The sequence below is a fragment of the Hemibagrus wyckioides genome, linkage group LG18 (assembly GCF_019097595.1).
Source record: "Hemibagrus wyckioides isolate EC202008001 linkage group LG18, SWU_Hwy_1.0, whole genome shotgun sequence".
NCBI classification, from domain to species: domain Eukaryota; kingdom Metazoa; phylum Chordata; class Actinopteri; order Siluriformes; family Bagridae; genus Hemibagrus; species Hemibagrus wyckioides.
Genome location: NC_080727.1, coordinates 13,078,662 through 13,208,253, shown reverse-complemented (window position 1 = coordinate 13,208,253; position 129,592 = coordinate 13,078,662). Strand labels below are relative to the sequence as shown.

The 129,592-nt window shown below is 39.9% G+C and overlaps 4 protein-coding genes across 9 annotated transcripts; 2 read left to right on the top strand and 2 right to left on the bottom strand.

The window, feature by feature from the left end:
• The first annotated feature begins 11,556 nt into the window (after positions 1-11,556).
• On the top strand, positions 11,557-102,930 carry ank1b (ankyrin 1, erythrocytic b). 6 transcript variants are annotated; one of them, XM_058415360.1, is made up of 43 exons: positions 11,557-11,966; positions 48,530-48,631; positions 50,621-50,719; positions 51,788-51,886; positions 51,984-52,082; positions 54,473-54,658; positions 54,913-55,011; positions 55,596-55,694; positions 56,074-56,172; positions 57,606-57,803; positions 57,889-57,987; positions 58,214-58,312; positions 58,509-58,607; positions 58,688-58,885; positions 59,199-59,297; positions 59,418-59,516; positions 59,903-60,100; positions 60,930-61,028; positions 62,462-62,560; positions 63,967-64,065; positions 64,497-64,589; positions 64,722-64,794; positions 66,855-66,875; positions 67,569-67,692; positions 67,837-67,900; positions 70,323-70,435; positions 70,544-70,768; positions 70,895-71,049; positions 71,215-71,426; positions 72,883-73,087; positions 73,380-73,476; positions 73,975-74,203; positions 74,845-74,973; positions 75,649-75,768; positions 78,108-78,192; positions 80,472-80,546; positions 80,654-80,785; positions 81,311-81,472; positions 92,442-93,102; positions 94,071-94,173; positions 94,375-94,455; positions 96,228-96,319; positions 96,898-102,930. In XM_058415360.1, exons 1-42 carry the CDS (start codon positions 11,841-11,843, stop codon positions 96,294-96,296), a joined length of 5,622 nt encoding a protein of 1,873 aa, XP_058271343.1. In that variant the 5' UTR covers positions 11,557-11,840; the 3' UTR covers positions 96,297-96,319; positions 96,898-102,930. The 6 variants fall into 6 exon arrangements, with proteins under 6 accessions (XP_058271343.1, XP_058271341.1, XP_058271342.1 ...); XM_058415358.1 differs by having other exon boundaries at positions 11,558-11,966; positions 94,071-94,278; XM_058415359.1 differs by lacking the exon at positions 96,228-96,319 and having other exon boundaries at positions 11,559-11,966.
• A 1,868-nt stretch (positions 102,931-104,798) lies between these two features.
• LOC131369009 (polyadenylate-binding protein 1-A-like) lies at positions 104,799-105,926 on the bottom strand. The gene is made up of 4 exons (XM_058415364.1): positions 105,797-105,926; positions 105,554-105,620; positions 105,117-105,250; positions 104,799-104,935 (listed from the first exon to the last, which is right to left on the bottom strand). Exons 2-4 carry the CDS (start codon positions 105,585-105,587, stop codon positions 104,870-104,872), a joined length of 234 nt encoding a protein of 77 aa, XP_058271347.1. The 5' UTR covers positions 105,588-105,620; positions 105,797-105,926; the 3' UTR covers positions 104,799-104,869.
• A 4,862-nt stretch (positions 105,927-110,788) lies between these two features.
• On the top strand, positions 110,789-118,047 carry eif4ebp1 (eukaryotic translation initiation factor 4E binding protein 1). Its single transcript, XM_058415363.1, has 4 exons — positions 110,789-110,967; positions 111,062-111,245; positions 116,783-116,974; positions 117,842-118,047. Exons 2-4 carry the CDS (start codon positions 111,110-111,112, stop codon positions 117,871-117,873), a joined length of 360 nt encoding a protein of 119 aa, XP_058271346.1. The 5' UTR covers positions 110,789-110,967; positions 111,062-111,109; the 3' UTR covers positions 117,874-118,047.
• A 534-nt stretch (positions 118,048-118,581) lies between these two features.
• ndr1 (nodal-related 1) lies at positions 118,582-121,155 on the bottom strand. The gene is made up of 3 exons (XM_058415362.1): positions 120,738-121,155; positions 119,548-120,278; positions 118,582-119,229 (listed from the first exon to the last, which is right to left on the bottom strand). Exons 1-3 carry the CDS (start codon positions 120,979-120,981, stop codon positions 119,077-119,079), a joined length of 1,128 nt encoding a protein of 375 aa, XP_058271345.1. The 5' UTR covers positions 120,982-121,155; the 3' UTR covers positions 118,582-119,076.
• Positions 121,156-129,592: the final 8,437 nt, after the last annotated feature.

Below are 129,592 nucleotides of genomic sequence, written 5' to 3'. Positions count from 1 at the left end.
TAATTCATCCCAAAGGTGTTCTATCGGGTTGAGGTCAGGACTCTGTGCAGGCCAGTCAAGTTCATCCACACCAGACTCTGTCATCCATGTCTTTATGGACCTTGCTTTGTGCACTGGTGCACAGTCATGTTGGAAGAGGAAGGGGCCAGCTCCAAACTGTTCCCACAAAGTTGGGAGCATGGAATTGTCCAAAATGTCTTGGTATGCTGAAGCATTCAGAGTTCCTTTCACTGGAACTAAGGGGCCAAGCCCAGCTCCTGAAAAACAACCCCATACCATAATCCCCCCTCCACCAAACTTTACACTTGGCACAATGCAGTAAGACAAGTACCGTTCTCCTGGCAACCGCCAAACCCAGACTCGTCCTTCAGATTGCCAGATGGAGAAGCACGATTCGTCACTCCAGAGAACGCGTCACCACTGCTCTAGAGTCCAGTGGCGGCATGCTTTACACCACTGCATCCGACGCTTTGCATTGCACTTGGTGATGTATGGCTTGGATGCAGCTGCTCGGCCATGGAAACCCATTCCATGAAGCTCTCTGCACACTGTTCTTGAGCTAATCTGAAGGCCACATGAAGTTTGGAGGTCTGTAGTGATTGACTCTGCAGAAAGTTGGCGACCTCTTCGCACTATGCGCCTCAGCATCCGCTGACCCCGCTCCGTCAGTTTACGTGGCCTACCACTTCGTGGCTGAGTTGCTGTCGTTCCCAAACACTTCCACGTTCTTATAATACAGCTGACAGTTGACTGTGGAATATTTAGGAGCGAGGAAATTTCACGACTGGATTTGTTGCACAGGTGGCATCCTATCACAGTTCCACGCTGGAATTCATTGAGCTCCTGAGAGCGACCCATTCTTTCACAAATGTTTGTAAAAACAGTCTGCATGCCTAGGTGCTTGATTTTATACACCTGTGGCCATGGAAGTGATTGGAACACCTGATTCTGATTATTTGGATGGGTGAGCAAATACTTTTGGCAATATAGTGTAGGTCAGGCTTGGGTTATTAAAAAATAAAAAACAAAGTATCCCAGACTGTGAACATCTCACAGAGCACCATTATAACAGAATGGAAAGAATATGGAACCAAGAGAAGGCTGCCCAAATTGCAGACTGGACAAAAAGTTCATTAATCAGAGATTGAACAAAGACCACCAAAGATAACACTGAAAGAGCTGCAAAGATCTGCAGTGGAGCTGGACGTGTCTGTCCATAGGGCCACTTTAAGCCTCCACAGAGCAGGGCTTTATGAAAGAGTGGGCAAAAAAAAAAAAGCCAGCGCTTAAAGAAAATAAATAAGAAAACAAACCTGGGGTTTGCCAAACGGCATGTGGCAGACCCCACAAACATACAGAAGAAGGTCCTCTGGTCAGATGAGACTAAATTGTAGCATTTGGCACTATGTGTGGCTCAAACCCAACAATTCCCATCCCTCCATTCCCACAGTGAAGCATGGTGACGGCAGCATCATGCTGTATGGATCCTTTTCAATTCAATTTCAATTTCATGCAGATCTATCCATAGCAGCAGTGAGCACCACCATGGCAAACACTGGAAAACTGGCCCAGATTGAAGAAAAGATAGATTGCTCTAAATTTCCAAATTCTTGAGGAAAACCTGTTTCAGTCTACCAGAGATGCGAGACTGGCAGAGGTTCACCATCCAGCAGGACCATGACCATAAACATAATGATAAAGATACACTGGAGAGGTTTAAAGGAAAATATTTCCATGTCTTGGATTGGCCTGGTCAAAGTTCTTCAGTCCACTTGAGAATCTCTGGCATGGATTGAAGATCTAGCTTAAAGAAGCTGGAGCTGTTTTGCATGAAGAATGGAGATGAAATCCTAGTGCTAAATCCTAGAGACTTGCAACTGTAACTGGCTTTACAATGGGGTTGAATCTAGATGTTCAAGCTTCTTTTTTTCTCTCCTAAATTTAATTCAAGCTTTGTAATGCAACAAAACAAGAAAAAGTACTTGAACGGCACTGTCTATGTATATCTGTCTATATAGCATATATAGATAACTATAATGATACACTGTGATGCATTTCACTGTTTAAATAAAAAGATGCAGTAGAATAGACTTTGTATGCAGATTTAGACACGCATGCATGTTGAAGCTGAAGCATGTGGCCAGTTTCAGTTCAGATGAGTAAAAAAGGGCTCTACAAAGCTATAATGAGCTTGTCAAACAGGGTGCAGCTTTTTTTAGGATGCTCTTGGGAGTTTTTTTTTTTGAAAACCTAATAGTGTCTGTTTCCTTTCCTTTACTAGCTTGCTCGTTCGACCACGACTGTGACACTTCACCATATTGTTCAGTAATTACAGCTGTTGCCAAATGTAATGTGCATTTATTGAAATTGATGTGTTATAAATGATTATATGGTTAAGGTGTGATTTCGAATCCCAGGTCCACCAAGCTGTCACTGCTGGGTCCCTGAGCAAGGCTCTTAACCCTCAATTGTTCAGTTGTATAAAATGAGATAAAAATGTAAGTTGATCTGGATAACGTCTTCTAAATGCCAGAAATAAAAATATAAGAATCTCAGATTCAGATTCGGCCACGATTGTATCATCGTAAGTATCTTGTTAGCCTTAATAAATGCCAAGGTGCTTAAAAATGTATGAAAGTCTTTATTCGTTTCTTTATCTTAAGTAATGCATTATCCTGGTCAGGAATCTGGAGTCTGTGGGAATACTGAGATGGTAGTACACCCTGAATGGGACACCAGTCTCATGCACAATGTTCCAAGGATAGTATAACCCGACTTTCTTGGCTTATTTAATACTCTCCAGTCTCTTTTCGGGCTGTGGGTAATAAGCGGGCTACAATTGAGTTGCAACAACTTCTTTATTTCGGCCAAACGGCAAGGCAGTACATAAACTTTTTTCCTCTCTCTACTCTTCTCCCTCACCCAGGTGCTACTACAACCTGTCCTCCCCCGGGAAAACCCCAGTGTTACTTGTGAGTTCCCTTTTAACATAACAAATACAACAAACAAAATCAAATGTCACACATGCTGGGATACAGACAAAATAATAATGTGCTATGAATAATAATTAAATAATATTCAATTCTAAATTAAAACAAATAAATAAATAAATAAATACCTTATGGGTGTACTTCATATGATAATAAATAACATAAATCAATACACAACTAAGGTTACAGTAGATTGAGGGATCCATATGACCAGAATACTCCAAATGAATGAATGCATTAATACTGGTTGCATACACTGGTCATATATGCTTGTAGAGTATTATACAGTCTATTGATAGATTTCTGCTCTGTATCATTACTGCATGGCCATCACACCCATATACACGTGTTGAACATCCTGTTCCAAAAACCAAAGGCATTAATATGGAGTTGGTCTCCTTTTCTCTTCTTGAAAGGCTTTGCACTAGAAAGTAGAACATCTCTGCTGCGTTCCACTTAAGGGTTGAGGTCAGGGATCTGTGAAATCCAGTCAGTTTCTTCCACACCAGCCTCGGCAAACCGTGTCTTTATGAACATGTTTAGAAGAAAGAACATCTTAGTTACAGTGAAAAGCTAGAGTATACAAAGGGATTGTAAACAAGTGTGTGGGGAAAACCCTTGGTTGGGTATGATGGTCAGGAAAAAATATGTCCACCTCATCTCTGTTTGCAAGTTGTTATTTCTGTTATACAGAAACCTGCTTCTATATTTGCTTGCTGCTGTTATGATGTAAACCTCCTTCTTCACACTATACTTACCACCTGAATATACAATGCTGTTCTTCATCTTACAGAGATCTTATTGGTGATATGAACTGATTCACTAAAAAAGAGTTCTGAGTAAAATATCAATCCCAAACCTCATCCCAGGGCATTGATTCATATGTTAAACTTACACACTGCCATAGATTACCTGTTACTGCGTATTTATGTATAATTATACAATATTATTTATCAGGCCAATTTGGGACAAAGCTTTTAAATTGCCAGAGGATTGTAAAAACAAATGATATGATATGATTTATTTCACTAAACAGGTATTGTCCAAATGTTTATACAGGGCTAAATACAAGATTTCTAGGCTTCTGATAAGAAGTAGGGATTTTTTTAATAAAAATTCTCAGACTTAAGAGGGGAACGTTTGTGACACTTGTGTGATGGGGCTTGAAGCAGTGAAGAATATAACCCTTATTTCCTGTTTCACTTCTCTTGCTGGTTGGTTTACATACAAGGTGTTTGTGCTGCTCCTGGACTATCCAAAACTCTCAATCATGTACCATCTGATGTACCAGCACATTTTCTGTAAGTATGAAACACCTTCCTTATTTTTGTCTTTGGTAGTGAGAGATTCTGAATAATTTGGATTGGGAATATGTTTACAAAAGCAGGTATCGAATAAAAATCAATATTTATAGCAATATTTACAGAGCCAAATATGTGTGATGTTAAATAGTTTAGGTTCAAATATTAATACTGAAAAAAATGTTAGAAAGTTTGCTTTTACTTTTTTATATAGATGATGAATGTTGTTTATATTTCAGTGGGGATGACCGCTATGCTACTGAGTGCAGGTACAACATTTAATTATCCAGATGTTATAGTCCTTCATGATGGTTTCTTGTGTTAATCAACCCTTAATCAAGGGCAATATCATTGCATTTGTCCAGCTTTATTACCGTTAGCCCTTTTGAAGCAGCTGTTTAATGAAAACATTCGTGATTTCCACATCAAATGATGGCAATACAGACAAAAAGTCAGGGATTTTGTGTCTGAAGTTTACTGTGTAGATTTGCACTGGATCTATGAAACTGCTGAAGTCCATCTAGCTGAATAATTTCCTGCAAATATCCATGCAAACTTTCATATATTTGATGCCAAAAACTTTGATTAGAAGATTAAGATATGTAAGCGCGTTTCAATTTCTGAGACCCCTGAGAGAGAGAGAGAGAGAGAGAGAGAGATAGAATTAACACATCCTAATTATAATTCTCTCATTTCCTCTAAACGACTCTTATTATATCCATATACTTTGGGAATATATGTGAATAGAAAAAAATAAAACAACAATCAATCAATCAATCAAACAAGCAAACAAACAACAGATTTCCCGTTACATGATTACAAAACACCCCTGAAATCTATTAAAGATATATAACTATTAAGCTATTAAGAGTAGCACTTCCTGTGCATTACTATACGGTTCAGGTTGAATTAAAATAGATGCAGAGCTCACACTGCAAAAAAATTCTTACCAAATGAAATGATCTTGAATATACTTAAATCTAGTCTAGTCGTTCCTATGGAAAAGATTGTAGCTTGTTGCGTTAGATGAGAATTTTGCTATTTTTTTCTAAACAGATGTAAATTATGTGGTAATAAAAGAAAATAAAAAACAAGTTTAAAATAGAGCGCAAATAAGAAGAAATCCTTTACAAAAAATCCTCTATTTGGTTTATGGCAAGCTTGTAAGAGGACACGCTGGAGAGTATGAATATATATTTAAGATCATTTCAGTTGCTACATTGTCATTTTTTTCAGTGTAAAGATGTGAGACCCAGAAGAGACAGAGAAAATAAAAGGGTTATAGTCAGTAGCATTGCCACCTCACAGCTCCATTCTCAGGGCCTGAGTTACTATCTGTATGTAGTTTTACATCTTCTCTCTGTGTGAGCTGCTCCTCCAAGTTCTCCAGCTATCTAAAAACATGAAATTAGGTGAATTGGCTACGCTTGATTCACTCGAGGAATCTTGCGCCCATGGGATTGGCTCCGGATCCACCGCAATAAAGAGGTCACTGAATTTGAAGCTGGATTTCCTTGTAGCTCCAGTGCAAAACTAAACAAAGCAAATGTTGTCAATCATCTCTGCTTATCTGACACTGTGGTTTTATTTCATTTATTTGGAGGTGGCAGTGATGGAAGCCTTTCTGTTCCTGAGTGCTGCTGCCTCAACATTTTCACCTCTGTCACAGGAAATCAAACAGTGACACCAAATACCCTGAGTAGGAATTGTATACTTTTCTGTATATTAAGCGTGTTTCATCAGAGTTATGAAAGTACAAACAGATATACATAACTGCCATTTGTCGTCTTACAGAATTTGCTCTTACAGATTGCTGCACTATCATTGGACTGTCTGTAATGGGCGTATTGTTCCTCCTCCTGGTTTGTCAGTGCACAACATGTATTGTCATTATGTCCCGAACAGGTACTGTCTTACTGATGCTATATTGTTTTTGAAGTTTAGAGAACAACAGGGAATTTACAAATCATTCTTTAGGGATTAGTACACAATATGGACAAACATTTGTGGATACCTGACTATCACACCGACCCATTAATCTGTCTTCCACCAAACACTTTGCAATAAAAGTTATACAATTGTATACATGTGTAATATGACAAGGCCCCTGTGCACAAAGCCAGCTCTATTAAGTCATGGTTTGTGAAGTTTGGTGTAGAGGAACTGGAGCATTATTAATGTAAACTAATTACATTGTGAAATCTTGCACTAATGACACTGATTAAAAGTTTGAATATAGTACACTTAGCATTTGATATATTTAGTATATTTCTAGTATATGCCTGTTGCAAAGCACCAGTGTCTTGGGTTCGATTGCATTTGGTTTTATTGAGAGCTTTTAAAACACACACTCAGATTATGTTAGGTATGAAATGTAAGTGTGTTCAAGTGGCTCCATACGTTAAGATAGAGGTACATTTTCTTATTTTCATAAAACCATGGTGAATACAAACCTTTGCCCTAAATGACTAAAATATCCATTTGTTTTTTCCTTTTTCATCATCATCATCATCATCATCATCATCATCAAAGCTAAAATCAAAGTTCTTGTTCCTCAGAAAGAGGACACCAGAGCAGAAGTATAGTCTCTTCTTTCTACTTTAAATATGACAATGACACACAAAATGCTCCTAAACAACGTAATACATTCTGTAAATTCTGTGCTTTTTTTCAGGCTGGTGAACAGGACATATGTTACTCCACAGTGAAGTTCACCAAATTGGACAAAGATTCTGATCATGTGACGAAGTTTGAACAAAAATCTGAATACGCCACGGTGGTCATCAATACAGCGGATGACGACACTCCACAACAGGACTGCTGGGATAATAGCTTTAGTCTGGAAGACTGAATCAGTAGCTTATCCGAACAGAAGTTATAGTTTTGTAGATGTTATTATCTTTTTAACGTTCTATAGACTATATGTCTGGACCTTTATATGTATAAACTTTCTATTTCTATTACAATGACAATAATCCAAATTACAGTATCTCTAAATTCTTCTATTGTGCTTCTATGTTTTGGGGAAAAAAAGTAAAAAAAAATATACAAACCAAAAATATTAATTTTCCTCTTATTCAGACTGATCCTGTGTTCACTCTAGCAAGGGACAGGATGCGTAGACCGCTGCTGGTCTCACTCGTGGGCTTTCACTGTCCAGTGGTTTTATAGCTTCAACGAGAAAATGTAGTAGTGGGATACAGTCTAGCTTTTTATTACATAATGTGGAAATTGATTCCGTCTAAACTTTATCTTTTTATTTGTTATGCCTCCTTAATGAGCGTTTTGTACATGACAGGACAACATAAAACTGTGATTAGAAGTGGCCTTCCATTTTTGCGAGACAAACAGATGTGAAGAATTTCCAGGTAGGTGACTAAAAATCTGGACACACATTCCAGAGGATTGACCATTTAAGCCTCAGTTCTTATTTCAGTGTCATTGGTGTTGAAAACAGACATAAAAAAGAGCAAAATATTGTAAAAACGACAAATAACTCTCCACTCTGAGCACTAAGATTCAAAATAGTCGAGATGCATGTTCATGTGAGACGGTCACGACCAGGACTGTCAATCATCTTAACCACGCCTGTTTAATTAGCGTCAATCAACAACTATAAAACATATGCATTGTAAAATAAAAATATTAAGGGAGATAGATCAGGGTGAAGTGAACTTGGTAAAATGACAGAACTTCACAGATCATTTGTGGGATGTAATTTAAGATGTACAACGACCAGGCATAACATTATGACCACTTGCCTAATATTGTGCTGGTCCCCCTTTTGCGGCCAAAACAGCCCTGACCCTGTCATGCACTGCGTATTCTGACACCTTTCTATCAGAACCAGCATTAACTTCTTCAGCAATTTGAGCAACAGTAGCTCGTCTGTTGGATCGGATCACATGGGCCAGCCTTTGCTCCCCACGTGCATCAATGAGCCTTGGCCGTCCATGACCCTGTCACCGGTTAACCACTGTTCCTTCCTTGGACCACTTTTGATAGATACTGACCACTGCAGACTGGGAACACCCCACAAGAGCTGTAGTTTTGGAGATGTTTACACCCCATATGAAGTCCACCCATGTGTACAATGATTGGTCTCGAACTGATCATCAGTCACTTTATGCAGAGACTAAAATCTAAGAAAGAGCCTTTGTGAAAGCACCACCAGATGGAGGTATTCTCTCATTCTAACATCTCAGCTGTGTGTATACTGTATGTGTATTTGCATAACTTTTTTTTAATCAAAATGAAAAAGAAGCTAGGACACCAAAGGTTTAAGGTTAAATATGCATCAAAGGTTAACCATCTTATGATCAGGTGACCGCCCAGTGATGATGTCTGGAATATCAGGAACAGGAAATAGGTATGTTAGAGGATATACACTCACTGTCCACTTTAATAAGAAAGCCTGTACACCTGCTCATTCATGTACTTTTATATATATAATCAGCCGTGGCAGTAGCACAATGTAAAAAATCATGCTGATGCAGGAAGAGAGTTTCAGCTTCTGATACTGGATATGAACATTAAGTATAATTATGATCGTAGCATGGTTGTCGGTGCCAGATGGTCTGAGATGGTTTGAGTATTTCAGAAACTGCTGATCTCCTGGCATTTTCACACATAACAGTCTCTAGAAATTACTCAGAGTGGTGTGAAGAACAAGAAACATTGTGTGAGTGACAGTTTGTTGATAAACGCTTTGTTGATAACAGAAATCAGAGAAGAATGGCCAGACGGGTCTGAGCTGCCCGGAAGGATAAAGTAACTAATATAATCACTCTTTACAACTGTGATTCCACTCCTTTCAGGAAAGAACAAGAACCTGAAGCTATCATGGGCGTAGACTCAACTTCCTGTCAGTGCAGACCAGTGTGATCATTCTCCTCAGATCTCTAACATCAGTTTTTATTCTGTGTAAATTCTAGAGAGTTATGTGTGAAAATCCCATGAGATCTATGGTTTCTGAAATACTCAAACCAGCCCATTTGGCATCAACAACCATGTCACGAGCACATTTATTCCCTATTCTAATGATTGATGTGAACATTAACTGAAGCTCTTGATCTGTATCTTTCTGGTTTGATGCACTGTGTCATTGCCACATGATTGGCTGATTACACAACTGCATAAATGACAAACTACAAACAATATTAGTGACCTTTCACTAGCTAGACTGTTACTAGATTAAGGCTAGTAGCTTGTAATGTGATACACCGATCAGGCATAACATTATGAGCACTGAGAGGTGAAGTGAATAAGACTGATTATCTCCTCATCATGGTACCTGTTAGTGGGTGGGATATATTAGGCAGCAAGTGAATATTTTGTCCTCAAAGTTGATGTGTTAGAAGCAGGAAAAATGGACAAGTGTAAGGATTTGAGTGAGTTTGGCAAGGGCCAAATTGTGACGGCTAGACAAATCAGAGCCTCTCCAAAACTGCAGCTCTTGTGGGGTGTTCCCGGTCTGCAGTGGTCAGAATCTATCAAAAGTATCCTTTAAGTCCTGTAAGTTGCGAGGTGGAGCCCATGGAGGCCCCACCTCGCAGCTTACAAGACTTAAAGGATCTTGGTGTCAGATAGCACAGCACACCTTCAGGGATCTAGTGGAGTACATGCCTTGAGGGGTCAGGGCTGTTTTGGCAGCGAAAGGGGGACCAACACAATATTAGGTCATAATGTTTTGGCTGATTGGTGTATATCATATTAGTAACGTTACAGATGGCACAATGACAACAAATAATGATGATGTATTGCAGGTCATGTGACCCCTCAGCTCTCCGTCATTCAGAAACACATTCACATGGCGGTGTCTCTTTTGTGTCTGACTTTAGTGTCATTAATTCCTTATCAGGTGCATTTAATGTTTCTTACGGTGCTATAATCATCAGGCCCTTATTAAGGCATTTGTTATGAGCAGTAAACATTAGAGAGTAGAGGAAATTATAAAAAACAGGGACCATTATTGCTTCTTAGCCTTTTCTTTTGAATTTGCCACATGTGGAAGTTGATGCTCTAGCCATTTCTTTATGTTGCCTGGCCTCCACCTCACTGCAGGGTGACATTTATGAATTTCAGGTGTTCAGCTGAATATCTGTGACTGAGGCTTTTTTCTTCTAAGATTGTTGTTTATCACACTAGATTTTTTTTATTTCATTTCATTGTCTGTACCGCTTATCTGATCTATTCTCAGGTCACTGTGCAATCTCAGGCATTATCAGGCATGAAGACAGGATACACCCTGGACAGAGTGCCAACCCATCAGAGGGCACATACATACACTACAGGCCATTTAGAGACTCCAATCAGCCTAGAAGCATGTCTTTGGACTGTGGGAGGAAACCCACCAAGCACAGGGAGAACATGCAAACCCCACACACACATGCGAGAATCGAACCCAGGACACTGAAGGGGCGAGGCAAACGTGCTACCCACCAAGCCACCATGCCGCCTATATCACACTAAATAATACACTAAATTCTAAAACACTGAGAAATGATTACACGCTCTCCATGTCAGATAATTTGAAGTTCACCTACGATAGACCTGTGACTAAAGAAAATTTCTACGCTTTGCTTATATCAGTAAGATTGATCCAAGCGTATGGACATTATTCAAAGTAAGCTTAAGTTAATTACGTTTTTTTCCTGCCCATTAGCATGTTTTTTTATACCACTACAGTATCTGTAGCTGTTCCACGAGCTTCACGTCATCCTGTGCCATCCTCATGTTGGTGGCTTTTAGATAACACAGCTTTTAGACATTGTAGCGCTGCTCAATCTCTGAGATTTTAATAAAAAAATGTCTACCACTGCCAGAGTTTTGTTGTGGCTGTAGTGCCACTGGGGAACACGTCTTATTATGCTTCCTAAGATTTCCTAAGATCTCAAAACATGACCAAATAATTGTTTTATAATGTGGTTGTTTTTTTTTCCGTTTGTGACAGCAATGTCAGGCCGTATGGTGTACAGATTAAAGCCAATTTAAGCCTGGAATGTAAAGGGTTACAGTATTAAAATGGAAATCCTGCTTTGATATGCATATGTGCTAACATCAAGTGCATACAGAGTGCATAACTGTATGTATTTTGGAGCTGTGCATGAACGATTGCTGACAAATGGATGGAAGGGGAGAGAGAGAGAGTGAGAGAGAGAGAGAAAGGGAGCTGCTGCAGTATCCATCCTCACAGTGTTGATCCTGAGACTGCGTGACTGACTGGTGTGTGTGATCGAGCGAGAGAGAGAGAGAGAGAGAACAAGAGAAACAGGGTGAGAGTGGGAGAGTAAGAGAGAGAGAGAGAGAGAGAGAGAAAGAGAGAGAGGAGGGGGAGGGGAATGCTCCGGTGCGGTTGAGAGGCAGGAGGCGGCGGCAACGGCAGCATCAGCAGCAGCTCCTTTTTTGCGGCGTGCTGCCTGGGACCGGCCACCTCGCAAGGCGCTCCCTCCCAGGGGCTTAGCGCCGCCATTGCACCTGCAGGAACTGGTGCAGGCACTGGCCCAAGGACTGGCACGAGGACACTGAGGCATACGGGCACAGCGGCACCATGGCGCAAGCCGCCAAGCAGATCCGCAAGAACAAGGACCTAGCCGAGGCCGCGGCCCAGGAGCAGAGGGAGAAAGAGGAGGAGAAGATCAAGAAGAGGAACCGCTCGAGGGACCGCAGGCGCAAGGTAAAGAGCCTCTGGGTTTTCTTCTGTTATCCCTGCAAAATCTGAGGATGGCACCGCACAGACGCATCACCCAGACACGCGCAGACTGGTTTGTAGATCATGCTGCAGCTGCATTAGTCCGAGATTCATTCAGCCAGGAGATGCAGGAGGAGATGCAGGAGGAGGAGGAGGGGGGTCAGTGGGGACTTGGAGATGATTGGTTAAGTAAGCGCTCGGTTCTTCTGAGACTTGAGATCATGCTTTACGCTTTTGAAGCTGATGTCATTTTCATGCGAGGCTGCAGTGTGAGCAGCGCACCCTGCGCCTCTCTCTTCTGTTTGCATGCTTTATGTATTCAGCTGCTCTGAACCTTCGACACACTCTATTGTTCAGTTGATCCTCTTTCAGTGCAGTATATCTCAGCGATTTCCACAAGCACTGCATATGTGTGTGGGTGTGCATGTGTGTGTGTGTATGTGTGTGTGTGTGTGTATATGTGATTGTTACCAAAGCATCTACCTGCAGCTCTTTGTATTCAGGTCCAGTGCTGGAGTATGTGCACAATCCTTCTGAGACTTCTTTTGCTTCCTCATCACTGCCTTTCCACTGTAACAGCAGAGCTGCTCGGTTCTTTTCAGTTCCTCACTAGGGCGATAAATCCTTGTGTTTCAGGTGCATGTGACTGGAGCAAAGAGTCCATGGTGACGGTTTTGACTAGATTGATCTGTCAGGCTAGCATTTATCACGCTAGCACTCCACTACACATGCAGACAGAGCTCTGAGGGCGGGGTGGGTGAGGAATGTGGCTCCTGTACTAATTAACAGTCTCACACACATGCAGGCACTCAACACACATGGGAAGCAAATGCAATTTAAAGTCGCACACTTCATACGCACATATCATCCGTATGACTCCAAATATCACCCTAGCCAGGCAAGTCCTTGATTAAGATTTATTGATTAGCATACATAACTGCATATGCTTATATTGTCATGGCGCAAAAACTTGCATGAATTATAATGTGTGTATTTACAGCCACTGTTCTTTTCCCACCACACACACACACACACACACTCTCTCTCTCTCTCTCTCTGACACCATCTTAGGACATGACTGGCTTGTTCTAAGCTTGTAAAAATCATATAAATGCTTAGCAGAATGTGAGGAGTGAGAAAGTAGGATCCAAGATGGCTGCTACTACAGTGTTGAGCTACGCAACAGTGTGTCATGCTGTGCTAGAAACCATATAAGCAAGTCTGTTTGAGGCACCAAACAACTGGGACACAGTCAGAGGCGAGTGCGTGATGATCAAAGATTTCACCACCAGTGCAACACTGAAGAAGCAAACTTTTTCAAATGGAAACATGTTTTAGATGTATCTCTACCTTACAATGCATGCTTTGAGGATTTCCTCCCTCAGTTCAGAGACTTGGGCTGTAGGCTGATTGACATCTCTAGTCTGTGTGTGTGATTGTGCTCTGCCATGTACTGGCACTTCATCCTTGACTGGATCCCATATTCTATAAAGATGAAGATTACGAACATTTTAGCCTGCTCATTGATCATTGAAAAAGAATACTTCAGTACAGTGGTCTGATGGTTGTTTCCATTGAACCGTTACACTCGAAAGCACTGGATTGCAGAATATATATTTTTGCATTGATTTTTATGATGCTCTGTCTGAAATACCTCATGGTGGACGATGTAAGAGTAAGTTGACGTCTCAGTGTTTACTTTAAACAACGCTGCTGGAAATTCCAGACTTCAAAACAGACATGTGCCATAGTTGGTTAGCCCTAGTTCATACCTAGATCTTTGTCAGCTGTGATGCTTAGCAAGCAAAGTTAAGAGTGGAGCCGTTGCATTTTTCTAAGTACTATTAATAATTTATTTGTTCAGAAATGTATTTATTGAACTGTTTGAACTATTTTATCATATCATTATTGTCACAGTTATAAAACCACTAAGTCAAGTTGAGGGCATGTGTTTCCAGGAAATGAACCCGGGTGATAGAGAAAAATCTGCTAGTGCAACAATAGTCATCATTTCAGCTGATTTATTTAATGATCTGCTAATAATTTAGAAGGAAAAAGGCAGCTAGATAGATTAGCTAGACGGTCATTTTTTGATTCAAAAGGTGTATTTTTGTACAGTATACCTGAAAATGCGCCCATTAGTTTCACTTCTTCCAAACAAAGGTTTGTGCTGAGATGATTTTTCAAGCACTAAACGTACACTTCCTGTAGGGCTCTGAAGCACTTTTTAATCTTGAGTGAGATGCCTGGAGTAGCAGATGTCTGGGCAGCCAGGCGTGTCCTGTGCAAGGGGAACAAAACCAGACACAAGTCAATGCTTTGATAATCTTATTTCATCCAAACCTACTGCATTCTGTCCATTTTTGTTTCGGGTTCCTAGTTGTCTTATTTCATTTTAAAACTGGAATTTTATGATGATCTCAGACGTCACATACACCAGAATACACCAGCATTAGGTTTAATGGTGTTATACCACAGCACCTCGTTTTTTGACTCTTGACACCTCTGAACCAAACTCCATCCCCATGAACTATTTTAGCAGTTCCACTGATTATGTTCCATTAGATCAGATTAGATTATATAGTTGTACAATTTTCCCAATTAGAGGACGCAAATAAAGTAGAGACCATAGGTAATTGTACTTGCCACTAGACTGAAATGGCCATGGCCTCAGATCTAAGACTCTGCTTACTGGCAATCTTTTGTACACTTTTCTTTTCTTTTTCTTTTTTAGCTACAAGCTTCAGAATCTTGGCTGCAATTTGATTTGATTGGATCCCTTCACTTTCATGTCAACACGCTTCCATCTACCGTAGACACATCTCTGTTAATGGTTTATGATGGAAAGCTGAGCTTTTAAACCCTGTTACACAACAAGATGTTAAAAGCAAGAAATATTTGATTGATTTACCTTGCCTTGTAAGCCTCTATCTCAGTGGTGAAGCCTGCACTGTGATGCTGTACTTCACCGTTCACTTGCTGGCACTGACAGTCACCTCATCAATAAAGACAAATGAGACAGTTCCACAAGCTGCCAAAGATGAGACCCAAGCTACATGTGTCATAGGTGAAGGACTCTGCTTTGAATTATGAACAAGGCCGGATCCGGATCTTTTTATTCTTCACTCTTTCCACATTCCTGCAACACAAATCTATTAGACTCCCAGAAATCTAACTTTTTTATCCTTTCATAATGTTAAATAAAGGAAGCCTCACCATATCCATCCATCGTCTATACCCGCTTTATTCCTAATTAGGGTCACAGGGATCTGCTGGAGCCTATCCCAGCACACATTGGGCCACATATAGACAGACAACCACACACACAGGCAATTTTAGAATTACCAATCAACCTAATGTACATATTTTTGGACTGTGGGAGGAAACCAGAGTAAACCCACACGGGCATGGGGAGAACATGCAAACTCCACACAGAAAGGCCCTGTCTGTTCGAACCCAGGATTCGAATCTAGGACTTTCTTGCTGCTAGGTAACAGTGCTAACCACTAAGCCACCATGCTGCCCACCTCACCATATAATTTATTATTATTTTTTTCTTTAATAAATAAATAACATACAAATCTAATTATTATTCGTGTGAGATAATGTGCAATGACCTTGTGCAAGTTATACTTAATAGACATAATAATAGTTACTCATGTATAAGCTACTATAAAAACGATAACCTATTAGAACAAGTGCATTAATCTAAAGCTGTGATTTGCAGCACCACTGCTGTTCTGGCAAAATCAGAATGCAGAATTCAACACCATACACACAATACTAATGTTTATTGCTATTTTGGTGTAGAGAGTATTACAAAATGCATACCTGTTAAGTCTCGTGATTTACCCAGTACAGTGAAATCATGATTTTTTAAAATTAATATATTGTTTATTTAATTCTGGTGTATTGCAGAATGTTATTACAGCAGTACTAGGCTCAGTAAACAACACCATATAGCCATGTGGACATCAATATCACACCCATATGTGGTTCTTCCCTAATGGTGAAAGCAAACAACTGTATAGAATGTGTTTGTATGCTTTAGTATTGAGATTTCCCTTCATTGAGACTAAACCTATTCCAGCATGACAGTGTGTGTGTGTGTGTGTGTGTGTGTCTGAAATTAGTGTGTACTGTGACATTCAGTTCAGTACATGTGTGTAGTATGAAGACAACCAGGACATATTACATCCACCGTGTTGGAATTGTCATGTGACCTACAACATCACAACGACCGCAAAAAGTGTTTGTTTCCCAAAAAATGCTTGTTTAAACATTCAAGGTTTAACCACAGAGAACGACATTTAATACCTATAGCACTTGCTATTTTTTTTATTCTGACACCTCTTCTTCACCAGTCCCATATGGCTCTGTAACACAGAATCTCTGCAGAAGCCTACTCTCCTACTTAGAACTCAGACACACTTCTGCTTTGGTGTACTGCTTTTCACCTGTCGTATAGTAGTGTAGTGTGCACAAAGAAAGGTCCATGGAGACATGGTTTACCAAGTGTGGTGTGAAAGAACTTGCATGACCTGTATAGAGCCCTAACCTAAACACCCTTGAGATAACCTGGAACACAGACTGCGTGTCATGTCTTCTCCTCTCGACATCAATACGCGACCTCACTAATGCTCTCATGGCTCGAATGAGCACAAAGTTCCAGAGTCATGCTTCAAAATCTAGTTGAAAGCCTTCCCAGAAGAGTGGAGGTTATTTTAATAGCAAGCAGGGACTAAATCTGGAGCAGGATGTTCATAAAGCATGTGTAGGTTATGACAGTCAGGTGTTGTTTGCATGGTCTGGTTGTGTGTCACCTGTTTCCTACTTCACTCAGCTGGACTGAAAACATTTCTCATTGACTGTGGTCATTACTAACCATTGTGCTGACAGCAGGCGTGCGCTTTGCTAATCAATTGCATTGTAAAAAGGACTCACTCCAATCTGACAGGTCATACAGGTCTTTTTTTTTCATTCTTATTGTGCAAAATATTTTGTTTAAATTGCAACAGTCTAAGCAAAGTGTAAAAGACACAAATGAAGAAACAGCATTTTGTATGTAGCTTGCACGACTGCTAATTTTAAGTATCTATCAAAAGTGGTCCAAGGAAGGCACAGTGGTGAACCGGCGACAGGATCACGGGCGGCCAAGGCTCATTGATGCGCGTGGGGAGCGAAGGCTGACCCGTGTGATCCGATCCAACAGACAAGCTACTGTTGCTCAAATTGCTGAAGAAGTTAGTGCTGGTTCTGATAGAAAGGTGTCAGAATACACAGTGTATGACGGGTCAGGGCTGTTTTGGCAGCAAAAGGGCAGCAAACACAAGATTAGGCAGGTGGTCATAATGTTATGCCTGATCTGTTTATGTTTAGTGTACTAATATCATCTTTAGTAAGTAAGTCCTCAATAAACTCATCATGTAAATTATGACCAGCAGTTAAAAATCTAGTGTACTATGATATGTAGGGATTAGAACACTGAGGGTGTACTGTGTAGACCCCTTAAAGATCATTGTCTTGACAGGACACAGATTTTTTTAGGTTGTCGTGAAAGGCACAGTATGTGTTTTTCTGTTTCTAATCCTGTTTGGAGGTCTGTATGGAGCACTTGCTTGAAACTCCAGACTGGCAATAGTGACGTGATGACACCTCACTGTATTTCTGTTTGATGGAAATACACAGCACAGCAATTTACATACACATTATAAATCAGTCAAATTAAATTTATCTATTTAAGACCGTTGTTTTGAATCACACTGTGCCTTAACCTTTCAGATATTCAGAAGGTGAAATACAGCATTGAGATCTGAGGATGAGGTTAACCCAAGTGCTCAGAAATGAAATGTGTGCTGTGGTAGTTTATTGGTGTGACCACGATTTATATTGCTAAGGGCAGTGTTCATGCTGCAGGAAGATAAAGAAACACACTGCTAATTGCTTTTATTTGTTTTCCACTTACATGACATGTATGATTTGCTTCCTTGCTGATGTGGTTTCTGACACTGTATGACACACTGGAGGAAACAGCCACAGTACTCTCTTGAAGGCAAACTTTTTTGCTTAGCACCTAGCTTGGTTGCAACTGCATTCGATTGACTTAAAAATGAAAGAATTTAAAGGACTGTATATTAGAAATGATTCAAATCTGTGATCTTTCTAAAATTTGTAAGCTAAGCTCATCAATTGAAACTGACTCTTTTGGCTCTTGAATGACTTCTTGTCATTTTTGAACCAGATACCTTGCAACATTTTGACATTTGCAGAAAGGGACAAATGGCTCATATATTTGATTTGGCTCTTAAAGAGCTGACTCATAACAAATGGTGCATATTCAGATGAGGATATAGTATGAAATTTGGATGTCATCATCTGAATCATTCTGAGCCAAACGATTTTTCACACTTGAAATAATTAACCCTGGGTCATATTAAACCCTGCGTGAAGAGATCTCTGGGTTATCTGTACCCCTGGGATGTGGTAGCTCAGTAGTTAAGGTATTAGACTGATGAATCCCAGTACCGAACAAGCTGCCGCTGCTGGGCCCTTGAGCAAGGCCCTTAACCCTGAGTTGTTTAAATGAGATAAATGTATTTCGCTCTGGATAAGGGTCTTTCCTTAAATCCCATAAATGTAAAATCGTTATTTCACACTGCTCATACTTCACCCAGGGTTACCAATTAATCCTGGCTATTCATAATCTGATATTTTACACTGAGCTACCATGATTGGATAAATGCAGCATCAGACCTGTTTAAATAATGGCTTGTCTAACACTTTTGCATTGGTGAGGGGGAAAATGGACTGGTCTGCCATTGTATCTGAGCAGGCATTGTTCATTGTTAAAATTTGTTCCAAAATTTCAGGCGTTTGCTGATATCCAGCTTCTGTTGGTTATTTCTGACTGTGTCATCTCATTTGTCCTGAACAGACTTTTCTGAACATAACTGTAAAAAAGAAATCTGTCTCCTCTCCACTCCAGATGGTGCCTTTTCCGTCACCAGTTGATAGTACTATTTTATTTTTTCCCTCTAATGCTACAGCTAGTGTTTACACAACACTGTGACTGTATAAAGCACGTGATATGAGGTACATGCTCTTCAGTTTCTGTTGATAAGTCATCATTTCACACTGTCCACGTTTGGCAGCGCTGCTTTTAATGTGGGGTTAAAAGCAGTGTTAGTGCTGCTTCGAGGCAGGTTTTAGAACGACGATAACCCTACTGGGTCTGAAATCACTCCCTCACTCATTGTTTTCAATATAGACTATTCTACAGAGCAGTGAGTAGGGAACAGGAGGCAGGATTCAGACAAGACTGATTAGTGACTGCTCCAGAAATACATCATTATGATTTGTCATTAGATAAACAATTAAAAATTTGGAACTAGGACAACACTAAAAAGCTGGCCGCACATCAAATAGTACACTACGCAGTGAACAGACACGGCACATGTCTTTTAAGGAGACTGTGTAATGGTTTGCAGAATGGTGAGGTGGTAGCTAGAAGCTTACACCTTCCACAAACATGAAACCCTACTAAGCTTGAGGATGAGTAATTACAGTTAGGTTAATAACTCTAGCCATACTGTATTGAAAGGACCTTAATATTCCTCCTGTCTCAGCATGTTCTCAGTGGATTCAGAGATCTAATTTCCCTGATCTTCTTGTAATCCTTCAGTTAGGACACGGACACCCTGCCTCCCATTTATACAGCATCTTCACATGTACTGCAGTTCTGCTTATCGTTGGCCTCCAGGGCTCTGCTGCTCTTTAAACTCAGGATCAAGTGCATAATAGTGGCTTAAAACCCACACCGAAGCCCATTTTTTCCTCTTTTACTGTATCATATGAAGCTATGTAAGGTTTGAGGTTAACCCTTTAACCTCGATAAAAAAGATGTCTTTGCAGTACTTATAAACTGTGAAGCATGAAGTCTGCGCTGGAAGACTTACAGCTTTATCTCTGACAAGGTGCTGCTTCTGAAATCCTCACCGAAGCAACATTTTTATTTATTTATTTTAAACTGCTACTTAAAATTCATTAATGCAACATGTATGTGAATAAGATCCTGTGAATGAGTTGTAACTGTAGAAAATGATAACATATTAGAACGAGTGCATCAATATAAACCTGTGCTTTTCCTTCCAGGCAGCACTACCCAGAGCTGCTGTTATAGGGTATTGATTAATATTGATTAGATATTGCAGTGCTGGCTCATTTTTTAAGGCATCGAGTTACTGATCTGAAGGCTTGGGGCAGGTTCAAGCCCTTACACTATCAATCTACTGCTGTTGGCACCTGATCAAGAACCTTAACCCTCTCTGCTCCAAGAGCACTGTATCACGGCAACTGTATGTTCTTACTGAAGCTTTCTAACAAGCTGATATCCATCCATCCATCCATCCATCCAACCCACCCACCCACCCATCCATCCAAACCCACCCACCCACCCATCCATCCATCCATCCATCCACCCACCCACCCATCCATTCTCTAGACTGTTTATCCTACTAGGTCACAGGGAACCTGGAGCCTAAAACCAGGAGGCTAAGGGCACAAGGCAGGGTACAACCTGCACAGAATGCCAGTCTATAACAAGGCACAAGCCAAGCTGAGAAAAGAATTTCACTATACCTCATGTATATATTTCAAAGAAAACCTTTATCTCTTGTGTCAATGCAATTAAATAATTATTCCTGATTAGGTCTCAAGAGCCATTGTTCTAACTGTGAGAGAATGAAACTTGCTTAAACAGTTAAAATGGAAATGCTACACCTGACTCCAGCGCATGCAGTGTCTCGTGTTTCCACTGAATCATTTTTTAAGGGTATTGTAGAGCATTACCGTCTGCTGAAACCTCTCGGGTTTTGCCATTCTTGACTCGACGAAGTGGATGCGAGCCAGCAGTAGGTGGAAAAGACATAACAGACATCAACACTCTGCTCTTACTTCCCAGCCAAGCCGGCTCAATATCAAACACCTGTCAGCTCTCTGAAATAAACGCCAAGTGGACTGGCAGTGGGAGGTGCCATCAATTTACAGAATACCGCAATAAACCTGTTGGGAAAAGAATAAAGTGATTGGTCAGGCTGCAAGGTCAGTGGCATTTTTTTAAAATAACGGTTAACGAACAAAACAAATGTATACAGTTATTCACGTCCCCCAAATGGAGTCAGTGAGACGATGTTATGTGGTAGCCATGTTGGATAAATTTTTTCTTAGAGATTTGGTATTAATCCGTCCCCCAGGCCCCAAGTGTGAAGTGTGATGCTTCTGGGTTTTTGCTGATTGATGGAATTTTATTTCTAGTACAGCAGTAACACTGGTCAAGCGTAAGCAGAATGCAAGTAGAGTTTAGGGGGGAAAAGAAAAATGGCTTGCTATGTTGACAAAGTAAATCTGACAGGCTTGCAATCCAACCAGCAGAATTCAACTTCACATTCGTGTGGCTCTTCTTCCTCCTCATCTCTCTGACAGCGAGTAGAGTGAGAGCAGCTCAGCCTTCATAATGCCACATCTACATCAATGTCTGCTATAAAGCATTTAATATAAAAATAGTCCAAAAACAAATGAGGTATTCCGAGCACTGCTGTGTGTCCCTATGTGCAAACTATTTAAGTTTCCAGAACATTCCAGCTCTCAGGAGGAGATGGGTATGAAACCTACATCTCTACCATTTTACTCTTTCACCTCATCCGAAGATCTGTAGCAGACGTGTCACACCAGGTTAGCTAATTAAACCCGAAACCACTAAAGAAATAAAGACATTGCTCTTTGAACAGAACGGCTAGTATCCAAACACTATTCAAATTTGAATCATTAAAATGCTGCCAGTGTGTATGCAGATGTAGATCAAGACCATCACTTTGGTTATTCTGTATGATTAGAAGCATGCAAATTTATACTGCTTGAACATGTATATCAAGCACTGCTGAGTACACCTGTATGTATAAACTGGCACTGGTTTCTAATAGGAAACAGGAATTAATTATAGGTAATTACGGGACGCTTTGTCTTGCACCTCTTGGAATTAATGGGAGTTAGTAAGGCCCAAGGTTAGGCTTGTCTTTATGTTAAATGGTGTGAGTCTTTAATTTTGATCATTTTTCATGGGCAGTAAGACAACTATAAGCCTGAGGGGGTGAGAGGATCAAAGGAAAGCATTTTGAATAAAAGAATGGAAAGAGTGTGTGTGTGTGTCTGTGTGTGTGTGTGTGTGTTTTCTACTGCCCTCGAGGTCTCTTGCCTTAACTCCTTTTGCACTGTGTTCATTTGGTTTATTGTGTTCACTTTTTGCATCTGTTATAGACAAATATCAGTTATAAAAATCGTAATGTTCAAGGAGACACTTCCCAGACCACAGAGAGGCAGGTAAACATGGCCGCTCCTGACTCTAAAGACTACAATACCCAGAACCCATTGCAGTTTTCTCATTCACATTCACCAGACTTTTAAGCATGCACACCTGGCCAAAGATACACCTGAATAAACAGACCACGTTTTGATAGCCAGTCTGCCTGTCTGTCTGTTTACGTGTCTGGTTTGCCTAGTGTTTCCTGTTTGCTCATCACATCACCCTTGTCTGAGTTTTGACTTTGTCTAACATTTTAGATACCTCTGCCTTGATTGTTATTAAACCTGTTGAACCGCATTTGCATCCTTTTCAGCTCATCTGCTGTTGTACAGAGTATGAGGTTCATGTCATTCATTAGCAGATCATGATTTAACCATCAACAATGATATAAAAATGAAGTCTTTCTTCTAGGATTTAGAATACTGGTCCAGCCAGAATACTTAAAAAATAAAACAAAACAGTAGAGCTTTTAATGAACTCCAGAGTAGCATCACATAGTACTGTGTGAACATTGCTAGAATTGTAATAGGATATGTTAAATGAAAGGTTTGGCAGCAGACAGATATACATCACTACAGAACACCAAAGTCCACGAGATAAGCACAAAAAATGTTCAAATAAGGACTTTTTTATTTTACCTGAATAAAATAGAGCACCTAAAGGTCTAAGTAGTTTACTAAAATAAGAACAGTTCACTTCAGACATTATTATCAGTACTGAAAAAAAACAAAACAAGGACTGTATACAGGAAGGACCAGCCCTGGTGAAGTGTGAGCATATTTCTACATCCTGTGATGATCCGTTAGAGGTCTATTGTATGTGTGTGTGTGAGAGATATTTCAGCATTGTGTGCCGACCTCTGAGCTGCTCTCAGTTTGACAAGGCCGTATTAGAAAGCAGAGGGGGCCAAAACTATAAATCTGTGTATAAAATACGTTCTGCCTTAAAGGTCAGCTCCAATGAATGATGTCAGCCTTGGGGGTTATGAGATGATGTGAGACAGAATAGCAAGAGCTGAGACTCCAATGAAGAAGCAGACATGACTATACACACATCAAACCTCGCTTTGGATCGTTTCTGTAGATGTTAACCTTTAAATGAATTCACTTCCAGTTATTTTTTCAAACCGGTTCCAGCTTCACAGAAATCCAAAACTAGCAGCCTAAGAAGTGAACCAAATGAGAGGGACTCTTACAGAAGAAGCTGTCCTCATATGGTTGATGTCAGATTTTGGGGGATAACAGATAGATAGGAACAGTAGAGCAAAATTGATGTCCGAAGATAATATTTATTTATGCCTAAACATGAATGCTTGGAATATTCAGAGCTAGTCTGAAAAAAAGGTGTGATATTATCGGAAAATAATCAATGATGGGGTGATGTGATGATTTACTTTTACATGGATCATCTGCCATACAAGTCCCTGTGTAATGCGTTTCTATAGAATTGATAATGACACCTTCTGACCAATCAGAATCCAGAATACAAAAGCATGGTGATAAACTCTAATAACACACAGATTCACTATCATGTTTCTCTGTGAGATTGGCCTGTTCATTGGCAGGTTACATTTCTTTGTCTTAGGCAACACGAGTTCTGTGACACTGTGACAGTTATGTAAGTGAAGGCTGCATGGTTTTTTAGTTCTTGTCCTTATTGCTGTGTCTGTTTTCCTGCTGCATTTCCATACGAAGGAGCTCAGTGATGCCCTTGATATAAAGGGTGTAAAGGAGAAATTGAGGTGTGTTCATCAGACATCGTGAGCTCATCTGTGCTTATTCAGCAGCATAGCCCTGATGCAGTGATATTGATGGATAAGGGCGACTCTCGTCTTCACTGAATTCGAATGTCTTTCAGAAGCAATAAAGTCGTCCTATGAGGACTTCTTCCTGCCTTAATCTCAGAACCTCAGGTCTGTTGAATAAATCCAGCTTTTGTATCTGTATACACAAATACTACTCATGTACTTTTGTAGTGTAGCAGACTCTATGGGTATTATTTTGTTAGATTTCTTAAGATTAACCATTTAAGGTCATTCCGATTCATTTACAAAAAGAGCACAGAGGATCCTGATGAGGGAACATGATGATTGAAAGAGTTGTCAGAAGCTTGATGGTGATGATGTCACAGTCATGTGACCCTGGTGTCATTTGTAGCCTAGCTTTTTACTTCTGCTTGATTGTATTCAAAATTTCAAAATGTTAACGTGACAATTAATGAAAAGAAAAATCACAAACTTCTTATTTTTTGCAATCAGTCTTCATATTTTCTGCAATAATCCGAAAGCCGACAAAAAATCCTACTGGCTGTTTGAGAGAACCAGAGTGATGATGACTTTCATGTTTTCCCTCTCATGTGCATGATCTCTCGAAGGCTTAGTCGCATCCTGATGCTTGGCTAGAGAGCTGAGTAGAAACAACCTTTCTTCCTGGGATGAATCTGCTTCAGGAGAATTACAGGCTCAGGATTTCCACGAGAGCAGACATAGCTGCTGCAACATATCCCGTTTCATTCATCCACTGGGGAAACCTCTTCCTGGGAAACGACAGGCTTTACAATATGGCTTTCTTCCATTATGAGCGAGAACTACAACAGGGCTGTAGGTGATGGCTAATGGAAGTAAAGTGAATCTGCCGGAGAAGGCAACTCATTTTTTCTTCCATCCTCAGTTTAAAATTGAATTAGGGGTGAAGTATTTATATGAGTGCAGTGTGGGGTTTCCAGTTCAGCTCCTCAGTGGAGCACAGCGAGACAGACTTAAAGAAAATACTCATTTGCTCTAGGTTTTGAACTGCAGTGACAGCACCTTCATGTGTGCCTGGACAGGTTTCAATAGAGAAAACTGCGATGAAGTCTACTTTTATATTTAAAGCGTAGCGTCACTAGCTCATATTCCCATAAGTTCCATTTGGATCCATCGTTAATCCTGAGATCAGGTTACTGTCTGTGGGAGGTTTCACTTGTTCTCGTGTCCACATAGGTTGCCTGTGGGTCATCTGATTTTCCCCCACCTGCTAAAAGCATGGCAGTTGGTGCACTGACTACTCTAAATTGCTCATAGGTGTTCAAATGTGTATGATTCCCTGCAATGTCCTATACTGGGTGTATTCCCACCTCACACCAGACCGAGATAAGGCTGAAGACTTTTATCACTAATGATAAAAACCCATGGGTGGAGGTTTTTCAACCTAGAACAAACTGCCTCAGAGGCAGCATAACAAGCCACTATTTAATAACTGACACACCAGTACCCTGGAATATACAGTCATGTGAAAAAATTAGGACACCCCATTGAATATTCAGTTCTTTATTAAGAAATGTCAACATGTAAATTTCTAATCTTGTTTTAATTTGTACCTGTGGATGTAAGTGATGTAATTGCATGTAAACAACAAAATATCATTTTGTTTTCACATATTAAACAAAAGAATTCAACAAAAATGAGTATTCCACCTGACACCCTATGCCCTAATAGCTAGTGTTTCCACCATTGGCTGAAATAAATTCAATGAGACGTTTCTTGTAGCTATCTACCAGTTTCTGACATCAACTGGAAGAAAGTTTCCCCCACTCCTCAATGCAGAATTCTTACAGCTGTGTGATGTTTGGGGGGTTTCTTGCATGCACAGTCCAGTTCAAATCACCCCACAGGATCTCAATAGGATTTAGATCTGGACTTGGCCAGTACAGATTCTCCATTTTTTACTTTTCAGCCAGTCCTTGGAGGTGGATTTCCTGGTATGTTTTGGATCATTGTTATGTTGCAAGGTTCAGTTCCGCTTTAGCTTAAAATTTTTTTTTGAGGGTCCTACATGTTCCTCATGCACTTCCTGATACAATGTAGAATTCATAATGGATTCTATGATGATGATGCAGCAAAGCATCCCCAAACCATAAGACTTCTACCTCCATGTTTCATAGTTGGTACAAGGTTCATTTGCTGAAATGCTGTATTTGGTTTACGCCAAACATGCTCTGTCATGGTGTCCAAATAATTCAATTCTAGACTCATCTGTCCGAAGCACATTATTCCAGAAGTCTTGGCCTTTGTCTCTGTGTTCTTTGTCTCTGTGTTCTTTGTCTCTGTTTTCTTTGGGAAACTTCAGTCTTGCCTTCATATTTTTTAGACAGCAAAGGTTTCTTCTTGCACACATCCCATAATAATTAAAATAGTGTAGTCTCTCTTTGATGCCTGCACTTTGGCATAAACTGTAGCAAAAGCTTGCTGTAGGTCCTGTGTTGATATTTTACAGTTTTTTTCAGACGTCTTTAAGCATCTTGCGGTCTGCTCTAGGGGTGAATTTGCTTGGATGGCCTGACCTGGCCATGTTTAAATGTTCTCCACTGGTTAATGATTTTCTGGACAGTGGAATGGCTGATTTACAAATTCTTTTGAGATCTTTTTATATTCCTTTCCAGACTCATAAACAATCTTCTTTCTGAATGCCTCAGAGAGCTCTTTGGAGCTCACCATGGTGATATTGCTCACTTCAACAATTAAGAGCAAACCAGGCTAAATGGTTTAAATAAGATAAGCCTCACAAGAATTTGGATTTTTTTTTTTTTTTTTTAAAGACATTTTACAGATCAGACTTTTCTTTGGTTTTATTTGTTCAGTTAAATTTTTTCAGCATAGGACAGAAACTTGCAGTGCTGCATGCATGTCATCCTAGACAGCGGAAACCCCACCCTTGGACATTTCTGGAGCCTTCTTCCGAAATGACTCCATATTTGGCATATAAACTGCATCCCAGGAGTGAGGGGAAAAGTGTGAGCTGAAAAATAGAGCAGTAAGCGTTCAAATAAGATGAACGTGGTGGGAGTCATTGTATTGTGCCACTTTTATCACAGACGGGTATCACTGCACCTTTTCTCTCGCTCTATACATGAGACAGAAAGAGAACGAAGGGGTTTTGTTCAACGATAAGGCATGTAATGGAGGCTTTTGTGATTCAATAAAGCCTTCTTAAACTTTGAAAACGATGGAGTAGATAGAGAAGGGAAAAAATGAATGATGTGTTCATTTATGAGCTGTGTGAGTTCATCTGTCAGTGAGCTGTAAACACGCTTGTCAATGTAAATCTTATTCATTATTAATCCATTATTAATCCATTAGTGTTGCACTTTCTTTTCAGGGTCAGGGATTGTGTAGGGGACGTAATCAGAAAGAAATATATTACAAATATCACACAAAGCCAGCAGCGATGCTAACTCTGTGTTGTTCTCTAGGTCAGTCGTAGCCTGATGAGGGTTAGGGGCGGTATATTATGAATGTGTTCTGCTCTGTCAGACCATAACCTTACTGTAATCATACTTCATGGCCGTTTTACTGTGTGTTTAGCTGTGTTGCTGAGCCTGAAGTATAACAGACAGATTTCTGCTGGCTAATTTGAGCTATGCAACTGCAGGAAGGGGAAAAAAGAACATACTTTGTTGTGCTCTTTATCTCACTCTTTCTGTCTGACTCAGCTGTTTTTGCCTGTGGCAGAAGGTCAGCAGGTACAAGCGGCCCTCGAGGAAAAAATGAAGGTGAAAACGACACCTAGCCAGTGCTTAACCGATACAGACTTGCATTCTCTCTCTCTCTCTCTCTCTCTCTCTGTCTTTCTCTCTCTCTTGCCCTCCCTCAATCTTTCTTCTGATGTCGCTCTCTCTCTCTCTCTCTCTCTCTCTTCTGCTGTCACTGTCTCACTCTCTTTTTCTTCTGCTGTCTCTCTCTCTCACTTCTGATCTCTCTCTCTCTCACTCTCTTTCTCTGCCCCCCCCACTCACTCTTTCTTTTCTGCTGTCACTGTCTCACTCTCTTTCTCTTCTGCTGTCTCTGTCTCTCTCTCTCTCTTGCTCACTCTTCTCTCTCTCTCTTTCTCTCTCTCTATCTCACTCTCTTTCTCTTCTGTTGTCTCTCTCATTTGTTTTTAAGATGTAGAAGACTGTAGGGCTGTCGCTTTTTAACTAATGTTCAAACATCTGTTTGGACATGACGTGAAAAATTCTCATTCCAACTGCTTTTCATTTGCCAACACGAATATTAATGTGCAGAACAAGCGCAATAGACAGCTTTAATTTTGTTATTTTGCATCTGATCCAGCAGTGGGTCCCCTAAAAGTTTTGAATGGCCTCTTGACCAATCAGTAAATTAAGCTAATGATACGAAAATGGAAGCTAACTAAGTAGCAGCGCTGATTTGAGCGGACAATTATAACGCTATAAATCACCAAAATATCAGCATGTGGAAGTATTTTGGGTTCTACACCATAGATGGCAGTTAAGGCTGTTTGCTGACTTTGTGAAAAACAGTTGTTTTACAAAATTTCAGGCTCAACTATTGACTTGCCACCGCATATGACCGCATATGATTCAGTGATGTACGGGGTGTTAATAAAATACTGAGAAGAATGTTTGTACTATGGTTAAAGTTTTTTTTGAGGGAGGGATATTCTAATATATTCAAATAAATTGAGTGACATTTGAAATTTGTTCAAACTTGATTTTTGGAAAAGTGACAGCCCAAGAAGACTGGAAGATCTTCTAAAATTTCTTAACAGCTGGTTTCGGGTTAGCGAGCTAGCAAGCTGGAAATTTTTAGCTCATGCAGTCACACTTACTTTCATATCCCTGTACATGATTTGATTATGTCTACATCAACGCTAATGCTGTTTGTATAGATTATTGGGAAAAAAGAAACTTATTATGTTGTGACTTTTTTTTTTGTCTTTAATGTTAACGGTTCTTGACTCTTTTAGGCTTGATAGTAATTAGGCTTTGATTTCTGCGAGTATTTCTCTCTGATTTATGTATAGGAAATGAAGGTTTAGATTCTCTGTCATGTTTTGAGGATTAAGCTGTGGATGTTCTGGATGCTATGAGTGCTGCTGTAGGATATGAATCTGACTCATCCTGGTCATCCTCATTTTTTTTCACTCCTCCTCTGACTCACCCCCCGTCTCCATATTCATCTTAAGTGCCAGAAGCTTTCAGCAGTGAAAAAAAGCCACTAATTGCTCTAATTCATCTAAAGCGTCGGGTCCATTACAACACCTTCTTTATTCAGCGGCCAGGGCAGATGTAGTGTAATTGACCTGCCAAGGAAATGTATATAAATAATTTAGAGGAAAAATTTAAGTGCCAATTTTTATAATATTTGAGATTATACTGAATTTTGCACTAGGTACCAAAGGAATTTAGCTTCTGCCACCACATCATGGCATGTTTGCAGTGGGGGTTATTTCATCACCATGGCAACAACTAAATGTAACATGGAGGGCTGAAAGGCAGCATGTGTCTTGGCATTTTTATTGAGGGTCATCCATACATCGTAGCTCATATTTATTGCATTGGCTGATGCATAGACAGGAGGTAAACAAAAGGTTTATATATCATAGTAAAAAAACAGGCCTGGACAAATCACTAGCCTTAGTGGACATTTTTTTTCATTCATATTTGATCAACAGAAAAAGGAAATAAAAATTCATTATTACCTTACACAAAACAGAAGATATGATTTGCTATTGATGTTTAATCATGTATACTGACCCTGTGGACCAGTTTAGGTGAGTCAAGATAAGTTGGGCAGCTGTGTTTTTTTTTTTTTTTTTTTTTTTTTTCCAATACAGTTCCAGTTAGTACCCAGACATCCCTTTCAGATAGCTATCTGTTTCGTGGGCCCTGCTGGATGTGGTTTGTCCTTTGTGGTGGTATGCAGACATTACTCTGGATATCGTGACTCTCAATACACCACAAAGTCTTGCCGTTCTGGTCACAGATGTGCCAGTGAGACACGCACCAACAATTTGTCCTCTGAATTAGAACTACACCAATCAGGCATAACTGATTATGACCAGTGAGGGGTGAAGTGAATAACACTGATTATCTCCTCATCATGGCACCTGTTAGTGGGTGGGATATATTAGGCAGCAAGTGAACATTTTGTCCTCAAAGTTGATGTGTTAGAAGCAGGAAAAATGGGCAAGCGTAAGGATTTGAGAGAGTTTGGCAAGGGTCAAATTGTGATGGCTAGACGACTGGATCAGAGCATCTCCAAAACTGCAGCTCTTGTGGGGTGTTCCCGGTCTGCAGTGGTCAGTATCTATCAAAAGTGGTCCAAGGAAGAAACAGTGGTGAACCGGCGACAGGGTCAAGTTAATGCTGGTTCTGATAGAAAGGTGTCAGAATACATAATGTATGATGGGCAGCAAAAGGGAGACCATCTATCTATCTATCTATCTATCTATCTATCTATCTATCTATCTATCTATCTATCTATCTATCGGGTGGGGCGCAGAAACTTCAGTTTTTTGAAGGCGAATGAAAGAAATATTGGCGTTTCGATCTACACGTTCCAAGATGTCCACCAAAATTCGGGCTATTTTCTGCCGAATAACATTCTTCAGCTGAAGCAGGTTTGTGGGGCGATGTTTAAAAACCTCTGCCTTGAGGTAACCCCATAAAAAAAAAAATCACAGGGCGTTAGATCAGGCGAGTGCGCCGCCCACGGGATGTCACCTCTAATCGAGATGAGCTGTCCGGGGAACATTGCCCTCAAACATGTTGGAACATCGGAACATCAGAAATCGGTTGCATCAGTGCATAGAGAATGGTGGCCACCACCTTCAAGATATTTTGTTTAAAACAGCATAATTTGAAAATTGAAATTATGTTCTTTCATTATCAAAAAATAAATTTTGTTTATCAGCAACAATTTTTCTTTCATTCGCCTTCAAAAAAGTGGAGTTTCTTCACCCCACCCTGTAGAAAAGAGTAGATTTGAACATAAATGTTCAAAAGGGGACAAGAAAATAAGGAATACTTTACAAACTGTTCTGTAAATATTGTGGGTCAAACCTGAGATAGAACGTTTAAGGAAACTGTCTGATCGGAAGTAGAAAGCAGAGACTGTTTTCTGTTTGGAGAATCGACCCAGACAGACAATGGCAGGAGGTTGTAAAAGTGCTGTTGTATACAATTTATGACCACGAGAACATATATTCCGAGAATTAGTCGATTAGATAAGATGAGGATATGTGATGGGAAGAAGATGATGGTGAGGAAGGTAGAAATTTTGCTCAAATAATGATAATCGGTGCATTTTGATATCCAGGAGGATGTTGATTTTGACTTTCATTATATGAATAATAATAATAATAATAATAATAATAATAATAATAATAATAATAATAATAGCAATACATGAATGTAGTCTTCTGCCTCAACCCCTGTAGGACTCAGTTGGTGGAGGTAAAACTGGCTTGCTTGGGTTTGTGTCTGCAACTGCTGAATGAATCTTGAGCACATTCATGAGTTTGCTGATGATTTCTCCTTTTACAGGTGAATTTCCATGACATGTTAGAGGAAATGTATGAAGTAGACACCACAATTGTGAATCAGTGACAGAAACTTTGATTTCAATAATATAAACAGAGATAATAGTAAGTTGGGTTTTTAATAATGCTAGCTAACCAGCATTGAAATGGACAGAATTGTATCTAAGCAGCAAAAGGGCTATTGAGAGTGAGAGAACAAAAACTTGTTTATAAGTTTACTGTATGTTAAATATAGTGTGTTTTTCTGTTTAGCTAGCTGACATGCTGGGTAGTTAATGTTGCTGCCAATCCGCCAAGTCTGTGTTGAAATCTAGCTAGCTACATAGAACACCACTGCATATAGTAGATATGATTAGCTTTATCTGTTCTTCACTAAGTAATAAATAAAGCTATCAACATAATTGTTCAGTTGTAGCTTTAGGATGTAAATGAAATAACTCAATATCAAATTAGTCTTGCGGTTAATTCACAGTCCAAGGGAAGGTTGTAGGGAGCAAAAAATAATTGCGCCTGTGTGTTTTTCTGCTGTTTCATCTTCCTGACCGTGTGTTGCTTGAAGACCCCTGGCTGGGGGACAGGAGTGCGTATGTGTGTGTATATCCGGGTCCTGCTGGGGCATTAGAGCTGACCTGCTGACAGAACTTCACACACACGCTGTAGGAGATCCAGCACCCCTCTAGTAATTCTCTCCTCCTACATTAGCGTTAACACAGCTCTGGGGTCGTGTGTTATTGAGCTTTTTAGTTCACTGAAGAACACACTCAGATCCAGTGATTTATAGCCTTAGGTTTGGATGAGGCTAACACTTCTGCATCTTCTGTATCTGTCAGCATGTGTGAGTCTACTGTTTTTACTGGTCTTCAAAAAGGGCTGGATTTGGATTTGTGCTTGTAATGTTTAACACTCTTTATACTGTAGTTTACATTTACTTCCCTGGTGGTCCAGCAGCAGCATCCCACGCTCTCACCTCTGTGGCCCAGGTTTGATTCCTGGCTAGGGAACCAACCCGGCCACCGAGGGGTTAACTGAAGCCCGGATAGGGTTGCTTCAGGAAGGGCATTGGGAGAAAAACCTGTGTCAAATCAAAACATCCACTGTGCCGACCCCAATCAGGATAAAACCACCATACTGTAATTAACGTTTAAGCCAGACTAGATTACTTTTATTTATGCATCCATGTCTTGAAAGATAATTCTGTCTATCAGTTATTACAAAGAAAAAGATATATCCATAAGAATATAAATCCTGCTGAAACAAATCAAATTTGGGGAATTTTCTTTGTTTTATAAAGACAGAAATCAGCACTCATGGTCTTCTATTAGCTCAACAAACTGTTCTTTTGATTTCTGGTTGTCTTTAAAAACACGGTACATAAATAGATGGATTCGAGAATGTACAGTATGTTCTAGCAAAAACACTAAATAGTGGATTGGGTCAGAATCCTAGCTGAATTTTCTGTACTTCAGACACTGTACTCCTCCAGCAGTGACTCTTTAACCTCCAGATGTGTTCACTCCTCCCTCTCCTCCCTCTCTCGATCGGTACCTCATTCCTGTTAATGCTCCATCCATCAAGTCAAGCTGCACACTTTCCTCTCTCCCTGTGGCTCATTTGAGGAGGCACTAACGAGGCTATCTTTCATCATGCAGGCCACCGGGTCATGCATCGGGGACCTCGAGCAGGGAGAGGTTGAGGGACATAGTGTGAAGGCACACGACTGCCAGCCTGAGACACACACACACACACCTCAGCATGCGTTTACTCATACTTCCGGCTAACTGTGCAGAAAGCAGTCTCTGTGTGTGTGTGTGTGTGTGTGTTAGTTATTGCTCACTTGGACACACTGTAGTAAAAAACAGCCATGCAGTGTGAGACATATGTCCGGATAGTGACGAAGATCAAGACAGCAAAATGTTGTGTGTGTGTGTGTGTGTGTGTGTGTGTGCCTGTCCAAGCAATGATTCAAATATCTGAAATTTTTTTCTGATGGTTGTTTCCCACAAGGGAATCTGCCTTTTTTTGTTTGCTTAAAGAGGCAAAAGGTTTCTTTTTAATATTGAGGTTAAGGTTAGGGTTGGCTTTAGGTGTGGCATTGAATTAATTATCATTAATTAGCATTATCATTATTACTGGAAATTATGTAAGAAAAACCTGTGTGTGTGTGTGTGTTCATGCATCTGCAATTGCATGTGTCAGCCTCACAGAGCCCTGACAGTGCTGATTCATGACAGGGCAGATTTCAGACCCAGTCAGTCAATGTCAGCACAGAGCAGGACAACGTTCACAGATTCACGTCCTCCAGCATGTCCTCTTTTACACCTCTTCTTACTCGTGTTCATTTGCTCTCTAAATGCTGTGTTGGTAAATGTTGGATCGTCTGTGCTGGGCTGAGAGTGCACACTGTAAGCACTGCTACAGGCAAATCAATGGCTCTGATGCATGGAGTCTCATTCTCATATTACTCTAATGTGCTTTGTCTCTTACACTGTCTGTTGGATACAGAGCTACAAATATTATGTGTATCTGAAATATTAGAGTTTAAGTATTACAGCCTGTAATGGAATGATTGGCAATGCTTGAATTGCTAATGGAAAAGGCAAGAATTTAACAAATGCCCTGCAACTAAGTTTGACTAGTTTATTTCATACATAAACTAGTTAATTTTTTTTTGTCCATAATATTCCAGTAAAGTGCAGCAACCTCTTTCTGCCTCTAAAGACTGATTTTTATTTATTGATTTTTATTGTATTCAGTCATTTTATGCTTCATTACCTTGGACAGATCAGAAAAAGCTCAGGTGGAGCAGGAGAAGCATTAGTGAAGTTGTCAGGAAGACCAAGCCATGGTTTGGATGGCCTCTGCTCCAGGGGTGCTGCATCATGGCCAACCCTGACACCAACCTTCTAAGGATGGGATATGCAAGAAAAGAAAAGAATTACTGTGCATATATGTGCTATATGTGACAAATAAAGGCTACTTTACTTAGTAGCAGTCTTGGTGCAGACCTCAGGTGGAGCAGTAGAAGTCTTGGTGCAGAGCTCAGGTCGAGTAGTAGAAGTCTAGGTGTAGCGTCTTGGTGCAGACCTCAGGTGGAGTAGTAGACGTCTTGGTGCAGATCTCCGGTGGAGTAGTAGAAGTCTTGGGGCAGACTTCAGAAGTAGTAGTCTTGGTGCAGACCTCAGGTGGAGTAGTGGAAGTCTTGGTGCAGACCTCAGGTGGAGCAGTAGAAGTCTAGGGGCAGACCTCAGGTGGAGCAGTAGAAGTCTAGGGGCAGACCTCAGGTGGAGCAGTAGAAGTCTAGGGGCAGACCTCAGGTGGAGCAGTAGAAGTCTAGGGGCAGACCTCAGGTGGAGCAGTAGAAGTCTAGGGGCAGACCTCAGGTGGAGCAGTAGAAGTCTAGGGGCAGACCTCAGGTGGAGCAGTAAAGTCTAGGTGCTGACCTCAGGTGGAGCAGTGGAAGTCTTGGTGCAGAGGTCAGGTGGAGTGGTAGAGGCTTCAATGTGGATCTCAAGGTCGCAGGTGGTGTTCTGGAGAACACAGGGGCTGATGCCTTCTCCTGGGTTTCTGATCCCAACCAACTGTCTGCTTGGAGACTGGATCATCTCCATCCGAAGAGCCACACATTGGCGTGTTGTTAAATGTATGACAGCATAAATAAATATCCGGACTAATCAGGGAGAAACACGGAACTGGTGGTTACGATCAGAGAACAAGCCAATGAAAAGACAGGGGTGGAAACAAGACCAAAATAGTAACGTATTTTAGGTACCTAAAATTAAACTAAAGTAACAGATAAGTAATAAATCTAAAACTAAAACATGAGCACATATCTGTCATTGTGAGAACCACAGTGTGAAAGGGGGAAACTTGACTAATGATTATGCAAACAAGAATAATATAATATAATATAATATAATATAATATAATATAATATAATATAATATAATATAATATAATATAATATAATATAATATAATATAATATAATATATTTGTCATACTAATGTCTCTTCTGTCTTTCCACTATACTCCACTATACAGAGCTATGCATCCTATAATGGCTCACTTCCCTTCTGGACATGTCTGCCTTTCTATGGTTTTTGAAATTTATTTTTCTTTTTTTAAACAGAGAATCACTCTAGTGGAAAGACTCATACAGGAAATCTCAGCACGGCTCACTGGCTATGAATGTGTCCTTTTACGAATGAAAAGGCATCTCAAAAGATTCGGGTTTAAACGCTTAATATTTTGAAACTGAGCTAAGGTCGATCATTAGGTCTTGAATTAGATTAACAGAAGAGACGTTTATGTATATGGCTTATGAATATTATGTATTTTAAGACATTGTGTTGGTCAACCAGAGAACAGATAAAATTCTGTTCTGCCTGGTTCCTCTCAAGGTTTCTTCCTTATTCCATCCCAGGGAGTTTTTCCTTGCCACCGTCGCCACAGACTTGCTCATTAGGGATAAAATTCAATTTAATGATTTACTCTTATTTCTAGTTATTTCGTTATTTTTATTTATTTATTTTATTTTATTTATTTATTTTTTCATTTTTCCCCTCCCCTTTCTCTGTTTTTCCTCTTTTGTAAAGCTGCTTTGAGACAATGTTCATTGTAAAAGGCGCTATACAAAGTAAATTGAATTGAATTGAATTGAAAATTCATTTAAGTGTTAAAGCAAAACAGATGAGCTGCTAGAAACACTTGCATTCTATTGAATAGAATACTCTTGCATTCAGAGACACATAATAGGAGCTGCCTGATACACTGAGTAGTGTTGATTCCTCACAGCTCCAGAGTCCCTGGTTCAATTCTGAACTTTAGTTAATATCTTCATGGAGCTTCTCTCAGTGTTTGTATTTCCTCCAGGCTCTATAGTTTCCTCCCACTTCCCAAACATACTAGTAGGTGAATTGGCTGCAATACATTGGTGGTACATAGTGATGGACTAGAATCCAGGGTCTATTCCCACCTCAGGCACCATGTTCACAGGATAAACTTTGGATCTGAACCCGGATAAGGAGGTTGATGAGCACAAATGAATGATTATTCCTTGATTATGATCCGGAATAGAGACCTGTAAAGTTGCCAAAAAAAAAAGATTAATAAATGTAAGCAAAAGAGTTATTAAATGCTATTAAAAGTTAAATGCAGAAATCATATTGGACAATGGTATCATCTGAGCCTCTTCTAACACACAGTTTAACTTTTAAAAAGTGCCCTCAAAATGAAGACAGGAATGTCACATAGTGTCTAAAACCACAATAGCAAGATTGTTCACTTGAGATGCTGAGCAATACCTGCTTTAAAGCGAGCATATGATTTAGGCTAAACTTCCTCTAGCTCTCTGTCCCTTGGGACGAGGAGGAAAATGGTTCATTTTATTAAACGTCTTCAGCCCACTTACTTGCCTCATTTTATCATTAATCACCACATTGCCCATTACTGCCATTTAGTTGAAGATTAAGGTGAATTACTGATGCCAGCAGCACAAGACCCCTCTGCAGGTCTTGGCATTGCACGTCTGGTGTGAGGGTCTAATGACAGCAGGACATCATTGACTGTAATTAAAAGTGCAGTCTTTTGGTAAATTGCCAAGTTTAATAACTGAAGAATAGAAAGTAAGTAGTTGAGATTAAGTTATAGACGTTGTTATATTTCTGTGGTACAAAAGGAATAAAACACTTTGGAATGTGCTGCTGTTGATGTTGATGTGTAAGAAGCAGGAAAAATGGGCAAGCGTAAGGATTTGAGTGAGTTTGAAATTATGATGGCTAGACGACTGGATCACAGCATCTCCAAAACTGCAGCTCTTGTGGGGTGTTCCCGGTCTGCAGTGGTCAGTATCTATCAAAAGTGGTCCAAGGAAGGAACAGTGGTGAACAACAACGAGTTTGAGATCTTAGTCTAATCGAGCATCTGTGGGATGTCCTGGACAAAGTATGATCCATGGAGGCCCCACCTCGCAACTTACAGGACTTAAAGGATCTGCTGCTAACATCTTGGTGCCAGATACAACAGCACACCTTCAGGGATCTAGTGGAGTCCATGCCTCAATGGGTCAGGGCTGTTTTGGCAGTAAAAGGTGGATCAACAGAATATTAGGCAAGTGGTCATAATGTTATGCCTGATTGATGTATAGTTACATTCTCTTTTACTCCATTGTCATTCTGCATTATCTCACCTGCATGTTTATTACATCACATCACAGGTAACATATTGCTTTACATATTCTATGACTTCTTGTTTCTTATTTCTAGTTCCACGTATATTCTAGTTTCACGTATAATCCTATTGTACCAGTTTCAGTGTTGAAGTTAAGAACACGCAGCATGATATGTAAAGACAAGGTTGAGGAGCGTGTACTGCATTTTAGATGCAAACTAATCTAAATGTCAAACTGCACACTGTTAATATTGTGGACTGTAATAGAGGATGACATCAGCACAGGATGACAGTGAAATGAAATCAGTCAGGAGAACTATAGCATGTTTGGCAGCCCAGTCCATATGAATTCCTCATAAATATTAAAAAAGCCAGAGAGCCGACTGCTGCGATGTGCCTGAGAGGAGCTGCTGCTCCTATAAAAGGAATGAGAGAAGAGACTGAGGTGTGGAACGAGGTGTGAGAAAGCTAGAGAAACACAGGGAGAGCCTAAATGAAGGCAGCGTGATTGTAATTGCCAGGCTTTATTGTTATTAAAACCCAGGAAAGGCATTTCAGATTCATAAGAATGAAGGCTTCTAGTTAAAATTAAATTCTAAACCCTGTAATTGCTAATTCACATGATTATGCACTGGTGATAATGTGCATTATTTCAGCTACCTTTCTTTTAGACTGAAATCTTTTTAGGGAAAAGGAAAAGTACCTTCTAGCTTAGTTGTGGTTATTAAGGCCAACATGACCTGAGTCATTTTAATTTTTTTAATTTTGGTTTAATATGACATTGATTTGATTTTTGTATTGTATTAGGTCTACACTGTTGCCCAGAGTCTTGTTCCCCCTCTTGGTTTTTATTTGTGTTATTATAGCTCTTTCTTTGTTCTCACCATGCATTAGTCTTTTTCAGCACTGGTCACCCTAGGTTTGGTCACCCCAGCATCTTTGTAAGTGTATTCTCAGTATTGCATTTTGTTTTGTTTCATTTTACCAATCATCATAGTTTTGTTTGGTCTCACCAAGCGTTAATTATTAGTGGTAATTAATTAGATTAGTGGTTAAGGTGTTGGAATACTGACTGGAAGGTTGTGAGTTCAAATCCCAGGTCCAAGCTGCCACTGTTGGGCCCCTGAGCAAGGCCCTAAACCCTCAGTTGTATGTTGCTGTGTGTGAAAGATCAACAAAATAAATGCGTGTGAGAGGGGTCACCACAGCAGACCAACTGATCTGCATAACAACTTGGCACAGGTTTTACGCCGGATGCCCTTCCTGACACAGCCCTCCCATTTTATCCAGGCTTGGGACCGGCACTGCATCCAGTGGCTGGGGTCTGGGCACTGGCTGGGAATTGAACCCAGGCCCTCCGCATGGTAGGTGAGAAACCTACCACGGAGCCACCAGTGCCCCTTGACCCTCTGTTCTATAAAATGAGATAAAATGTAAGTCACTCTGGATAAGGATGTCTGCCAAATGCCAGAAATGTAAATGTTTGTTTCTGGTCTCACCCTGAATTAAAGTTGTATTATTTGTTTCACAGCCCATTATATTTTTTGTATTGACCACAATGTTTCTATTTGGTCATAGTACTCATTTATTAGTTTTTTGTTCCTTTTTTCTTATCAGCATTTACATTTTTTGTTATAGAAAACTTAAAACCTTTTTTTTTTGGTCTCACAACCGATTTTTTGTTTGTTTTCTTGACCCATTAATATTTTATAGTTTAGTTTTATATTGACATTTAAAAGATATTATTGTAAAAACCTCTGCTTGTATGCTAGGCCACTCATTTATCAACCTGACGAAAGAAAACAAACACAAATATAACTGTAATTCAGTGTCCCACAGTCTCATGTAAAGTGGTTAGGATTTGTAATTACAGCCGTCAGAACACAGACAAAACAAGCTCAGTGAAGATGGCTCTGTGACCTCCTACTTCTTTTGGGTGCTTACCAGTCAGTCTGTTGTGTTAGTGCCCTCTTCAGGATATTTCTTTAGGCAAAGATGTTTCTGTAACGTGATTGGCTAGTAATTATTTGCGAGGTGGTGTGGTTTTCACTGGGGGTTTGTCCATTAATTATTAAACATCATATGATTAATATGCCCCAGAAGAAAATGTACCTGCCCAGAACAGAAATCTGAAAGCTCTGAGAGCTGTCTAAATCAAAGTGAGCACTTTTGCCTGCCATCAGCTCAACCAGAGACACAGCAGAGACATGTGTGATGTCAGAATCAGTACCGGCAGAATCCTACACTATATTTTATCCAAAATACCCAGAAACTGATTGCTGTTCATTCCTCTTATAGCTAACTACCATACAATTTCCACGGGTCTTAATTGTGCAATCCAGTGATTATCCAGAATTACTTTCATAATGAAGTGGTTCTTATTTATGTTGAACGAGCGATCTAATGAACATCAGTGTGTGACTGTGTGTCTTTCAGCTTGTTTCTTCTCGTATGGGGAATGTGGTGTGAAAGACTTGAGGCAGAGCACTGGATTTTAGAGGAAAATAAAGTGCCCCATATTTCTAGTGGATTGCAAAGGCAGGAGCCTGATGCACGGCATCAATATTTCAGAGCTTTTCATTTAACCGAGAGAAGGGAAACGTTCAAGAAAACAAGAGGAAGTATTATATAATTACTGTGACATAAATTAAATGTCGAGTTCATGTTGCAATTAAAGAATTTACATACTGCATTGATAAAAAAAAAAATCCCTTAAAAATTATGAAAATTCTTTACCAATATAACGTGCAGTCCTAGATCTACTGAGGTAAAATATATGCTGAAGCTGCAGCACATACAGATGCGTGACAAATGAAAAGGAAAAAATTATAGCTCTGTTATGCTGCGAGGGATTTATTTTGGCTCCGCTTGTCATCTAAAATTGAAGCATTGCTTCAAATCAATACAAGTTCTTCGGCCTGATCACATATATCCTACGATGAAACATTTGTAACCCAATGCTATGGCCTTCACACTCACCTTTGGGAATGTTTGTAGTGAAGAAATCTGGGAAAATCTTTTAGAACAATGGTGTTCATGGCGCCAGTGCTGTTTCTGGACTTGTAATCTATGGCAAGCCTCAGAACAGGTCTTCTGCTTGGTTTTTCTCTTAATTTGTCATATGGTTTGAATGTGTGTGTGTGAATGTGTGTGTGTACTCTGTCCTGCAATGGGCCGGTGTCTATTTTATGATTGTATTTCCTAATATAGAATAGGGTATGTTTTGCTGTGTGGTGTGACGGATACTCAGGAAAATTCAGTAACTTCTACATCATCATGCCTTGTATAAAATGGCATGACTTGCCTTTTCATTCTTGTTGTCTGAGAAAGCCAGTTTCCCTGAACTCCCTGAGGCAGCCTGGAGAAATTCACTTCACACAGAGAATATAAAATCAATAAGAGGTGCTCTTATGAGTGGGGGATGTTCAAATATTCATGGGCAGCTTGAATGTCTGTGCAGGAGAGTTATGTGAAACACTGCATGCATCTGAAAGTTCCTGATGAATGTTTCACATTGCACAACATATCTGCACCTTGTACTTCATTACATCACTCCATTCTGTGCTTAGTGTGCACGTGCGTGTGTGACATGCGGAGCACACCTTTATGAATATATGTATTAAATTGTTCCTTAAAAAGACATTGCCGGGCACTTATGCAATTTCTGAATTATCTAGTGAAATTTTACTTTTATTCAAGAAGAAAATAGGATATATACCCCCAGGGGAGCCAAAGAGTGGGGGGTGGGGATGGGGTTTGGATGAGCACCTCAGTTGCACAGACCAGAGGCCACCAATAAACTACTGACCAGAGTGTGGAATGTGTGTACTGGAAGGTACTCAAATAGCCTGAAGGCCAGGATGAAATATTTGCTGAAGACACAAGTGGTGCAGTGCCTGGAGTCACCGCACAATGTCCAGAACCGCCACATGCCAAGAGATCTTACCCCAAAGAGTGCAGGAGAAAATTTATCTGAATGACTGGCTCAATGATAATGGACAGTGACAATGATCTGGACAGTATACTGAAAGCAACATTGAAATTTTGAGCCTTTTTAAAAGACCCAATGGCAACAGGTCCTTGCTGCTCAGGAGGTGGACTGTTACTGGACACTTCTCCATTTCTCGTGGGGAACCGAGATTCTGTCAGTCACTGAGAAGTCCATCAAGAGTCTTTGGATGACCTTGGAAAGTGCTTTGAATGATGCTGTGTTCATTAAGGCCACCTATATGAAGTTGGATGCATGGTTGTAGAGCTTGGATTTACCAACATGGCATCCTTCCCAGGATTTTGTGGCTGCTTCCGGATGACCAATTCTCCTTATCACCTATGGAGAGCTTTGAGAGGAGGCTGAATCTTCACCTGTGCACAATAGGTGTTGCATTTTATGGAGTTTATGGAACCAGGCTCAGAATGCTTTGGACCTGAAACATCAAAAGAGGAAAGAAGCCATCTAAAGAAAGCAAGCTTCCAGACCTGGGGGAAGAGTACTTCAGATGGGGGTTGAGGGCATGGTGTGAGTTCTTAGAGGTGTGCTGTAAAGGCTTTGCAGCTCAGTCTTTGTATAAGGTCTACAGCTTCCTGGGCATCACAGGCATCCACAAAAGGAAGGCAATCAGAAGCAGAAGTGGTCTCTATATCAAAAGAAAGGCTGTGGATCAAAAGAAACTGTGGTCACGTGCTGCTTAGATGGGGTGAAATGTGTGCTGCTATTATGTGCTAATGCATGCAAGGTTCAGGGTGTGGGAGATAGACAAGGTTGTGTAGCAAATCTGTACAGAACATGTGGCACTGGCACTGAGCTTAGTCACTGACAAGCTTGTGGATTGGGGAAGTGGATTGCCTGTGGACTGGGAAGTGTAGCCATGTTTGTAGGTGCTTTTTGGGAAGTGAAGTTCAATACCAATTGGTATACTCATTCTTTTTATCCATTTGTAATTACATTTAATGTTGTGAACTATCCGAGTAACAACTTGTATCAGCTATAAACAGTCGTCCTCTCACCATCCTCTTTTTTTCCTCTCTGAAGTACATAACACAAACATAGGTGTCATCTTTTAATAAATAATAAAGCTGTCAAATTGCTGTAGTATATTAAAAATAAAACAACACATTGGGCACGATATTATAAGGAAATAATTCTTTATATATAAAGCTCACTGACCAGCATGAGGCTATACAGAATGATACAGACAAATATCACTATTAAATTTTAATTTGCATGAACATTGAACATTGCATAGTCAAGCTGGAAGTGTATTTGAAATATAAGAATATAATTGTTAACCTTTTTGTTTGTATTTTGAGAGTTACATGATAACATGAAGGTGATGTTATTCTCTGGTGTTCTTACAGACTGGGTACAGCAGGCTGCATATGTGTTTGTGTGAGTCTGTGTGTTACGGAGGTGGTAGCTGATAGTGAGGATAATCATAGATCTTGTATTTATAGATCTCATGACCTTCTCTGTGTCTCTATGCTACTGTTGCAGGCCTTCGGTTGCTCATCCTGGAAAGAAAAAAAAATCACCCACCCAGACAGGCATGTTTTAAATAAAGATACAGATGTGTGTGTGTGTGTGTGTGTTTGTGTGTGTGTATGTGAGAAAGAGAGAGAGAGAGAGAGAGAGAGAGCTTCCTTTTTCTGTAGAATTGGGTCTCATTGTTAAACCCAGGAGGGTTCATTACATTCATCACACTCACTCTGCTGGTGCTTAGCTGTGATGTCTACACACTATTTTTAGTGTTTGTGTGTTTAAGTGACTTCTTGTAGCCATTTATCTTTATTCACAGCTGGGCTGCTCGTTGGTTAGATTAACAATATCTTAATTACACTGGCAGAGTTATGACATGAGCGGTAATTCCTCTGTCATGAAAGTCAGTCTCCATACATCCATGAATACAATTTAATGAACTGCTTCTTGCTCGTGAACTTGTGTAGAAGATGCCTGTCAGCAATGATCAGTTTTCCCCAAAGCCTTCCTCATTCTAGCTGTGTGTATCTAGCACACTTATAATGTATGTGTGATTGCCCAAGATAATAAGCTTAACATGTTCCCTTGCATGGAGGAAAGAACAAAAAGCTTCCACAAACTCACTTGCAAGGAAGCCTAAAGAATTCTGCTAATATTTGTAGAAAGTTTCAATGACTTCTTAATAATTTATAATTTTAGAGACAAAATGCCTTTTTCAGAAATGAGATTTTGCATTTGTGTTACCAGCATATTGAGTAAGGGATAAAACATATGTGGTGTGGAACATATTCAGTGACCTGGTTGATAAAACCTCTCAAAATTCATGTGTCTCTTACACACTGTTAACAGCATATTTTTATTCTGTATTTTCTATTCCTATTCCTCTTCCTATTTTATATACTACAGACCACTCCATTACATACCATTCTGTCTGTCTCTTGGTACAGCTGACCTAGCTGATTCCCCATAACAGCATTAGCCAATTAGCATGTATTTATAGACATATACAGAGATCTGCCTAGTCAGAGAAGCTGGTGTCGCATCACCCCGCCCCAGAGCCTTGATAAGTTTCATTCTCACTCAAATCATCTCGAGAAATCTAAACTTGGACCAAATCAGCATATTTACAGTTTCAGGACCAGGGTGTGGATCTGTTATGCAAACCATGTGTGTTTGCTAATGCTTAGTGTTTATACTCCATATATACATCTGTGTCAGCTGGAAAAAAATCGAACCATGATTTCATTGTTTATTACCTATATTTATGTCTTATATATTTATAGCGAATACCAAAACAGTGTATAAAACGTCATTAGAGGGTTAACACTGTTCCTATGTCCCCGGTTTCTTATGTTCAAAGGCTACTAGGTTATATTCACAGAAACTTATCCTCTCAGGGTTCTATGTTCCCAAAGCTTTATTTAACAAAGGCCTTACATACCCTATTTAGCTAGGACATGCTATACTTATCCCAAAGGCACTAGGTTTCTTTAGTTTCGTGAACCTTTAGAACTTGACCCAAGGCATACAGTATACCTGGAGCCATGCACATGACCATTTTTCCTGCTTCCAACACATCAACTTTGAGAACTGAATGTTGCCTAATATAACCCACCCTTTACCAGGTGCTACTGTAATGAGATCATCAATGCTATTCAAGTCATCGGTCACTGGGTTTAATGTTATGGCTGATGGGTGTATATTTTCCATATAGTGTCTCATGACCCTATAGGCTATATATTGATAGGAAACTAGCTTTGCTAGTTATACAGATTCTCTTAGCTTTATATTTCCAGAGCTGTATATGAACATGGTGCTATAGGCCTTTTTTTTCACAGGCACATACAGCGGGTAAAATAAGTGTTGAACACGTTACCGTTTTTCTCAGTAAATATATTTCTAAAGGTAATATTGACATGAAATGTTCACCAGATGTTGGTAGCAAAGAAATCAAACCATAGATGTCCATAAATCAAGTTATGTGTAATAATGTGAAATGATGCAATGAAAAAGTTTTGAACACATGAAGAAAAGGAGGTGCAAAAAGCCACAGAAAGCCAAGACACCAGCTGAAAAGCACCTTCAGAAATATATTTACTGAAAAAAAATAGTGACATGTTCAATACAATTTTACCCGCTGTATGATGGCTCTGCTTTCTAAGGGGCTCTGTTCGATTGCCAGGGCCATGGCATTGTTTTCAGGACCCTATAGACTATATTCAAAGGGCTTTATTCGCCCAAGCTAATCATCAATGAACTGACAGATTTGGCCTGTTGCCTATATTTCTGTCCTACGCTAGCTTTGTGTGTAACTACTGTCATATGTTGTGTGTCACCCATCACCTTTCCCAGCATATGACGCTATGTGTCTTTGTATATATCATGACATTTTTAGTCCTGTCTCTACTCCATTTTTACCATGGTTGATTACCCTAATGTTTTCACCTGTTCTGTGTCTCACCTGATTGGCTGGTTATATTTGCTCTTTTGTTTGCAAGTCTAATGATAATTTTTTTATAGCCTTGTTCCTCTGGTTCTGTGTTTTCTTGTCCTGACCCAGACCTGTTTGTCTGTTTATTATTGATTAGTCTGTGTGAAGCCTGCTGCCTGTGCTTTAACCAGTGGTACAGAAAATAACTATGACATCTGGGTTGCCTAAAATAAAACACACACTGAGTTTACTCGCTTGTCCTGCCTCCCAGCATGTTACAACTCTAGCATTTTGTATACTTTTACAATAACAGTTAATGGGAAGCCCCTGCCTGTCTGTCTGTCTGTCTGTCTGTCTGTCTGTCTGAGAGGCTCTTTAGAAGTTATTAAGTCTCTAAACAAGCTTAATAAATAAATAAATAAGTCTGTATTGCCATTAAAAGCACCCTACACAATCTGTCAGTTAATGCAAATTGTACGTATCTGTCATTGTGAGATTTGAGATTTTCCTCAGGCTGGCTGATTTGACTGGACTGCACTTGGCCTTCTTTCATCTCCTTATTCTTTCAGCCCTCTGTGTGAGTCATAGTGGAAACAGAAAGGTCTGGTGGGTTTAAAATGAGTAGAAAGTGCCTTTAAGGACACATCAGCACAACAGTATTTAGTCTAATGGTGATGAGACAAATAGCATTGGGTTTATTTGGTTAACGATTGTGGTGTCTGTCTGCGTTGTCTGTGGCTCAGTGGCATTTCTGACGTCTGCACTTTGTTCTGCATGCAGTCTGCATGCATTAAACCAAAGATTCATTGACATACATTTATTTACCCCTGATTAAAAAATGTAATTTGGGGTTAATATTGGGATTAACTCCACAATGTTGCACCAAGTAAACTTTGGTAATAAAGAACATAAAAGTACAGCTCTCACACACTGAGCTTTTCTAACATCTCACCACATCAGTCATGAAAAGTGGAGGTGTTTACTAAACCTACTGGATAAATTAACCACTATGGCTTTTATTGACTTTAATCTCCCCCAGGCTTGATATGCGCTAACTCTGTCTTCCTTCTGTTCATTCATAGTCCCGCCTTGTTTTGACTCCAATGATTGATACTCTTTAGAAGTACTTTCGTAAGAGATGGACTGATATAAATGTTCATCCCTTATGGAGAAAAATACATCACTTTGAGTGTTTGGGGCTTATTTAACAGTTTGTTCATTCATTCAGAAGCAAAAGTGTTGTGTAAGAGGTAGATAAAAAAGCTCATGAGTGGCAGCCCAGCTACACATAACAATTATAAATGACTGTCTGAAGATCAGCCATGAAATAGCCTTACATCAAACAGAGAGAGAGAGAGAGAGAGAGACAGACAGAGAGAGAGAGGAAACACAAGGGAAAGAAAATCAGCATCAATGCCATGGCAAGACAGCAGAATATGGGCTAAATGATATTCTGCTGTTTCTGCTGTAGTTTTCAGGAAGGCATAAACAAAACACACACTAGCAGCTTCAAACACAGAGATGCCATGATTTCTTTGTGCTGCTGAATGATGGCTTATTATTTCAACCAGAGCAACTCAACACTCAACAGCTCAGGGCAGACAGGAAAGATATGAAAGTGCACAAGACCAAACAGAACACTCGTAGCAGGGTATAATTTAACGTGTAAGGATGAATGCAGCAAGCATTGCTGAAATGGCAATCATACAATCTCTCTGATCAAACCTCTAGACTGTAGAATGTCCGACAAAGACGGATTATATCTTAAACACAAGCTAGGAAATACCAAGGCTTACTCTATACTGGATATTGCGTAACAATTTATTAATACTTTTGAATAATAACTTAATGTTTTGACACAGAGATATGGTATGTGGCATAGTGGGATGAAATTGCTATTACTTCCTGATCTTTTCAACAATTATACAATTTTATTTCTATTGAGGCTTTACACCATTCTTTAATCTGGTCACTGAGTTTGTGGGCATCATATAAATCACCATATAACTATTGGAAGCGAGACATTTTTTAATGTTGGGAATGTTAACCTAGACATGCAATATGTCTCTGATGGTTTTATACTATGTACAATATATACACCAATCATTATGAACACTGAAAGGTGAAGTGAATAAGACTGATTATCTTCTCAACATGGCACCTGTTAGTGGGTGGGATATATTAGAAAGCAAGTGAACATTTTGTCCTCAAAGTTGATGTGTTAGAAGCAGGAAAAATGGGCAAGTGTAAGGATTTGAGCGAGTTTGACAAGGACCAAATTGTGATGGCTAGACGACTGGATCAGAGCATCTCCAAAACTGCAGCTCTTGTGGGGTGTTCCCAGTCTGCAGTGGTCAGTATCTATCAAATGTGGTCCAAGGAAGGAACAGTGGTGAATGGGGCGACAGGGACATAGGTGGCCAAGGCTCATTGACTCTCAAATCCTTACGCTTGCCCATTTTTCCTGCTTCTAACACATCAACTTTGAGGACAAAATGTTCACTTGCTGCTTGATATATCCCACCCACTAACAGATGCCATGATGAGGAGATAATCAGTGTTACTCACTTCACCTGTCACTGGTCATAATGTTAAGGCTGATCGCTGTATAAAAAATGATTCTGCTGTCTTTTGGTCAGGTGGAGTTTGTCTCAGTGCAAAGCATAGATCAGATTTGATTTTTTTTTTAAATCCTCCCCTATTTTTATTGTGAATACAAATTATTGTAATAATTTTGTATGTTAACAACAATGTGTTTTGTTCTTTATTCACTCATTCCCCCTTTGCTTCTCTCTCTCAGGCGGATGCAGCGACCAGTTTTCTGCGTGCAGCGCGCTCAGGTAATCTGGACAAGGCCCTGGATCACATCAAAAATGGGATAGACATCAATACAGCCAATCAGGTAAGAGCATGTGTCTTAGCTTCATGCCAGCCTGATTATGTGTATATCTGCAGTGCTGCCATTTTGCATCATAGGATGAAATAATCATCTGCTCATGAGAATAAGGTATAAGGGACAAATTATTATATGCAATATGAATTGTTAATTTATGAATTCCAGGATTAAAAACATCAGTTCTTGTGTGTGTGTGAATATGTGTCTCTAGTTGTGTATTGATGTTTGTTTGAGTGCAGCTGTGTTTACCATGTCATTGCTCTGCCATAATGAGGAAATGGCTGTAATTAATTGTGATGGAAGCACGTCTTCTTCCCCCGACTAATTGGCCATGCCTTGGCTCCCTCAAAGATATGGTTGACAGTCATGGCTTAAGAAACAGATGAGTGTGTGTAGCTTGATCACATACACCTACATGCACACGTATCACAGCTGTGTATGGACTGTGCCGTGAGTCACTGTGGTATGAGAAGCTTCCAGCGCAGTCAGCAGAGCAGAGTTTCCTTCCTGTTAGCCAGCACTACACATACACTATATTGCCAAAAGTATTCGCTCACCCATCCAAATAATCAGAATCAGGTGTTCCAATCACTTCCATGGCCACAGGTGTATAAAATCAAGCACCTAGGCATGCAGACTGTTTTTACAAACATTTGTGAAAGAATGGGTCGCTCTCAGGAGCTCAGTGAATTCCAGCGTGGAACTGTGATAGGATGCCACCTGTGCAACAAATCCAGTCGTGAAATTTCCTCGCTCCTAAATATTCCACAGTCAACTGTCAGCTGTATTATAAGAACGTGGAAGTGTTTGGGAACGACAGCAACTCAGCCACGAAGTGGTAGGCCACGTAAACTGACGGAGCAGGGTCAGCGGATGCTGAGGCGGATAGTGCGAAGAGGTCGCCAACTTTCTGCAGAGTCAATCGCTACAGACCTCCAAACTTCATGTGGCCTTCAGATTAGCTCAAGAACAGTGCGCAGAGAGCTTCATGGAATGGGTTTCCATGGCCGAGCAGCTACATCCAAGCCATACATCACCAAGTGCAATGCAAAGCGTCGGATGCAGTGGTGTAAAGCACGCCGCCACTGGACTCTAGAGCAGTGGACACGCGTTCTCTGGAGTGACGAATCGCGCTTCTCCATCTGGCAATCTGATGGACGAGTCTGGGTTTGGCGGTTGCCAGGAGAACGGTACTTGTCTGACTGCATTGTGCCTTGCATTGGGTTTGGTGGAGGGGGGATTATGGTGTGGGGTTGTTTTTCAGGAGCTGGGCTTGGCCCTTTAGTTCCAGTGAAAGGAACTCTGAATGCTTCAGCATACCAAGACATTTTGGACAATTCCATGCTCCCAACTTTGTGGGAACAGTTTGGAGCTGGCCCCTTCCTCTTCCAACATGACTGTGCACCAGTGCACAAAGCAAGGTCCATAAAGACATGGATGACAGAGTCTGGTGTGGAGGAACTTGACTGGCCTGCACAGAGTCCTGACCTCAACCCGATAGAACACCTTTGGGATGAATTAGAGCAGAGACTGAGAGCCAGACCTTCTCGTCCAACATCAGTGTGTGACCTCACAGATGTGCTTCTGGAAGAATGGTCAAAAATTCCCATAAACACACTCCTAAACCTTGTGGACAGCCTTCCCAGAAGAGTTGAAGCTGTTATAGCTGCAAAGGGTGGACCGATGTCATATTGAACCCTATGGATTAGGAATGGGATGTCACTTAAGTTCATATGCGAGTCAAGGCAGGTGAGCAAATACTTTTGGCAATATAGTGGACATGCAACCTTTTAGATCTAAATGCCTTCACTCACCTTCTATCCATAAAACATGCTCATCCATCTCAGAGAGAAGCACTTTTCTACTCACTGCTTAATGAGAGCTCTCATTTCCACAGCTAGATATTTTTGACTCTGATCTCAAATGCTAGTTAATGGCATACAGTACGGGTGTATCCTGCTGGTTTTAAACAGAAACGCTTTTGTTTGTTTGCAGAATGGACTTAATGGGTTACACTTGGCTTCGAAAGAAGGTCATGTTAAGATGGTGCTGGAGCTGTTGCACAATGGGATTGACCTAGAGGGCACCACAAAGGTACTAACACTGCACAGATAAGAAAAATATAGCACACATGTAAGTTAAACTAACATTTCCCTGCCAGTGGGATATTCTAAACTTAAAATAGATGAAAACACATAGATTCTTTTTTGCCTTTATATTACATTTGATTAGTAATATATCTAACATTTACACTAGTTTCAATTATATTATATATGACATGCATGTCCCATTGTTAAAGTAAGTATATCTACCAGGACATTGCTAGAGTAGTACACCAAGAATAAAAACCCTAACTGCTATATCTGTGTGATACCTGCTATAAAACTCTAACAAATGAGAAAATTCATGTAACCGGTACAGTGACATGCCTTCTGTAAAGCACTATCAAACATGCAAACTGGTAAAATGGGACACATACCATTAAAACATAACTATATGTTACTGCTAGAGTATCATGCCAACCATAAAATGCTAACAAATGGGCTAAAAACAGCTGCAAGAGTATGATTTCTACTGTAAAACCCTAACAAGCTGGCAAATTACTGTAATTGGTGGAATGGCACATCTACCCCAATGAATTGCAAACACCATGTAAAGAATGGGCAAACTACTGCATCTAGAGAAGTACTTCTACTTGTGAGTAAACTATTGTAACTGCTGATGTAGCACATCTAGCCTGAAAGCCCTGAGGGAGAAAATTCATTAATTTTTTTGTGCAAAATTAACGTTATATTAATTAGTGTAGTGCACACACCGAAGAACAGAGCAGATAGGGGCAAGTCACTGTGACTTCTAGAATAGCATACATGTCATAAATACAAAAGAAAATACTATAATATATGTAATATGCTGTAATATAATATACAGTATATATAATATGCATTTGCTGGTATTTTCCTTGTGTGGGTGTGCTACTACAGCATATATAAATATTATAACTTATTTATATAAGCTGTAGTAGCACACCTACGCAATAAAAATACCAGCAGCTGCAAAGAAAATGACAAACACATCTTACTGTATGGAGACTCTAGTAATTACGACACATATGCCTTTAGCTTGATGATATGTATGTTTGTATGACTTTTCTCTTGTTCATAGAAAGGGAATACTGCACTACATATTGCTGCACTGGCTGGCCAAGAAAAGGTTGTTGCTGAGCTAGTCCACTATGGTGCCAATGTCAATGCCCAATCTCAGGTCAGTCTCTGAAAATCCTAGACTAATATAATTGTGCCTTTGGGCTGTTCACAATATATGAGGTGCTGATGTATTCTTTTTATTGTCCATCTTTCAGAAAGGTTTCAGTCCCTTATACATGGCAGCCCAGGAAAACCACTTGGAGGTAGTAAAGTTTTTGTTAGAGAACGGAGCCAATCAGAGCCTCCCTACTGAGGTGAGAGACACTACAGTATGCTAATAAGCACTTACTAATGATTGTTTTCTTAATCTTAAGACCAATTTTGCCTTAAGTAATCTTAAGTCCAACTGATTTTGATGCTAGTTTTGACTTTTCAGACTTCTACAGCAACTTCATTTTTTAAAAAAGGACATTGTGACAAATCTAGTGATTTTTTTGAGGAGATATTAGGGGATAGATGCGGCTCACCAGCTCATATCACAGGAGCTGGTTATACAAATAGAGAGAGAGCAAAGTCACTTGGCTCACAACCAGTCTGTAAAGTCTTATTGTGTTGTGCTTTCCAATGATCATTGTACCTCTGCTATTCTTAGCAATCACTGATTACCAGTCTTCTAAATGTCTAGTTACTGATTATTATTATTTTGCAACGATCAATCACTGATCACCATTGTTCCAAATAACTAACCACCAGTTACCATTATTTTGCAATGACCAATTACCATTGATTCATCGTTGTTCATACACTTCTGCATTTATTTATTTTACTCTTGACTATGTTTACAAAGTAGTAAAATTGAGTTGTTCTATCTATAACCTTTTCCTCTTTCTCTGTTTCCTGACTTCTCACCCTTGTTGAGTTGATTTGCAGATGATTGATATGATTCAATGATAGCTGTAGTGCACAACAGAAGTGAGTAGATAACTGTACATCATTCAATGTCAAATGAAAAGTTGTATCACCTCTCAGTAATTGCATTGAAAGTAGATTATTTCCTCTAATGAACATTTTTAGAAAGATTAGATTGAAAATTCATGCCCCAGAGTAAAAACTCAACCCAACCAAATTGAATACAATGGAATAAAATTGAGTACAACTGTGATTTTCAATCAGCATTAGAACCAGAACATGGTTATAAAGAGTTCTTGTTGGCTGTTGTAGAATGGACATAATTTACTTACATTTACATTATTTATGGCCCAGTGTCACCCAAATAAGGATGGGTTCCCCTTCTGAGTCTGGTTCCTCTCAAGGTTTCTTCCTCATCATTACAGGGAGTTTTTTCCTCACTACTGTCGCCACACTCTTGCTGATTAGGGGTAAATGTTAGAGATAAATAGTAAATTAACTTTAAACAATTTATACAAATAAATGAAATTGAAATTAAATTGAGTAAAGTGACCTGTGAACAAGTGGGGCCTATGAGCTATGTCTATCTGTATATCTGCATAATGGCTCCAGATAGACAAGAGTCCCAGATGAATTGAAAAAACTAGTTGTGAGACTTCACAAAGATGGGAAAGGGCATACAATGCTGATGATCCAATGACAAATGAAAAATCAGCAGTAATCAGGAAGTACAGAAAAAGCCATATTAACATTAATTAGAGCTACAGTGGTCATCCTGCTAAAATGGCACCATACACCATACATACGTACAATACTTGCACAATCTAGCTTAAAGGGGCAAGTGCTTCAGACTTGGCATAGGGGCTATCATTGGAAATCAGATGTTTTGTGACAGCTTAGGCAGTGTGAAGAACATTACATAATGTCAACCTCTATGGACAGCATTCATGAAAAAAAAATCCCTTGCTTGCCCTTGCAAGATTAAACTTTGCTAAAGAAGCCTGATGAATATTAGGAACACATTCTTTGGCCAGATGAAACCAAGATAAATTTGTTCTGCGCAGATGGGGTTCAGCATGTGTAGCGTGAACCTGGCCAGGATGGGGGTTTAGAGTGTGATGATGTGGGGCTGCATGAGTGAAAAAGGTATGACATTTAAAGATGGCACTATGAATATGTATGAATATACTAAAACACTGACTGACAAGATGACTCCCTGTCTTCAGAATCTTGGCAGAAAAAGGACTATTCTAGCTTTGATAGTGATCCAAATCACACTGCCAAAATCATGCATGAGTTTCTAAAGGTTTGTAAAAAAAAAGTGAAAAGGTTAAAAAAATGAGAAGTATTTTGCGTTAACTTAAATCCGATAGAACACCTTTGGGCTATTTTAAAGAGAAAGCAGAACAACACAACCCCTCCAGCAAAGAGCTGCTGAAAAGAAATGCTATACTCCATATTGAGGAAGATTGAGTCTGTCATAAAAAAATTAAGGTGGACAAATGAAGCAATGAAACAATAAAGGTTTTGGTCTTGGTAATGAAAAATATACTGCCTTTTATAGCGTTGAGCATTTTACACAAGGGCTAGTATCTTGCTGTTCAGCTTAGAAGTAATGCAGTTACTGTAAGCTGATACAATTTCGAATCATTTGACTTTAAGTGATGTTACACAGGGGTCTACTCACTTCTCTTGTATAATGTACATAAGCTAAGGAGCTAAGGAGTTGGCAGCGCTGTCAGTTCTCTTCCATGTGTACCTGTTGTGATGTTTGCTCTCCTCTGTGGCCTGTCAGGATGGCTTCACTCCGCTGGCTGTGGCTTTGCAGCAAGGTCATGAGAATGTGGTGGCTCTTCTCATTAACTACGGCACTAAGGGAAAAGTGCGCCTGCCCGCTCTCCACATCGCCGCCCGCAACGACGACACACGCACTGCAGCTGTGCTGCTACAGAATGACCCCAATCCAGACGTTCTTAGCAAGGTAGAATTAGTCTGCGTGTGGATCTGTTTGCAGCTGTTTGACAGTTTGAGAGCTTGGTAATAAAACACTATGACCTTGATCAAGATCCTCTAAGCAGGTGTACTTCGATCACAGCTGCTGATGCATCAGTTTAGGAAACAGTATCATTTGATGCTCGTCCTTAGCCTGATTTCATAAAATTCTGGCTTTAAAGTATTTATGCTATGTCTTTCTATGTCTGCTTATCTCCTTCACCCTCAATCTCTTTCATTTAGACTGGCTTTACTCCACTTCACATCGCAGCACATTATGAGAATCTGAGTGTTGCACAGCTGCTGTTAAACAGGGGAGCCAATGTGAACTTCACACCAAAGGTTTGCTCTTCTCCATCTCATTCTTCTGTTCATCTATTCTGATTTAAAAAAACAAAACAAAACAGAGCCTGACCACTGCATTATCTCTCTTTATAGACAATCTTACCACCATAGCACATTTCAGCCAGCTAACATTAGCAGTGAATATAGCCATTTATAAATGATGTTAAGTTTATGGTATCTGGGTGACTAGTGGAGAGAATTTATTACTTAAAAATAATTATTATAATTATTTAAAAAACCTATTGGAATTCATGAGAAGATGTCTAACATTGCCATTGCATCTGCATTGAAGACTGTAAACGTTTATGAGTGACTAATTTAGCATTAGCATTAAACCCTGTCACCCTGGCTCATGTAAGCAGGCTGGTTAGTGTTATCAGGAAATATACCGAATATTTATATATATAATATAATATGACTGATCTTAATATAAGTCTTGTCACGCGATCTCATGATAGCCATGTAACTAGTGCCTCTTGTTTTGGATATTTTTTAAAATGAAGCTCAGAAAAAAGATAAGCTGTTCTTGTCTAGTCATGACTAAATAAATCATCTCCTGTCCTTTTTATGGCTGATCTCAGAATGGCATCACACCATTGCATATAGCTGCCCGCAGGGGAAACGTGATTATGGTTCGACTACTCTTGGACAGAGGAGCACAGATTGATGCCAGGACGAAGGTACAGTATCTATTTGCCCTTTTTGCTTATGCCTCTAACAATGGCAGGGTTCATTTATCAGATACAGTATGAAATTTCTGCAAAGTAGACTGCTGGGTTATTTATGTCTTGCTTACAGAGGATGGCCTATTTATATCCTCCTGGGAGTAAATCAGGTATTTCATATGTACGGTTTAAGCTGGGATTCATATGCCAAGTAGTGTGTTTGGATGATTAATTGAGTGCACATTTAACTTAACCATGAAATCTTTTGAGATTGTTCTGTCAAAAGATTTACACACCAACTATTTTAAGGAAACTGGTGCAGTGGAACTGTGAAGGAGAACCGCAGCATATTGCTAAATATATCTTCGTCTGTCTTTTTCTCTGCTCTTGTCAGGATGAGCTGACCCCGCTGCACTGTGCCGCCAGGAACGGCCATGTGCGGGTCATCGAGATCCTCCTGGACCAGGGAGCACCCATCCAGGCCAAAACTAAGGTGATTCAGCAGTGAAAGCATAAGGTGATTCGGTATCAGGTGCTCCGTATTGAACTCTGCACCCCATTCAGGACTAAGGACAGGCTGTTTGCTAACATTTATCAGTTTATTGCAACCATATTGTTGTGGATATGAGATTTCTGGTGAAGTAGAAGAAGTGAAAAATAAACATGTTGCACATACATGTTCTTAAATATATGCAAATCTGTTACAAACAACTTACGTCTTGTTTTGTTAGGGATATTTAATAAGCTTCATCTTAGCAAACCAATTTTAGCATTTCATTACAGGTGTTAAAGTGGCACAGCAGGTGGAACTGTTGCCTTAAAGCCCACAGTCACTGGTTCGGTCCTAAGATCTGGTTTCTCTTTGTAGTCCTGCACATTTCTCTCATGTCTTTATGGCCTTCCTCTGGGGTCTTAGAGTTTTAAACATCTTTTAATTTGTGATAATGACAATGATGTCAGCCTAGTTGTGTGACTCCGATGGTGCATGAATACCACAAACCCTTCGAAAAAGTGTAAAGTATCTGGACCTTTATATTATATTGCACCAGTGTTAGAAAGTTTGGTAAGACTGTCTCTAAAGCTCTATGATCTTAACTCTTAGTATACACTACCAGTCAAAATTTTGGACACACCTTCTAATTCCATGGTCTTTCCTGATGTTTATTTCTTTCTACATTGTAAAACAATGCTGAAGGCGGCCGAAATACACAATAATCTGGTTTGAACAGTTGATATTGAGATATGTCTGCTACTGATGCTCTGTAAAGCCTTCATAACAGCTCTAATCTGAGGTGCTGTTAATTGGTGATTTCTGAGGCTGGTCACTCTAAATGAACTTCTCCTCTGCAGCAGAGGTAAGTTTTGGTCTTTACTGGGATGGTCTTCATGTGAGCCAGTTTCATCATGGTGCTTGATGGGTTTTGCAAATGCACTTGACAATACTGTTCTTGCAAGAACTATTCCTGACCTTCGTGTCTTAAAATAACAACTGACTGTTTTTTGTTGTCATTACATATGGATTACTTAAGTCCATAAGTACATGTACTTAAGTACATGTGTGTTATTTCATAGTTTTGAAATCTCCAGTATTGTTCTACAATGTAGAAAATAAATCCCTAAACGGTGTGTCCAAACTTTTGACTGGTAGTATATAACAGCTGTAAATCTTACCTCATATATTTGTGTATTTTCAAAACAGTAATTAAATTCTTGCCTCTGTTAATTACAGATATGATATACTAGATTCTCAAATGCAGTCATTATCCTCATATATGTAAATATCCATGAATGCAGAAATCTCACTAATATGTTTAGCAGTATTTCTAATCATCCTGATGGATTAGACAGCATCTGAATTTGAGAAGCTGATGGTATGAGAGTACCTGTGCTCCGCTAATCTGTCCTGTCTGTGTTGTCATCATGCAGAACGGCTTGTCTCCCATCCACATGGCAGCACAAGGTGATCACATGGATTGCGTCCGCCAGCTTCTGCAATACAACGCTGAGATTGATGACATCACTCTGGACCATCTGACGCCGTTGCACGTAGCAGCGCACTGTGGTCACCACCGCATGGCCAAGGTGCTGCTGGACAAGGGGGCCAAGGCCAATGCTCGAGCTCTGGTAAGTTTTACTACTGTATACATATATTTCCTTTTTCTTTGGGCCAAATCATTCAGAAATCATTCAGTTTCTCTTAATATTTCAGAATGGCTTCACACCTCTGCACATTGCCTGCAAGAAGAACCACATGCGCTCCATGGACCTACTGCTGAAGCACTCAGCATCTCTGGAGGCAGTGACTGAGGTCAGATATCACCACTAAGATATTATTCCATATCATCCAGACCATTATTAAAACAGAAGAGATTAAATTGTACTGATGCACAAGAGATAATTTTACAATAGTCATGTTACATTCCAGTGTAATGCATCTGTTTCACAGAGAATTAAAAGCTTGCAGAGGACTTTTGTAGGACTTAAAGCATCAGTGTGGATTTTTTTATTTTTGTATAATTTGTGTTTTCTTGCAGTCTGGACTAACTCCACTCCACGTGGCTGCATTTATGGGGCACCTCAACATAGTAAAGTGTCTCCTGCAGAGAGGAGCCTCGCCAAATGCATCTAATGTGGTGAGCAGATTCTTCATGTCTCAGTTCATTTGTCACGTCATGTACACTGATTTTTCAAGATTATTTGAAGGTCATTTAAACTTAAAAGTAGCTTTACCAGCAAAAGTAGCTGTAGTGCAATACCAGCATAACTAGTGGGTGCAAAGTAACAGATTTATATTCTACTGATTGCACAACAATGTTCATGTCCCTGTAGAAGGTGGAGACTCCATTGCACATGGCTGCTCGGGCAGGGCACTGTGAGGTGGCTCAGTTCCTGCTGCAAAACTCAGCCCAGGTGGACGCTAAAGCTAAGGTAGACGAGCCTTAGCACATAGAAGCACACCATTAATTAATTCTTTCTTAGTCTTCATCTTCCTCCTTCTTTCTGTGCAGGATGATCAGACGCCGCTGCACTGTGCAGCTCGAATGGGACATAAAGAGCTAGTCAAGCTGCTGTTAGAACATAAGGCCAATCCTGACTCGGCTACTACAGCTGGCCACACCCCTCTGCACATTGCTGCCCGCGAGGGACACGCCCACACAGCACGCATCCTCTTAGACGGCAATGCCCAGCAAATCAAAATGACTAAGGTCTGCCTTGTTCTGTATACTCTTTTTTTTTTGTTGTTGTTGTTCAGTATTACAGAATTACAAAGTGACATTTTGTTTTGGAATTAGCGAAACAATTGTAAAAGATTCATTTCAAGCTGTTTTAAATGTGCTCCTATAATAGCCATTCCGTGTCATGCTTCATTTATTCTTTTTTTCACATGTCAGGTCAGAGAGGTGTGTGTGTGTGTGTGTGTGTGTGTGTAATTGCATATATGGTACAAATGTAGTTAATAGGGATTTTTTTGTACATTTTTAAATTATTTTTTCTTTTCTTATCCTTTTGGTCAAACAGAAAGGCTTCACTCCTCTCCATGTGGCATGTAAATATGGAAAAGTTGATGTGGCAGAACTGCTTCTGGACAGAGGAGCAAACCCAAATGCACCAGGAAAGGTAATGTAGTCAACCTATGCTCTGTGTGTGTGTGTGTGTGTGTGTGTGCGTGTGTGTATAAAATCTGTAACCAACAACAACAAATGTCTGAGAACATGCTTCTGTCTTTCTTCCTCACAGAATGGATTAACACCTCTACATGTAGCTGTCCATCACAACAACCTAGATGTGGTCAAGCTGCTGGTCAGCAAGGGCGGATCTCCACACAGCACAGCTAGAGTAATACTCACACACACAAACACACACACACAGACACACAGACACACACACACATAACGCTGACCTCACAAAGTATAAAGAGATATCTAGTATTCACGCGCAAGTCTGGCAATTGAAATAGACACAAGAGTGAACATTAGAAGTAGTGCTACACACTGTGTGTTTATATCAGAATCAACACATTTCTTGGCACTGATATCTGATATATTCTTAGGTCACCAACGAGCCACATAAATATTCACCATCCATAAAGTGTAAACTTGTGTTTGGTGGCTAAAAGCAAAACAAGTCATTAAAACATGTAAATGCATTTGAACAGGAATATTTATTTTGAAATCCAGAAATCCACAGATGTTAAATTCAGAAAACATCTCTCACGCTTTCAGAACGGTTACACGCCTCTGCACATTGCTGCTAAGCAGAATCAGCTGGAGGTGGCCAGCAGTCTGCTACAGTCCGGAGCCAATGCCAATTCAGAGTCCCTGCAAGGCATCACGCCACTCCACCTGGCCGCTCAGGAGGGACGACCCGACATGGTGGCCTTGCTCATCTCCAAACAGGCCAATGTCAACCTCGGCAACAAGGTCTCACCACATACCAGTCCAGTTTACCACCAAACCACAATGAAGAGTGCAAATGTTTGTTGTCTCACCCAGAATAGTTTAATAAAACTAATAATGTTAATAAAGCATACATTACTTAGGACAGTTGTTAGATTGATCATATATACTTACTTATTTTTTTAGTGTTATTTAAATGTTTTATTCACTAGGAGTTATTAAGTTTTTGGGTTGTTTGTACATTTGTCCTAGATTCTCGTGAGTGTAATATCTCAAGAATGAGTGTGTATGATTTCTATGTGGAATATAGTGTCATTGTAAGCAGCAGATAGACTGATTAGATTTATACAATCAGGGTCATGGTCACTGCAAGGTCAAATGTCCGAAATTGTTTTTCTGCTTTCCGGTTTTGAAGCATATTTGAAAGGTATATGAGGTATACAAATTAGCCACCAGACAGACTAGACTTACTCGTTGTGGAGTCATCCCCAGTTCTGCTACTTGAAGTACATAATTTTTTCTTTTTTGCTTAAATGCTCATCAGTATTGTTATTAGTCTATTATACGTTTATCCTGGGCCCAATAGAATTAATGGAAAAATATGTGTGATAAAAAGTGTGAACGTCTCTCTCTCTCTCTCTCTCTCTCTCTCATATATACTATATATATCATATAAGGTGTCAAAATTTATTTAGCCAATTATAAAAATGTGTGTCTTTATTTGAGAAGTTCTTGCCTAAAATTCTAAATTTCATGAATATTCTGTTTGTTTGCAGGTTAAAGTCAATGCAAGGTTTTGCTATATTGCTGTGGCAATAATGCAATGTGTGTGTGTGTGTGTGTGTGTGTATAGAGCGGTCTGACGCCACTGCACCTGGTGGCTCAGGAGGGTCATGTAGGCATTGCAGACATGCTGGTGAAGCAGGGTGCCTCAGTCTATGCAGCTTCAAGGGTAAACACGCACACACACACACACACACACACACATACAGTACATTTCAAGGTGTTGCCGTCACAGACGTGTATTCTTCAGCAATGACATTTGCAAGAAAGAGCCACTGAGTCAGTGCAGTGTTTAATAAAGCTCAGGGAAAATTGGAGTTGATGAGCAAGCAGCAGTAATTCAGCTTTGACCCCTGACCCTTTATCAGACACCTCTCCTTCCCCCTAGTGGATTCCCTCACCTTTCGATCAATGCTCTCAAAATAGATGCCCTGCCTGAGGCACTGTCATATCGGTGGACATTGACCTTCCATCCTCACTGCAGAGACTGGGATGGTGGAGGCTGATAGTCCCGCTTTTTAACTCCTTGGCTCTCTCTTAAATAATAAATCTGTATAGCTTTTTCATTTGTACAATCTCTGTCCCCTTTATTAGGAACACCTGTATAATAGTCATGCAGTTGTCTAATCAGCCAATCAGGTGGCAGAAATACAATATATAAAATCGTGCAGATGCAGGTCAAAAGCTTCAGCTAATTTTCACATCAGAAGGAAGAAAAAGTGTGATCTTTATGACTTGGATTGTGGCATGTATATTTGTACTGGTTTTGGTATTGAGAATTGTACACACAACAGACTCTAGAATTCTGTGAGTGACAGTTCTCAGTGGAAAAGCCGTGTTGCTTAGAGAGGTTAGAGGAAAACGGACAGATTGGTTTGAGCTGAACAGCAGAACAACACATCAAGCCACACTATCGTCATCCAAGAACAGGAATCTGAGGCTATCATCGACACAGACTCACTCAAACTAGACAGTGAAAGATTAGAAAAAACAAATTACCTGATAGTCTTCAGCTGTTCAGTTTGGGTGAATCTGTTCCTATGATTCTGGATGAAGATTAGCCTCAGATTCTTGTTTTTAGAGGAAAGGAGTGGAACCTGATGTGGTCTCCTTCTGTCATAGCTTGTCTACCTCAAAGTTTGATGTGTTGTGTGTACTGAGATGCTTTCCTGCTCACCTCAGATGAAAAGAGTGATTATTTGTGTTACTGTCCTCCCAAACTAGTTTGATCATTCTCCTCTGCTCTCTCTCATCAAGGTGTTTCAGCCTGGAGACCCAGTTTTTTGTTTTTTAAATCATTCTGTGTAAACTTTACAGATAGTTGTGTATGAAAATGCCAGGAAATCAGCAGTTTCGGAAATACTCAAATCTGATACCAACAACCAGGCCGTCATTGTGATCACTCTTTTCCACCATTCTGATCTTTGATATGGACATTAACTGAAGCTCTTTTCCTGTATCTGATTTCTTTCATTGTGTTGAAGCTACATGACTGGTTGATTAGATTGACTCAACATTGTTCCTAATGTTGCGGATAGTAAGTGTATATATTTCTTTCATAATTTATATTTACAAATTTTTCTCTTACTCTGTCTGTCACAGATGGGATACACACCTTTACATGTAGCATGTCACTATGGCAACATAAAGATGGTGAAGTTCCTTCTACAGCAACAAGCACACGTTAACAGCAAGACCAGAGTAAGTCTGAGTGACCAGTGGTCACTGTAACACCTAGAGATAATGTTATCATCACTGGTTTATCATAGATACACATCAGGTGTAAATGCACATTAGAAACACATTTAAATTGGATTATTGCTTAAGCCCTTTGTCATATAGAATTTGATACACACTTTGCAGTGCATAACATTTTCAGTATATTACATCACTGCTCAAACTCTTCCCCACCCTATATGTCATACTGCGAACCCCTCTCAATACATGACATTTTATTCCTCAGAATTTTTATTTCTCTGTATGTTACTGTCATCTATTTTATTTATTAATGTTACTCAGTTTTATTCACAAGGAGCAAGTCTGGCTTTTATTCCAACAAACCCTTTCCACTGCATTATAATGACAGCCCTTCCAATACATAAAGTCATAACTCAGTCCCTCTGAACACTGGGCATGAGTGTAGGAATCCATCCAGGATGAAATAACATTCTATCACATGGCACCATGCGCACACACACACACACACATTCACACACTTATTCACCTAGTGGCAATTCACTATTAAACCTATCTGCATGTTTTAAGAGGTGGAACACAGACACTTTCTTCTTCTGTAATTTATACATCACACAACTCTAAATGACTGTACATGACTGTTGAAAGGACATTATTCATAAGCACACTCTCCGGTGTTTATAATAATTTACAAACACACTGTCCAGTGTCAACCAAATGAGGATGGGTTCCCTTCTGAGTCTGGTTCCTCTCAAGGTTTCTTCCTCTTACTATCTAAGGGAGTTTTTCCTTGCTACAGTCACCTCAGGCTCGCTCACTAGGGATGATTTAGTCTAACATTAATCTTGGACTTTTGTTCTATGTTTATGTTCTGTAAAGCTGCTTTGAGACAATGTCCACTGTTAAAAGTGCTATACAAATAAAAGTGAATTGAATTGAATTGAATTTAGATAACCCTTTTGTAATAAACTCGCCAAACTGTCTGTGAACACATCAGTCTGTTTCTGCTGACGTGTTTTGTTTACCTGTAGATAACACTGGATATTACACCTTTCTTCTGTATAAATACACCCTGTTCATCTCAGTAAATTCCAAACAGTTTTGCTAGTTAATCACTGTCTCTGCATGGTTCTTTAGCAATATCTTCCCTGATATCAGCAGTGGTAGCGGCAGCAGCACGGCTCAGGCTTCTTCTCTCAGTGAATCCAAAAGTTCTAACAGTAGGACACCCAGAGGAACCACATAGTTCCTATATGGAGAAACTTGCCACAGTAACCTGAGCTCAGGGCTAAATATAGTGTAATAAATGTTCTTGTTCTTGATAGTGTACCCAACTTGTTAGAAGTTTTGATACCACATTTGGAAGATGGACTCCTTTATTTTCTTTCTCACTCTGTTTCTCTGTCTCTTAGGTGGGCTATACACCACTCCATCAGGCGGCCCAGCAAGGTCATACAGACATTGTCACTCTCCTCCTGAAACATGGAGCCCTGCCCAATGAGATCACAACTGTAGGGACTTGTTTCATTTTTTCAGCTGTTACCTTTTTGCATTTGTGCTTGATTTTTCTTTACAATTTAGCTATGAACCTATTGAAGTCATCAGGTTATATGCTGTATTTTCAACACTGTCAGATGTAGGATAATTCTTCTCGATATTTTGGACTTCAGATGATGCTTGAAAGGAAGCTGATTGAGCTGTTAGGTTTCAGCTTATAGCAATACATTACAAAGGCTGTGTTGGATGTTCTGACTATTTTTCAAATTCTAAAATGACTTTATATCAGTTCAGTAGGCTTTGATACCTGTTACCAAGTTGAGATTGTCAAAATATTTAAAATATATAGAATTCGTGTTGTGTGGTGTGTTGTGGTGCTACTGTATGGGTTGTTCTCAGAGATGACCACATGGCGTCTAACCGGTCTGTGTGTTGTCTGTGGCAGAACGGAACGTCACCCCTGGGCATCGCTAAGCGGCTGGGCTATATCTCTGTCATTGATGTACTCAAACTGGTGACTGAGGAATCTGTGTCTGTAGTGAGTGCTTACTTGAAGTTATTTATTTCATCAGTGACTTGCTGTGATGTCTAAGTGTTCCTCGTCGTCCTCTTTTATCACTTCTAATGCATTGGGGTTTTATTTTAGAACGCTGTCTCTCTCTTCTCTCAGATCACCACTGATAAGCATCGCATGAGTTTCCCAGAGACGGTGGATGAGATCTTGGATGTCTCAGAGGATGAGGGTGAGTAAGGTATCGTTGGGAAATGGGAAAGCTTACTGTGCAATTGTAACCTGTCAAGCTACTCAATTTTCAGAAAAAAATCAGTGCTTTTAAGACAGTTGTTAGCTGAGACCAAAGGTTGTTTTTCCACAGTGAAGAATATTTTCATGTTAGTTATCATAGTGTGTCTTACTCAATTGAAAAAATCCAGGCCAACTTGCTACTCAAGAATTAAAAACCTCTTAATGAAATTAAGTAATGTCAGTATTTCACGTCTAAACAAACTTTTATTACTTATATTCAGCCGTTATAAGTAACAGCAGATACAGTTCAATCTCTATATGGAATTAATGCTAGTCAACCTTGGCATTATTAAAGAAAACAGGCTAAATATAACCAGTTAATGTTAGCAAAATAGTGAGCAAGCTTTCCCAAAATGGGTGCCACATAGTGTATCCCATAGTGACACTAGCCACTTGTGACCATCCATAAGGTCATGTATTTGAAAGACAGCAGTTAGCAGCTCATACTGTGCTGTAATGCTGCTCAGCTACTCAGTTTGCAAAGATGTGGTGGCTGCACATGACCCAGTGGAAGTATGTGCTAGATTATATCCTCCTTGGTTGGTAGCTGTTTGTGATAGAGGAGATTAAGCTAGTGGTTATAAAGTTGTATTACTTGCTTATGTGAAATAACAACTTGTGGATAAAGTAGTTCCATGTTACTGGAAGTGGTTAGTGAAAATAGCATCAGCTTCTGCCACATTACTGAACAAGTAGTGTCGCTGCTGGTAGCCAGCTACTACTCAATACTGGTGAAGCAGTGCATTCTAACAGGGCCTCAGCCAAACCGATGCCTCAAAGCAGGGGTCTTCAGTCTTATCCACAAAGGCTCGGTGTGACTGAAGATTTCATTCCAGACAAATTGGATGCACACTTGATAGTTGATTGGAGACCAAGCTGAACCGATTAAACAAGTGAAATCTCCTTTTTTGGTAGGAATGAAAGCTTGCGTTCACACCAGTTCTTTCTGGATAAGACTGAAGGCACCTAGTCTAAAGCCCTTTGGGCAAAGGTCTTCAATCTTATCCAGACAGCACCAGTGTGGCTTCAGGCAAACTTGTTTAATTGCTTTTAAGTATCAAGTGTGCCTCCAATTTGACTGGAATTAAAACCTGCAGCTACACTGGCCCTTTGTGGATAATATTGACAAGATAAGACCGCTTTAGACAAACAAATGTCTGGGGAGTGTACTAGAGTATAGGCGAAAAATTACCCAACTGTAACCAGTAGCATTTAAATGAGGATTCTGAAACTGTTAGAGACCTGTGGTGCCTGCAAAATACATTTCAGTTGCTATGAAGTCACTTTCATTCCACCTGTTCTTTTGAAACTAAGCATGTCTTTGTGGGTTGCCTGACTGGGTAAAGGGTGAAGCTGAGCAGCCTTGTTCTGGCATGAGGTAGAGCTCATTTATTATGAGCCTCAAATTTTCCACTGACCCAAATTTTCCACTGACCCGTTGCCTTTATTGTGAATTAGATTTTCGAAGGTGTCTTAAATTATTAGAATATTATGAGTCTAGAAACACTTATAGCCCAGAAAAAAAAAATTCAGTTTTGGAAAACTGGTCAATTTCAAAACATTATATAGTCAGAACTGTCACTATCTGAAAAGATTTCCAAAGCCATTACACATTTATGTTTAGCTACTCCAGTGACAACCCCTTGGTGAAATGTTAGCTATTTATGCTTTTGTTAATGATAATACTCTAAAGACTTGCTGGCAGCAGTTGTATAGAATTAATGCATTTTTAAATGATTTATCAATTGACCTTTATGCGAGCAAATTAGGGTAAGTGTGAAGAGAGAGGTATTTTTTTCAACATCCAGACCATCTCGGCCGATGGGTCCTGTAGGATCACCACACAAGAACTGGACCATCTCTCATTTGCTGTCTGAGAAGACTACTAATAAAAATGCAGCCAGCAAATGCAGTGGAATTTTATATTTGCACACATTTTTCAGGATATTTTATGCTAATGATCTACTCTGAACCATGCTGTTTCCATCTCTTCTCCAGGAGCTGCACAGCTAACATTAGGTAGGATTGTATAACCGTCTCTGCCTTGATTGTCCAGTTGTCGATGGTTCGTGACGTCATGTGACTGCATCTCGAGCACTCTCATTCTGTCTGACGCTGAGTTTTAGCTGCTCTATTTTGGGATCTGTGGCTCGGTGTTACAACAGTGTGGGTTCCTCATCATCATGTGGTCATGATTTTTTTGTGTGTCCGCACTAATACTTGTTTGTGGGACCATCATTCAAAATTTGTCTCTTATCCCACCACTACAGGACTGAGAGTCTGATGAATAATGTACACCTTTCTAATTGCCTAATGGTCTTCATTTGACTCAACAGAAAGCTCCTAGGAATTGAACAGATCTCCATGATTAAACAACTCTAGCTGGACCTACTCTCCATCTCTCTCTCTCTCTCTCTCTCTCTCTCTCTCTCTCTCCCTCTCTCTCTCTCTGAATGCAGTGTCTTGATTTTCTCCATGCTTTTCATTGGTTCCTTGTGTGTATGACTCCATTGCTTGAATGTATGATTGTGTCTGAAAGATGGTGAGTGGTGAATGCTGGAATAACAAATGAGATCCTTAAACCACAGCCCTCACTTCTCTCCAACTTTTTTCACTAGTCTTCTCTCTTTTTTTTTCTTTTTTGTCTTCTTCCTGTCCTCTTTTTCTCCACGCCTCTAGAGGACTGACGTCTGCTGTTCTGCTCCTTAATAGGTGACGAGCTGTTGGGAATGGATGGCGCTCGCTACCTGAAGCTGGATGACTTGAAAGATCAAGATGACGACTTTCTTTCACCAAAGAAATCCCTACGGGAGTTTGAGAGTGGGATGGGCACAACGTAAGCTCAAAACACAGAGCAGTTAAAAGATATTAGATGTGACATCAAATCTTAGTTAATGCAATACTTACATGTTCATTATCATATAAGATGATCCATATTAATAACATAAATAACAATAGTAACATCTCCATTTCTTTTTAGACCCTACTCACCTGCTATTCCCCGAATTCCATGTGTATCTCCAGAAACTGTCATGCTTGACCAGGTAATCTTTTTGGAATTAACACTTAAAGTCAGCTCCAAAATTATGTGTACCCGAAATAAAAATACCCACAAATTTGGAGGTAACTTGATGCTATAGAAACTTAGAGTGGAGTTCTGTGGTTAGATCAGACAAAAAAAAATTTTTTGGCAACTAATATGGATGATTATTCAGAAAAGAACCTATTCCCCACTGTTAAGGTGGGATTTCTGTCTGTGTGTGAATGTATTATATGTGAAAGGTGCTGTGTAAAGTACTGAGGTGAATTTTTTTTCACTTTGTCTGAATGTTGTTAGGATCTCCAAACACTAATGTTTTGCACTAACCGTACAGGACAAACACCATGTGGTGCCTCACATCATTGATCTGTGCCATAAGGTTGTTTTTTGATTGTACTGGTGGTACATCCTTATTGAATTTTCTAGTATAAAACACACTACTAAGACTATCGCGTGCACTAGGTGAAATGGAGTCAGTGATTGATGCAAATTTGAAAATAATTCCTTATTTTCGTTCTAATTTTACATTGAGCACAATGTAGCTGATGTAGCTGCTTAGAATTATAGAATGTATCCAGTGGTGGGCAAAGTACACATCCTCCTCCTATACACTCCTGTACTTAAGAGAAAGTCCAAATAACCTAGTTAAAATGTTACTCTGGTAAAAGTAGAAGTCCTTAATTTGAATTTCTACTTGAGATAAAGCCCAAAAGTACTTGTATCCAAATGTACTTAGGTAAAAAAGTATGGAAAAATCTGAACTTTATCACAATTTGAGACACGTGTGTATTGTTCGGGTCCGACCACGTGCAGCGTAACACGTAGCACAGAGGCCAATGTTAGGAGTGTCCGGTGCTGCAGTGCAACAGGTCAACTGCAGAAAGGGCTAGCCGCTCAAAGTTTTTAGAGGAGGCACCGACAGTATCGTTTCGGTCAACTGTGTGGGATCATTTTAGATTTAGTGCTACATATGACGATGGCAGTAATAAAGTGGTGGGCAAAACCGTGACAGTTTGCAAGCACTGTGCAACACGTGTCGCTTATGCTAATGGAAACACTTCCAATATGTCAGCTCATCTGCAGACACATCACCCCAGGGTGTCAACTGACAGCGAAAGAAATAACATTCCCTCCCGCAAACACTTCAGCGTGGCGTTTACAGCAGAGGACATTGTCACTGCAAGTAGGTCTCGTCTCTCAGCAGAAAAGGTGGACATACTAATCTTCTTGCAAAAGAACATGAAAGTAGAATGAACAGAGCAATGTTGTTTTGAAACAGGGCAGTGCGTGTTAGTTTTATTTATGCATTATTTTATATTTAAGGGCAGCTAATTTGTTATTTCATTTATGTACGTTACATAACACATTGAAACAAAATCCAGCAATATTTATTTGTCTGGTTTTCTTTCAAATACTGCACTTTCATTTCAAGTGGTTGAGTTTATTTTAAAGAAAGGAAAGTATTATGCTTGTTGATCTTATGTATCTTTTTATGTTGGTGGCCTTAGCCTAAATGTCACCATCAAAATCTACAGCTTTAAGTTATTTTTTATATTTGACAGTAAGTGTTAACCATAATGTATACCCAATCTAACCGAAAACCGTGACCACAGAGCCGTGATACAAACTGAACCGAGGATTTTGTGAACCGTTCCACCCCTAGCATTTATCCCAGCTCTAATGTCATTTTTTTTGTAATGAACTTGTGAATGAATTAATGAATTAACTAATGAATTTACTTTATGTGAGAAGAATCTGTCACTCTACTCACCCATGCTTGTTAATACAAGGTCTTAGAAATGAACTTGATACAGATACAGACAGGAGATCACGCCTGTGTCCTTGGGAATCAGTTTTAAACAAATGATAAGCGAAGATTCAGAAGAAAAATACAAGTAACAAGAGATGTGCGATAACTTAGTGGAGTAAAAAGTACGATATGTTACTTCAAAATGTAGCCGAGTAAAGTAAAAAGTCTCAAAAAAGTGTTATACTTCAGTAAAGTACAGATACTGGAAAAAGACACTTAAGTACAGTAACGAAATACATTTACCTTGTTACTGACCATCACTGAATGTATCAGTCAGTGTCATTTTTCCTCTGCAAAGAGTTTCCATAAATAAAAGTTCATGCTGCATTTCATGACTTTTAAGGGGGAGTTATTCAATTTTTGGAATACACATTTGCAAGAATAAAAAACATAATAAATGGATGGTGTGGCTACTTTGGAGGAAGTCCATGTCATCATTACCAAGTGCTTCCTTGGGTCAGGAAAAAAAGAGGTAGATGTGAAAATGTTCATGCACAGACTGTAGGGTCTGACTGATCTACCTGTAAACTGGTGGTCTACCTGTACACTTGTACTTGGTTTCTTTAATGCTGTGTGTGTGTGTGTGTGTGATACATGTTTTCCTGTGTCTTTGCAGCACACTCCTATCCCTTTGCCCAAGGAGTATGATGAGGACTCTCTAATCCCTAGTAGTCCTGCAACAGAAACCTCAGACAACGTTAGCCCAGTGGCCAGCCCCATCCACACTGGGTCAGTGGATACATGCTACCTTACTGGATAATACACTTAACAATGTCAGTTGCTGTTTTCGATCAGTGTTATCAAAAGTAGATTGCTGTAACTGATTGCTGCTTGCAGGTTTCTGGTGAGTTTTATGGTAGATGCAAGAGGTGGGTCTATGCGTGGCAGCAGACACAATGGCCTTCGTGTGATCATACCCCCTCGTACCTGTGCTGCCCCAACCCGTATCACCTGCCGTCTGGTTAAACCACAAAAACTTACAACCCCTCCTCCCCTGGTGGAGGGAGAAGGTCTTGCCTCCCGCATCATCTCCTTGGGGCCCTCCAGTATGCAGTTCCTGGGGTGAGCCATTTCTATAGAGCCATTTCTATGCTACTTTTAAAGGTGGAAATAAAAATGATTTAAATTTGCCATACACTGTATCAGCACAATATGCACAGGTGCATTGCTTAGGATTCTGTATTTCAGGCCAGTGATCGTGGAGATCCCTCATTTTGCTTCACTGGGAAGGGGTGATCGAGAGCTTGTGGTGCTGCGCAGTGAGAATGGTTCGGTCTGGAAAGAGCATCGTAGCCGCTATGGTGACGACGTCCTGGAGACTATTCTGAATGGCATGGATGAAGGTAGGACTGGCTCATTATTTATGCATCCCCACTGTAGCCTTGTTCATAGAACTCCCTAAACAATGGTTTATATATATATAAAGTTTATATGCAGAACCTTAGATAACAGTTGAAGGAACACCAGAGAATCACAGATGAACTTTATCTCCATACTTTCTTGTTCAGATCTGGAAAGTCAGGAGGAGCTGGAGAAGAAGAGGATCCGCCGAATCATCTCCACCGACTTCCCCCTTTACTTTGCGGTGGTGTCACGTGTCCAGCAAGAGAGTGATTTAATCGGTCCAGAGGGGGGTCAGCTGAGCAGTAAGCTGGTGCCCCAGGTTCAGGCCATCTTTCCTGAGACGGCAGTCACCAAACGAGTACGGCTAGGCCTGCAGGTGAGATGGAAAGGTTTTTAGGATTGGTTGTGGGTTTAACAAATCTTTCCTCTGTGTGAAGCCCTTTTCATATATATATTTATACGTTCATATAATAATTTATCCTTGATGTCATTGAAAGTTTCCTCGTTTGGATCTGTATATGGTTTCTTCTTCATGCTTTATCTGAGTGTATAGGTGAACTACAGTCAGTCTAACACCCTGCAGGGTTCTTTTGGTTTGTTCCTCTTACACATTCTATGTAGAATCCAAAAATTATTTACCCTCACATCTCAATAGATAGATCAAATTGATTAAAAACAGTGAAGAATCCTTTGAGAAGCCCTCAAGACAATGGTTAGGAGCAGTAAAGACAACCTTATCCTATCCTGCCCTGCCTCCTCCCTGCCATGCCTCAGTGCATTTTACACTGACGCAGCAAAATGCAGCAAAAAGCAGTCTTATGCTCTGTAGTTAATTAAAGAGAAACTTTGAATATACTAATAATGAATATATTAACAATGAAACCTTTGTGAAGTGTTTAATGATTCTGGTGCTAATTTGTTGGTTGGTGCAGTATTATTCTTATTACTATGAGGCATTATTGTTATTGCTTGTTCAGGTACAATGGCGTTTAATAGGAAAAACATACATGAATTTACATTTTCCAGTGATATTTTCCAGTGATATTCAGTGTCATAATGAGAAATCCTGAGTAGAAGTAATGGAGACAGCAACAGCTAAACATAAACAGACAAAGACTCAATTCAGCTAATTAACAGTTTACAAGATGGCTAGCATGATTGTGTTGATGAAAGTTGAAGCTTTGGATGCTAATCTGTTTGAGCAGAGTGCACAGATGAGGAGCTGAGAGACCTGGATACACTAAAAGGGCAAATGCACTGCTGCATCACTTTGTTTAGATAGAGATGAAGCGAAGGCTAAATGACATTTGAGCAACATTGTAGGGAGTCAAACCAAAGCAGACAAACATGTAGATGAAGTTTAAAACAAACATAAATAAATCTTGGACACCACTAGAGATCACAAGTGGGTATAAAGATTACTATGCTGGTCATTCAAGGTGGATTAGTCATTCAAGTGGGTTGACCTTTTATTTTGTAGCCTTTCAGCAGGATGTAGAGAGCGTTCTGGTCTGATCAGTCACAACGTGTGTCTTTGAGTGTTTAGTCATTCGGCTCTGTTTTCACATTCTCTGTTTTACTAAGAAACTTTGTGTCTACTTATCCGACTTAATCTAATATAAAAATCCATTCCTGAATGCAAACATAGTATACAATATATACTACAGTAATGTACTGAACTTGACATTTTATCAAGATTCTTGTTTTAGAATGCAATATCACATTTTCTCTCACCAAGGTGCCTTTCATATGATCTGATCTCAGCTCTTTCCTTCTCCTCCTCTCCTGTTTTTTTTTTCCTCCACTCATCTCTTCTTTCTTCTTCTCTCCAGGCCCAGCCCATCCCAGACGAGTTGCTGACTCGGCACTTAGGTAACCAGGCCACGTTCAGCCCCGTGGTGACGGTGGAGCCACGCAGACGCAAGTTCCATCGGCCCATCGGCCTGCGCGTCCCCCTGCCCCCCTCCTGGAGGGAGAGTCCACGCGATGCTGGTGAAGGGGACACCACCAGCCTGCGCCTCCTCTGCAGCGTCATTGGTATAGTGTTGATCTTTGACATATGTTCCCATGTTATGCTCTCTGTTAAAAAGATTTGCGTATGTATGAAAAGAAGATTAGCTTGTATTCCAGAGTGTATTAGCCTGCGCCAGCTTTGATATGCTCACCCTGCCAAGGCTTTGGATGAGGCTGAAACAGACTGCCATCCAGCCTGGAAAAGGGTGCAGGGATAAAGATAGCCTGAGCACGGTGATTCCAGATGGTGCTGGTTGTGAAATGAATAACACAAAATGTGCAGACGGTCTGAAAAAGCTGTGAACCCCTCCTGCAGGTGGTACTGCCCCAGCTCAGTGGGAGGACATCACTGGCACCACCAAGCTCATGTACTCCAACAATTGTGCCAACTTTACGACCAATGTTTCAGCAAGGTGAGATTCATTTAGAAATAATAAACAATAATGAATGCATTTCACAGCAAATACATCCAGACTATAGATAAAAATAATGGAGACCTTAATAGCTGACCCAAAGCATAGAGCTTCAGTCAGACCTGCCAAGAGGAAGGTTGTTGGTTTGCTTCTCCAAATAATGGGTCTAATGTGGAAGCATTCTCCATTTAACATGTCAGAGAGCAAGGGTGCCATAACTATCAAACATGAAACTCAAGTGAAGGCTCAGAGATTACTGATGTGCAAAGGGGGAAGGAGGCAGGGCTTTCATTGGATCAGTTAAAATCAGAGCCTTCAAAACATTAGGGTTGTCAATCATAACAGATGCGTTTATTTATTTTTTTACTAAGAAAAAGAATCTTTCATTTGAAATATTCTGTGTGCTTATTGTTATATTTGTATAGAAATTAGACAAACTGGAGTGGAGCATTCTGGAAGCTCAGAGCTCCTTATCCTCTTGTCTCCGCTCTGCTTCAGGTTCTGGCTGGCCGACTGTCCTCGGACGGCAGAGGCTGTGACTTTTGCCAACCTGCTGTACCGAGAGCTGACGGCCGTGCCCTACATGGCCAAGTTTGTGGTGTTTGCCAAAATGAATGAGGCACGCGAGGGCCGCCTGCGCTGCTACTGCATGACCGACGACAAAATGGACAAAACCCTGGAGCTGCACGAGAACTTCACTGAGGTGGCACGAAGCCGGGACATAGAGGTCAGCTCAATGTGGGATTGGACATGTGCTCAGGGCTTTTTTCATATTTAGAATACACATGGCCTATTTACTAAATAATACTTACCTTCTGCCATGCTTTTTGGGTGTAGAGGAGAAAATGTGCCACATTAAAATTCTGTCGTTATATAGAACAATGTAGAATGCAGTTGTCATTAGCATGAACTACCTTACACACGATGTGGATATTGTTGATTATTTTTCTATGCTAGCACACCTCTAAATGTTTTGCTCCTTGCACACAACATAAACTATAAAGCTATAAAGAAAACTTACTCTACACTCTTTAATGCAGTGTCTGAACTAAGCATATACTGTGAAAACACAGTGAAAAGGGTCCTAGTGACATTTGCATAGACTAACATGTTCCTTTAAAGTATATTTCAAGCCAGTCTAGACGTATTATAACGTGGCACAGATATGACTTTGTATGTTGCCATATAAACAAATCTTTTTTTTTTGTATAATGGGTGTCAAATGCTAACATAATAAATGGCTATGTAATTCTAGGATGAATTATATGAATCATATCTATTTGATGGTAGTGTGTGTGTGTGTGTGGCGACTCACACATAGTGCTGACTCATGCTACATTCTCCTCTCTCCTTTTTTTTCTCTGACAGGTAATGGAGGGGATGCCGCTGCACTTGGAATGCTCCGGAAACCTCGTGCCAGTGAGGAAGGCCACACAGCAGCCTCGCACATTCAGCTTTCAGGCCTTCAGAGACAACAGACTGCCCGTCTCGGTGAAGGTCCGTTTATCTCTCTCTCTCTCTCTCTTTCTCTGCATCAGAAATTTCTTTAATACATCTCAACTACGTAACTTGTGTCTACTATGAATGAATTATCGTTTTCATTCATTTGGTGTGCACATTTTTATTTCTTCTCTCACAATCATCTATTCTCGTGACCCTCTTCGCCCACCAGCCTTGTCCTTCTTTCCAGCTTCATTCTCTGTGAAAGTCCCTGTCCATTTCTGTGTTATTGTGGCTTCCTGTGGTACTTTCAGTGACCATGCTGTAGCTGTAAACATTGTCTTGCCTTGCCTGCTTGCCTACCTTTCTGCCTGCTTGTCGGTATGTCTGTCTTACTGTCTCTCTCTTTCTCTCTCATGGTTACTCTCTTACTGTCTGATCACACAGACGACAAGGTAAATGTGAAGGTAAATCTCTCTCTCTCGCCTGCCTACGGACTGCTTCCATCCCTTCCCCGTCCCCTGTCCCCTGTCTACCTGTATGAGGCACCCCCAGGTGGCTAACCTATCTAATGACCTTTATTCTCTCTCTTTCTCTCTCCTCTCTTGCCCTCTGTCACATTCTTAAACTTTTTTTTTTTTGTCATCTCTGACATCTCTTGCCTCCCTGTTCTGGGTGTCTGGCTCTCTCTCCATCTGTTCCTCCCCCTGTCCTCTCATCTCGGCTTCTCAGGTGAGAGACAGCAACAAGGAATCTACAGGGTTCCTGTCTTTCCTCCGAAAGTCCACCAAATATGAGGATTCACAGCATGTGCTGTGTAACCTCAACATCACCATGCCTCCTTGTGTTAAGGTACAGTGTCTTCAATTATGATTCTATTTCCAAACTTGAGTCTGTCACAAGTACATTATAATGAATAGGCAGCATGACTGGGGCACCATTTGCTCCCTCGTTGCTGTCTGATTTTGATATTTTGTCCCGGTATTTTGATATTTTCTGGGCAGCATGTTGCAGATATTGTTCTATAAATAACCTGAATTAGCAATCATTACAATGCCTATAATCCTATGATCAAATGCTGCAAACATAGTAATGGTTAGTAGGTGTTATGTAATACTAGTAATACTAGGCATTACTAGGCACTATGGTTATAAGTAATTAGTTGTCTAGTAACTAATACATGGAAATTGTAAGCACTGATTTAAAATTAATGACCTGCAGTAAAAGAACTCACTTCACCCTTCCTGGCTTATAACGTGCAAGCCAGCCTTTTTGTAATTTTAGTAGTTGCATTTAGCCTCAGAATAAAAGCTGGTGCTATTTTGGGATCCAAAAACTAGAGGGAGTCTCTCACACATTTAACTTATTCATGACTGAATCACTTACCGAAATCCTCTATGGCTACTCCGGCAATCAACACTGCCAGCATTTATGATTTAGGCATTGTTTTTATGATTTTTGACCTAGTGCAAGGGTGTTCATGGAGATTTGAAAACTATTTCTTTCTGTTTTCTCAGCTAAAGCATATGTGAACATGATTGCCTGGCTGGGAAATTAAAGATGATTTGTTTTTAGCAGTATTTATATTTGCTTTATGCTGAATTCCTTGCAGTCGGGTCAGTAGAATAAAATAAGATTTTGGTTTGTTTTCTTAATGTTACTTTGGTGCATATCTTAAAAAATATTTTAGCTTCTTTATCTTCTCTCTAAAGTAAATCAACCAAGATTATTCAAATTCTAAATTACTAGCAAGTTAAATAGCAATCCTGGTATAAGTTAATAAGTTACTCTTATTAGTCTTATTAATAAGCATAGCATAAAAGGTTGAAATAGATTTGTGTAAGTTAACTGCATGCAAAAACCTAGCAATGTGCTTTATTTATAAAGATTTCATTGGTGATAAAGTATAGAGTGGATAGTGTGTGACTAACTTTCATGATCATATACTTATTAATATTCTGTCGAACATATTTTTGTTATTTAATTATTAAGTAAGTTATAATCAGTTTTTCGGTTAATGTCTGTATACTGATCCTCAATATGAAAATAAATCAGTTAATCGACAGTAAAATCTTTGAGTACAGAGCAGTATATGCTTTTGTCTTTATTTTCTTTAACACTCGTATAAAGTAAGCTCACTGGCTTATGATCTAACTGTACACTCCAGTGATCTCCATGATAGAATCTGATCTCCATTTAATTCAGCTGAGAGATTTAACACATTGACCTCCTGCTGGTATGGAATCCTTGTTGCTTTAATAAATTGCTGTGTAGTTTAATGCATTGCTGTGTGTGCAGTTCTTCAGGTGAGAAAGAGAGATACAGATTCATTGCGTTGTATATAAATCCTATTGCCTTATAGTGGGCATAAAGAATTATTACTTTGCATCTTATTTGATTTAAATCTGTTCACTTACTGGGTGCAACAAGGTGCTGCAGTGTCTCCTCTCAGCTCCAGGGACCTGTTTCTGTCTGCCTGAACTTATACATGGTTTTGTGTCCGAATAAGGACGATTTCCTCCCAGAAAATTGGCAGTAGGTGGACTGGTTAAGATAAATGGCTCCTTGATGTAAAGATGGTGTGACTGTGTATGTGTATGGTGTGAAGTAATGAACTACCATTTCATTCAGGGTGGAGATCTCTTCATCACACCCAGTTCTCTATGGACTAGCTCTAAAATTATATCCTTGACATAGCATAAAGCACCGGCTAAAACAAATTAATAAGTGGACAAAGTGATTACATTTTTTTCATTTTCCATTCCATTTTTTTCCCCATTGTGCTTTTTATTGACTCTAGTTGTGGCAACGCATTGAATTAACGTGTTCTGTGGCTGACATGTGGAACTTATCTTTTCCTGTGACTATTTTATTGATGGTCGGAACACTGCCAGTATTTGCCACTTGGTATTTTCAAATATAGTTTCTTCCACAACTGAGTAAATTATATATTTTCCCTAAAATATTACTTGTCACAAAATTGCTGAGTAACAGTATCTGCCTAACAGAGGTGGGCAGACATAACACTGAAAGACATTTTTAAAACCCCAGTTGTCTTCTTATTATTTTCCTCCATCCAGAACACATCCAGGAGCTATTCCTAGCAGCTCAAAGTGTCAAGCAAATAGGATTGATGTCTCAGCAGGACAGATAAAAACACGTAATCTGTATTTTTGCTCTGTTTAATTCAGGTGTCAGGTGGTGAAGATCGCAGACGGACTCTGACGCCACTGGCCCTGAGGGAGAGGTACAGCGCCCTGAGCGAGTCGGGCCTGGGTAAGACACAGCGCCCCCCACGCTGCGGGAGGACACAGGGGCGCTCTCTTTGAATGCCGTATCCCCTGCTTTCTCTGGCTCCTACTGAACTCGTGCATGGCTCTGACTGAGCTCTGGATGCCAAGCCCTGTCCTCGACGCCTCGCTCTGCCACGCAGGGCCAATCATAATCAATCGCAGGCAGCTCCGTGGGGTCAGGGCTTCCCTGCGTCCACCCAGAGAATGAGCAGTGATGTAGTGCATGCTGCTGAATCTGATATGGTCCGAGTGCAGAATTCCTAGGTGGCATGGCAAGAGAATGAGCGAGGGGAGAGGGCTGCTACGATGCCCGCTGTAAAGAAGCTGAAGCTGTGTAACAGTTGTATGACAGACTTGGTATAGGTGAATGGATTGGGGTGGGGGTGAGGACCCTTTACAGGACAGGCTATATAATAGCAGGTTAAAGCAGATGAAGATAATACAAGTCTTTGCAAGTTGTGTTTGGGTAAGTACAGATTATTAAGCACCACTTTGAAATATTTCCCTTTGTTTACTGATTACTTTCCAATTTTTTGAGCCAATTTTGCTGCAGCAGACAAAAATCACACATCGATTCAAGTAAAACAATTTTTTGATCATGAGATCATGAGAGGATTTGTCTTTTAGACACTTGTCTAAAAGCCACCCAGAGGATGACTGCACAGGATGACATCAAACTCAACTAGAAATATAATAGTGGTGATGAAGACTTAAAAAGTTAACAAATCATGCTAATGGACAGAAAAAATATCCTTATTACCTTAACCCTTTTTCCTAGAGGCCACAAAATGCGTCTTTTGTTGTGTCCAATTTCAGCACTGAACCTCTTTGTCATGTCACACTCCAGTGGTGGTTATTGACTCATATGAAAGTAGACACTCAGAGCATCAAGAATTTCTAGTATTTCGGTTCTTACTAGGGGCGATATATTCATAAAAATATTCTTTTCAAAGTAAATGATGCTATCAAACCCATTTCAGCTCTGTGAGATGACCGAAGTGCTTGTTTATAATGATCTAATATTTGAAAGTGTTATCTTCAACCACTAAATTTCTATTTAAGGTTATCCCAACAGAGCTAAAAATAACGGCTTCGCACTGAAAGACATCAGTTTTCTGATGAATTTCATATCAGACTTGTTGCCAGAAAATGATTCATTTGTTTACACTGATTGAAAATGTCTGAGGTCACTTTGAAGAATGTTTGTTTTTTGTGAGCCAGTTTTAGCCTGAACCCAGATCACACTGATGATGTAAACAGAACATAGTCATTTTCTTTAATAGGGCTATTATTAGATAGTCTTCGATGTACACTATATGTTCAAAATTATGTGGGCACCTGACTACATTTCTGCCATTTTGCATGGCATTCGTATTTTTATGCAACTGAGGGTTAAGGGCCTTGCTCAGGGGCCCAATAGTGGCAACCTGGGTGTGCTCTTACAAGAGTGAGGTCAGACACTGATATCGGATGAGAAGGCCTGGCACGCAGTCAGTGTTCCGGTTCATCCCAAAGGTGTTCAGTGGGGTTGAGGTCAGAGCTCTGTGCAGGACATTCAAGTTCTTCAACTCAAAACTTTGCAAACCATGTCTTCATGAACCTCACGTTGTGGCTCAGGTTTGGGCCTCTTTCCTCTTTCAAGTTCTAGCGAATGGAAATCTTAATGCTGCAGCATACAAAGACATAGACAATTGTGTGCTTCAACATTTGTGGCAATAATTTGTTGATGACCCATATATGGATGTGATGGCATAATTTAGTCCATATAATGTGACATGTTAATATACAGGTTGATACAGAATTCAGCCAAGAATTTACTGGGATCTCATATAATCTCATATCTCATATAGTATGATGAGTAAAAGACAGCTATAGTCACACCCCTGCTGAACATGTGTTCTAAATCTAACTTAATAAATGAACTTAAAGCTCTGCCCTTCTTACCCAAGAATGTGTAATTATCCAGGAAAACCAGAACTTGCTGTGTGTATGCATAGAACATGACTCAGGCTTATAGACTGTAGGCATACCTTGTAGCTGGTATATAATAATAATAACTATTATTATTATTATTATTATTATTATTATTATTATTATACCCTGATTAGAATCAAGGCAGTTCCTGAAGATGAATGAATGAGTCAATATTTAATAGGTGTTTATGTGAATAATAATTGTATTAGTTTAGTTATTGTATAGTATTGTAATTAGCATACATTTAAATAATTGTAATAAATTAACATTTTAATCTGTTTTTCTAAGCTGCTGTGAATGCCATGGAAAGAACAGAGCTGAAGATCACACTGATCTCTGAGCAGCTGGGATTAAGCTGGACTGGTACGTGTGTGTGTGCATGTGTGTGTGTGGGGGGGTGTCTGTCTGTCGATGTGTCTCTCTCCCTCTCTGTTTTGCTCATCTCCCCTCTTTGTGTAATCTTTCTGCAGAACTGGCCAGAGAGCTGCAGTTCAGTGTTGATGACATTAACAGAATACGAGTAGAGAATCCCAACTCCCTCCTGGACCAGAGTTCGGCTCTGCTCAACCTGTGGGCCATCCGAGAGGGCAAGAGAGCCCAGAGTGAGCATCATTTATTTTGTTGCTCATTATACTGTTGTATACCCTGTAACACCTGAGCCTCAAAAGTGGTCACATATAGTGGTATATTTTCATATTTCTGGGTTAGTGATGTATAAATTTTGACACACTGTCAAATACAAAATGTTTTATTATCCAAAATCTCAAAATAATGAAAATATTTTTTAAAAAAAGAACTCTTAATGGATGTTGAAAATGAAATCTTAATCTTTTGACATTAAAATAAAACATTTGACCTATCTCAAAATGATTTATCATCCCAAATTGGGATTAACAAACAGATGTAAAATATTATGAAACTTCTTTTCCAAACATAATATTTTGTATAGAAGAAAAATACATTTTTGCAAATCAGGGATCTTGTGTAAGTTCAGGAGTTCATACAGATCGTGATGTAGAGAGTCACTGTTTTATTTAGTTTTTGAAATTGTCTTTTACATCCTGTTTACTCCCTCTCTGACTGCTGCATGATTTAGTACATGTAACCTGCTCAACTTATGTTTCCAGTAGTGGAAAATCTGTATGGAGCGCTGAGGAACATCGACCGGTCGGACATTGTGAAGTCCCTGGAGGATCCGGTGCCGCAGGCAATCCCTGAGGCGGGAGAGGAGGGAGCCTGCAGGCTGGCCGAGCGTGACTCCACCCTGCTGTCTCCCAGTGTCGTTAATGGTAAGAACAGGCTGCGCCGTGAACTGATGCCTCACCTCAGTGCTTTATACTCAGTACAGTGGTCCATGGCTCTAATCCTTTAACCAAAAGTGCATGTGTTGGTTCAGAATCTGCATGGGCTCTCTAGTCCCCAAGCACTAGTGGGCACTTTCATACCTGTTAGTCTGTTTGCAGAGTCTGAAGCAGAGAAATCAATATATTTGGTTCGTCTGCTATTTGTGTTGGCTTGGTGTCACACTCCAGATAATTAAAGAAACCAGAAAATGTATATCAGAGGTGCATGTAAAACTGAAAACGTCCTTGATAAACTGCTTTATTCATTGGTCTAGCATTTGTATAGTAATGAAAAAAGTTAAGCAAAACTTTACTAAACGCCTGTAGAAAAAACAAAAAGTCACCTTAGAACCGAGGACACAGAAACGGAGCTAAATGGTTAGATAATTTTATAACAAGTTTAAAAATGTGTTTATTTTTCTTTTTTGTTTTTTTTTGGCTCTGACCTGCGCCTTGTGGCTCAGTTTAGCAGCTATAAAAAAAATACAGTATCTCAAAAAATACCGAAAGTTTGATTCACTTCCTGCAGTGAGGTCAATTCTGAATCGAATCATAGTCTCACTTTCTCTCACAAGAGTTCTCTTGTGAGTGACTGAGACACCTCGCTCAAGTGCTCTTGGTAATTATGAACGAATTAGTGATGTGAAGGAAAAGGTATCTGCCATCCACCTTTTTCTGACTTACAGAATTTAGGACAGATTCTAGAACGTCTAGCATGAGCACATGTTATAGTGGTCAGTATTTGTTCGTTTACATTTATTTATTTTATTATTATTGACATCGGAAGATGCCGTCATCCAGAGCATCTTTCATTAATCTCTTTTTATACAACTGAGCAGGTGAGGGTTAAAGGCCTTACCCTTGAAATTTGAACTGATCTGATCAGTAGCTTAGCATTTTAAGCCCTGAGCTACAACTGCTACTTGTGGTTAATCAAAAGCAGCCGTTCACTGGCTGACTGAATGTCTGTACAGCACCTCTGCCCTGACTCAGTAGCAGCCTCACAGGCCAACCAGTTGCACAGGAGAATCTCAGTCGTGCCCCGGCTTACTCAGAATGCTCATTCTATGCACATAAATGATACGATTTCAGCAAATTTGTTGTTTGGGTTCCTCCGAATGTAGTAAAAGCTCAGCTAATATAACAAGTATAGCAAAGACAGGCTACAGTCTGTAACTATACACCTACAAAGTGATCTATACGGTATCTGGACCTAAGAAGCAGGCACTTCAGTGTATATTATTCCCACACACTAACTATTTCTGCTGCACATGTGATGATGAGGCAGGCCGCTCTCTCTTTCTCTCACTCTTTCTCTTGCTCTGTTTCTACTGACATGTCATCTGCAGCCCAGCCGCCCTAATTTTCCTCCTCACAGCTCTCCTCTACGACCTCTGACCTCATAACAACCTCATGCTGACCTCCTCTGGGCCTCCTCCTTCCTCTCATCTCAGTTTTTCTTTCCTCTCTTGGTCCTGTGTTGTGGAAAAGAGGGCCTTTTTTTCCTCCTGTGTGCGCATGTGCATGCTGCTTGAACCGACTCGTGTTATGTCGCAGAGAAACACCACTTCAAATAAAAATGTTTTGTTCTTCTTTTCTGTAACCAACCTGTGTAGGCTCTGCATGGCATGCTTTCTATGTATGAGGTTCTCTTCATGTATAGTGACTTCTTTGTCAAATGTCTGATTAATAACAGTTTCAACACTCAGTGAACGTTTCCACGTGATTCATATAAGCTGTGCGCATAACGCTCTCCTAAAATGCCTCTCTGTGTGACTAGGTCATGGTGCAGAAGCGTTTTGAGAACATTATGTGCAAGATGATGTGTTTTGACATTGTGTGTGTGTGTGTGTCCATTTTCTAGAAAGCAGGGTACCAGAGCTGATACTGTTGGTTGTACTAACATGATCACTGAATAAAACCCAAAAACTTTAATAAATCTAGATTGCAAAAAGAAGCGGCTGTCATAAGGATGTTTTGTGTTTATTAGAAAATATAATAATCTGTTAATTTAATAAACATTTATTAATACTTGGATTAATAAAAACTTTCTTGTTTTAGTATACACTCAACAACTTAAAGCAAAAAGAACATAGCGTTTAAGTTTGAAGGAAAAAAACGTCCGTTTATCATTTGTAAAAGACTCAAAAGTTTATCCTCTTGCGTCTTCAGTTCCCGCAGTGCATATAAATGAAACATGAAATATTTCATATAATGATCATAATGTTCTTTTATAGTTTTTATTGAAAGCTAATCAACTTCAGGGTGTTAATAGTAACTCAACACAACACCCCACTGCTAATGATTTTCCTAAAACAGCACATAATAACCTTATATCAAGCATTTAGATTTTATACCACGGACATTATTAGTGAAACCAGATATGCTGTAATGTTTTTTTTCCATGTGTTTGGTTGTAGGAAGCTAAGCTAAGCAGACGCAATGTTAGCTAGCTACATAATTAGCAGTACAAGTAATGTCAATGTCTCAGACCAGGCAGTTTAACATTGCCAACAGCATTAGTTGTACCACTAGGGGGCAGCCTGTGACAGTCTTATTCTCAGGTTGTGCGTGTGGTATTCTTTATTGTGCAGTTTATATGAAAACCATTTCAAAATATTGGCTTTCTACTGATATCATGATTTCTTTTTATGATAGCAGCCTGATACAAGTACAGTGACATGTAAATACAGCCGTGTGTGTATGTGTGTGTGTTGTCTGTGCTCTATGTCTTTTAAGCCCATAATGTTGTGTTTGTGTGTGTGTTTCTGTATTTAAAGACCAGCAATATGACCAATCCTTTAATGAGTCTCACAACACACTAATGCTTTAAACCTCATATTGTGGTGTGTGTCAGTGTGTGGTGATGTGTGTGTTAATATGTAATGCTATATGTGTGTAGAGGTGTGTGATAGTGTGTGGTGATGTGTGTGTTAGTGTGTAGAGGTGTGTGATAGTGTGTGGTGATGTGTGTGTGTGTGTTAGTGTGTAGAGGTGTGTGTTTGTGTGTAGAGGTGTGTGTTAGTGTGTAGAGGTGTGTGTTAGTGTGTAGAGGTGTGTGTTTGTGTGTAGAGGTGTGTGTTAGTGTGTAGAGGTGTGTGTTTGTGTGTAGAGGTGTGTGTTTGTAAAGGTGTGTGTTCGTGTGTAGATGTATGTGTTTGTGTGTAGAGGTGTGTGTTTGTAAAGGTGTGTGTTCATGTGTAGACGTATGTGTTTGTGTGTAGAGGTGTGTGATGGTGTGTGTTAAAGTGGTGCTAGTTCGCAGAGTATTTGACGTAGGTTCTTGTGTAGAAGTGTGTGTTGGTGTGTAGAGGTGTGTGTTAACATGTAGTGTTGTGAGTTAGTGGAATATTTGATGTAGGATTTTGTGCCTCACCCCATGCAGTGCTTCTTGCTCACCTGTGTGTTGTCATAACAGGAGGGACATTGAAGGTCTCTGTGACGTATCTCACACTGGTCATCCTCATCCTCTTTCATCTGTTTCAGTTTCTCCTCATTTACTTTTTCAGCACTAATATTCAGAGTTTGAATATTTACCCCATTGACCATTTCCACATTTTGTAGTGTTACACTCATAACTGAAAAGGAGTCACTTGGGATTTTTACCATTTGATTTACACATCATGATTCATTCTTGATTGTTCTCTCACCTCCCCCAGGCCAATACTTCATAGAATCAACTTTAGGTGCAATTGCAGCAGCCTGTTTTTACCTACAATTCTTAACAAAATGTCTCAAGATATGTTGCGCTGGCTGGTGAACAGCAGTTTTTAAGTCTTGCTGCAGCATCTCAGTTGGACTGAGCTCTCGTTTTGGACTGAGCTGTTCTAAGCCATTCAAGTACTTAGTTTAGAACAAAATGAGTGTAGCTTTGGCAGCATGTTTAGAGCTGTTTTTCTGTTGAAAGGGAAGAGAAGCCTCTAACTCGCTCACAAGTCTTTTGCAGACTAGACCAGCTTTTCTTCTATAATTGCTCTGTATTTGGCTCAATCTGATTTGTTCTCAACCCTAAACAGTTAGCCTGCCCCTGCTGATGAAAAGCATTCCCACAGGATGATGGTGCCAGCATCACGCTTCAGTGCAGATAGAGTTCTAAAAGTGATGAGTAGTTTTGGGTTTCCACCAAATGTTGTACCAGGGCTAAAAACTTTTTCCTATTTTTGGTGGCTCTGTAAATGATTTCAAATGTTTTTTTTTAATGTGGCTTTCTTTTCTGTCTGGCATATGATTGTCCTATGAACAACTTCCATCTGAGATGTGGATCTGTCCACCTCCTTCAGAGGTCATATTTACCTCTTGGTTTAAAGCCCTTTAATTTTGATGGTCAGCCCTCTATTTATGTAGAGTCATGGATGTGCAATATTTTCTTTCCATTTTTCTAATGGATGTAGGCATGCTCTGCCCCGGATGTTTCAAATGTTAGGATCTTTTCTTTTTTTTTTTTAGAAGCAAACCCTGTTTTGTACTTTTCCAACTTTTTGGAACATGTTTTGTTAGCTCCGTGGTCTTACTTGTTTAGATCTGTTCTCTGATAAACACATATACTTTCTGAGTACAAGTCAATTTATAGAGATCATGTATCACTTTATCTGCACATACTTCATTTCATTCAAGTAATCATGTAACTTCAGATGGCACCAGAACTAATTTAGAGGTCAAGGGTGAATACCTTTTTATTTGTAATTTGTTTTTACTTATTTATTTTGTCCTCCTACTTTATTTGGTGGGCTATTTTGTGTAGATTGATGTTAAGTCCATTTCATTTTCAGGTGGGAAAGGGTAAGGGGTTGTATACTGATGCAAGCCGCTGTAAAAATGATGTACCATGACAAAATCAGGAAATGTAAGCTGTAATTCCACAATAAATGAAGCAGGCTTTAAGCAGAACTCTAATTCTAGTTAAAGACAGTCACATTAACATAGCAGTTTGTAAACTGGCCACAGGGGGATGGCAAGGAACTGCATGAGAAGCTCTATATCATCATATTTAACTTTGTCAACAAATATAATCTGCTTCATCCAAAGCTAACAAGCTGCTAAGGTGTCTTTATTTGTCACACATTTGTACATTATTGCACAGTGAAACTCTTTCTTTGCATATCTCATCCTTAGAGGGTTGGGGTCAGTGAGCAGGGTCAGGCATGATACAGCACCCCTGGAGCAGGGTGGGTTGGGGACCTTGCTCGAAGGCCCAACGGTGGCACCCCAGAGCCTTATCCACTTGAGCTACCACCGTCCATATTTTGCATGTTTAAAAATTGTAGATGTAAACAAATATTATTTGAATTATTGATAATGTATAGCAAGCAATCCAAATTCACAGCTATCCTGCACCTACTTAGCAAATAAGCTTAAATGCTCATGAGCACACACAATAAGTCCCTCATCAACTGGACTGTGGCTTAGGGATGTAACCAGATATGAACAGATAATGTGGTTTAAACAAATCCAAATACACATAAGAACAGGAGGCTCACTATTAGTGTTAGCACAGTAAAAGGTTATTACTAACTTGGTCCCGGCTGTGTAATTTAGCTACTAATTTTGATTTCTGTGTTTATTTGAAGTGTTTGCTTATAGGGATATGAAACCATTCATTTGAAGATATCCCAGACAGGTATGAACAAAAATAATCACTGTGTAAATGGGATTAAAAAGCCATGCGCATGTTTATAGTTGAACTGGAGTGATGCAGATTTCTGCCTAGGGATGAAACTAAATTCGAATACATTTGGATTGAACAGATAGCATGCTAGAAATACAGATATGAATAGGAATAGGTACACTTGTTCACACTTATAAAGAAGGCATGCAAGCAGAAAGTTTTTAACTTTTACACTAAGACCAAGTTCATTATCATGATACAATTAGGCTGTTGAGGCTATTATTACTATTATTATAAAAAAAATATATATACTTTTTTTTCCAGCAGCAAAACGTAAACACTGACTTAGCTCCAAAACAAAAACGTATTTTTTTCATGTTTCTGTACAAACTTTAGTTTTTTTTAATGCAAAGAAAAGTAAGATACTTGTTTGGAGCATAATATTTATGGTACACACCCAGTTAAATCTGAATTCTCATAGAGATCTGAATGTTTGCTCTGAACAGATGCAGATACATAGATAGTGTTGCTGTGTCACACCTATACCACAGGACCCAGTGTAGCCTGACTGTGCTGTAGTGATCGCAGTAACTCTTACAGTTTGTTCTTTAAGGTGCATTAGGCAAGATCTGTCAGCCATGGGCAAGAATTTATTCAGAATTTATCTATGATTTTTGTCATATGTTTTTGAAGCGCAGTTATTTCTTGCTCACAGGAGAAGCACCTGGCTGTGCTGTGATCAGATCACAAGTGGACAGTGTGAGTACAGGTGTGAACCTTGGTCAGATGTGTCTCAAAGATGCATTCACTCCCTGATGTGAACTGCTTTGCATCTCAGCTCAGCTGTCAGCTTGTGAACTGATGGGACTTTAGATGTTAAGTCTCTATAAAATGCCTGAATGATCAGTCACTACAGACCAGAACACAGTTCTCTAAACAGGTTTCTAAGCCATTTTGTACACTTTTGCTGAGGCTATGACCATTGTTTGTAAATATATACAGCGGGTAAAATAAGTACAATTTGAACAAGTCATCATTTTTCTCACATACTAAATACCAGTGGCGGACCGTGCATTTCACACCTAGGCCTTCACTGGTGTCCTTCCTGAATTAATCCACCTCTATACCATCATTATGACCCCCTGACATTTTCTACTCAGCCCTCCTAAAATTCTGCGATTCTCCATAAACTGTACACAAATTGGTGGTCGCCTCAGTCGATGAAAACAGCGGCAGACTTTCGGCTCCTCCCCATCTTTCAGCGTGTTCTTCAATCACGTTCTGAGGATCAGAGGACAAGTGTGTGTGTGTGTGTGTGTGTGTGATCAGGAAGACTCATATTTGGCTTGTTCAGTACTCAAATGTTATACAAATCTGTGCAATACAGTGGAATGCTGCAATAAGTTTAAAATCCTACCCTGTTAGTCAAACCTTTTATTTATTTATTTATTTATTTATTTATTTATTTATTTATTTTTTATTATACCCTCATTGCGGGCTGAGCCCCCATTAAATGGAAATAGAATTGCCCCTGGATAACACGGCAATAGATACTAATCAACCGTTAAATAACAAAGTAAAAAAGAAATTAGTCTACAGTATTTCACACTTCACAAGGAATAGTCCATTTTATTATGGTTACTTTTCTCAATAAGACACTCTTGATGAAGTATGCAGGAAACTGCAGTCTCCAGAGGACACAGCATCTGAAATGAGACGCAGCGAATATAGAAACAATGTATATGGGCGGGTCGCTGCCTCTGACTACTCCAACTATCCAATCAAAGGACGGGAAATTGCTGACGTAATCGTATGCCTGCTAGATGGCCCCAGTGATGCCAACTCGAAATCTGATTGGTTAATGGAATAGTTTCATTGCCACTTATTTTAAGCTCCAGGCGCCTGCACTTTTAATTCTGCAGGCCTTACGGCTGGGCAACACATGATGTCAGCCACTAGCTGAAATATGATTGGATAAATACTATTATCATAAATATACACTACAACAGAAAATCTATGAAATGTAGAGAATAGACTATCGGGAATAATTTAATACACATTCATGGAAAAATAAAATGCAAGTCAGTGATTTAGATCACTGCTGTTTAGGCCAGCAGAGAAGGCCTTGCTGACCCTGACGGTCCGCCACTGGTAAATACATTTCTGAAGGTGCTATTGTCATGAAATTGTCACCAGATGTTGGTAACAACCCATGCAATCCACATGCAAAGAAATCAATACTAATTTATGGAAAGAACTAAAGATCAGAGTTCATAGAAGAGGACTATGGAATCTTCAAAATTTGAAGACTGTGTGGAAGAATGGGGCAAAATCACACCTGAGCAATGCATGCACCTAGTTTCTCCAAAAAGGAGGCGTCTTGAAGGTGTCATTACCGACAAAGGCTTTTGTACGAAGTATTAAATAAATTTCAGTAAGTGTGTTCAATGCATTCTCCCTGTGTCAAGAAATTCAGAAATATTTTCTATTGCGCCTTTAATTGAGATTAGAGCTTATTCCTTATTTATTGGTGAGAGAGCAGTTTGGAAGACAAGATCAAATATGACAGGACAAAGTTCAATGAAATTGCACACTCCACAATTGAAATGACCTTTCAAATGGTAATGACCTTTGACAAAAGGACAGAAAGGACATTAATCAGTTACAGTTACATTATATACTGTTTAGTGTCACCCAAATGAGGTTCCCTTCTGAGCCTGGTTCCTCTCAAGGTTTCTTCCTCATATCATCTCAGGGAGTTTTTCCTTTGCCACCGTCGCCACAGGCTTGCTCATTAGGGATAAAATAAAATAAGGATAAAATAATTTAATAATTTAATTTAATAATTCATTTTTATTTCCAGTTATTTAGTTATTTATTTATTTTCCCCCCTCTCCTTTCTCTGTTTATCTTCTTTTGAGACAATGTCCATTGTAAAAGGCTCTATACAAATAAATTGAATTGAATTGAAATTGAATTGAAAAGCGCTGGCTGGGGGTGGAGCAAATTTCTGGTCCAGAAAAAGATTAAAATGGAAGAATAAACCCCACACTTAAAAAAAAAAAAAAAAAACAGGTTTGATCATTTCCATGGTGATTTAGTAAATCAGTTTTTTCTAAGGGACCTGTGAATGAAAGTGTTCAAAATATCTTTTGAAATCTAAAGAAAACTTGAAAATGTCACAAACGGCACCTTTAACCCAAACCTTCATGCACACATTTATCTTATATTTTATCTATATATCAGTAGAAAGCTGTTCAGACATCACCTGCTGTGGGATTCTTATAGCATAATATAACACTGATAGTATCCTTACAGTATATCACATCAATATCCATAAACTGTTATTGGAAAGAAACTAGCAAGAGAAGCAGTTTTCACTGAAGGGACATTTTACTTTACTTTTTTCAAAATCTGTTTAGATTTTTAATAGATTTAGTTTACATTAACTTAATTATTCTTTTATTTCATCCATTTGTGATGATTTTTAATTAAACCCTCTTGGGTTTTATTATCTTACCTTCACATTATTACTTTTGTGCATCATTGTATTAGTACAGTGCTTTATTATTATTATTATTATTAGGCATATTTGTTAGTGTCTTTCTGTTAGGAGTTTTGTTAACATTTATGACAGGAGTCTCCAGTGATAGTGAAAGTTTTCTGCCATGGGAAATTCTTCAGGACAGAGGAGAAGAAACTTTGTGCCTTCTTTGTACAATGTCTGATCTTATTTTGTCTTCTTAACTTCAAGCTGGTGAGGGAAAGACGTTTTATCTGCTAGAACTTAACTGATTACGGGAACTTGTTTCTCTGATGTTCCACAAAATTAAATGCTCCAATAAGCAGATTAAATGGTATGATGTGATATGCTGTAGTATAACAGGAATAAAACACTTGGGGATGTGCTGTGCAGTAGAATAATCTAGGTGTCGGTGTAGTGTGAATAAAATAGGTTATACACTGACCAGGCATAACATTATGACCACCTGCCTAATATTTTGTTGGTCCCCCTTTTGCTGCCAAAACAGATCTGACCCGTCATGCACTGTGTATTCTGACCCCTTTCTATCAGAACCAGCATTAACTTCTTCAGCAAATGTCTCCCCACATGCATCAGTGAGCCTTGGCCGTCCATGACCCTGTCACCGGTTCACCACTGTTCCTTTCTTGGACCACTTTTGATAGATACTGACCTCTGCAGACCGGGAACATCCCACAAGAGCTGCAGATTTGGAGATGCTCTGATCCAGTTGTCTAGCCATCACAATTTGGTCCTTGTCAAACTCGCTCAAATCCTTACGCTTGCCCATTTTCCCTGCTTCTAACACATCAACTATGAGGACAAAATGTTCACTTGCTGCCTAATATATCCCACCCACTAACAGGTGCCATGATGAGGAGATAATCAGTCTTATTCACTTCACCTCTCACTGCTCATAATGTTATGCCTGATCAGTGTATATTCAAGGCTACTGCATTGTGAACTAACTGGTATGTTAATGATATAATGTTGTAAGTATCTGTTGTGAGTTGGGTTGTGTTTTTTTTATTTGTTGAAAACATTATAAGCCAGATCATGTCTAATGTACAAAGTTTCCTTTTTTTATTTTGCCTTATTCCAGTGGGAGTAATTTCTAACAAATGATGCCATTAAATTTAAAAATCTACAAGTTTAAATCACTTGTGTAATATAACAATGTTTAAATCCATATATGATATTATTTTGTCAGGAAATAAGTCACATTTACTTTTATTATACTATATTAAAGAAGTGCTCAGACTTTTCTGAATTTTGTAGAAGAGCTCTTCAATTTAACATTGTAGTAAAGCTAGTCTGCTACATTATTCCATCCTTCTCTACTCTCCTTAACACTACAGTGATAAGGGTCTCCTGTCTGTTTTAAGGCTTCTGGTCTGGATGATTCAATATTTTATTGCAGTATCTAAATATAGACAATTGCAAGCAGGCAGAAATAATGACTGCACAAGCATAGTGTGGAGTGACATAAAGTGCTAATGAAGAATGTGATTTGTCATCAGCATTTTGTCCATGTTTATGCATAGCAGTGTGTCATACAGTATCAGAAACCACACCGGCAGATTCACACAAACTTTTTGAGCCCACATGCATGTGTGATGAATTAGACTCAGCTGATATTCTGAATGTTTGTAGTTTTCCTTCGAAGCACATATAATGCAGTATACTAGCAGGCTGCAAGCACATTGATCACACCGCTGAGAGGTCCAGATCGCCTCCTTTTGTCTGTGTGGTGTTAGCGTTGCCTCTTTTGTGTGGCCGTTCTTCAGGTTATGGGCTGGCGCAGGAGGAGCTGATGTCTCCGGCCTCAGTGCAGTACAGCCTGCCCTCTCCGCTCGGGCCTGAGCCCTACTGGCAGGAGGTGTCGAGTCTGGAATGCGCGCCGATTGCCACCACTGAGGAGGACACCATGATGGAGATGTCGGATGTGCAGGTGTGGCCAGCAGGCATCAGCCCGTCCCTGGTGACGGTGGAAGACTCGTCTGTAGAGGGCAGCAGCCGAGCGGACGACTCAGAGCCTAACACTCTCAGTCTACCTTGTAGCAGCAGTCTGGGGCGACCCAGCAGTGGTGCTAGTGGGGCCAGCGGCTCCATCATGGAGCTAGAGGAAGAGGAGGAGGAGGAGGAGGTGGATGAAGAGGACATGCCACATGAACTGGACAAGGAGAGGGTCCATGCCAGTGGTGCCATCCCCAAAGCCAACCACAATGGGCAAGCTGGAGGTCAGAGGTCGGAGAGCAGGAGGGCGGAGGTGGTGGCTGGCAGCAGCATGGCAGGAGGAGCTAGAGGAGGAGGAGGAATAGGAGGTGGAGGGATTGGATTAGGTGCAAGCTCAGGGGAAAAGTTTTCTGTTCTTACAGGGCAACAGATCTACGCCCAGCTGCGTGAGAAAACCGGCCTCTCTCGAGCACTCGAGCACAACGGAGACAGGTATGTGACAGATCACATCACAACACCATGTCTCTGAACACAGAAAATGTTGAACAAGTGTCTGGAACTGCATTTTTTTAAAACCAGTCAATGTCATGGGATGTCTTAAGTGTGCACCTCCAGGTCCATGTAATAGTATTCTTGACCAGGAGCCACACAGACTTTAACCATTATTGTCTTCTTCTTTCATGTTATTGCATCAATTCTCATTCAAGTATTTCTTCAGGAAAATTTTATTTGCAATCACCACAGATTTGCTAGTTTGTATGTGTGTCCAGATACCTGCCTAGGTCAGCAAGTGCTGCAAAATACTCACAAACTTAAAGTTTTTTAGGCTTAATATAAACATTTGTGTAAAGCAGAAGTAAAGGCCATGAACATGTATTATACTGACTTTAAAGACATAGTAGCTAATATTCACTAGTTGACTAAGTAAAAATACAGACTCATAAAGTGGGTTAAGAAATACATTTTGCATTATAAATTTAACCTTTAATGGATTAAATGTACTTTTTGGTTATTAATATACACAAAGTAATCCAGAGACTTCTCATGATAATCAAATTTAACAAGATTCATCTGAGATGAAAAATTTCAACGATTTCTAAAAACTTTTCACTTTATCTTTATGGATTATTGACTCTAGAATGATGGCCAAAAAATAAATGTATACTTTCTATAATACTTTCTCAATCCTTTGTATATGAATGCATGTCAGTTACTTCCATCTTTCTATTCAAAGATTCTATATATGGACTCAGACATGGCCAGACATTACCCATAACCCTGAAGCCATACCCACTCAGAGCTGTTTATGTTCTCAAAAACACAACTTTAATTCTCTGTGATGCAGACACTGAAGATATCAAACGACAGTGACTGATTAAATTTTGATTAGATTTGTCTGTATTCACAATCTCACCTGTGTGCATGGATGCGTATGTGTGTGTCTGTGTGTTGTCTCTCAGGTTAAGTAGCGGTGCATTTCAGCCCTTCCTCCAGGAGAAGACCATGGAGGGTGTGATTGAGCAGAGCCAGGCCCGTGTAGCCCAAGAAGCCTTGCTCACCCCGGTACGTGACACAGGCCAGTCAGAGCTCCTGCGTGGGAGATTTATGGGCACTCAACCCTTTGAGAAGGGGCTCGGCTTCTCCCATCAGGATGCACACAAGGCACAGGTACCATCCGTTGTGTCCTCTGGCCTGTCCTGGTGAATATAACACCTTGTATTTTTGCTCACTCATGGGAAACGTGACACATGTTATTCTTTGCAGAGAGATGAGGCAGTTGATTTCAGCAGTGAGCGTCTGAGTGAGGAGCAGTTCACTGATGAACACGGAAATGTGGTCACCAAGGTGGGTGCCTCTCTCAGTTACAGGTTCACTGGACACACTGGTGTTATGATCCCATTCACTTTAGAGCACAGGTGTCAAACTCACCACTCTGCCACCATACATTTTGGCCATGGCAAAGGCTCCCAGTACCAACTTGTTTATCTAGATTTCTAGATTTCGTTCATAATATTAAATAATGCTAGAAAACAGATTTATAGTATATATTATTGTTATATTACATAGATTCTTTAATCTCTAATCACTATAAAAAATGTTTTATCACCTAGCCCTGGTAATACATATATTTGATTAGTTTCTGTCAGCAATTCTTTTCCATAGAAACATCATTTTCTACCTTCAGACCCAGGTATTGGTGATAATCGAGAATATATGCAGTACCTTGCAAAGTATTGAATGCATAAGTAGTACTATGCAGAACCACCTTTTGCTGCAACAACAGCTTCACGTTCATTAGGGTAGAGTCCTACCAGATGTGCACACAGTTTGGCAGTGATTTTCATCTATTCTTCCTGGCAGATTTGCCCCAGTTTCTTAATGCTGATTTGCACTTTGACCTTGTCATTGTAGACATTCATCTTTTTGTTTTTTACCATTGCATTGCATTGCTGAAAGGTCAAGATTCTCTCAAGCAGACTGAAGGATTCAATCCTATCTATTCAAAGGCTTTTGCTCCATCCATCTGTTCCTCAATTTAGACAAGAGATCAGAGATCATGATGCTGCTATCATCATATTTCACTGTAGAAACTTGTCTTACAAATATCTTAACCTTTTAACCCATTTTTTTGGATCAACAGTTTTCTTCTAACCTCTGTCTCATATTGTCCTCTATTATGCAGAGCTGATGAAATAATTGTCTAGAGTATCTTCACTCCACTCTCAGCCACTGTACTCTAAGTCCTTCAGAGTAACTGTTCCCTCACCAGTCTCTGTCTTGTCCTGGTAGTGCTTGGGCAGTCTATTAACTGTTGATCTTATAGTGCTAACCTTTTAGATACAATTTCACATTCTAGTTATATAATTCGTTCACCTTATCTTTAACTTCCTTAGAATGGTCCTTACGCTACGTTCACACGTACAGCGACTCACAGTGAAAAGAGCAGATATCATTCATTTTCAGTGAGAGGCGGCGACTTCTGACAACATGAGCGACAGCAGCCGTTGACAACTTGATGTGGGCGTGTCCAGCGACACAACAGAAAAGTTTGTTAACTGAGGAACGCTAGCTGCACCACCCGCTGATAAACATTATTACTATGGCAACCAGTACTTTATAGCGACTTCATATTTCAGCAACTGGCAACTTGCAGATAAAATTACTGCATGTGAACATAACTGAAGCTTTCCTTTTCACTCCTTTCCTTCAGAACGACAGCCTCTTCAAGTTTAATTTGTCTAGGAAAAATTGGTCTAGGAAATTACATCACACGTGAAAGCCGAAGACAACCTCATTGAAGACGATATCTTTCATCTAAAATTCACTGTGATGGACATGAATTTGCAGTAAAATAATGACAGAAAGAATATGAGTATTTATCACTTGCTTTTCAGATAAATCTGATCCATTCCAGCAGGGTTAAATCCTTTTTAAAAAAATAAATAGTAGAATTACATTAGAATTACATTCAGGGGCTCCCAAAAATGCTGACGTGGCCTGGGCAGAAAATGAGTTTGACACCCCAGCAATAGAGGGATTGAATCAGTGTTTCTGAGGCCTTCTTTCCTTTCCTCTCCTCCTCCTCCTCCTCTCTCTTCCCTCCTTCCCTGCTCCAGCTGGGTGTGGATGTGAAGAGAGGAGTGCAGGCAGTGAAGCACGCCAGTCTGAGGAGTGTAAAGTACTGAAACTAACACACACTGTCATAAAGGTATGGGATAGACAGAGCAGGACCCGAACCAATCCTTAGTTTTGGCTTCATCACACCTGCTTCTGAGAAGTGATTTTTATACACCTCTGAGCAAATACTGTCTCTCTGAACACTCTCATCATGTTATTCTTGCTTTTTACTGCTGCTCAGTTCACTTAATGCAGCTTGTCATGCCCTGTCATGGAGGAGAGCTTTCTGATGGTCTGTTACAAAACACTGACACCGGATCCTCCTTTAAATAAAATCTTACCGAAAACCTCACCAGCTCAACAGCCCTACTTTTTTTTGTTTATTTATTGTGAGTCTTAGATTATGTGGAGCGTCTGCTATACAATTCCCTGTGAATGAGCTGAGAATAAAGAAACAGTAACATTATAGAAAATCTGACCAGAATCAGATTCCAAAATTCAACAACAGAGGAGAAAAAAATACACATAATAATATATGAGCACCAAGTTAAACCCAGTAAAGGTGACACCATGTAATGACCTGTGACCTGTAAAAGGTGGGATTTTAAGGTCAGCATGATAAAATTTGAGTTTGTTTTATAATTATATTGTGTCTTTTTATTCCTCCAGGGCCGGATGTTCACTGCCAAACCATCCTTCACCCAAATACATCTGGGAGACAGAACGAGACGAGACGCACATGAGAGGAGAGATGACGGGAAGAAAATGGGAGGCGGTGAATGAGAATGGACCACAACTCCACCAACATATATACACACACACACAAAAAAAAAATTACCAAGGAACAGCACTTGAGAAAAGGGAGGAGAAAACTAAGGAGATCTACCTGTACTTTTGTAACATTTTTAACAACGATGATTAAAAGAGGACAACTTAGCTTAGAGCATGATCTTTTTTTTTTGTATAAAAGTTCATGAAAAGAACAAAGGAAAAAAAAAACAAAATAACAAAAAGTGCTTCCTGTCAACTGTAAACGCATGATTGACTGCTGGTGCATGACCTATGACCTTTGAGCTGTCATTATCTATCAACTAAAAACTGGACGAGGAAAAGGGCCGTCGCAGGATCGAAGGAGAATTTTCGGATTTGGAACAACCAAGCCAAATTCCAAAAAAAAAAAAAAGGAAAACAACAGTTTGACAACACAACACGGCGTAAAGTTTACGCTGAACCCATCAGTGCTTCATCTCCACAGGCCCTTTATCCTGTTCTTCTATGTGATATATGCACTCTATGCTATGCGAACGTTGTCGTGTGTGTGTGTGTGTGCGTGTGCGAGTGTGTGTCCGTATATAATGCATGTGTACTGGCTTCCGGCTGCTGAATGTTGTTTTTTCTGCTGTGACATTTTTTTCTTCAATGTGTGAAGGAGATTAAGAACAAACCTGCTGTGCTCTGCTGTGTGTGTGTGTGTGTGTGTGTGTGTGTGCGTGTGTGTGTGTGTGTGCGAGCGCTTGTGTGCGTGTGTTTGTGGACTTTCGTTCTTCGTTGTAAAATGTGTTTGTGTTTCCTTAAACAGTCCTCCACATTCTTGTCACTTCCGGGAGGAGTCAGAGGATCCCCCCCACTTCGTAATTTCAAGAAATCGGGTTCTCCAGCTGGAGGTTGTGTTGTTTTACTTTTTTGTCAGTCTCTGTGTACCGGCACAACACCCCAGTGTCCCTACTAATAGAGACATGCTGTATGTGTGCTCAGTTCTATAGAGGAGGTAAAAATGGCGTATTCAGAGAAACAGAGAAACATTCCAGCCAAAACTCCTTTATAATTGGTGTAAGCAAAGTGCTCCGAAAGCTGGAGGGAAAGTAATTGCTAATCAACTTTAATTGCCACTCTTTTGCTACTCATTAGACAATGGTTGGGAGGTGTATATATTGATATAGTTGCTATTATATTGGCTTTATAATTCTTCATTCAGACTGGTCAGAAGGTGTTGATTAATAACAGCAGCTATGACACTAGTGTGGCTTCAAATCACAGGTTCATATTAATGTGTTCCTTCCAATAAGTTGTTGTTTCTCTGGTAACAGGGTTGTGCATGTGGACGTACTACAGAAATGTGTAGTCATTGATAGTGTGTAAGGAGTGGAAGGTTTATGCTGTAACTGTGAGAGGAATAAAAAAACACTTGAAGGTATGCTGTATAGAAAAATAATCAGGCTGCATTATATCAAGCTATATCAGCTATCAGTATTAAAACCCCATGGAGGGAATGCTGTCAAATATCAATAGCTTTCACCTCTTATAGCTGCAGAAGCACTTTGTTTGCAAATATAATATAGGACCTTTGACTGAAACATTGTCTCTGAAAAAATCTCTCTCTCTCTCTCTCTCTCTCTCTCTCTCTCTCTCTCTCTCTCTCTCTCACGTGCTTCCCATTTCTTAAATTGTGTGCTTCCTCGTTACCTTTCCTTGCTTCCCTTCCTGATGTTTTGGCATCTTCCTCTAAGGACCCAAGGAAAGGATGGATGAAAAGGAAACATGGGCAGGGGAAATCTGTAGCAAAAGGAGTTGACTAGTAAGACGGTGTTGTTCACCGAAGCCTCAGTAAAGTGATGTATTTCTGCACAGACATATAACACTATGTTCACACTGGCAAATGACAAATGGCTTGTGTCGGTTGTAGTTTGTCTCTTGTGGGTGATGTTTGTGAAGTTCCTGTGGGAAACTGTAGTAACTGTAACTTCTGCTCAACTAGTAAAGCATAAATTAAGTAACGGCCTGCTAGGTGTGAATGGACTTGTTATGTCCTTAAGGAGTGGCTGTATATGACAAGATAAGAGAATAACCGATTTTAAGTTAAAGTATGAACTGAATTTGAAGCATTGGTCCATAGGATACATCTGAGAGTCATTTGCGCTCAATGTTCATATTTGTCGCTTAGCTAATTTGCATAGAATTGAGAAAATCACAAATTGCTTGTTGCTTGGTTTTTTGCGGCTTCATATGGTACACATGGAGAGAAGATGAATTTTTGCCTGTCTCTTTGTCACGTTAGTGTGAACATACAGCAATGTTACCCATCGCTGACTCAAACGGACTTCCATACACATACCAAACAAGAACTGAAACACTGCACATATGCATGCTTGAAGATCGCTCAAATCTTTTAGCCTATACATATTATTATACTTTACTCCTTACTTCCTCTTGTTACTTCTTGTTTCTGTATCGTTTATTAGACCAGCTTTTATACTCGATACTGGAAGCCTCTCTCCTTGTCAGAGTTGTTTAAAGAATTGATCCATCCTTAAAGATGGACTGTAGAACTGACTGAGCAAGGAGGCATCGATTACAACACTGGGAAGCAGCCTCTCTTTATCTCCTCTATTTTCTATTCTATGTGCACCTGTAGCTCCGCCTCTTTGAAAGCCCCACCCACTCCAGATTCTGGTGACTGATGTAGCACATCATGCTGCTGTCCTGTACATGTGCATTCTCCATTTTCAGGGCGTTTGGTCCAATTTGCCCCCTTACTGATTACACTGCTGGTGTGACAAATCTCACACAGAATGGCATTTAAATATATTTTCAAATGAAACGTTTTATCCTTCTAGGTGTACAGTAAAGCACAGACAGATAAAAAATCTATACAGACAGCACTGTGATCGTCAAATTGACCCCTGAACTGTGACAACTGTCTGTCCTCCATTGATTTTATATATCACACACACACACACACACACACACCTTTTACTTTACAGTAAATATCCAACACTGACTTCTATACGCATCCTTAATCATCTTGCACAAATTCCCAATCAGACTGAAACTCTTTATGCTTCAACTACCAAAGCAATAATATCAAATAATATCAATATCATGGTGATGGTTTGGCATTTGTGTGTGTGTGTGTGTGTGTGTGTGTGTGTTCAGTGTTACCCTAGTAGCATTTCTATTCAACTCTATTGATATAATACGAGTATATACGTTACATATGAGTATAAATAGACGTAATGAGTATTAAAGTTGCACCGTGTGCAAGAGTGTGACGTTCAAACCAACTCATGTTTGTGGAAATGAACTGCTGGGGCTCTTTCTGAAAGCTGCAAGACGCTCGCTGGATGTCTGACAGACTCACTTCAAATGTAGCACACAATCTTCTATGTAATTTATGTTCTAAAAAGAAAAAGAGGTTTGAAAATATCTCTATATTTATGACTCTTTGGCATGAATGATTAGAAGAACGAATGAATGATTATATTGATGCAAAGTAAATAACCAGTAAATATGTCAGTAATGAAAAAGCAGTGATTGTATATTTATTAATGATTTCTCTGTGGATGAGTGAAACCCGTATTCTCTATACCCATCACCTCCGTTTTCTCCGATCATACTGACTCTTTAAAACTTCACTCAGGTTTTGTGTTTTTACCAGAGATTTTTTCTTCCACATCCCTCAGTCAGTTCGCTCCCTAAAACTCCTCGAACCTACAGAACTGAACTTTAAAGTAGCAGTCCGGTGATAAATCAATCCCATTTTCCCCTCACTCCAAAAGTAGTCAAGACATTTATTGTGTCCGACAAGTTTTGAGGTTAATATAGCTAACATGTAATGAACGTTAAATATCAGTTACATCCGGTTCTTCGGTGATGCCACACAGATGTGGTTTGGGTCACAGTGGGACTTTATGCACTGTTAACGGTTCTTCAGTTTGTGCTTTTGCATATGTAGTCAGTTTAATCGGAACCCATGGAAGAACACGGCATGGTGAGCTCTGAGAGCGTTTGAGCAAGGTGTTCATGGGTCACTTCCTGGTGGACAGTGCTAGTTCAGGCATTGTGCTATTGGTCAGAAGGTTAGGAGATCAAATTGGAGCAGCAGTGCAACAGATCAGTTGTAGTCTGTGGCTTTAGATAAAAGCAGGAGGTAACTGTAAGTGAATGTTAGGATGGTTTTGATTTCAGTGAGAAAGAGATTTGTTTCTGAATAGATAATTAAATACATAACTGGTGTAAAACAGCATGTTCAGGAACCTTTCTATTTTTCGACATTTGGCAGATGCCCTTATCCTGAGAAACATATAAAGCAGCAGTGAAGAAGTTTTGCTGTGTTTACACTAGATATGTACTTAATCATCTGGTTTTCTGACCATGGGCACATGATCAAGGTGGTGTTTTTTCTTATATTTTTCCAGTATAGGTGTTAATGTAAGAAAGAAAGTATACTGCATTCATCTTACCTCAGAAACAGGAACTGCATTTATATTAAAAGTGGGGAAATAACATGGCCCCGTCCATGTTCATCTTTTGTTAGCAACAAGCTAGCGGGTTCCCTGTGGTGAGTGATGTATATTTACCTCAAGACAGTGAGCTGTATAGTCAGTCTTACAGGTTTAACAATTGAATCTGTCTGTCTGTTGCTTTATCTACAGCAAGTGCTTGTATACACAGCAGAACGCATTTAAAGAAGCACTACTTTATTTACTGTTGATGCTGTGTGTAAGCATGTTGTTCTGGGATCTCTTATGGCCCTGGGGTGGAGGAGACCATCCTGAGTTAAGCAGGCATTTTCTTTCTTTTAACCAGGTTGAGAAAATCTAGTCAAAGGTTTAGTTGACCATCTTGGAGTTTTTCCTTAGTGCAATTTATCTTTGTGCTTCCTAAGCCCTAAGTCCAGTTTATATTTAAACTTGTAAATATTAAATATTTAATTTTGGCATTTTACATAATTCATTTTGTATATTTAGATGATCAATCTTCAAAAAAAGGATCAATTACTTGTTAGCTACGTTATACTCATTGGACACCGAGCAAGTCTTATCTAATAAACTGCATTTGGATTAAAGGGGAAAGATTGTGTAAATTTGGTGTTGTGTCAAAGAGAGTAAATATTTACTTTGTTCATTTTCAGGGAATTCAAATTGTACCTGAGCTTCATTTTCTGGCGGAGTTCAGTGGTCATTCTGATAGTACGACCGTCTACAGATGTTTGGGGACATTGGGATGTGAGGTGATGGGCAGCAACTGTGTTATATAATAACAGGAGATCCGTAATGTTCAGACTTGCTCTTAGCTGAAAGGCCACTGAAGTGTGAGGGAAGGTGGGGGGACACTGAAGACACTGTGTCCTTTTTTTAAAAAAAAAAGGACACCCACTAAATAAATGCGCAAGGACGTTACCATTACAGTGTATTATGACGTTTATGTACAATGTTACTGTTGAAACCCTAGAATTCACCTGTACTCCTTTAGAGTGGATTAATGACAATATTAACGCAATATCATATTACTCTGTACTAAGGAATGCAACTGCGCACATGCACAGAAAATATGTTTTTAAATAAATAATATATGTACAAATATATGACAAGAAATCTAATTCTATATATTGATTAGAATGCTATGCACCCTTATTAGAGTTGTTATGGATGTATTTTAAGCATATTAGCTAGAACAAGAACATGCCCATACAAGAACATGGGGAATGTAGAGGCTTTGTAGCTTTGAACTTTTTCTTTTCTTTTTTTTTATTGTTATGGAGAGGTAAAAAAAAAAAAATCTGAATATGTATACAAGCCTTTTACTCAGAGTCACTCTGACATACGGATATGTATAGTTCATTTATCCTGCACACCAGCTCAGACCATTTACAGAAATTAATAAAGAAACATGTGACATACTGGATGTAGTCGAGTGTTGTGTACATATTTGTCAGTGATTTCTCAAATTGCTTTTCCACTTCCATTCGATTTTCTTTATAAGGACCTTTTTCATGAGGTTATTTTGGACTCTGTCTTCTGCCTGATGCCTTAATGATGTCTAAAGGGACATTCTAGGGAAATATGTCATACTTATATATCAAGATATATGACTACGTCATCTTCCCCTCCTTTGAATCCGACGTGCCATGTCCATGAGGTACTTCAGTGTCCAGTGTGAAGGGGAGAATTGTCAGTTCCATCAGTGAACCATATCGTTCTAGGGCTACAAGGAGGACGTAGCCTGGGAACTGGCTCAGTCCATCACCTTCACCCTTTAACAACAAGTTCCCTGTTCATGCTCCCCAAGCAATCTCTTTGTAGGTGACCAGCTGCTAGCTAAACTCATCCCATGGATACACACCGACCACTGACCATGCTTACAGACATGCAGCATGCTGTTTCCTCCTGTACTGACTGTGTGCAAGCTTAGGTGTCATGAACTATGCTGGTCAGCAAACTCCTACTGCTGCCCACACCCCTATGTCTCTGGATCCACATATGGCAATCGATTTCATCATTGACCTGCTGGAATCCCAGGGTCACACCATAATATTGGTTATCATCAACCATCATCTCATAATCATCACACATTATCCCATTCCCCAACCTACTTTCAGCTTTTGCCACAGTTAAACTCCTCTATAGCCATGTGTTGGAGAAACTGGGGGTAACTGTAAGTCTGAACTCAGAGTATCACATAAAGCTAATGGTCAGGTGGAGTGGGCAAACCAGGAAGTTGGCCAGTTCTTGCATGTGCTCTGTGCTGACAACCAAAGTGACAGGGCACGGTTCCTACAATGTACAGAATATGTACAGAACTTGCCCTGTCACTTCAAGCCTCCTGCCTGAGTATGAGCTCTTGGGTGACATTGAGGCCCATTATCAGTCACTCCAGACCAACATGGTACTCTGATGGTGAGGTTTGGATCATCATTGTAAGGTAAGTTAAAGGTGAGTTTAACCCATTCATCATATGGTACTAGCTCTACATAACTAGCACTGAAATCAAGTTCCCTGTCCCCCAACAGCTCACTGAGGGGACGCACTTCCTGTTGAGGTAAATATTTCAATTTCCATGTGTGGTGGATAATGCTAACATGGGCACCAGAATCTAGAAGAACGGTCACAGCAAACCCACTCAGCTTACATCTCACTAGACATTTCTCTTGAATTGACTTAGCTACATGCTGTAATGTTGAGTTGATATCCGTTGGTGAGTGAGAAGTGATGACAAGATGGTGTTAAACTGTGTTGATCCGATATGCTAGTATCTGGGTGGGACTGGATACTACAGCTGGTCACAGGCTGTCCCCCTTTCCCTGACCAGAGTGTGCTTCCTGTGGCTTAGACATTTTTATGCACTCCAATGCACAGTGCCCCCCCATAAATAAAACAGTGATTCCAGTGATACATTTTATTTTATAAGTTAATTAGCATTTGCAGTCAGAGAGAAGATGCTCTTGAATTTCAGCTGAATGTGTTAACACAGGCCCTGTGATGGTCTTGCGACCTGTCCAGGGTGTACCCCTGCCTTTTGCCCAATGTGCACTGGGATAGGCTCCAGCAGACCCCCGTGACCCTAATTAGGAATAAAGCGAATATAGAGAATGGATGGATGTGTTAACACAGTCTGCAGCCCCCATCAGGTGAAAGGAGATATTGCAACATGTTTCTCAGAGAAACTACAGACCAGTTAACATCTGTATGCCCACACCTCTGGCTTAGAGGTGAAAAAAACTCCACCAGGTAAACAATAATAAACTATTCACATTTTAATTGTAGTTCATATACCTCACAGACATTTAACTTTCCCTCTTCTATACAAATAAACCACAATAATCCAGACCACTTTATAATATCTACAAAGATCTGTACAGTGTTTATTTGTTCTTTCTCTTTCCCCTCTTTTTCTTGTTGCTGTCGCTAAAGATCATCTTCAGGGTTTGCTGAAAGACAAATACAGAGTGGTTTTAGTCTACACAGCATGCTCGAGTCCTGCACAGCTACACAGTGATGATAACTGATAAATGATAATTGTGATGAAACAATTCAATCTGAATTTAAATATGAATAAAAAAAAGCTGTGTTTCAAATACATGACAAATTTTAGTTGTTTTTTTTGCTCACCTTGGCACACAGGAGCTCTGGCTCTCTAATCATATTCATGATATTATAGTTATTCTCAGGCTCCACAAGCATCCAGGTTATCTTATCTGCCTCTGTAGGGTGGATTTGCTCTACAAGTGGCAGCAAGTAATCATCTGCAGAAAGAGAGAAAGGGTGAGTATAGAAATCGAGTGAATTATCCCAGTCATTCAGTCATGTAATTTGAGTGAGGTTCAGGTGCCAGATTATTGTTCTTAAGCACCATTGCTGAGTAACTAAAGCAAGAGTAGTTGAAAGCAGGTGCTTGTAGATGTATTCAGTCTACACTATGAAACACTTGCTAAATCGTGAGAGGGAAGTAAAATAATCGAATAAATTAGAATCCTGAGCTGCAGAGCTGGAATGTATATGAGCCATACTGATGTGTGTGTTTGTGTGTATATGATAGTGAAACTCACGCGCCATCTGGACCTGGTCATCTAACTCCAGCATGTAGACTGTCAGCCGTTTACCAGCTGGTGGATACTGTATGTGGGTACATCATGCGAACAAAAATATGATGATGATGATGATGATGATTATTATTATTATTATTATTATTATTATTAGCAGTGGAAGAAGTAGTAGTAATGTTGTTGTAATATTACGAATGCAGAATATTGTTAGTTTGTGTGTTTGTATGCTGTTCTGTTTGTTCTTACTGTTGTGTCCTTTTCCTGTTGTACTTCAGTCAAAGAGACAGCTTGAGTTGAAGCTGGAACTACATCTGGGACACCTTCAACTGTAGGAGCAGTGTTAATATCAGGGACACTGTCCCTGTCTGTAACTGGTACACTGTCCACCACAGAAACAGTGTCTGTAACTGGGACACTGTCCACCACTGGAACAGCGTCAGCAACTGGGACACTGTCCACCACTGGAACAGCATTGGTAACTGGGACACTGTCCACCACTGGAACAGCATCGGTATCTTGGACAATGTCCACCACTGGAACAGTGTTGGCAACTGGGACACTGTCCACCACAGGAACACTGTGGACATCAGGGACACTGTCCACCACTGGAATGGCAGCTGGCACCTGATGGGTTGATGGTGTAATGGTGCCTTTGGGCTGAGGAGGAAACTGAGCCTGGCGCTTCTCTTTGGGCTGAACCAGTTCCACATGCACCAGCTTCCTTCCCCATATCCTGCTGTCCATCTCCTGCTTGGCCTTCATTGCATCCACAGAAGATGCGAAGCACACAAAGCCAATTCCTCTAAAGCAGACATTTTCCAACTTCACCTGTGGGAAACACATTAGGACATGCTTAACATGCTTAATATATAACAAAACAAATGGCAAACAACACACACACACACACACACACAAGGGATGGCTAGCAGCTCTCCAGAACCTGCACGTGTGATTGGTGCTTTTTTAGGTCACAGTTCTATAAAGAAGTGAAGAGAGGTTGGGAATTGAGCCTACAAAGTTGGGATTTGAACTTCTATGAAGCAGCTCAGAACTTTAAGAACAACAGGGGAGTTCTGAGTTGTTTATTGGTACAGTTTCATACTGGGATCATTCTCATGTTTTTATACACAGCAGCTGTATCAGTGTGATAATCAGAAGTAAGCTGAGAGCAGAAAAACTAAGATACTTCTCATAAAGGATAAATCCTCTCATAGTAAAGAATTCAGTGTTCAGTTTAACATTATAATGTGTTTTTATATGAATGAGGAGATTTATGGAATTCTATTTACAATAAACTGTTTCAATAGCTCACATTATAGATGCACTTTGTGTGTGTGTGTGTGTGTGTGTATCTTAGTAGGGTTAGGGGACAAATCAACTCAGTAGTCAATAGTCAGATGTTTGTCTAATGCTGTCATGCTGCAAAAAAGAACAACTGAATCTGCAACATCTGAGGTCCAAACTCCTCTGACTGTAACATTAAGCACAAATACAATGTTATTGGTTGCATGTTTCTGTTCAATCCTAAATATTAGATTCTTGGGCCACATTATCAGTCTCCATGGACCAGTCCAGTTTAAGATGGTCAAGAACCTTCAGTGGATTTCATGCTACTGCCTCAGGAAAGTGCAGTGAGGAGCTCATCCTTCACTCCTCTATATTCAAGGAGTTCAATGCGTGAGAATTAGATGAGGCCACCCCTTGACAGCAGGTTCTCTTTTCATGCTCCCCAAACAAGCTCTTTGTACCTGACCAGATGCTAGCTAAGCTCATCATGTGGACACATACATCCATAGCCACAGGCCAACCTGGTATATAGTGCATCTACCACTGACCGTGCTCACAGACATGCAGCATTCCGTTTCCTCCAGTACTGACTTTGCCCAAGCTCCTGTGCCTTGAACTATACTGGTCAGCAAACTCCTTCTGCTGCCCACACAACTATGACTCTGGCCCCACATATGGCAATAAATTTCATCACTGACCTGATGGAATTCCAGGGTCACTGCAAAATATAGGTTATCATCAACCACATCTCATCAATCATTACACATTATCCCATTCCCCAACCTATTTTCAGCTTTCATGTCCTGTGCTGACAACCAAGGCGGCAGGGCCCAGTTCCTACAATGTACAGAATACGCACAAAACTTGCCCTGTCACTCAGCTACACAACTCACCCAGTATGCCCTGCTGTTCCCTGGCAATGAACTCACTGCCTGAGCATGACTTGCTTTGATGGAGCTAACAAATCTGGAGAACACACACCCACATCTTGAGCATGTCGTACAAACCAAAAGACAAACACAGACTGTCACAGAGGTGAGAACCCTCATAATCAACAAGGAGAAAGTGAGTCTGGCTCACAACCAGAAACCTCAGACAACTCCAAACCTGTAAAAAAATTAAGTTCCAAGTACATCAACCCATCAAGATCTTCAAACAGATTATCCAGGTTATTCACAAGATGGATTTACCAATTTGTCAGGTCAACCCAGTCAGCGAAACCTATTTCCCAGAACGCACTGGGACTACAAACATGACCATCATGGAATACAGAACCTTTTTGCTGCTCTCCAGAATTAGCAAATTAGCTAAGCTTCTGTCAGGTTTGTTTTGAATTAGAATTTTATCATAATCTAATGTTAACATGGGGACATTATTAAGACTAATATTATGTGTTTTCCAGGTGCTCTGTGATCTCTGAGACCAGGGTAGTTTTCGGGGTGAAACACAATGCTATTATTTGTATCTGCATCTGTCTCTGTTGAGTGTTAATATTGCTGTATCTGTTGTTTCTGAAGCTTTTTCTTCTTCATGTCTCATGTCTGTCTTATGGCAAATTAATAACAAATGAATAGTAGTGTCTATTTCCTATTTGCAGTATGCATTTATACTAAACCTGAATTGTTCCTGGGTTCTTTAACAAAAGACCGGGATGTCGTCAGGGCCAACTGCCTTTTCACTTTTCATTCTCCTCAAAGCCTTCCTGACTTCGTCCTTTCTAATCTTATCTACTTTCTGTTCCACAGAGGTCACCCCTTCAGGTCTTTATTCCATCTCATTTTCCTCATTCATCAGCTCTTCAAAGTACTCCTTCCATCTCCTCCGTACACTCTCCTCACTTGTGAGCACCTTTCCATCTCTATCCTTAATAACTCTAACTTGCTGCACATCCTTCCCATCTCGATCCCTCTGCCTGGCTAACCTGTACAAGTCCTTCTCTCCTTTTTTAGTGTCTAACCTAGTGTACAACTTGTCATATGCCTTCTGCTTGGCCTTAGACACCTCCATCTTCATTCTGCGCTGTAACTCCTTGTATTCCTGTCTATTCTCTTCAGTCCTGTCCATGTCCCACTTCTTCTTGGCTAACCTCTTCCTCTGAATACTATCCTGAACTTCCTCATTCCACCACCAAGTCTCCTTATCTTCTTTCCTCCTTCTAGATGACACACCCAGCACCTTTCTTCCTGTCTCCCTGATCACTTCTGCTGTAGTTTCCCAGTCATCTGGCAGCACTACCTGACCACCCAGAGCCTGTCTCAATTTCTGTCTAAATTCCTCACAACATTCCTCCTTTTTCAGCTTCCACCACTTGGTTTTCTTCTCTATCTCTATCTTTGACCTCTTCTTATAGACCATCAAAGTCATCCTACACACCACCATCCTATGCTGTCTGGCTACACTCTCTCCCACTACCACTTTACAGTCACTAATCTCTTTCAGATTAACTCTTCTACATAGGATGTAGTCTACCTGTGTGCTCCTACCTCCACTCTTGTAAGTCACTCTATGCTCCTCCATCTTCTGAAAATAAGTGTTAACCACAGCCATGTCCATCCTCTTAACAAAGTCCACTACCATCTGTCCTTCAAGATTTCTTTCCTTAGCTCCAAACTTGCCCATCACCTCCTGTGTTCCCCTCACCAACATGTCCATTAAAATCTGCTCCTATCACCACTCTCTCACCCGTGGGAACGCTCTCTATCACCTCATCTAATTCACTCCAGAATCTCTCTTTCTCCTCTAACTCACAACCTAGCTGTGGGGCATAACCACTAACAACATTCAACATCACCCCTTCAGTCTCTAACTTCAGACTCATCACCCTGTCCGACACTCTCTTCACCTTCAGAACATTCACAAACTCCTCCTTCAGGGCCACACCTACCCCATTTCTCTTACTATCCACACCATAATAAAACAGCTTGAATCCTGCTTCTATACTACGAGCCTTGCTACCCTTCCACCTGGTCTCCTGTACACACAGTATATCCACCTTCCTTCTCTCCATCAGCCAGCTCTCTACCTTTCCCTGTCATAGTATGTCAACATTCAGAGTTCCTATTCTCAGTCCTTCACTCTTACCTTTCCTCTTCTCTCTCTGTCTGCACACTCTCCTCCCTCCTCTACTTCTTCGACCAACAATAGCCCAATTTCCAACAGCGCCCTGTAGGTCAAAGGCGCTGATGGCGGTCGTTGTTAACCCGGGAGTCGACCGATCCAGTGTGAAATTCAGAGTACTGACGATTCGCATGCTTAAATTTGGCAATGTTTTACGCTGGATGCCCTTCCTGACGCAACCCTCTCTATTTATGCAGGCTTGGGACCGGCACAGAAGTCACTGGACTGTGACCCCATGGCTAGATTGATTTAAATACTGTAAATAAGTATAATAATAACTGAGCATCATTGGAACATGTGTTGATTTACATGCTTGCAAATAATGGCTTTGAACTGGATAGAGTGAATAAAAAAAAACTGAATAAAAGAATATGAATATAATTTTATTTTATAATGCATTTGAATTTCACCATCCATGCTGTTGGATTTAATAAGAAATAAATGAAAATCGTCTGATAAAAAGATCCGAATCACTTTGATGGACATTACAAGAGTCGTAATGGTCACTAAAAAGAATTTTCCACACATCACGAGGCGGTGAAGCGTAAACAAACATATATCTATGTATAGATATATATATCTATGTATGTATATATATATATATCTATGTATGTATATATATATATATATATATATATATATATATATACATACATAGATATATATATATATATATATATATATATATATATATATATATATACTACATTTCCCGTCATGCATTGGCACTCCCATGACGTAAAACTAAGGCGCTCGGAGAACGTCACGAGCTCTGTTTTAAATAGCCCTTTCCTCGTTTTGTAGAGTGGCGTGTGTGTGTGTGCGCGTGAGTGAGTGTGTGAGTGTGTGTGTGTGTGTGTGTGTGGGAGAGAAAGAGAGAGAGAGAGAGAAAGAAAGAACGTGGTTGTTTAGAAGCTTAGCATATTTAGCTTGGATGAGATGATCTAATTCTCACCTGTTTGTATTTTTATGTAGTCCTCTTCGGTTTAAAAGAAGAAGACGGAGAAAGAGAGGTAAAGAGAAGCCGTGTTGCTAATACTGTGGAGCTGTAGCAAAGCGTTGGACAGGCAGTGAAGTGTTGTTGTTGATGTTGTGCTTGTGCTTTAGGGCTAAAAGCACAGCGGGGAAAGTTTTGGACTTTATACAGAGTTCACAATGTCCATAAGCAGCCAGAAGACCAGCAGCCGCGCCATCCCGGCCACCAGGCGAGTGACCATTAGCGACGCGGCCCATCTGCCCCATGACTACTCCAGCACACCTGGAGGAACTCTGTTCAGCACCACTCCTGGAGGTACACACACACTCATCCTCTCCTATTCTGAATTTATTTCTTTATTATAGTTTATGCGAAACTGGAGCTCCACCATGCATCAGGTTTATATTCATGCTTACTAATTCGTTATCGTTTCTATGGTAACTGTTCAATTACCGGTGGACACTTCACACAGAGCGCTTATAATCACTAATATGTGAAGTGTCCCCTGTACATAAACGTATATTCAACGCTTATGGATGTCTCCTGGATCAGCACATTGTACCAGACTTATCAGAGCAGTGCTTGGTATCATGTTAACTGAAAAAAGAGACAGTGAGGAAATGTCTCTTATGACATAACCTACACAGTCCACACAATTAATCAAATTACACATGGATGAACATGTGGTGACCGGCTGTTCTAGGATAATAAACATCTTCAGGTGGGAACAGTGCATCTCACCAGCTGATTATTTCCTTAGAGCTTCTTAATAAATCTCTCTACAAGTGAATGCACTGCAGCAGCGGGTGACCGTTGCACGCTCAGCCGCATGTATCGTTCATGTATTGCGTGCGTTTGTTCCTCTCTGCACTCTTTGCATGCTTCCTGCTTTCTTTTTTTTTTGTTGTGTTGTTGAGGACGCTGTTGTCCTTTAGTGCTGTTGCCTGTTTTGCATGCTCTCCTCCTGTCTGTCATGTGCATTTATTCCTGTGCCCATTTTCACTCACACACACACACTTGGTGATTACAGCACACTGGAATGTGACTGCTGGCATCAAAGCCTGGTGGCAGGAGCAGCTTTCTCACCCTACATGCAGCCTTCAGCTCCAAGAATAGCCTGACCATTCTCATGCGCACCTTCACAAGACGAGTGAAGGATCTAAAACTTTGTCATACTCTAAAGTTCAGTGGATGAGGCTGCAGATCATAAGGTTTCAACATCCCAGTACTGCCAGCTAACACTGATAGGTCTCATCTTGTAGATCAGTAACTAGCCAAGTCATAACTCTGGTTAAAGTGAGCTGACTAGTTTAAGCTCACTGAAAAATGGTAGGTGAGAAAAAAAGGCTGTTTTTTTCTGGGAGCTATCTACAAAACCAGTCTTTTGTAACTGCACAAGCAATAGAAATGTCCTCTAGCGTCTGAACAATACACAACTTGGTAATGCTGACCAACAAATAAGCTCAAGAATTGCACACTTACTTAAATATGAACTTGTTTTTAGAGTTTTCCCTTAACCTTCAACTGCGAAGCTCTATTTTGTCTCAGTTGGAAGTAGCTTTGGATAAAAGCATAAACCAAATGAGTAGACTTAAATACTTAGACTTGAGTCTCATGCTGTGACGTCACGTCAAACTAGGGCCTGGCTTATCAATACACGTCAGGAAAAATCAGCATGCTTTGACCCACACTGGTGTCAGGTGTAATGATATGAACAAGATTGTTTTCTGTTTCAGTTTCTACTCTAGTAAATGCAACTTGTGTATTTGTCCTAAAGTACTGCCTTATCTTATGGCATGGGTGTGTATGTCTTCCAGTGGAACTGGTTTGTCTGTATATATAATAAGGCTTATATTATGTGTATGTAAGTTTCAGCCAAATGCTTCAGCAGTTTTTGGACCTTGTCTCACTGATATTGCTACTTCAAAAGCAACCCAGGACTTTTTTTTTTTTTTTAAATGGCAAAAAAGGAAATATCCTGCCAAGTCCTCACCCTGACCTGAAACTAATTGTGCATGCATTTTACTTGCTGAAGGCATAACTTTTCAAGAACAAGCAGGAAATGAAGTCGGCTGCATTAAAAGCCTGACAGAACATCACCAGGGAGGAAACCCTGAAAGAATTTGCATTCAAGTATTAAATGCAATGATTTAAGATTGCTAGTTTGTCCAGTTACTATTTCGTAAGTTAAAAAAGAGGAGGAACAAAGTGCCGTTTTGGATGTAAAAATATTTGGATGTAAAATTTAACCTGTAGCTTGAGCCCCTATTCATCATTTCAATTCATATTTATCACTTAAAATCAACTTTAGGATGTGGTTGTAGACTGCTAAAATAATAACAACCTCAGTGTGCAAACATACATACTAAGGGTTGCACAACTACTTATTTTGCACAGGAATGTAAAGAAAAATGTATAGACTTATGTTTTTATTGTCATAGTTAAAGAAAAAGTTGTTTCTGGCTGTTGATGTTTTTATGCTGTTTTATTTGTGCTCAAATTGTGAGATCAAATGGTGCTCTACGGTTAACTCCCACACACCGATTTCCAGGTTTAATGCGAAGGCTCATTTCCAGCTTCAGTGCTCTTGTAGGCTACACTGTTAACAGCAAATTACAGTTTTGACACACACTTGCTCGAACAAGCTGGTGGCTCAACTGAAACGGATTCTCCGTATAGTTTAATGGCGGACTGAAAATCTACAGCAGCATCTCGGGCGGAGTTCTGTTCAACTCTAGCCGCGGTAGGGTCCGTCTTTTGACCCGTTTTCTGGGTTGACATCTTCGAGTTTGCATCTGCCACTGATCTGATTTTTAACCTGAAATTTCATACAGGAATTTCTGTTTTTTTCCATGCATAGGTTTGTGTAGTTATCGTTAGATTTGGTTTATCTAGTCATGGAGGAAAAAATATAGGAGGAAATCCAGGACTAATATGGGACAACAATACACAAAATAAACCCGTGTTTGTGTACATCATGTGTCATATCTATGAGCTACACATCTGTTTCTAGGCTTCGCATTCTGTGTCACTATGGCCAGTGATCGATCTGGAGAGTGCTTTAGTGGGACTTTACTGGAGTAAAAGCCTGCATGTTGTCAACCGACTGCTTTGTGCTGCTACACATTCACACCTTTCTTTTACACACACACTCTTCTTTCTGCACCGATCACATCAGTATAAGTATTCGGTTTTTGCACATCTGCACTGAATATTGTATTTGAGCAGCTGTACATGTGGGAGGTTTGGCCTTGTAAGTCAGATTGTTTTTGATTTACTGGTACATTAGGAACTGAGGACGTGCATGAGTGTGTGTGAGTGTGAGATGGAGGTTGCAGGTGGGAAGCCTGACACTGAACTCAGCTGCATGATAGCCTCATGACTGATACCATGTTCTAACTGGTTTGACCTTGATCGAGTCTGTCAGAAATATCTACATTTCATGTTTATTCACGTAGCTTTTGCTTTCATCTAGAGATGTTTAAAGAGCCAGCAGTGATAAAATCAAAATGTTTATCACAAGTCTGACCAGAAACCAAATTATTAACCCATGTCATTTCACTCTATCCCAAGTCACTTGTATTTGAAGTTTATATACAATTAGATTATATAGTAAACATACACTCTATGACCATCTGACCATCACATCCATATGTGTTTTTTTTTTTTTTTCTAGTCTAGTTTTAGTATCACTTTTACTCAGACAGAAACCTCCACATTTCTCAAAATGCATTCCACTGGATTGCGGAGTGTGGCTGTGAGAATTTGTGCTCATTCAGCCACAGTAGTATTAGTGAGTTCAGGAGTGAATGTAAGGTGACGCGATCTGGAGTGCAGTCTGTGTTCCAGTTCATCTCTTTGCAGGACACTCAAGATCTTCCATACCAGCCAGGGAAAACAATGTTTAAATGTAACTTGCTTTGTGCACAGGGGCATTGTCATGCTGGAACATGTTTAGGCCTCTTCCAGTGAAGAGAAATGCAACAGTATGTAGAGACATCCTATACAATTGTGTGTTAACGGTTTTTGGGCACTTGTGTCTAGTAAGGTGGCACCAAACATTTGGCCTTATACTATACTCATGTTCAAGTGCTCACAGAGACAAGACACTAAGGAAATGTAAAAGACAGAATGTGCTGTATGAAGTGTTGCCAACTGTGTTCAGGAGAATGCTCAAAAACTCACTAGAAATCACCATGGACCAGTTTGCATATCACCATGACCATTTGCATATCCAAATAGAATTTGTGTTTTTCTATAAAAATCGCCATAACAAGTAGAGCGAACAAAAGATATAAACAATGTACTCTTCTTTAATAAGGGTCACTAAAGTATTCTAAAAAATCTCCACAATGGCAATGCCATATCTGACAAGACTCTAAGAACAAGGCCTGTGTACAGCAGCTTAGCACATCCTCAGGACATGTTCAGACATGCAGAGAAGCTCTAGTCTGAGCGTCATGTGACAGTAGCTCACATTAGGGCAGTGTCACAGTCATAACCTGGAGGACAACAGCCTGAACACAGACTGGTCTCAGAAAAAGAGCTGAAATAATGAGCTGATTGTGTGTGTGTGTGTTAGATGAAGTATGGTGTGCTTGCATCAGAGTAAGGTTTGTTTGATATTTGCTTTGGTTTCACACTGTGCAAGGAACATTAAAGGGGGAAACCGTATGAGGGATATGTATGCCTGAAAATGCTGTAAACCTCTTCTATTCATTTGGGAAAGGTAAACAAACTGATAAGTTTACATGTAATTAACACAATCACAGAGCCAATTTTAAATAAATGAATTGGACAATTTATATAAATATATAGTTTTTGTATAGCCTCCTGGTGGTCCAGCGACAGGGCAGGGAGCTAACCCTGCCACTGAAGAGCTTAACTCTCAGTGCCGGTCCCAAGCCTGGGTTAAATAGGAGGGTTGCGCCAGGAAGGGCATCCGGTGTAAAACCTGTGCCAAATCGAAACATGCGGACCAAGTGATCCGCTGTTTTGCGACCCCGAACAGAGAGCAGCTAAAAGAACAACAACGTATGGTTTGTGTATCACATCCACTGTTTATTTACTGTTAATTGAAAAGTCCAATCTCCTGAACACATGTAATTCCTCCAGCACTACAGAGTTGTGCGTGCTTTGGTTCAGTTTGTGCTTCATGTCACAACCCTACAGTTTGCTACCGCTCAAACAAACTGCAGGTTTGGTCACTTTCTGCAGCCAGGTCAATTCAGATTTGAACCCCTTTCTCACTAGTGTGGACAGAGACACTCTTGCTGTGCTCTGACCTGTCTAAAGAACCGCTCTGAGATGGAAAACACACCAGGGTTCTGTTTAAACTGAGTGAACGCCACAAATACTGCACCATTTTGTTTTGGTTTTTCTTAATCACCACGGTTCTGACTAGAAGAATGAAAGTGTTTTATGAGTAGGTTTTCAGGATTACATGCCCCTTTCTTTTCTTTTTGTTCATTTTCACACAGTGATAAACCATGCTGAACCGAAAAGCTCTAAATAGGTAGAAGTAAACTTGAAATGTTTTATTCATTTAACTAGAAAGGGCTGATCTGATTTGCTCTAATTGGTCACTTGTAACAAAACATATTTGTTACAGTTAGAGTACTAACACTGTCTATCTGCTGTAAGATAAATCTAAGCTTTAGTCACTTCACTAAACAAGTATACTCCGATTACTTCCTCTTTAAGAGTATTCCTGTATAAGAGGGCCATCTGTAGGTGTACAGAACACTTTTTTTTAAATTATTGTCTTTATTTAATTGATAGTGTTGTGTAAAGTGTAATAAAACCTCTTCAGTAACCAGCAAACTGATTCAGCTGTTGATTTGGCCCTGCAGGAACCCGAATCATCTATGACCGGAAGTTCCTGCTGGACTGTCGCAGCTCCCCGTTGGCCAATACACCCCCCAGCTGCCTGCCTGATATCCCTGGAGTGACCAGCCCTCCTACAAACACTGTTACAAACAACAAAACCCAACCTCAAGAGAGCGCCAGCAGCCAGAGCGTCCCTCCTGTGGATAAGGCCACGGGTATGTGCTGTTCTCAATGCTTCCACTTTATATAGGGCTCAGTTTCTCTAAAACCTCAAATTTCAGTCCATTTTTGCCAGTAAGTAATTTAGCCATTTCTAAATCTAAATGTATTTTTGATTTAGCTATTTATTTAGATATTTTTAGATAGCTGTGAATTTCCCTTTGGGATAAATAAAGTATCTATCTGGCTATGCGTTTTATTCCTCTTATACCACAGCTATTTGACATGTTCAATGTGGAATTTCCACAGAAAAAAATAAAACATTTAGTTCCTGTTATCACTTACTTCATACATTACTTCTCCATACCATTTCTATAGATTTATAAATGACATAAGACAAAACGACAGTCCTTAATGTTCTAAATCCATAAAACATAAGATTTTCTGTCCTGAAGACTTCCCTGTCTTGTAATTTTCAGTTACAGCTTCACCTCTGACTGTTACAAAGCACCTCCTTACAGAAAACTTCACTAAATCAACCATTACTCACATTTTTAAAATCTGTTTGTGAATCGTCTGCGTGTGTAAGCATGTGATAAAATATAAAACTGTGATTTGCAGCTGCACCACCATCAGATCTGCTGTTATAGAAAACAATTCACCAGTCAAAATAGAGAATTCAGCTATGCTGTTATTAAAGTGAATATTATGTTTGAGCTGATTTATGTACGTACTAATGTTCTGTGCCTGGAAAATGTTCGTATCTGATTATATAGTGGTGTTGGCAGGAGAACTGAACTGGCATATCAGCCCTTTGTTGATAGAAACCGATAGAAGATTACAGTGACTATCAGCTCTGCAAACCTTAAGGCAATGCACAATATAATACTATAATGTAGCTGTATTGTGTCTGTTCTGTCCAGGTGAGGACGCCCAGTTTGAAATGGACATCTAGTAATGTCGGACGTCAGGATTACAGTGATGACTGTTCTTATAAGGATGAATGAAACAGAAGCTGTCTCCCGTCATCAACCTTCTTTTGCTATCTACTGTTTTTTTTTTTTTTTTTACCCCATTTCTGTATCGATGCTGTCATTCCAGACACGCACAAGACATTTACCATCAAGTCTCAACACCAGCACATACTGCTGTGTGTAAGTTTACTGCCAGTGCTCCTGCATAAGCTTCTGCTTATGTTTTTGTCACTTTCTGCTGCCGCGTGTGTAGATTTCTGACATGACCACTGGGGGGAGCAGTGGTTCCTTTTGAATGATTTTTGTACCTGGTGCTGGAGTGTGAAAGTGTTGTCAGATAACAAAGTAAACGTTTCCCCCACACTTACCTTTGCCCTGTTAGTGTTACCTTTTTTACAATGGAAATTTCAAATTTAGTTTTTTCCACCTAAAGTGTTTTTGAACAAAATGCCCTTTTTGGTTTGTTTTGGTTTTGCTGTGCATAATCTCGTCACTTATACAATATCTAAGGAATCAAGCCTCTCTTATGATTTATCCATTTATGGAAACATGCAGTGAATGTCATTCTTCTTTTGGCTTTGGATATTTTTTTTTGATGAAAATGACTCACAATAAAAGCAAGATTTGAATAAGAATCAAGATTTACTAAATATGCATAAAATATTTCATTACATTTGTCATGTCCTATATGTACAAACATCATACATGAAAAGTAAGGCACTGGAGAAAAATGTCTATCTGCTGAGTCTCTAACTCATAGGATCAGTTAGTTATTCTAAGTATAACACCGTGTAGTGATTCACTGAACTGATTCGATTCTTTTGAACTAGGTGTTTGAGTGAATCTTTGAGCCAGTTAAAATGGCTAATTATAAACCCTGAGCATGATAAAATAACAACTGTCCATCTTTTTGTAAAAGAAAAAAAAAATGGCTCATGCATTCTTGAGTATTTATTCACTTAAATTAGTCATTTAAAAGGAACGAATCATCCATCAGTGGTATATGAAAGGGCTAGGTTTCCAGAATGATGGTGAAGAAATGTCTTTGTGCGTTGTCCACATTTCTGCATTGTCTCTCTGCTTAGTGCTGAAGTTTTCTGGCAGTCTCTCGTTGTTGGGGACGGGCATGTAAAGACACCGTAAGTGCTGAAGTCGATTTGGCTCAGTATTTTTTGAGTGTCCGATCAGTGGCAGCCACATGCCTCTGCCACCATACCCTCATGATGCCTCATCACCATCTTCCCATTCTCATAGTAGAGCATGGAGAGAGGAGCCAGTTGTGTAGGTACGCAGGATGGACACGGGACACGGTCCGGTTGGTGCAGCTTCAGCAGGCTCTGTAATAAAGAGAGAAAGAGTTACATCAACAACCAGAATCGCAGCTAGTTATAAAACGTCATAATGACAATATGTAGGGAGAAGGGATGCAGTCTAAGGCCCATTTTAATATTTCCCTGCTCAAACCCACACTTTAACTCAGGAAGGGCTGTTAATAAGATGAAGGGATGAATCACATGGGAACATTGGGGAGAGTGAAAACATTAAAATGGGCAGGACAGGGGATTTTCCAGAACCAGGGTTTGTCCTTTGTCCTAGGGGAAAAGGGAGTAGGGCACCATTTTGGACAGAAGGCATAAATTTGTTTCTCTCCTTACCTGCATGTACGCATGATTCGTTGGTGTGAAGGACTCGTCCACTGGCGTAGGGCAGCCTCCTTCACAGCGGTATGCGTTGTATCTCTTTGGATAAATAATCCACTCACTCCAACCAATCTGGTCAAAGTCCACCCACATGTCCACCTTCCTGCACAGGGTCTTCTTTTCACCCTTGTCTGGTGTCAGTGCAGGGATGGCACTATCCCCTGCTGCCTCTCTCACCCTCTTATGCGCCCGGTGGTTGCGTTTGTGTCTCCGGGCCACAGGCTCAGACAACGGCCGCTCCTGAGCCACATACTTGGAGTGCTCGGCCGTGCGGATCAGCGTAGAGGCTTCTGTCCTCGTATGCTTGGAGTAAACCACCATCATGATGCTGTTGGCTGTCGGATGCTGGATGGGATGCTGAAGGTCCTGGGGTGCTTCTTCATCCCAGTGAAGTTGGGTGGGAGGCAGGCCCCCTTGGTGCAGCCAGTACTTCAGCAGCTGGGTGATATTGAGGACTCTCCAAGAGGAGTGTGAGGATGGAGACGTGCTCGACGCGACATCAATACGACCCAGGTGAAGACGCTCCTCAGAGCCTTTGGGAGTGTGGTAGATGTCCACCACGGGGTCCTCAGAGTCGGGGAAGTCCGGGAGGCGCAGTCGCAGCTCTGAGCGCTGCACATCGTCGCTCGCCGAGATGGAGGACATGTCAAACGTGACGGCCCACTTGTTACCCATCTGGTAGCAACCTACAAAACAAAATAAAACAGACATTAGGACATGTCATAAACATCATAAACAACGCAAACCCAGACGCGTAAAGATCTTTAATTAATGTTTCGGGGGGTTAACAATTCAGAAGACAGCCTTCACACATCTGCAGTCAGGCGCAGTTAATAAAGCTGAAGACTCATATTGTCTAATTGTGTATTCCCACTTTTAAGCAGACGTCGTGACGTTTGTAGCTAATACACACCTTCAGCATAATAAACGACTTGGTAAATAACAAGTCAACTGCTAGCTAGAGATGGATTTGCGTCTTTTTCCCGTTTTAACAGCAGCTGACTAATAGGATAAAATAGTTTATCTATAGATTAAAACGAGCGCTGTGAGCTTAAATTCTGTTTCCAACCTCATGCAAAGTTTGTCAAATGTAACTCTCTGGAATATCACTCAAAACCCTGGAATATACAAAAAAGACTACTCACTTTTGGCGACGAGGCTGAGCACCGAGTCGGAGTGGTGCAGAGATGGCTGTTCGTATCCAATCCCTGCGCCCGAAGTCCCTGCTAATTTCTTTCCGTCGCCGGCCAGTAAAGTCCGGTAAAGGTGCATCATGTAGAGCGGATAGGGTTCTTTAGCGGACTCGCGCTTCCTGCTGACCAGCACACTGCTGGAGACCGAGTGAATCCACAGCGCCACGCACAAAATCCCGCACGCCAAGTGTCTCATAGTGATAAAAAAAGAATCCAACAGATAGGTGGAATAAAAGACAGAGAGTCAGAGGACAGACAGCTCCGCGGTCTGGTCTTGCTCTCTGGTCGCTCCACGGAGGGAATGACTTGGGTCCAGTGATGCCGAGCCTCTTAATTAAGCTCCTTTCAAAACTTACAGAAACTGCAGCGCCGTTTGATGATCCGCGCGCGCGCGCGTTGCCTTTGAAGTGCCGCGTGTGATCCACGTCAAGGTCATCGTGCACCGAAACCAAGCCGCCTTTAGTGTCCGCCGAGGTGTGAACGCACTGACGCTCTTCTGCGGCTAAAACAATACCATTAACCGCGCAGATGGATTCATGCGCGTTACTCTGATTAATGGGAGAAAAGTCAATCCAATACAATTGCATTTTGAATGAAAATAAAGGAAGTTTTCTTCTTTTTGTGCAATAATCACTTTTCACCTTATTAGATGGCGAAAAATGGTTTAAAGTAGCTAATGACTTTTTCTGTTTCTTTCTTTCTTTCTTTCTTTCTTTTTTTTTTTAGAAAGTTTATACCGCACTCATCCATGTTTTGGGACAATTCCCGACTCCAGCTTTCCCACATCACCAGGGCTTCAAAGATCGCAGGCACAATCCATCTAAGGTGCTAAGAAGCCTTTAATAATCTAGCTACAATTTCTTTACTAATTAACAAGGCTAATTTATTACTCAGATGGGCTTTTAGGCTAATATCTAATAATTACGCTGCTGTAAATTGTGCAGTCATGTAAGCCGCTTCTAATCTGGTTATGATCTTTCATATAATCGGTGTAAAATCGCCCATATAGACACATAACCTGCATGCTGTAAAAACCCCTTATCTGACAACAGGACAGTAAGTATCTTTAAACAAAACAGGAGAAAGAAAAACAATACAAACAAAAACAAATAAGTAAATAAAACTGAATATAAGATAATACATACATACAAACAGGACTGCGTTTGCTGTCTTAAGCTTTTTCTCCGAGATGTCACACACACACACACTGAGTTCTAAACATCAAAATATATACATAAATATCTATACAAATAAATAAAAGTATAAATGAATTACCAGAGACAATCTGTGACTTTTTATTTATATTATTTGTATTTTTTTGTAACGTAACTGTAATGTAGAATAACATGCATGACTACAATATTGTCAGCTCGATTTGTTTTCCCCACATTCACACCTCTTTGTGAAAAGAAAAAATGATTAACGATAACATTCTGTATATAAATGCATATGATTGTGTTTATTCATAAAAGTATTTATTTCTGCATATACACGGACACATGAAGTGCTAAAGTGCAAAAGTCAGTATAAAACCATTTCAGTATAATTACAACTGAAGAAATACTAGTGGTCAAAATAAAATAAATAAATAAATAATATAAGTTTTATATTCCTAAAATAGTATTTATTTAGTTATTTATATATTCGAATAAATTAATATTTATTTATCCATATGTATTTATTTATATGTATTTTTATCCAGGAGCAAATAAAATAATTAAAAAAAACAAAACAACAACAACAACACAAATAAAGCACAAACTAATATAAGTTTTATACTCCTGAAACAGTATTTATTTATTTTTTCATTCATTCATTCATTCATTCATTCATTCATTCATTCATTCATTCATTCATTCATTCAAATAAATTCATATTTATTTATTTATATGTATTTTTATCCAGTAAACTCCGTCATAAGCTGACAGAGAAGTGATGATGTTTATGCAAAAGAAACATGTAGTGTAGTCTCAGAGGCATATATATACATATATATACTGGGGTTTTTAGGGGATTAAGTATTTTTTATAACCTGTGGCCTAAATATCCAGAGTATGTGTAGCTCTTTGAGCAGCAGGGGTTTGCCAAAATCGGTGAGGTTTTCTCTTTGAGCCACTCTACTCTGTCTATACTGAGACTGATTTGACTGTGTGTAGAGAGCAGACACAGGCAGATGAGTATGCAAGCTCTTTGACATTTAGGCTTTTATATGAAATGTCCAACAGAGGGCGCTGCGTCACAACGTGTGTGGGATGCCAGAGGCGTGAAGCCATAAATGTGTATAAATTGCTGTAAAATGGAGATATGGTTTTTCATTAGAATCAGTTTCCTTTTCACAAGAACCTTCAGCCTACAAACATTTATTTATTTATTTATTTATTTATTTATTTATTTATTTTTTAAATCAGTGATCAAAATCCTGTTCCTGGATATGTGCCTTATCTTATCTATCAGATCTAAAATAATATTTTGGTCATTTATTTTGAACACACACCACAGTTTTAGTAACACTGTCACTGGATTTCAGTTGCAGTGAATGATTTCCACCTAAAATTCAAACATACAGACACATTGACTATGTTTCACAGACCCTGGAGACCCTGTTGGACCCCAGCCATGCTACTACATTGCTCAACTGCAATTCAAATCCCATTTTGTTTATAGATTTCCAGAAACATGGTTGGTGATCATAAAATATATTTCGGTAGCTGTGTATCATTAATATATATATAATTTCATGCAGTGCTTCCCATGAAACAATCCACTGTACACATCCAATCCTCTCTGATCCATAACAGCTGTGATCATTATCATTAAAATGGAAATAGGCTTTCAGATTCACTCTCGCTTTGGAAGATTAGATGGTCTAATGGTATGTATGAGGTGCCTTGATCTTGTCTGAGTTTACATAATAGCGGCCTCGTCGAGTCAATCAACTAAACATGGGACGTCCTATGTGACATCATAAGAGCTGGAACATGGAAGATAAGTTTCTAAAGCTGTGCAGGTTTGAGAGTAAATGCAAAATTTGGAGTAACAAAGCAAGCTAGTGCTATGTGCACTTTAACATACAGTCAGCTAATGTGTTTCCATCCAATTAAGCAACATGTTCACAAAAAGTGACCAAACCTTTTGCTCTCTGTCTCTTTCACATTAGCAGATAAATTATTTGTTGACGTGTGAAATGTAAAAAACTAATGAAAATGTCGTGACATCATTTTCATCACATGACTCACACGTCAGTAAACAATGATTACATCTCAAACAGTTTTACTGCAAAAAAAGGTTTTAACTGAAACAAAGTGCAAGTAGTAAAATGTGCAAATGAAAGAATTTTAAAACTATAGTTTCTGTACAAAGGTAATGGATGCTTAGCTAGGGTCTTTGGTAGCTAGCCTCCATGCAGTTTCATTTACAAAAAGTGCATAGTTTTCAATTCAGGATGAAATCATTGTTCTCTGAATATAACGCTTCTTTTCTGTTGCATTTCATGATGGCTTGGGATCTTTATATCAAGTTAGACTTTAGTTAGGCTTTCAACATACTTTCCTATGTTCTGTGTACCCAAGTTGTGTTACTCTAGAACTGGGAACTATAGAAGAAGAAGAAGCCTTTATTATCGCCACACATGCATTACAGCACAGTGGAATTCTTTTCTTCACATATCCCATCTGAGGAAGTTGGGGTCAGAGTGCAGGGACAGCTATGATGCTGCACTCCTGGAGCAGAGAGGGTTAAGGGCCTTGCTCAGTTGCCCAACAGTGGAGCTTCGTGGTGCTGGGGCTTGAACCATGATCCTATAATCAACAACCCAGAACCTTAACCACTTGAGCCACCACTGCCCCATATAGGCACAGTGCCCAAAATAATGACTGATGATAATAATTTAGTTGTTAAGTCTATAAATACAGAAAAACATCACAAATGTCCTCAGATTTCTTGATCAATTTCTAAGACTATATTTACAGTGTAATTACACTTCAACATCTAACCAGAGTTATCAGAATTACAAGTGCACACTTTATATGAAATATTTTTCTGAATTTGGCAAAAAATATGACTCCATTTTAACCTTGTTTTCTAGTTATTCATGTGTTATTTAGGCATTTATACTGGTTGCTTTAGTGTTAGAGTGGCAAGATCTCGCCCCTCTGTCCCTTGAGCTGACTTTTGCAAGACATATTGCATATCTCTTCAGCAGCTGTATTGATGAAAGCCATGAGATTTTAATAAAGTGTAAATGTTATTAATGCAATGTGAAGTCGCCGTATGGTGCAGGCACTTTGACACTGACTTGCTGTGACAATTCAAGCGCTAATTAATCAGCAGGGACACCGATTGTTGTCAATCTGTTTGCAAAACAGAGCGAGGCCTTAGGGCGACTCTAGGAAAAAAAAAAAGAGCAGTGGGAGAAGGAGAGCAGAATCGGGCCTTTGTGGAGCACTGGGAGAGCCATGCACTTGGGCGACAGGCGGCAGAAAAACAAAAAGGCCGTGAAAAATGAAAGGGCTGCTCGACCTCCTCTGCGTCATTTGAATAATGGGGATAATTACCCCCGCTGCAGAGACGCACCTGCATTAAAAATAAGCCTTTGATACCAACTTAAATTCTGTGTGATCAGCTCTGTGTCATTAAGATGCACTGCACGGGTCCTTGCTTTTCTACGGCCAGAGAGATTCGCTTAGCAATCGGAGCTAAATTGCAGCATGTTCTCATAACATAGACTTTGTTGTGCTAATTAGTGAGAGACAATGCTCTGAAAATCAGTAGGTGTACACTGATCTGTGTGAAATTTAGTGGAGGATAGTTCAGACAAAAACAAAACAAGACAATTTTCCACTTATCCAAAATGTAGGCGATTAGTCAGCTCTGTTTGGTGTCTGTTATTTGTTTATTCAGAGCAATGAGGCTAATGTAGATATCACACTAGGCTTGGTACATTTTATTTCAGCTGAGAGTTAGAGACAAGAGCATTTTAGGTCTTTTTTACTTTATCAAACCCGAAGCATTTTGGTTTTTGATTTTGGCTTGTTTTTAATTTTAAACTTATTATATTATTGTGTGTATTATGTCCTATATTTGAGTTTGTGTTGTCATGGCAAGAGAATTCACATGTAAAGGTTAAAAATATTAAAATATTATCCCATTAAAAGTTCTTTTTGCTACCAAATGTATTGGAACATAAAGTGCAATTCCATTGTTTTTGCTATGCGCTGAAGACATTTATCAGACACTAGATCAGAATTTCAGCTACATGTTAAACACATAGCACATGGCACCTTTGGTGGCAGGCCAGAAAAGTTTTTATGTAAGCAAAATTACAGCAAAGCAGCATCCCAGTGACAGCACCGAACTGTTGCATTCTTCCTTTGTGATGATTTTACAGGCTTGTATCATGGCTTATTCCAGATGTTGTTTGTTTTGGTGGGTTCGGTCTCGTTTTCAGGAGCTGAAATGCTACTCACATCGGTTAAAGGTCTAAAACCTTCCACTTTTTCGGTCTTTTATTGTGTTAGCGGTGCGTTCTGGATTGCCATTGTCTTGCTGCATGATAAAGTTCCTATTAATCAGATTGGATGCATTTCTCTGTACATTGACAGGCAGAACGTTTCTGTAGACTTCTGATTTCATTCTGCTGCTACCATCATGAGTTCAGTCATCATCAATAAAGATTAATGAGTCTGTTCCACAAGCACCCATGCAAGCACAAGCTATGACACCACCTCCAACTCCAACATGCTTGACCAGTGATTTGCATCATGAGCAAATCTTTTCTTTATCCACACTTTGGCCTTTCCATCATGTTAGTAGAGGATAATCTTGGTACCAGAATCTCTTAGCCAATTCCAATCTCGCCCAATCTCTTGATGATTGTTTATCATCTTGTGGTGTGGCCTCCTGGTATTGCTGCTCTCTACATCTTCTTTGAAAAGTGGATAGTGATACCTTCTCCCCTGCCCTCTGGAGGTTGTTGTTGATGCCACTGTTGTTTTTAGGTTTTTCTTTACACCTCTCACAATATTTCTGTCATCAACTGTTGTTGTTTTTCTTAGTCTGTTCAGTGTCTGATTGTTCATAGGCCAGTGGTTTCTTTCTTTTAATGCACACTCTAAATTGTTGTTTTGACTATGCCCGATACGTGTACAAAGGCTTTGATTGATTTTCCCCTCTTTTCTCAGCTTCAAAATGACTTGCTTTTCTCCCAACGACAGCTCTCTGCTCTTTTTAACAACAAGTGCAGACTTCACAGGCAAAACCCAGCGCTCAAACCAGGAATAGACATTCAGAGCTGTTAATTGTTTAAACAATCAATCTAAAAGGGCACAAATGGACAACAAGCAATATCTGTCAGTCACATGTTCCAATATTTTGGATCATGTGAGTAGATTGTTCTTAACAAAAACTGTTTTTTTTTCACATCTAGGTGTAAATATCACAAATTGAAAGCTGAAATTCTGATCTAACATATCACATTTATCTGGTGATCTCAAACCTAAATGTCTTCAGTGTATAGCAAAAACAAAAGAATGGGCCCTGCTGTTCCAGTACTTTCAGAGGGGACTGTAGATTATTTTTCAATTGTCTAAAATTATTCAAGGAATCATTTGTAGTGGGTTCTCTGCAAATAACACGTGTTCCCAATCACACATGCACATCCTATATATAAACAGACTCTCACAAAGACTGTTTGGATGTAATGCTTTGTGTAAATTTACCTGATTGCCAAGCCTTGCATATGTTATTTTTATTTTTTGGATTTTCTTACACTTCTGTTTGCTGAAAGCCTGACCTCCTGCCTGTCCATGTTTATGATTTTTGCTTCACATTTTGTAATTGTTTGCTAGTGACTTTTTAATAAAAAAAAAAAGCTAACCTGCAACTGTGCCCATCTCTGACTCAGTCACATGACAGATTATTTCACCATCCCCAATATGCAGCAGGAAAACCGAACTAGCAAAATACCATGGCAGCCCAAGGGAAGCTGGTAGGAGAACACCAACAGCATCTGGCTGGGATGTCAAGTTATATATGCTTACAAAGGCTATCATCCAGCACCTCTGTTTCCCACAGAGCCCTGGCTACTAACCGCAATTCACTTATCTCCATTCCCAATAAATATCCCATTAAAAAAAGATCCTTGTTACAGTGTACAGTGTCCTTTTCTGGCCAAGAGGGACCAACAAACAGTCACACAATTCTTCAGCTCATGGGAATTCTTTGCTCACAGGAAAAGCCATTTGCCTCCTTCATGGAACTTTTCCTATAAGTATTCAACCATACATTGACAACATATTAACCTATTTACTCTCTCTGGAAGTTATTAAAGCATAGTAAACAAGTTCTGTCCCACCTCCTCAATAACAAGCTCTAGGTAAAGAGAGAAAAGTAAAATTTTCATGTGTCCACCATCTCCTTCCTTGGATATATCATAGGCCCTGCGGGGGTGGCTATGGACAAGGAAAAAGTGGTGGAGGTCACAGAATGGCCCACTCTTAAGCTTCCTTCCAAAGAGATTCCTAGGTTTCAGCAACTTCTATCAAATGTTCATCCTGTCTTTAAATCCATCACTATTCCTCTTATATCGCTATTATTAAAGAAGGGACCCAAGCATCTGGAGTTTCTGGCATTGAAGCTCACCCTTGAGGAGTGCTGTCACTGGTTGGAGAGAGCGGCCTATCCCTTCACGAGCACACAGACCACAAGAACCTCTGCCCTCTTGCCAAGCCCGTTGGGCTTTGTTTTTTGCCCAGTTTGATTTTACACTCTCAGACAGGCCTGACTCCAAGAACACCAAGGATGACTCTGTCCTGCCTCCACTGCACTGAAAACAAGGACCAGAGGCCAGAACCCACACTGCCCTCCTCCAGTTTGTAACATCACCCTCACTCTTTTAAATTCCTACTAATATTAGCTTTTTAGAGTTTAGGGATTCAAGTTTCTTTTCCTGTTAAAGCAATGTTAATGTATGAAGAGTAAGTGAGAGAACATGCAAATTGCCTATGGGTTTATGTCCATACAAATTGGTATTGTTATTGATTTCAAATATGATTAAAACAAAAATGCTTAGAATTTATTGCACAGAAGAAACTGTACACATGCTTATTTATGCAACTGTCAATACAAATATAAGTAAAGTGAATGTTTGACTGTAGCATGGTTATGGAATTTTTCAGAAGCTGCTGAACTCCTCATATTTCAATGTACAACAATCCTTATAGAGTTCACTCGAACTTCATCAAAAAACCAAAAGATGTCCATGGAAATGCTTTGTTGATGAGAAAGGCCAGAGGAGAATGGTCAGTTGGGTTCAAACTGTCAGGAAGTCTAGAGTAGCTCATGAACCTATGCTCTGTGTGAACAGTTCAGGCTGGTGATGGTGTTGTATTGGTATGCAGAATGCATCACACACAGGGCCCCTTAATATCATCTGAGCATCATTTTAATGTCAGAGTCTAGCTAAGTATTGTCACTGACCACATGCGTCAATTTATGGCCACAATTTACTTATCTTATAATGGCTACTTCTAGCATGAAAATTGGACCATCCATTAGACACAAGCCATCTCAAACCGGCTCCATGAGCATGACAATGAACTCAATGGACTGCTCACTCACCAAATCATAATAAATTCTTTAATTAAGCATCTGCCATACATGTCCAGAGTTTTTACTGTAGAAATGATAACACGATTTGCAGCTTAATTATTCAACACCTTCTGACCATTCAGCATCCAGCACAGAATTCCACAACACAGAGGTATTAGTATACATGGACAATCTTAGCTAAATGCTATAATTTAAAAGCA

Coding starts and splice junctions, on each gene's coding strand:
- ank1b (XM_058415355.1), top strand. CDS start 11,841: ATGGCGCAAGCCGCCAAGCAGATCCGCAAGAACAAGGACCTAGCCGAG. Junction 58,886..59,198: donor AGCAAATCAAAATGACTAAG/GTCTGCCTTGTT, acceptor TTGGTCAAACAG/AAAGGCTTCACTCCTCTCCA. Junction 74,204..74,844: donor CACGAAGCCGGGACATAGAG/GTCAGCTCAATG, acceptor TTTCTCTGACAG/GTAATGGAGGGGATGCCGCT.
- LOC131369009 (XM_058415364.1), bottom strand. CDS start 105,587: ATGCTGGAGTTAGATGACCAGGTCCAGATGGCGC. Junction 105,251..105,553: donor TGACCAGGTCCAGATGGCGC/GTGAGTTTCACT, acceptor CTCTTTCTGCAG/ATGATTACTTGCTGCCACTT. Junction 104,936..105,116: donor CAGAGCTCCTGTGTGCCAAG/GTGAGCAAAAAA, acceptor TTTGTCTTTCAG/CAAACCCTGAAGATGATCTT.
- eif4ebp1 (XM_058415363.1), top strand. CDS start 111,110: ATGTCCATAAGCAGCCAGAAGACCAGCAGCCGCGCCATCCCGGCCACC. Junction 111,246..116,782: donor GTTCAGCACCACTCCTGGAG/GTACACACACAC, acceptor TTGGCCCTGCAG/GAACCCGAATCATCTATGAC. Junction 116,975..117,841: donor TCCTGTGGATAAGGCCACGG/GTATGTGCTGTT, acceptor TGTTCTGTCCAG/GTGAGGACGCCCAGTTTGAA.
- ndr1 (XM_058415362.1), bottom strand. CDS start 120,981: ATGAGACACTTGGCGTGCGGGATTTTGTGCGTGGCGCTGTGGATTCAC. Junction 120,279..120,737: donor GCTCAGCCTCGTCGCCAAAA/GTGAGTAGTCTT, acceptor TTTGTTTTGTAG/GTTGCTACCAGATGGGTAAC. Junction 119,230..119,547: donor CGAATCATGCGTACATGCAG/GTAAGGAGAGAA, acceptor TCTTTATTACAG/AGCCTGCTGAAGCTGCACCA.